Raw genomic sequence first — 124454 nt, forward strand, 5'->3', positions numbered from 1 at the left:
AGCATCAGCACCAGCACCAGTACCAGCACCAGTACCATCACCCTCTCAAACAGCCATTTGTTTCGTTTCTTTCAAGATTTGCAGAAACGATGTTCCCCGAATTCCCCGTTCCCCGGTTGTGTGTGTTCACAAACCACGTGGTTTAACATCGAATAATATCGAATGTGCGGTCTTATACGGTCTAAACAGTTTGTGGTTTATTCATAGATTTAACATAAAACCCAAACCGAGTCCGACAATAAATGCGGAATTAACGACGAGTACGAGTTTTAATGATGATCATCGGTCTTTACTACAAGGTAGTAATTAGTAGTAGTGAGCAGAGTAATGACATTTAGCCTCATTCATAGTTAAGCGATACCTCTGCGCGACCTCGAGGAAGCGCTTCAGATTAGCATCATGATGTTCCTGGTCATACCCGCAAACCGTTAGATTATCCAGATAAACAAAGACATCGGTCAAGTTCTCCTTAGCGATGAGGTCGTCCATAGCCCTCTGAAAACAAGTGACCCCGTTCGTGACCCCGAAAGGTAGCCGGGTGAACTGGTATAACCTCTGACCCGATTCAAACGCTGTATAGATGCGATCCGCCTCGGAGATGGGGATTTGATGATACGCACTACGCAGATCGAGAGAGCTATAGACCGAATACTGTGCCACCTGTCGAACCAGGGAGTCCATTCCCCCGGGAGTGGGTAGGCGTCCAGCTGTGTAAACCGATTAATCGTCTGCGAATAGTCGATTACCATGCGTCTGCGATGCGATTCGCTTCGTACCACCAGAACTTGGGCCCACCATGGCGACCGACTAGGTTCTACGATACCTTCCTTTAGTAGCTGGGCCGTTTCTTCCACAATGAATTGTGCGTCAGCTCGTGAGTAGCGTCACGATTTAACCACGACAGGTGTACAGTCCGTGGTCATATTGGGGAACAGCGACAGTGGCTCAATTTCCATCCCTGCAAGAGCACACACAGCAAGATTATCAGTACCACCAAATTCCATTTCCAAACGTCCATGTCGCTTGATAAAATCATGTCCTAGCAAAACTTCTGCACATAATGCTGGTAAGACCATTAGATGCACATCCGGAAACAATCGACCCTTAATCACAAGCTTCAGTCGACATTCCCCTTTTGTGCTAAGCCATAGCACTTGAGGCCATAAAGATTCGGCATCTTGTCCCAAGGATCGGCCATCCATGTTTCTGCACAAGTCGAAAATCAACATAACTATCCATGGATCCCGTGTCGATCAAAGCATTAGCAAAAATTCCCTCGATCATGAGTGGGATTATAGCCACGAGCCAGGCCAGGTGGACCTGTAGTTATCGATTCGTCAAGGCGAGGCGCTCGTGCCTCACATGTGGATCCAACGCCAGCTAAAGTCTTTCGTGCCGTTGAAGTCGTGTGTAGGCCAGTCGTGCCGCCTCCAGAGGGCGCTCGTGCCACGCGCAGAGTTTCAAAGCCAGCATTAGCCGATCGGGTAGCCGATCCCGGAAGTTGGCAGGGTGTCGGAAGAATGCCTGTCAAGGACGGTCGCGCCGCGTACTGAAGTGATTGCGACACTTGTTTAGTCGGCGCGGCGAGTCTCACCAAGGTCGAGCTCTCAGCTCGGGGCCCACGGAAAGGGGCGATCCCCATCAAAGTCGGGCGAGGCGCGCCGCACGCCGTTCGTACCGCTGGCTCGGAGATAAGCACATTCATCGTCGAGCGGGCTCGTTTGCCCCGCGATGCTCGGCAAACTTTTGCAAAATGTCCCGGCTTTGAGCACAAATGACACTTCGCATCTTTAGCAGGGCAAACAGACCTGGGATGATTCCGATTCCCGCAGAAATAGCACGTAGCGTTACTTCCGGACTTGGGTCCTGCTGCAGCGGCCACCGTCAAGCCCGGATCGGGATCCTCGGGAGTGGCCGGGGTCTCTGATTCTGGCGGAGGTGCCAAGGCTGCATCTACGACCTCGGCGGTAGCTCTCTCTGGTCGAGTCTGTCGAGATGTCCCCGCAGTGATGTATGGGCGTTCATACGCGTCGGATTGTTCCCGTGCTTCGGTATACACGCGAGATAGCCGGAGTGCTTCGGCTAGTGTCAAATCGGCTTCTTCAAGTGGTCTCTGTCTGACGACCGGTGATCTAAGACCTGCGATGAAAGAATCGTGTACAAGGTCATCACAGACTTGTTCATGAGTGCGTACCTCAGGGGTACTCTCCTTCAGGAGGTGTCGGAGGTCTTGAGCAAATTGATCTAAAGTCTCAGTGGGCTGTTGTCGTCGAGTCGCAAGCAAATGTCGTGAATAGACCACGCTTCGTTTTTTTATGTAAATACGCTTCAGCTCAGCCGCAGCTGTATTGAACGTCTCACATTGTTCAATTGCCATGTACACGGTATGGTGCACCTTTGATTGCAGTACTTCAAGTTTTGTTTAGTTGGAGACAGCCTCCTGAGCATTGAACTGGATATTCAAGATTTTCAGCCAATGTGTCAGTTCGGCAGCCGCGTCCGCCGCCTGAGGGTCTGCTCCGAAGATCGGAACTTGGATCATCTTATGAGTCACGTTGTTCTCGTTCGTGTCCCGTTATCGTTCAAGATGAAGAGATGAATTTGCTTTAATTGTTGTAAGAAGTCAAATCCACAACATTGTCCCAATGATAGGTTTAATGCAAATTCAATCTCTGGCAACACCTGTAAAAATACGATCATGCAATATATCAGGATTATATAATCAAAGAGAAGCCCAGCAATCAACAATCAGTGCAAGCAAGCCTGGATCATCTAAATATACGCACCATTCGAGTCTACGCTGTCACACAGATTATATGTCACAGGAATGATCCGGAGCGATGGTCGTCCGAGTTCTTATAGACGCCCCTCAGTGGTTGGAGAGAGCATAACACCTGGGTTCAACTTAGGTACAATTTCATTACAGTGTGCACACAAACAGTTATTACAAGCAATAATGAGATCGCTTAACAGGCGGAAATGAAGCACAAACAATTAAAATAACTACTCGACCGTGAAATAAGCAAAGCATGCGAAATAAGTATGTGCCAAAGTGAACACAGATGGTGGATGTTTCAAACCCATGCATTTTGGGGATTGTTATATAGTTTTTGCTTTTGCCATCTGATGGAGCACTGCAACTCAAGTGAGATTCTGTCATTAGATAAAACTATAAACGTGTATTTGTCCTGGAAACGTTTATTGGGGTGCATTGCACATCAGATGGGGATATTACCTCTTGCTCACCATAGGCCTTTGGTGGCTTTGTGGGTTTTTACGATCTGAATTCTGGTCTTGCTCCTCCTGCTCTCTCATCATGCCACTCAGCTCCTGTCTTTACAGGTTGCACACATTCCACCAGAAACCTTTTCCTTGTTGCAGTCCCCAAGTCAAAACTCAATAATCACCTCCATTCTTTCATCCCCTTCTTTTCTTGCCTATGGAACTGTCTTTCTGTGGGTACGTTGGCTTGAACTCTTCCCTGCAGGGTTTCAAGTCCGCTGCCGAACCGTCATTTTATGGTCTCTACCATTTCCACTGCTGAACACCCACTGAGGTCATGTTCTCACCCTGCTCCTATAGATTCCTCTCCTTGTGCTGTAGTGCATCTTTTTGTTGTCGGCACACTCTTTTCTCCTTTATCCCATTCTATCTGTTTATCCATTCTGTTGTTTTTTCGTTCTTCTGTTCCATGAGCATGTAGTACCTGTATAACTAGAACGGCACCCAGTAGAGTGTGTACCTCTACCAGGCTGAACACTTTATGCTTTATATCCCACTGATAGGCTGGATCTGCAAAATGTAGTCTGCAAAATATCTCAAAAAAGATCTGCGAAATCTAATCTGAGACCATAACCAAAATCGAATCGATTCGTCCTCGTTACCTCACAAACTCATTCACCAAGTTTCATCATAACCTGTCCACTACGTTTTGAGATGTCGTGCAATATATCTTTTTGGCCCAATCTCAACGAAGATTATTTTTAAAAAATTATCATCTGGATCTTCACAAAAATATTGTCAATTTGTCTTTGGCATACATCCAACCTGTCCACAAGGTTTCGTCCAAATCCACCCATAGCATTTTGAGATATTCTGCGAACATACAGACAAACAGAATTGAAAACATAACCTCTGTTCACCTTTGGTGGCAAAGGTAAAGATCGATAAAATTGTAGCGGTTACCGGTAGCATGACACAATTACCTTGCACCAGCCGATGACGCAACCTGCGAGCGGTCACGTGTCCGGACTCGCCCGGGCGTGTTCAGACTTGCCTTTCCCGGGCGAACACTTGTCTTGCATACCACGCCCCGTTGAGAGACGTGGCTTACCTATGCGCATACCACGCCCCGCCTGAGAGGCGTGGCTTTTGTGTGTTGAGTTTCTCTTATAAATTGCCGGCCGTTCGATGGGCGGATTCAGTGCTTTTGAGTTCTTTTGAGTGAGCTTGAAATAAATAGCTCAAGGAAACTTCATTCCTGGCGTCGTCCATTTTGTCCGGTTTTATCGTGCGAGCACAGCTCCCACAATTGGTGACCCCTTTTTAAGAACACGGCGATGGAGTCGTCTGTAGCTTTGAAGCTCCCGGGCTTTTGGGAGTCGCACGCGGCCGTTTGGTTTGCTCAAGCGGATTCTCAATTCGCCCTGCGGAAGATTACGGAGGATACGACGCGCTACCACCATGTGGTCTCCGCGCTCAACGCCTCCACCGCTGCCCGGGTCCTGAGCTTCCTACAGCACCCACCGAACGCCGACAAATATGGCGCACTCAAAGGCCTACTCCTCGGTGCGTTTGGACTCACGGAGACCGAACGCGCGCGACAACTACTCGACCTCCCGGAGCTGGTCGAGGCCCTTCCATCCAAACGCATGGACCACATGCTTGCTCCTCTCGGTGAACACAGCCCGGACTTCCTCTTCCGTGAGCTGTTCCTCCGGCGGCTACCCGGGCAGGTACGGTTAGCTTTGGCTAACTCGCCCATCACGGACCCTCGCGCCCTGGCCAAGGAGGCCGATACATTTTTCTCGGCCGGGCGACATGTCGGAGCGGCCGCCTGGAACCCTGGGCCGACCGAGGCAATGCCCACTCCACGACCGGCGCCACCACCGGCCAAGTCAGCGCCGCTGATGGCAGCGGCCGCCACGATGCCCCGTCGACCGAACCCGACGCGACCGCCGGAGCCTCCACCAGAGCGGACCATGTGCTATTACCCCGCCAGGTTCGGGCAGAAGGCCAGAACGTGCCGCCCACCGTGCACTTTCGGCAGGTCGGGAAACGACCAGGCCGGCGCTCGCTGCTGGCCATGAGCGTCGGCCATTCAGGCAGCCTTCTGTTTATCATGGACACAGAGTCCGGGCGGAGTTTTTTTATGTGACACCGGCGCTCAGCTGAGCGTGATACCTGCCTCGGTGCAGGACAAACAGGCCGCGCTATGCGGCCCCGCTTTGGTCACCGCAAACGGTTCCTCCATCTGCACCTTCGGTTCGTGCAGCGTCGCATTCTGCTTCGGGGGCCAGCGCTTCAGGTGGGACTTCATCACGGCGAACGTGCCCATGACCTTGCTGGGTGCAGATTTTATTTGCGCGCATGGGCTTTTGGTCGACGTCAAACGGCGTCGGCTCATCAACGCGGAGACCTTCAGCTCGCTCACTTGCTCATTGAGCGGCTCCGCTCCAACCAAGCTAGCCTGCACGCTCCCGGCCGTGGACGATTTCACCCGCCTACTCGCCGAGTTTCCCGCCCTCACGCAGCCGACGTTTTCGGCCGTCGCTCTCAAGCACGGCGTCGAACACCACATCCCGACCACAGGTCCACCGGTCTACGCCAGGGCTCGCCGCCTCGACCCGGCCAAACTCGCCGTGGCGAAGGCTGAATTCGACGTGCTGGAGCGATTGGGCATTGTGCGGCGCTCGAATAGCGCGTGGGCCTCGCCCCTGCACATCGTGCCTAAACCGGGTGGCGGATGGCGACCATGCGGCGATTACCGCCGCCTCAACGACGCCACCACCCCCGACCGCTACCCGATACCACACATACAGGACTTTTCCGCCCGTTTGGCGGGGCGGGTGATCTTTTCCAAGGTCGACCTGATTCGGGGCTACCACCAGGTACCCGTCCGGCCGGCCGACGTGCCGAAGACGGCGGTAATTACACCTTTTGGCCTCTTCGAGTTCCTTCGCATGCCGTTCGGCCTTAAGAACGCGGCCCAGGCCTTCCAGCGGCTGATGCACAGCGTGCTGCGCGACCTCACCTTCCTTTTCGTCTACTTGGACGACATTCTCGTCGCCAGCACTTCCCGGGCAGAGCACCTCATCCACCTGCGCATGCTTTTTGAGCGCCTCAGCCAGCACGGCCTCATCATCAACCCGGCGAAATGCCAGTTTGGCGTAACGGCCGTCGACTTCCTGGGGCACCGCATCACGAAGCGCGGGGCCGTCCCGCTGCATACCAAGGTGGAAGCAGTCACAAGTTTGCCGCGCCCCCGCTCCATCATGTCCCTAAAGGAATTTTGGGGGATGGTAAATTTCTACCACCGGTTCGTGCCTCGCGCCGCCCAACTCATGCGCCCCCTTTACGAAGCCCTCCAGGGCAAGCCGGCCAAGCATGACATCGCCTGGACCACAGAGATAGATGCGGCATTCACCGGCGCTAAGCTGGCCCTCGCCAACGCGACCATGCTGGCGCACCCGGCACTTGACGCACCCATCGCCCTCACCACGGACGCTTCCGACTACGCGATGGGCGCCGTGCATGAACAGTGGGTGAACTGGGCTTGGCAACCGCTGGCCTTCTTCAGCCGGCAGCTTCGCCCTAACGGGCGCAAGTATAGCGCTTTCGACCGCGAGCTCCTCGGCCTTTACCTGGCCGTTCGCCACTTCCGCCATCTTTAGGAGGGCCGCCCGTTCACGGCGTTTGTGGACCACAAACCCCTGGTCTTCGCCATGGCCAAGGTTATGGAGCCGTGGTCGGCCGCCAGCAGCGCCACCTCTCCGCCGTGTCCGAATTTACGACGGACATCCGGCACGTCGCGGGCAAGGACAACGCTGTGGCCGATTGCCTCTCCCGGTCCGGCGTGAATGCCGTCCACCTGGGTGTGGACTTCGCCCGCATGGCGGTCGACCAGACCGCCGACCCCACGGTGCAAGCCCTCCGGACAGCGGACACAGGCCTGCGGTTGGCCGACGTCCCCTTCGAGGACACAGGCACAGTTCTCCTGTGCGACGTTTCCCTGGGCCAAACTCGCCCCATCGTGCCCACCGGATGGCAGCGGCACATTTTTGACGCCCTCCATGGCCTTTCCCACCCGGGCCGGAAGGCGTCGCAGAAGCTCGTGGCAGAAAAGTTCGTCTGGCATGGGCTCCGTAAAGACGTCCGCGACTGGGCCAACGCCTGTGTCGCCTGCCAGCACGCGAAGGTCCACCGGCGCACCCAGACCCCGTTGGCACCATTCGACGTGCCCCCGTGGCGCTTCGACCACGTCAATGTGGACCTGGTGGGACCCCTTCCCTCCTCGCGGGGCTTCACCCACCTCCTCACGATGGTGGACAGGACCACCAGGTGGCCGGAGGCTGTCCCGCTGGCATCAACAACATCCGTCGACGTGGCGTAGGCCTTCATTGGCACTTGGATTGCCCGTTTCGGTGCCCCCTCGGACATCTCCTCCGACAGAGGCCCGCAATTCACCTCCGAGCTTTGGGGCGCGGTCGCCCAGGCCTTGGGGGTCAAGCTTCACCGCACCACGGCCTACCACCCCCAAGCCAACGGCTTGTGCAAGCGGTTCCACCACTCGATGAAGGCCGCTCTCAGGGCCAGCTTCCAGGACGACGGTTGGGCCGACAGGCTCCCGTGGGTCCTATTGGGCCTCCAAACGGCCCCTAAAGAGGACCTCCAGGCTTCCACCGCCGAGCTGGTCTACGGCCAGCCACTGCGCGTGCCGGGCGAATTCATCCCTGATGCCACCGACCCCTGGTCCACGGCTCGCCAACGCTCGGTCCTCCAGGAGGCCGCCAGGAGATTTGCCCCCGTGCCCAAGTCCCACCACGGCTGCCCCCAACCCCACATCCCCCCAGCACTTCGCACTGCGGGGTACGTTTTTATCCGGCACGACGCACACTGGGGACCGCTCCGGCCGCCGTACGATGGACCTTTCCGGGTCCTGAAGAGGGACGACAAGTCGTTCATCATCGACATCGGCGGCAAGCCGATCGCATCTCCGTGGACCGCCTCAAGCCGGCCCATTTGGACCTCGACCAACCTCCACGGTTGGCCCTTACTCCACGACGGGGCCGTCCCCCGTCAACCAAGCCCCCCGCCCGACCATCCACCGCTACGCCACCTACCACCCCCACACGAATCGCCAGGGGTCGTTTCCGGTGCATGTTAATTCTGGGGGGCACATGTAGCGGTTACCGGTCGCATGACACAATTACCTTGCCCCGGCCGATGACGCAACCGGCGAGCGGTCACGTGTCCGGACTCGCCCGGGCGTGTTCAGACTTGCCTTTCCCGGGCGAACACTTGTCTTGCATACCACGCCCCATTGAGAGGCGTGGCTTACCTGTTTGCATACCACGCCCCGCCTGAGAGGCGTGGCTTTTGTGTGTTTAGTTTCTCTTATAAATTGCTGCCCGTTCGATGGGCGGGTTCAGTGCTTTTGAGTTATTTTGAGTGAGCTTGAAATAAATAGCTCAAGGAAACTTCATTCCTGGCGTCGTCCATTTTGTCCGGTTTTATCATGCGAGCACAGCTCCCACAAAATCGAATAAGAGCACTATAAAGTGCTTCTTACAATAGTGTTATGTTTTCATCTCTGTTGAAGCCTACACGTGTGTTCAGTCTTGGCAACCAAGATAAATAGAGGTTTCCTTTTTTTTTCTAAAAATGTTTTTGAGGCTTATGGCAGAGTATAAAGATTGAGTTTTTGAGGAATTCTTGCAGAAGTATATGAAACCCCAATACACACGGATAAGTGAAATAGAAGCGTTAAATACGTCAAAATAGATCCAAAGATAAATTCATGTCAATGGATATTAAAATGTTGGTGCACCGACACCTCATAAAGTAAATGTGATGCTGTGGCGGACACGAAAGCTCACTGGCGTGAGAACATCATTCCGCGCGCCAAGTGGGCGGCGGCCACGCCCGAGGGGTAGGCGTGGCCGCGGGATATACACCGGGCGCGCAGCCCGGAACGCTTTAGTGTTACAGTGAGCTCTTGAATAAAGACTCTTACAAATTACCACGTTGTCCGCTTCCTCCTTGCTTACAAGCAGCGCGCGTAACACCGCGCTTTATTGGTGACCTCGACGTTCTGGTCAGCCGTCACTGACCACCCGACCCCGCCACAGCCATGGCAACCAACGCGCTAGCGATGAAGCTTCCCGAGTTCTGGGAAGCTCAGGCGGAGATCTGGTTCCTGCAGGCCGAAGCCCAGTTCAGGCTTCGAGGCATCACGGCAGACGAGACACGCTACTGCCACGTGGTCGCCTCCCTCGGGGCCGGCACGGCCGCCCGCGTCGTGTCGGTCCTGAGGAACCCACCGGCCGACGACAGGTACGAGGCGATCAAGCATCTCCTCCTCGCCACGTTCGGCCTTACAGTGGACGCCCGAGCCGATCGTCTTCTGGACCTCCCCGACCTCGGTGACACGCGACCGTCGGTCTGTATGGACCACATGCTGTCGCTCATGGGCGACGAAACCCCGAATGCTCTATTCCGGGCGTTATTTCGATGCCAGCTGCCGGCACGGGTCCGCCTCGCGTTGGCCGGTTCCGTGTTAACGGAACCCCGAGCCGCTGCCGCCTCCGCCGCAAACCTGGTGTTTTTTCCACGACCAGTTCGGCCACGAAGCTCGGCAGTGTCGCCCGCCGTGCTCATTCAGCAAGTCGGGAAACTCCCGTGCCGGCGCTCGGTAGCGTCCCTGAGCATCGGCCGGTCGAACAGCCTGCTGTTCATCAAGGACACCTTGTCCGGGCGCCGTTACCTGTGCGACACAGGAGCGCAGGTGAGTGTCGTTCCTGTCGGTACGTCTGACAAGCAAACCGCGGGCTGGGGTCCCGCGCTGCTTGCGGCCAATGGTACGTCCATACGCACGTACGGAAAACGCTGTCTCTCTCTGCGGTTCGGAGGGCAGGTTTTCCGGTGGTCCTTCGTCACAGCCGACGTGCCCATGGCATTGCTCGGCGCGGACTTCTTATGTGCTCATGCACTATTGGTGGATGTACAGCACAGAAGGCTTGTCCAGGCTGAGACGTTCAGCTCGCTCGCTTGCGCGCTGCCCCGCTCGTTGAGCAGCTCACAGAGCGGCTTGCTGAGCGGTTCTGTTCCGGCCAGGTTCATCTGTACGCTTCCGGCAGGGGACGAATTCACCCGCCTCCTCGCCGGCAACCCGGCCCTCACGCGGCCCACCTTCTCGGCGGGGACCGTCAAGCACGGGGTGGAACATCACATCCCCACCACCGGGCCACCGGTCTACGCCCGGGCACGCCGCCTCGAGCCGACGAAGCTCGCGGTTGCTAAAGCAGAGTTTGCTACGCTGGAGCGGCTCGGCATCGTGCGGCGCTCCGAGAGCGCTTGGGCATCGCCGCTCCACATCGTGCCCAGGCCCGGCGGGGGATGGCGACCGTGCGGGGACTACCGCCGTCTCAACGACGCCACCACCCCCGACCGCGACCCCGTCCCCCATATTCAGGACTTTTCCGCCTGCTTGGCGAATATGTCCTTCTTCTCGAAGGTGGACCTCATACGCGGTTACCACCAGGTCTCCGTCAGGCCGGAGGACATCCCGAAGACGGCTGTCATCACGCCGTTCGGACTTTTCGAATTTCTTCGGATGCCCTTCGGTTTGAAGAATGCGGCTCAGGCGTTCCAGCGCCTCATGGACAGCGTCTTGCGCGACTTGGATTTCGTCTACGTCTATCTGGATGATATCCTCGTTGCAAGCGCGTCCCGCGAAGAGCACCTCCACCATCTCCGCACGCTCTTCGAACGCCTGGGCCAGCACGGCCTGATAGTGAACCCCGCCAAGTGCCGGTTCGGTGTCACTGAAATCGACTTTTTGGGTCACCGGGTCACCAGGCACGGGGCCGTCCCCCTACCGGCCAAGGTGGAGGCGGTGAAGGGGTTTCCACGCCCCCGCACGATCAGGGGGCTTCAGGAGTTCCTGGGCATGGTAAACTTTTACCATCGGTTCCTGCCCCGCATCGCCCAGCTCCTGCGCCCCCTCCACGAGGCCCTCCGAGGGAAGCCGGGCAAAGGTGACGTTACCTGGACCGAGCAGATGGACGCGGCGTTCGTGGGCGCGAAGCTCGCCTTGGCTAACGCCACCATGCTCGCGCACCCGGCGCCCGATGCACCGATCGCCCTCCCCACCGACGCCTCGGACTATGCGGTGGGCACGGTGCACGAGCAATGGGTGCGTGGCGCTTGGCAACCGCTGGCGTTCTTCAGCCGGCAGCTTCGCCCGCCCGAACGCCGGTACAGTACCTTTGACCCTGAGTTGCTCGGGCTCCACCTGGAGGTCAGGCACTTCCGCCATCTGCTCGAGGGCCGTGCGTTCACGGCCTTCGTCGACCACAAGCCATTGGTGTTCGCGATGGGCAAGGTCGCCGAGCCGTGGTCGGCCCGGCAGCAGCGTCACCTCTCGGCTGTGTCCGAATACACGACGGACATCCGGCACGTCGCGGGGAAGGACAACCCAGTGGCGGATTGCCTTTCCCGGTCCGTTGCCCATGCGGTCCACCTCGGCATCGACTATGCCCGGATGGCGGCGGACCAGGCCGCCGACCCCGACGTCCAGGCCTTGCGGACCGCCGTTATGGGCCTCCGTGTCACCGAGGTGCCGTTCAACGGCGCGGGCACGGCCCTCTGGAGCGACGTCTCCCTCGGGCGGCCTCGCCCCATCGTGCCCGTGGGCTGGCAGCGCCAGATTTTCGACGCCATCCACGGCCTCCCACCCGGGCACGAGGGCCTCCCAGAGGTTGATCGCCGACAAGTTTGTCTGGCGTGGCCTCCGGAAGGCCGTCCGCGCCTGGGCCAGGACGTGCCTCGCGTGCCAGCGCACGTAGGTGCACCGACACACCCAGGCCCCATTGGCCCCGTTTGTGGTGCCGGAACGGCGGTCTGACCACGTTCACGTGGACCTGGTGGGACCTCTGCCCCCCCCCCGCGGGGTTTCACCCACATCCTGACCATGATGGACCGCACCACTCGGTGGCCGGAGGCCGTGCCGTTGGCGTCAACGACGGCGGCGGACGTCGCGCAGGCGTTCATCGCCACCTGGGTCGCCCGGTTCGGCACCCCCTCAGACATCTCGTCCGACCGCGGCCCCCAGTTCACCTCGGAGCTCAGGGGGGCGGTCGCGCGGGGGCTCGGGGTCCAGCTGCACCGCACCACGGCCTACCAACCCAGGCTAACGGCCTGTGTGAGTGGTTCCACCGCTCGTTGAAGGCCGCGCTCCGGGCGACCCTCCGTGACGGCGGCTGGGTCGACAGGCTCCCCTGGATGCTGCTGGGCCTCCGAACGGCGCCCACGGACAACCTGCGCGCATCCGCGGCGGAGTTGGTCTTCGGGCAACCGCTGCGGGTGCCGGGTGAGTTCCTCCCCGACTCCACGGCACCATGGTGCGCGGCGCAGCAGCGCTCGGCGCTGCAGGAGACCGCCCAGAGGTTCGCCCCGGTGCCCACGGCGCACCATGGGCACCCACCTACGCACGTCGCCCCGGAGCTTCGCACCGCGGAGTACGTCTTCGTCCGGCACGACACCCACCGGACACCACTGCGGCCCCCGTACGACAGGCCTTTCCGCGTGCTGGAGACCGGGGTGAAACATTTCACCTTGGACATCGGCGGCACTCCTGACCGGGTCTCCATAGACTGCCTCAAGCCGGCCCACCTCGACGTGGACCACCCACCGCCGATGGCTCGGCCCCCGCGTCGGGGCCGCCCCCCGGCGGGCGGACCCCGGCACCGCCCGGCCCCGCCGGCACGCCGCCCCCCGAGCCTGCACCCATCCCGGGTGCAGCCGGAGGCATCCCAGCGGGCATCCCTGCACCCCGGACGCCGCCAGTCGCCAGAGGGCACTTCGGCCGGGTCATACGTTTGCCCCGCAAACTGGCCCTCCAGGTGCGCGGGAATTCTGGGGGGGGGGGCACGTGTGGCGGACACGAAAGCTCACTGGCGTGAGAACATCATTCCGCGCGCCAAGTGGGCGGCGGCCACGCCCGAGGGGTAGGCGTGGCCGCGGGATATACACCGGGCGCGCAGCTCGGAACGCTTTCGTGTTACAGTGAGCTCTTGAATAAAGACTTTTACAAATTACCACGTTGTCCACTTCCTCCTTGCTTACAAGCAGCGCGGGTAACACCGCGCTTTAATGCCAATTATTAAGTATGTAAAATTTTTAAAATTGCTCTTCTTCTTCCTGTACTCTCCTACCTTTGCCCTCCCCAAACCAACCCAGCGGTGACACGTGTTCCGATAGAAACCCTCACCTGCTCGACACGCGCCGAATGTTTCGCATTTTGTTCGTCCATAGCCCACTGTAACTCGATATATTGCGTTTTTCTTCCGTTCCTCTTGGATGGCCAACCTCACCTCCTCCTCCTCCCATTTCACCCCTGCTGTCCCCCACCCCCAAGACCCTTTTATGTTCCCTGGGAACGTAAAACAATTTCATAATATTATTTTTGCAATGAGTGTGCAGATGACTATAAGTTAACACTGGGTTGTTCCCAGTGAACATAAACTGCCTATACACTGCCCAAACAGAGGGACAGTTTTCCGTGGAACCCTGTGGTAATCCAACATGGCGGATCAAGTATGGTGACGTCACATGCTGATTATCGCGGCAGCGGTGTTCCTGCGTGCGGGGCGGTTGAGGAGGTCAAATGGAAATAACATCTATTAAAACAATTACAATGTATTAGTTCAAGAAAGGATTTTAAAATCGACATTACTGTTATTATGATTAAAATAGAATCAGAAAATCAACTTCCGGTGTCCCAAACTACCCCTAAAGCAACTTCCCGAAAATAAATATAAAACGATTGCTTTATTTTAAAAATTAATAAATAACGATGATGAAGACTTAAAATCTACCAATTAAACTTTACTCCTCATTATTTGAGGATGAGGATGGCTGACGTCACAAATGTATCACGTGGTAACGGTGTACGACGACGAAAACATCATATCAATGCACATTGTCGATGAGCTGGATGTTTTGTTTTCTCGGGAGCTAGCGAATTTTTCGTTGAAATTTTCTCAACACACTCCTCCTCCTTCTCCTATTCCTCCCCTCGTTCGATCTGTCTTTGTTTCCCAAGATGCGTCTTCGTAAGAAGACATCGCAACGAAGGTATCTTATAGTTATACGGGTTTTCACAACATCAAGTGAATTTTATCTCCAAGTCGAGTATTGCGTGCTAATCGATGTACGTCCGGCATCACCTCCTCAGGAAAATGACGCAGTGGCGTTTATTATTTATTAATTACGAGTATAAAGCCCGCCAAAAATGACGGGTTGGAGCAGTTTTTGACGGTGCAGCAGCGGCGTGAGCGTGTTGAAGTCTGGGCTAAGTGACGGTGTCAGGGCCCACTGGCCCAGTCCCACGGCCCAGGGGTGCTTAGTAGGGTGCCTATATCATCTTTTTTTATTCGACGTTCGACAGACGTAAATGAACACTCGTTTTACTCTCCGCACTTTGCACGTCACTTTCAGCGAATGTCGTCTCCCTGTGCTTTGTATTTATTGTGATTTAAAAAAACGCTTCCATACACCGACCTTGAGGCTCGGTTTGCAAGCCACCGTCTACAATTCCAATGTAAGAGACATAATTACCTTCGCAAAAGCGGAAGGTTATGTTTTGATCGCTGTGTATTTATTTGTATGTCTGTGTGTGTGTGTGTGTGTATGTTATTCGCATAACTCAAAAAGTATTCAACCGATTCGCATGAAATTTGGTGGGATGATAGGTTATTATCCGGGAACCATTTGATTAGATTTTGGAATCGATCGGGTCAAAGGTCAAGGTCAAGGTCATGAAAAGGTCAAAATCGTCTTTTTACCATAGCGCGGTCAATTTGTGTCCAATTTGTATGAAACTAATGCCAAAATGCTTTGCTACACAGATCTTGTAGTCTTTTATTTTGGCAACAAAAGTAGCTGCGGCGAAGGTATGCGCTCTACCGAGTGCCCGTTCTAGTTACTCTTCTTTTGGGTCTTCAGAGTCCAAAGGGTCTCTTGGGTCCTCTGGTTAATTTGGGTTTGTTGGGTGCCCAAGCTCTTTTGCATCCTTGGGATCTTCAGGTTAATTTGGGTCTTCAGGATGTTTTAGGTCATTTGGGTCCTTTGGGTCCTCTGCCTCTTTGGGGTCCTTGGGTCTTTTCAGTCATCTCGGTATTTTGGGTCTTTGGGTTCCACTGGGTCCTCAGGGTCTTTAAGAGTCTTTTTGGTGTTTTGGATTGTTTGGTTCTGTGGGGTCATTAAGGGTCTTCAGGGTATTTTGGGTTTTCAGGGACTTTTTGGTCTTCTGGGTCTTTTAGATTTTTTGGGGGTCTTTGGGATATTTTAGGTCTCTGGGGTCTTTTGGGTTTTGGGGTCTTTTTGGTCTTCTGGGTCTTTAAGGGTCTTTGAGATATTTTGGGTCCTTGAGGTATTTAAGGGTCTTCTGGGTCTTTTGGATCTTTGGGGTATTTTTTTAGTTTTCATGGTCTTTTTGGTCTTCTGAGTATTGAAGGGTCGTTTGGGTCTTTGGATCTTCAGGGTCTTTGGATCTTCATGGTCTTTTGGGTATTTTGGTCTTTGGGGTAATTTGGGTGTTAGTGGTCTTTTGGGTGTTTAAGGGTCTTGTGGTATTTTGGGTCTTTTGGGTCTTGTGGATATTTAATGGTCTTTGTTTTTTTGGGGGGGTCTTCATGGTATTTTGGGTGTTCATGGTCTTTTGGGTCTTTAAGGGTCTTGGGGTCTTTTCAGTCTTTTGGGTCTTTGGGTCTTTATTGGTCTTTGGGGAATTTGGGGTCTTCAGTGTCTTTTGGGTTTTTGTGGTCTTTTGGGTATTTAAGAGTCTTCGGGGTCTTTTGGGTGTTTGGGGTCAATTGGGTTTTCAATGACTTTTCTGTCTTTTGGGCCTTTGGGGACTTCTGGGTCTTCATGGTCTTTTGTGTCTAACAGTCTACGGGGTATTTTGGGTGTTTAGGGACTATTTGGTCTTCGGGGTCTTCTGGGTCCTTGAGGTCTTGCGGTCTTTTGGGTCTTTCCAAATTTTTGGGTATTTGGGGTCCATTTGGGGTCCATTTGGGTCTTTTCAGTCTTTTCAGTCTTTTGGGTCTTTCGCGTCTTTTGGTTCTTCAGTGTATTTTGGGTCTTTGGGATATTTTAGGTCTCTGGGGTCTTTTGGGTTTTTGGGTCTTTTTGCTCTTCTGGGTCTTTAAGTGTCTTTGAGGTATTTTGGGTCCTTGAGGTATTTAAGGGTCTTCTGGGTCTTTTGGATCTTTGGGGTATTCTTTTAGTTTTCATTGTCTTTTGGGTCTTCTGGGTATTTAAGGGTCATTGGGGTCTTTGGATCTTCAGGGTCTTTGGATATTCAGGGTCTTTGGATCTTCGGGGTCTTTGGATCTTCATGGTCTTTTGGGTATTTTGGGTCTTTGGGGTATTTTGAGTATTTTGGGTGTTAGTGGTCTTTTGGATCTTTAAGGGTCTTGTGGTATTTTGGGTCTTCTGGATATTTAAGGGTCTTTGTTTTTTTTGGGGGTCTTCAGGGTATTTTTGGTGTTCATGGTCTTTTGGGTATTTAAGGTTTTTTGGGGGTCTTTTGCGTCTTTGTAGTCTTTGTAGTCTTTGTAGTCTTGGTTCTTTAATGGTATTCGGTGTCTTTGGGGTCATTTGGGTCTTTAAGGGTCTTGGGGTCATTTCAGTCTTTTGGGTCTTTGGGGAATTTGGGGTCTTCAGCCTGGTGTTTGCTTAGCGGTTAGGGTGCTGGCTTGGGATCCTAGAATCCTGGGTTCGAATCTCGGTCGATCGCTAAATGAACACCAGGGGGGTTGGCACAGCCTGTCATCCTTCCGAGGTCAGCAAATTGAGTACCAGTTTGTTGGGATGAATGATCCCGGTGTGTACGCTGGTTTAGAATAGGTACACCGTATCCCTGCGCATCGTAAGAGGCGACTAAGGGTTGGCGCCAGGAAGGGCATCCGGCCATAAAACCATTGCCTCAAACACGGAACCATGATTGTCATGGGACCCGCAAGGCTAACCCCCGCTCTAGCGGGGAAAATGGCCTTAAAACGATCATTCATTCATGCATTCAGTGTCTTTTGGGTTTTTGTGGTCTTTTGGGTATTTAAGAGTCTTCGGGGTCTTTTGGGTGTTTGGGGTCAATTGGGTTTTCAATGACTTTTCTGTCTTTTGGGTATTTAAGGTTTTTGGGGGTCTTTTCAGTCTTTTAGGTCTTTCGGGTCTTTTGGGTCTTCAGTGTATTGTGGGTTTTTGGGGTTTGGGATTTTTGGGGTATTTTGGTGGTTTTCTGAGTCATTGGGGCTTTTGGGTCCTTTTTGTCATTTGGGACCTTGGGGTTGTTTGGGTCTTTTGGATCCTCATGGTCTTTTGGATCCTCATGGTCTTTTGGATCCTTGGGGTCCTTTGGGTCTTTGGGGTATTCGGGGTATTCAGGGTATTTTGAGTCTTCAGAGTCCTTGGGGTCTTTGAGGTCTTCGTTAGCTTTTGTGCCTGTTACAGTCTTCAGGATATTTTGGGTCTTTGGGTATTTTGAGTGTTTGGGGTCTTCTGGGTCCTTGGGGTATTTTGGGTCCTCAGAGCGTTTTCGGTCTTTTAACCGGTGGACACACAGTCATGTTCAAAGATTGCCCCTTAACCCCCCTCCCTCCCCCCACTCATATCCCTCCGAAAGCACTACTCAAAGCCTTCAAAACCTAGCCTTATGAAGGGGGACAGACACACAAACACACACACATTGTGTTTTAGATGGTAGATCTCTGTGAGGTGGTTTAGGATGAGACACCCGAATTGCGTACGTACTAAATATGTAGATACTTTCCAAACGCTGCAATCCATCGAATAATCCGATTTTTCAATCCCTCATCAGAACCCTTGTAATTCCAATCGGGGAAAGCGAACTCGGTGCTTTAATGATGAGAGTGTCCGCTACATATGAGGGGATGTCGGTGGATCAAAGCCTGGCCGAGTCATGCCATAGACTTTAAAAATGGTTTGTGCTGCTTCCTCTGTTATCGTTCAGCATTTAAAAGGATGAGAAATACGGGGCCTTCAGGGGCATTGACAATTGTCGTCCGCTCACAACCCCCTCCCACTTCGCACGTTTCCGCCCCTCCCCTACCTCCCACCCCTCGACTCCCCATCCCCCCATACTCCCTCTCCCCTCCCCCCTACCCCCTCCCCCCTACACCTCCTCGCCCCTCCCCCTTCCGCCGTACACGCCCTCTCACATTCCCACACCCCACATCACACATTCCCACACCCCCTCTCGCACATTCCCACACCCCACATCACACATTCCCACACCCCACATCACACATTCCCACACCCGCTCTCGCACATTCCCACACCCCATCTCACACTTTCCCACACCACATCTTGCACTTTCCCACACCACATCTCGCACATTCTTACACCCCCTCTCGCACATTCTTACACCCCCCTCTCGCACATTCCCCCACACCCTCTTACACATTCCCACACCCCCTCTCACACATTTCCCCACCCCCTCTTGCACATTTCCACACCCCCACATGCACATTCCCACACCTCTCACACATTCCCACGACCCCTCGCACACATTCCCACACCCCCTCTCGCACATTCCCACACCCCCTCTCGCACATTCCCACACCCCCTCTCGCACATTCCCACACTCCATCTCTCACATTCCCACACCCCCTCTCGCACATTCCCACACCCCATCTCGCACATTCCCACACCCCATCTCACACATTCCCACACCCCATAACGCACATTCCCAAACTCCCTCTCGCACATTCCCACACCTCCTCTCGCACATTCCCACACCCTCTCCCACACCCCCTCTCACACATTCCCACACCCCCTCTTGCACATTCCCACACCCCCTCTCGCACATTCCCACACCCCCTCTCGCACATTCCCACACCCCCTCTCGCACATTCCCACACCCCCTTTCGCACATTCCCACACCCCCTCTCGCACATTCCCACACCCCCTCTCGCACATTCCCACACCCCCTCTCGCACATTCCCACACCCCCTCTCGCACATTCCCACACCCCTTCACACATTCCCACACCCCCTCTCGCACATTCCCGCAACCCCTCTCGCACATTCCCGCAACCCCTCTCGCACATTTCTGCACCCCCTCTTGCACATTCCCACACCCTATCTGGCACATTCCCGCACCCCTGTTCGCACATTCCCACATCCCCGCTCGCACATTCCCACACCCCCGCTCGCACATTCCCACATCCCCGCTCAAACATTCCCACACCCCTGCTCGTACATTCCCACATCCCCACTCGCACATTCCCACACCCACGCTCGCACATTCCCACACCCCTGCTCGCACATTCCCACACCCCGCTCGCACATTCCCACACCCACTCGCACATTCCCACACCCGCTCGCACATTCCCACACCCGCTCGCACATTCCCACACCCGCTCGCACATTCCCACACCCCCGCTCGCACATTCCCACACCCCCGCTCGCACATTCCCACACCCCCTCTCGCACATTCCCACACCCCCTCTCGCATATTCCCACACCCCCGCTCGCATATTCCCACATCCCCGCTCACACATTCCCGCACCCCCGCTCGCACATTCCCACACCCCCGCTCGCACATTCCCACACCCCCGCTCGCACATTCCCACACCCCCACTTGCACATTCCCACACCCCGCTCGCATATTCCCACACCCCCGCTCGCATATTCCCACCCCCCCCCCCGCTCGCACATTCCCGCACCCCCGCTCGCACATTCCCGCACCCCCGCTCGCACATCCCGCACCCCCGCTCGCACATTCTCGCACCCCCTCTCGCACATTCTCGCACCCCCTCTCGCACATTCTCGCACCCCCTCTCGCACATTCTCGCACCCCATCTCGCACATTCCCGCACCCCATCTGGCACATTCCCGCACCCCATCTGGCACATTCCCGCACCCCATCTGGCACATTCCCGCACCCCATCTGGCACATTCCCGCACCCCATCTGGCACATTCCCGCACCCCATCTGGCACATTCCCGCACCCCATCTGGCACATTCCCGCACCCCATCTGGCACATTCCCGCACCCCATCTGGCACATTCCCGCACCCCATCTGGCACATTCCCGCACCCCATCTGGCACATTGCCGCACCCCATCTGGCACATTCCCGCACCCCCGCTCGCATATTCCCACATCCCCGCTCACACATTCCCACCCCCCCGCCCCCCACCCCCTCTCGCCTGGTCCCACCACCCCATCATTTCAGTGAATTCATCAGTTTATTACCCCATGAGCAAAGTGCAAGGTAAGGTTAAGCAGTTGGTTCACTCTGTGTCTATGATCGGGGAGCAAACTTCATTTCAATTTCACTTGATATTTTGATCACGACAACACAAATCGGAACATGAAACGGCAGATTAGCAGTAGTTACCCTGCGCTCGCGAACTTAGGTACAGTGCATTCAGAAAGTATTCAGACCCCTTCACTTTTTTCACATTTTGTTATGTTGCAGCCTTATGCTGAAATCGTTTAAATTCATTTTTTCCCTCATCAATCTACACTCAATACCCCATAATGACAAAGAGAAAACAGGATTTCAGAAAGTTTTGCTAATTTATTAAAAAGAAAAAACTATAGGAGCGTCTCCTCCTTTAGCATATTTTGATGATAAATCATGACGTCATAGGTCATGTGTTACAGGCGCCATCTTGGAAAAACCAAAAAACGTTGCACCTCTGTATCTCCAAAACCGCTCTATGGAAAAAAAATTGAAACGCAGCTCATTGTAAATAACTCCATATGGGGAATAGGTGTTAACGATGATGTCATTGGTGCCATAATTATGACGTCATAATTCGACATGGACAACGCTTAGTCTGATCAGTTTGAAATATATCGAGCATGATCTATGCAACAATTATTTAGAGATTATACATTTATGATGTTATCGCTCATGTGGTCTGGCAGCCATATTGGATCAAAAAAAAAAGAAACGTTCTAAAACAGAAGAGTTGGCTCACACCAAGTTGACTGCACAGTGTAAGTATTCTATGAATACCACCTCGTTTGACTCTGAAATTGGTTCGGAATCTTGTCCCGAGCGCACAGAGGAGTAAGATAATTGTTTTAGTCTGTCTGCCTGTCTGTCAGGAGGATGAAATTGAAAATCATTCCAAACATGAAACTTCTTGTTTTTGTGACGTCATAAAAAAAACACAAGCACCAGGCACAAATAACGAATTCAACGTGTTAAATAAGGTGGTGTAAAAATATCAATGGCGGTAAACTTCTGAAAATATTTTTTCTAGAGCCTTCAAAACATTTTATTTCAAATGAATTAAACACTAGAACACAAATCGCCTTTTTGACCTCCAGTTTTGAAAAACCTCCAGTTCAGCAGTACTTGGACAAAATATTACCCCATCTCGACCAATCAAATTTGATGAGCTCATGCTCTCAGCTTTGGGTAAATCAAGATTTGGACAAAATCCCGGCTCGTAGGAAACATAGATCGTGCTAGGAAAGGCAAAGAAAGATTTGAAAAGACGCATCGTATGTCCTTTTTGTCAAGACTGTGGGGAGTAAGGTGTTCTATGAACTCTCCAGTTTACTTATTATCACTTGCCGGCGGGAGGAAGGAGTGGTGCGAGAGTGCGCAGGACGTACAGGAGCATCATCAGGGAATGAGGTGTGTCAGCTGATGGATGAACAAACATTGAGAGCACATTCATTTGTCCACCTGCCCATCTCAACCAAAATCATGGGGGGTTTTTTTGTTATTTTTTATGCACATTTTCCCAATATTTTTTAATTTTATGTGATGTTTAGTGCAGGGGAATTGTGGTGTCAGTTGTTGAAATGGAGAATGTATATACATCCGGTTTAGCACATTTGTATTCAGTTGTGGATGAAGAGTTCTGTTCTTTTGCAGGGAACCAAAGATGAACATGTCGTTACCATCCAAGACAAAGAAAATCAGTTGTTGGAACCGTCCGAAGTAAATAATTTTATTTTCCTCCTCTTGACTTTTTAAACTTGTTTTAGGATGTATCTACCGCATCACATGTAGAAGAAACTGACTTTTCAATCTTTTTCAACCTAGGCAAAAGTTTACCACACATGATGAGAAGAACAAGTGTTGTGGTGACACTGCACCTGACGTGTGAGTAAGAGAAAATATCCCTTTGGAATGATATCCGATTTAGCACATTTGCATTCAGTTGTGGATGAAGAGCTCTGTTCTTTTGCAGGGAACCAAAGATGAACAAGTCTTTACCATCCAAGACAAAGAAAATCAGTTGTTGGAAGCGTCTGAAGTAAATAATTTTATTTTCCTCCTCGTGACTTTTAAAACTTGTTTTAGGATGTATCTACCGCATCACATGTAGAAGAAACTGACTTTTCAATCTTTTTCAACCTAGGCAAAAGTTTACCACACATGATAAGAAGAACAAGTGTTGTGGTGACACTGCACCTGACGTGTAAGTCTGAGAAAATATCCCTTTGGAATGACCTGGCATGAAACGTGTTCGCAATAGAAATGGTATTCCTTTAAGGAAATTCAAACTCTCCCTGTCGTATCTCGATCACATTTTGCTCCTTAAATATTTTTATATGCCACTTCTCAATACCAATACTCAATACCATTTCAACCAGACATATCAAAATATTAATCTTCGTTTGCAAATATTTGATCCATAACAAAGGACCCAACGACTTCTTTGTGCAATATTATATCAGAATAATACCAACAATCCTGTCAGCCAACACAAGGAACTTTGAGGAGGCCATTTCTCCCATAATGCCTGCTCTCAATGAACACCACATTAATTAAATTAATCAGTTCATGTACTTATCACTGAGAAGGTGTTGGGTGTTGGGATGGTTTTGGAGTGTATGGAGATGAGGACATTGTGGAGGAGGGGCAGAAACATCACCAGGGGATGAACGAACATCTGTTACGGGTACATCGCCTGGTAACGGGTGGCCTCTCTCGGACTGCTTCCATGACGTAAGACCCTGAAGCCGACGAGTGGCGGACAACTCTTCGACCGGACGGGTTGCTAAGCAACCACGGACGCTATCTAAGATGATTAAAATCTGGCAGAGTCCCTGCGGCTAACTTTGTTTACTTTCCCGGTGACTAATTAGTTATGTCAGTTAGGGAATTTGCTCTCGGCTCGCACCTTTATCTTTTTATTACATACGGCTGAGCGAAACCGTAGGTGGGATGCCGGCTGGACTAGCATAGTGAATCAGTGGGGCACAACCTCCCTTCTATTTATTGTACGCTACGTCTAACCAATGAAAGAAAGAGACAGTCGAGCAGGTTTGGAAACAACAAATCTTGCATTAAACAGGCAAACAGGCATTCACAAGAAAATGCAGTGTCACATCAGAAACAGTCCTATCCCTGTCATTCAATGAAACCCCTAGTACAACAACAGGCATTTTAAGGCCATTTTCCCTGCTAGAGCAGGGATTAACCTTGCAGACCCCATGACAATCTTCTCCATTTTGCCCTATTTTCTAAATCTCCCCTTGTTAACCCCCTTGCCCGCACTTCTTCTTCCACCACCTTTAGCCAAGTCTTTCTCGGTCTTCCCCGTCATCTACTTCTGCATTAATTTCCATGACTCTTCTCACCCAGTCACTTTCATCCTTCCTCAACACATGACCAAACCATTTCAACCTGTTTCTCTTCACAGCATCCATCACAGGCTCTATTCCCATCATCTTTCACAATTCATCATTTGTCCTCTCTCAACGATAGTCCGCACATCCACCGAGCCATTCGCATTTCCACCCTTTCCAGCCTTCGTTACTGCTCTACCTTCATTACCCATGTCTCACTCCCATAAATCATAACACTTCTCACACATGCAGCATACACCTTTCCCTTCAGCTTCAATGACACTCCCCTCCTCGTCAGCATGCCACTCAGTTCCCGAAACTTCTTCCATGCACATCTCACTCGAGCAACCGTTGCCGAGTCTGATCCACCTTCTCCATTCAGCATGTCTCCTTGGTAACAAAATGTTTTCACACCTTCCAGCTCTCGTGTTCAGGCCGTTAGTTCTCCTATGGTTGGCAGCGAGTGTCCCGGAAGCATTGAAGGAAAGAGTGGCAATCATATGTGGGAAAATTGCATACTCAGTCAGGGTCGCCCAGATAGCTCAGATGACAGAGCACTGATACGGTTTTCCAGACGACCTGGCTTCGATTCCCGGTTTGGGAATGTAATTTTCCCACATATATCTATTTAATTATTTAATCGTGTTCATTAAGATAACATTTCAATCTTTTTCAACCTGGGCAACAGTTTACCACACATGATAAGAAGAACAAGTGTTGTGGTGACACTGCACCTGACGTGTAAGTCTGAGAAAATATCCCTTTGGAATGATATCCGATTTAGCACATTTGTATTCAGTTGTCGATGAAGAGTTCTGTTCTTTTGCAGGGAACCAAAGATGAACAAGTCTTTACCATCCAAGACAAAGAAAATCAGTTGTTGGAAGCGTCTGAAGTAAATAATTTTATTTTCCTCCTCGTGACTTTTAAAACTTGTTTTAGGATGTATCTACCGCATCACATGTAGAAGAAACTGACTTTTCAATCTTTTTCAACCTAGGCAAAAGTTTACCACACATGATAAGAAGAACAAGTGTTGTGGTGACACTGCACCTGACGTGTGAGTAAGAGAAAATATCCCTTTGGAATGACCTGGCATGAAACGTGCTCACAATAGAAATGGTATTCCTTTAAGGAAATTCAAACTCTCCCTGTCGTATCTCGATCACATTTTGCTCCTTAAATATTTTCTGTACCATTGTTTGGAGGTTTCAGGGCTGAGTGATTCCCTGAGCTCTTTAACCTGGGTTGACACGTCTCTTGTAAAGAGTTGACAAATTATCGCCGGTACCCTGAACAAATGACAAATTATTGCCAGTCAACAAAACGATTGGTCAACCGATCCGTGAAAACCTTGTGCCACACCTGGTCCCACAGCCAGACTAAAAAGTTAGGGAGAGGTATCTGAAGAAGAAGATGAAGTTTAAGGTTGTAAGAATGTCCATCGAGAAGTGCAAATGACAAGCGTCAGGAGGTACCTGATCTGAGGAGAGGGATGTGATACACGGAATACCACTTCAACCAGACATATCAAAATATTAATCTTCGTTTGCAAATATTTGATCCATAACAAAGGATGCAACGACTTCTTTGTTCAATATTATAGCAGAATAATACGAACAATACTGTCAACCAATACAAGGAACTTTGAGGAGGCCATTTTTCCCATAATGCCTGCTCTCAATGAACACCACATTCATTAAATTAATCATTTCATGTACTTGTCACGGAGAAGGTGTTGGGTGTTGAGGTAGTGTTGGGCTGGTGTTGGTGTGCATGGAGATGAGAATATTGTGGAGGAGGGGCAGAAACATCACCAGTGGATGAACAAACATCTGTTGTGGGTACATCTCCTGGTATGGGGTGGCTTCTCTCGGAATGCTTCCTGACGTAAGACCCTGAAGCCGACGAGTCGTGGACAACTCCGCCATCCAAGGTGATTAAAATCTGGCAGAATCCCTGCGGCTAACTGTCACTTTACTTTCTCGGTGACTAATTAGTTACGTCAGATAGTGACTGCTCTCGGTTCCCACCTTTATCTTTTTGTTACATACGGCTGAGCGAAACTATATGTGGGATTCCGGCTGGACTAGCATAGTGAATCAGTGGGGCACAACCTCCCTTCTATTTATTGTATGCTATGTCTAACCAATGAAGGAAAGACAATCGAGCAGGTTTGGAAACAAGAAATCTTGCATTAAACAGGCACTTATTTTCAAGAGAATGCAGTGTGACATAAGAAACAATCCTCTCCTTAGCATTCAATGAAACCCCTTGTACAACCGGCTTTAAACAAAATACAGGTGGGCGCCACGTTCATCCGGGGGAATTATATAGAAAAGGGGACATAAAGGAAGAAGTTGGTGCGTGTTGGTGACTCGTTCCTCACCCTCATGTAAACAGGCTTGGCCCCGTAGATCTCAATGAGGTGTCGATGCAGGTGGATGCACGGTGTAAGTGAGATGTGTGCTGTCGTGGAGTGTATTGTGTGGTGCTTAGCTCTGAAAAGAAATGTTGGAATTCTTGTGTCGTTCATTTAACGTTTGCTGTTGCTGTTTTTGTTGAGCACATGCACTCCCAGGAAATTGTGCACAGGGATATAAAGGTAACCAACTACCCCAGTGCAGACCGTGATACGTTCTGCGTAACACTGCAATGAAAACCATTTTTTGATGGAGGAAAGGAAGGAATGGGAGTTGGAAGTGGGAATCACTAGAATGCACATTATCAAGTTGATTAAACATTCTTTATTCAAGAAGAAGAAGAATTGTCATACCAGATACCGATACCACGGGGTGGGACTAAACATTTACGGAGAGAGAATTGGGGTCTCCTTCTCACTCTGAATCCACTCCCACAGATATGCTACCCAGACAGAAACCATACTTGGGGTACCCTTAGGCAACATGCAAACTTTGAGTATTTTTTTTAGTTTTTGAAGACTATATATAACGAGAGCAATGTGACTGCGTCACCAATATGCCTCCAAGTAGTTCCACAATGGGTAGATGCCCTCGTTCACTGTCCTAAAAATGAAAAAGTTTGATTTAAATCCCTTCAGCTGTTTTCAAGTATCACATTTTCACCAGCCATGACAGGTTTCACATCGATCAGTGAAGCAGTTTCAGAGAAGGATTTTAAAAAAATATTGGCTTCAAGCTAATATGGCTGCCACGCCACGTTTTTCTATCCAAGATGCTGCCAAACCACGTGACCTACGAAATCGGCATTTTCAAACTATATGCAACAATGGTGATAGGTGATATTTATAAAATTTCGCATCGATAGGGTAAGCGATTTCAGAGATATAATTATTTAATATTTTCCTTCAATTCAATATGGCTGCCACACCATGTGACCAATGATGTTTTCTTGATTATCCTTTAATCGCAATGCCTAGTCAATGACACACGTAAAAGTTTGAGTCAATTGTTTTGGTGGTTCGGGAGATGTTGTTTTTTTTAAAGGTTTTAGGTTAAATCCAATATGGCTGCCAAACCATGTGACCTATGATGTCACAAATTTAATATTTCAATAAAAATGGGTCATAGATATTGCACATGCAATTTCAGATTTAATAATAATAATACACTTATTTTGTATAGCGCTTTTCAAGAAACCCAAAGACGCTTTAACATGGTACATAAAACAAAGACAAAAGAGACAAAAATACATAATTAAAAAACCAAACAGAAAGGAAGGAGAAGAGACGATCAGGGGTTGAATGCAGTGTTGAACAGGTGGGTCTTGAGTGATGATTTGAATGTGGTGAGTGAGGAGGAGTCTCTGATGGTTTGAGGTAGTGAGTTCCAGAGTGTGGGAACAGCGATGGAGAAGGCCCTGTCCCCCCAGGATCTGAGTTTGGTCCGGATGGGGGGGGGGACAGGAGGTTGGCAGCAGCAGAGTGGAGGGTGCGTGTGGGAGTGTGTCTGGGGAGGAGGTCAGTCAGGTAGGATGGGGCCAGGTTATGAAGGGCTTTGTATGTCAGAAGGAGGATTTTGTACTGGATTCTCTGGGAGATGGGGAGCCAGTGGAGCTTGTGAAGGACGGGGGTGATGTGGTCCCGGGCCCGGGAGTGGGTGAGTAGACGGGCAGCGGAGTTCTGAATGTATTGAAGTTTATTGATGATATTTGAGGGTGAACCATAGAGGAGGCTGTTGCAGTAGTCCAGACGGGAAGTGATGAAGGCGTGGATGAGGGTTTCTGCAGCTGTGGAGGAGAGGGATGGACGGAGACGGGCGATGTTTTTCAGATGAAAGAAGGCTGTCTTGGTGATCTGTTTAGTGTGTTTGTCGAAGGAGAGGGTTTGGTCAAAGATGATGCCAAGATTCTGGATGTGAGGGGAGGTGGTACTGGGATACCGTCGATGTTGAGGGTGAATTTGTGGGTGGATTTGGTGAGCGTTTTTGGTCCAATAATGATTATTTCGGATTTATCACAGTTTAGTTTGAGGAAGTTGATTTGAAGCCAGTATTTTATTTCAGTGATGCAGTTTGTCAGGATAGAGTGGGTAAAAAATAAAATATAATCACCTTTAGAGGCCATTTTTCCCCGCAAAGCGGGGGTTGGCCTTTTTGGGCACCGTGGTTGTTGTTGTTTTTTTGGTCCCCTTTTTGAAGCAATGTTTTACGGCCGGATGCCCTTCCTGCCGCCAACCCTTTTTGTCGCCTTTTTACGACAAGCAGGGAATTACCAGTGAACTGGTACTCAATTTGCCGACCTCGGAAGGATGACAGGCTGAGTCAACCCCCCTGGCGTTAATTCAGCGATCGACCGGGATTCAAACCCAGGATCCTAGGATCCTAAGCTGGCACCCTAGCCGCTAGCCCAACACCAGGTCTCAGAGTGGGTGACGGTGGAAATTGACTTGGCAGAAATGAAAAGCTGGATGTCATCGGCAAAGCAGTGGAATTGGAGACCATGACGACAGATTAAGTGACCAAGGGGGAACAGGTACAGGATGAAGAGGAGGGGACCGAGAACTGAACCTTGGGGGACACCTTGGGGGAGGGGAGCGGTGGGGGATTTGCAGTTATTGATGGAGATGAACTGGTGCCTGTCGGAGAGGTATGATTTGATCCAAGAAAGGGCAGTGCCAGTGATGTTAAAGGTGGTTTCAAGTCGGGTAAGGAGGCTGATGCGATTGATGGTGTCAAAGGCAGCGCTGAGGTCGAGAAGGATGAGCATGTTGAGGTTACCGGCGTCGGAGGAGAGAAGAAGATCGTTGGTGATTTTGAGGAGTGCAGTTTCCATACTGTGTTTGAGGCAGAATCCGGATTGGAATGTTTCATACAGGTTATTGGCAGAGAGGTGATGTTTGAGTTGAGTGGCTACAGCGCGTTCCAAAACTTTTGACAGAAAGGGTCGGTTGGAGATGGGTCTGAAGTTATTTGGGGTGTCAGGATTGAGTCCAGGTTTTTTCAGAATGGGGTGACAGCAGCGATTTTGAGGGATGGTGGGATGATGCCAGTAGACAGGGAGGAGTTTATCATTGCAGTGATAAGTGGAGAGAGAGCAGGAAGGCAAGCCTTAACAAAGCTGGAGGGGATGGGGTCCAGAGTGCAGGTGGCAGTTTTCATTCCTGTGAGGAGTTCAGAGAGGTCAGTAGGGGAGACTGGGGAAAACTGAGATAGGGGTTGGCAGGATAAGGGGGGGGGGGCAGATGGTTAGAGGGGGAACAGGTGCGGTGGTGGTTAAGCTGCTGTAGATGTTGTCTATCTTGCTTTGGAAGAATGAAAGGAAAGAAATGCAGTTGTCGACTGTGAATGACTGGGTGGTGGTATCCAGGGGGCTGAGGAGTTTGTTTATTGTGGAGAAGAGTGCGTTTGGGTTTCCGGAGCCAGAGTGGATTATTTGAGATTAGTCGGTGGAGCGGGCGTGGGAAAGGGCATCTTTGTAATGCTGCAGGTGGTCTTTGTAGGCTTCGGAGTGGATTGTGAGACCTGTTTTATTACGGAGTCTTTCCAGTTGGCGGGCACGGGTTTTCATCAGGCGGAGTTCAGGGGTAAACCAGGGAGCAGAATGGGTGAAGGAATCTGTTTTGGTTTTTATAGGCGCAAGCTGGTCAAGGCAGGAGGAGAGAGTGTGGTTGTAGTAGTCAGTGAGGTCAGAGGGGCTGTGCAAATCAACGAAGGGAGAGGTGGACAGTTTTTCGGAGAGGGAAGATGAGAATGAGGTAGGTGAAAGAGAGTTTAGCTTACGAAAGTTGATTATGCGTTTTTGCCTTAGTGCTGGGGTGGGAATGTTGATGGTCATAGTGATGGCTAAGTGATCGGAGAGAGTGAGGTCAGAGCCAGAGAGATGGTGTAGATGTAGTCCAATAGAACAGACAAGGTCCAGAATGTGACCACGGTTATGGGTGGGAAAGTTGACATGTTGAGTGAGGTTAAAGCAATTAAGAATATCAATGAAGTCAGCGGTTATTGCGGAATCAGTGGAGTCCATGTGGATATTGAAATCACCGAGGAGGAGGGTTGAGGGGGAGAAGGAACAGAGCTGGGTCAGAAAGTAAGAGAAGTCAGACAGGAATGATGGGTGTGGTTTGGGAGGGCGGTAGACAACTGCCATGACTGACTGTGTGTGACCAGAAAGTTTAAAAGCCAGGTGTTCAAATGATGGAGCAGATGAGATGGAGACGGGGCTGGTCTTGATGTCCTGTCAGTGTATTACAGCAATTCCACCACCTCGGCCCTCCGAGCGTGGTTTGTTGATGTATGAGTAACCATTGGGTGTAGTGAGGTTGAGTGAGAGGTAGTCCAGAGGTTGTTGCCAGGTTTCAGTCAGACAGAGAAAGTCCAGTTTATTGTCCAGAATGAAGTCGTTTAGGATGTGGCTTTTATTGTTGAGGCACCGGGTATTGAACAGAGTAAGCTTCATATTGCTTTGTATGGTGTGGATGGACTCGGGTGATTTTGCCAGGGCTTGCAGACAGGGGGCGCGTTCGTGTATGTTGTTGTGATGACGTAGTCGACGGGTGAGAGTGCGCTCAGCTGACCAGAGTGAGGGGATGGAGTGACCTGCCTGGGAATATACAAACTTGCGACCGGAGCCTCTATGGATGTATCTGGGTCGTCGTAGGAGTCCGTGGTTTTTGATGACAGAGATGCATGGCGGAGTGGAGTGGTTGTTGAGTTGAAGAAGCCTAGCGGTGGAGTACCTCAGAGCCATGCCAGGTAGGAGTGAAGGGGCACAGAGCCCGGAGAGGTCCTCTCACAGATCACAGATCACAGATAATAGTCTAGTAGGAAGACTAGGTCCCCCTGCACCCCCCGGAGATATACTTCTAATCAGTGTTTCTAGATTGGAAAAAATGTGTAGAAAATGACTAGCTATGGCCCCAAGCTGAAAAAATGTCCCACATACCATTTTTATGCAAATTACTGCTGCCATTATCAAAAAAAGACTAGGTCCCCCTGCACCCCCCGGAGATATACTTCTAATCAGTGTTTCTAGATTGGAAAAAATGTGTAGAAAATGACTAGCTATGGCCCCAAGCTGAAAAAATGTCCCACATACCATTTTTATGCAAATTACTGCTGCCATTATCAAAAAAACGATTTTTGACATATCTCAGCCAATATTGCAGATAATTGAAAAATGAAGGTGTCTAGACCCATGTTTTGAAGGGCATAGATCATGATAGAACTATTCATAACATGATTACATGTGTCTATGGTATACTAGTATGCTAATTAGTGCTTTATTTACAAAATAATCACAGTTTTACGAAATAATAGACTCATATTAAGGTCCGTCTACACAGACGTTAACACAAAGTTTTATTTTTCTAAATATTACAACTGTCAAAATAGTCCTAGCACTCAATGTGACCACTCTTCTCTTGCTTGTTTTAGATAAACATCATTAGCATTAGTGATTCTACACTGAGTCAGTCCATCATTTTCATCGAAATCGTCAGAGTCAAACTCTTCTTCTCCTTCCTCTTCCTCCTCCTCTTCGTGCTCTCCTGTGTTCAGAAGATCCACCAGTGAGGTTGGTAGGATGGGACCACTGGACCACATTGGTTTCAACAGTCCTTCATCAGTCCTTATCCATCCTTGCTCCTCATAAGGTTTTGGCTTTTCGATGATAGGTTGATCGGCTCTTTTGTACAATGCTACGCGGTGGTTCACACGCTGGATGTGCGGCTTCAGGGCAGACTGGCATGGAGGAAGGCGAGCCAGATCAACCTTGGACTTGGATGTGAGGGTCTTGTCCTCTCCCACCATTTTTCGTAGCAGCTTGGCACGGACAATGTCCACTGATGACTCGCGACTCTGGCCGTACATCACACAGGTGAATTTTTCTAACTGCCTCTCCACCTCAGGGTTGGCATCCCAGTTGTCACCCAGTTCACCGAATGCCCTGTGAAACCTGGGATTCTTCTCCAGTTTTTTCAAGGGCCCGACTTTTCCCTTCCCTTTGAAGGCACTGGTGCAGTCTTCTCCGCTGAACACATAGTACCCCAGGAGAGTGGCACAGTAGTCCTCTCCCAGGGATTCTGCCAGCTCAGAGACGTTGACAAGTTGGCGATGCTTCCCTGACCCTGTATCCAGGTACACCGTCAGCTTGATGTTGTGGGCATGGTGGAGCAGGATCAGGAGGATGTCTGTGTCCGGTGTTCTGACTACAGCGTTCTTGTATCCGATGGTAGCAGCATGATGGAGGTACAGAACCACCCTGGTATCAGTCTCTTCCTGGTTGCTGTAGATCGTGGGGAGTTCACGTACCTCGACCTGAAACACAAAAAGGCACCGCATTTCAATCACCAGTCACTGCCAGTTTCAGTATATCTCCGGGGGGTGCAGGGGGACCTAGTCTTTTTTTGATAATGGCAGCAGTAATTTGCATAAAAATGGTATGTGGGACATTTTTTCAGCTTGGGGCCATAGCTAGTCATTTTCTACACATTTTTTCCAATCTAGAAACACTGATTAGAAGTATATCTCCGGGGGGTGCAGGGGGACCTAGTCTTTTTTTGATAATGGCAGCAGTAATTTGCATAAAAATGGTATGTGGGACATTTTTTCAGCTTGGGGCCATAGCTAGTCATTTTCTACACATTTTTTCCAATCTAGAAACACTGATTAGAAGTATATCTCCGGGGGGTGCAGGGGGACCTAGTCTTCCTACTAGACTATAAGGATAAGGAATTCAATTAATTATATTCTTTATAGGATAAGGAATTCAATTAAAACATTTTTGGCTGGGATACCACTTCACCAATGATGACATCATTATCATGCTTTTGTTCTCCATTGGGAGTACTTGACAATGTGCCAGGTTTCAAATTTTTCCATTCAGCGGTTTCTGGGAAATAATTTTTTAATTACTTGCGTTTAATCGAGGATGGCTGCCATACCACGTCACCTATGACGTCACAATTATCATAAAAAACATTCTGCATGGGTGCCACTCCTACCCTCAAAGTTTCGTCTCAATCGGGCACGTGGTTGCTGAGAAAAACAAGGTTTAGCCCGTACGGATGGATGGACGGACAACCCGAAAACATAATGCCTCCGGCCACCTTCAAGGGCAGAGGCATTAAAAAACTATTTTCCCAAAACAAGGCTGAAAGCCACTACATGGAAAGAGCTACAAGGAAAAAGAAGAGGAAAAACTGGCAAAACCTTCATCTAGTCCTGAAACGAGGAAACGTCTTCACAGGACCACTGTGCAGGAGGGGGTATCTAGGCCAGTGGAAAAATTAATTTTCCTACACCCATTGGGTGTATTTCAAAAGACCCCATATCCGTACTGGAAGGCTGGTGGCTACTGAAGGGAGCTCATCGACCCTTTCTCAGGTGTTGTTTTTAGTCCTTGCAGGGTGTCACAGTCACCCTCCCCGCTAGCAAAGCCCTCAGGTACTCAATGACTTGCATCCTTCCAGGCAGACACTTTCCCATTCACAAGCCACTCTTGGGTTCCTATCACTCCTCCAGTTAGTTCTTAGTATAAACTTCTTAAAGTTTAGATGCAGTACATGCATTACACTTTCCTCGTGCATCCAATCTTGAACTTTCAAAGTCAGCGCTCACTAATGTGGAGGATTGCTGGAAGTGAGCACTGTATTTGAAATTTGCATTTTGATTAAATGTTGGGCTGTTTCGACTCCCCATTAAAGCACTTCCTTCTTTGAGATGCAGATAGATCTTCTTTAGTACAATGCACGTGGCTGTGGAAAGCATCATTTGCAGGCAGGTTCAACGTACATCCGAAGTAAGGCACACATTGACGAATCATCCTTTCTGTGAATTACCAGGATGGCAGCATATTGCTGACCCGGGATTCTATCCCAGGCTACACAGCTCAGAGGTGAGTGTAGGAGCTTGCGACACGAAGGGGAAAGAAAAAAGTGTGGTTAAAAATATATATTTAGTGATCTTCACCCCCTCTTTACACGTGACATTTCTTGGCTTCATTGTCAACTGTATTTGAAGATGCTTGGTGGGGTAGCACAGTGTAGTTAGTGGTGGTGTTTGCTGTCTGAATGTAGAAAACACAAATACCTGATGCAGTCTGATTTTTCACCTGCCTGACTGCATTTTTATTCTCACATTTTCTTATTTGTGACATTTATTTAACGACAGCTTTACAAAATCTTTCTTTTCTGCAGGAATGCTGAGCTTAAAGTGATAAATGAATCTGTTGAGGAAGAGTATGCTGAACCCCAAGTAACAAATGTATCTGCTGGGGAAAAGCTGCGAACTGGTGAGTTTTGAGAAATAATCTTTTCACAAAATATATTATCGTCTCATTTACAAGTACAACAAGAGTGACCTGAAAATGTTTGTTGTTGATTTGTTTCTTTTTCAATTTGCTGGTGGTGCCTGCTTGTTCCTCATGACAGTGATACAAACAACTTCCTCTCATCACAGTAATCTTTCCCGTGAATGCTCCAGACTTTTTGTTTTGATCCTCCAGGAACGCCATGGCGGTGTTTTAGCAGCTCCACTCGGTCACAGGTGTAACTTTAGTGCAGAGGCATCCGATGTGTAATATTTGGCCAAGCTGAGCATCACCTCAAGCAATACAAAACAATACTGATTGGTGATATTGATGGAAGAGGAGGAAGACAAGGATTAAAATGGACAGACAAGATGATGGAATAGATGAGGAAGTTAAAGATACAGCTGCTGAATAAACATTTGAATGGTGTTCCGTAAGAGGCAATCTCTGGATTGTAGACGGTACCAGATGATGGTGAGAGAGCAAATTAATTGAAAATGAAAATATAAAACGGCATGATCACTGAGGTGGAGGAAACGCTCAAAGGAAGCAAGTAATAGGTTTGGGTTGGGAAGGGTTAATGCGGTTCAGAAAGATCATGGTCAGGAGGATGGATGACGTGAGATGGTGGTTAAATTGGGTGTCCCGTCTGCCAGCATGAGGTGGTGAGTGTTAAAGATCACATAGTGTCCTTCACAAAGAGGAGGGAGCTATCACTGGCCGGCACCTTGGGCGAATTCCAAATTCCTCCCATCACCAGCTGAGGACACTGCATCAACGGTACATCTGCCTTCTTAGCCAATGATGCTTGGTACTCCACAGTCTTGTTTGTGCTAAATAGAACATGGAAAAAGCCTGCTTTGTCTGATTCGAAAATATAAATCCCATTAACATCCTTCCACAAACATAAATTTGCCTTCTTTGTTGTTGTCCAACACTGTTTCAGATGCATATTTGTGTGTTTTTTCCACCATTATTCCTTTATCCTTTTCCTGGAGAGAATCCACCATTTATAAATTACTAGGGCATGCCCGTACTATATATATATCTAAAATTATATCCCCCCCCTCTATTTACATGAAATGGTTTGGTTCATGAAATGTTTTGGTCCATTCGCAACGCCAAAGCGAACGGCGAACGCTTTACATGAAATGGTTTGGTTCATGAAATGTTTTGGTCCATTCGCAACGCCAAAGCGAACGGCGAACGGCTTGCGAGTACAGTGACAATCCCCCCCCCCCCCTCTATTTACATGAAATGGTTTTAATTAGTTTTAAAACATAGTTTAACGCCAACATATGGCATGCCCGTACGCGTACTATCCGTAATGGCGCACGCTCTCACAGGAGCTCCGGAAGGTCGCATATCGCAGGAAAGCGAAAGAATCGCAAATTAGTTTTAATTAGTTTTACAACATAGTTTAACGCCAACATAGCGCCAACATAGTTTGCCGACGGGAAATAAATGAATACGCTCTCAAATGTGCCATCCGAGGCAGAGTGTGTTCGCCACGTTCGGCACACGTGATAGCTCGCTGCTCTCTGATTGGTTGAATCGTTTTTTGGACATAGCTCGGTAACTACTTCTGCGATTAATTTAAAACCTTGAAAAGGCACATCCTCGGGTCCCCAGCAATATACCTGGCAAGTTTCAAGTATATCGGACCGGTAGTTGTCGAGAAACAGCGGTCACAGACAAACAAACACACACACACACAGACACACACACACACACACACACACACAGAGATTGCTGGAATTATAGATAGATACTGTGTCCAACAGGGCTGTACACAACAACAACAACAACAAACAACAGGCATTTTAAGGCCATTTTCCCTGCAAGAGCGGGGGTTAGCTTTGCGGTCCCCATGACAATCTTCTCCATTTTGCCCTATTTTCTGCATCTCTCCTTGTTAACCCCCTCACCCGCATTTCTTCTTCAACCCTCTTTAGCCAAGTCTTTCTCGGTCTTCCCTGTCCTCCATTTCCTTCTACATTCATTTCCATCACTCTTCTCAACCAGTCACTTTCATCCTTCCTCAACACATGACCAAACCATCTCAACCTGTTTCTCTTCACAGCATCCATCACAGGCTCTATTCCCATCATCCTTCGCAATTCATCATTTGTCTTCCTCTCTCTCAACGATATTCCACACATCCACCGAACCATTCGCATTTCCACCCTTTCCAGCCTTGGTTGCTGCTCTATGTTCATTACCCATGTCTCGCTCCCATAAATCATAACACTTCTCACACATGCAGCATACACCTTTCCCTTCATCTTCAACGACACTCCCCTCCTCGTCAGCACGCCACTCAGTTCCCGAAACTTCTTCCATGCACATCTCACTCTCGCAACCGTTGCCGAGTCTGAGCCACCTTCTCCATTCAGCATGTCTCCGAGGTAGCAAAATGTTTTCACACCTTCCAGCTTCACGCCATCTCCAAGATCCAACTCAACATTTCCTCCATCTGCAGCTCCCTCTGTGCACACCTTACACTTGAATGTAGCTGCCACACTGGTTAATGACCCTCTCAAACCACTACATTTTTGATGAACCCACTCAGCGCACATTGTACATTGAATGGAATTCACTCCGACACCCTTCCTGCACATAGCACACGGCCACTTCCCAGTTCTTTCTACCTCACCACATGCTTTACCACTTGCCATCACCTTCGTTTTTCTGATATTCACCTTCAGACCTTTTGTCTCCATACATTCCTTCCACTTGTTCATCTTCTCCTTCAGTCCATCCATACATTCTGCAATCAACACCAGATCATCTGTATACAGCAACTCCCACGGTAAACCCTCCTTTACGTTCCGAGCCAGCACCTCCATCACAGCTACAAGGCTGTACAACCACCGTTTAGAGGCCATTTTTCCCCGCAAAGCGGGGGTTGGCCTTTTCGGGGACCGTGGTAGTTGTTGTTTTTTGGTCCCCTTTTTGAAGCAATGTTTTACGGCCGGATGCCCTTCCTGATGCCAACCCTTTTTGCCGCCTTCAACGACAAACAGGGAATTACCAGTGAACTGGTACTCAATTAGCCGACCTCGGAAGGATGACAGGCTGAGTCAACCCCCCTGGCATTAATTCGGCGATCGACCGAGATTCGAACCCAGGATCCTAGGATCCTAAGCCGGCACCCTAGCCGCTAGCCCAACACCAGGGCTAGGCCCAACACCAGCTACAAGGCTGTACAGATGTAGTGAATTTACCTCTGAACTGTGCAGTCTGCTTTGCTTCTCAAACTGATCGTGCACTTTCGAATAAAGAGCTAGTCTTGCACGTGAGGCCCTGTGTCGGACTGTTGTACACCGCACCTTTCCTATGCCATCTCCAGGCGCTGCATAACCTCATTTCCGGGCACCGAAGGGGGCTCGGTAATGACGCCCGCTAAAAGGGAGTACTCGGTTTTCACTCTGGTTGTTTGTTTTCTTGCTTTCTTGTTTGTTTGTTTGTTTGTTTGTCTGGGCGATATCTCAGCCATCCTTTAAGCTGGGAAGCTGAAATTTCAGCACAATAGTGAGCAAGTACTTTGTCAAAAACGGTATTTTTTGTTTTTTGATTAATCAATTAATTGATGAGTTATTTAATTATTAGCGATTAATTGGCACTCTTATACATTTACTTTCTCTTCTGACCATTATCTCAGGCACCTTTTGAGTTAGGAAGCTGAATTTGGACATGCCAAGGATCCTGGGTTCGAATCCTTGTTGATCGCTGAAGTAACACCAGGGGGGTTGAAGGCCTGTCACCCTTCCGAGGTCGGCAAATTGAGTACCAGGTCACTGGTAATTCCCTGTGTGTCGCAACAGGCGACTAACAGGGTTGGCGGCAGGAAGGGCATCCGGCCATAAAACATTGCTTCAAAAAGGGGGCCATGGTGCCCGAAGTGATTTGGCTGCAAAGGCTATTTTTGATTTATTGATTAATCAATTAATCGATTAATTATTTGATTAATGACTAATGTTTTTATTTTTTTTGATTTACAGATTCGGATGAAATGGTGGTGCTTTATATGTTCTATTGGCGAATTGATTAATTATTTATTTATTTTTTATTGTTCTTTATTTATTTTTCTTTATTAATTATTTATTTATTTTCTTTCTCATCTGGCCAATATCTCAGGCACCTTTTGAGCTAGGAAGCTAATATTTGGACATGAGAGTGACCAGGTGATGTGGCCATAAAGGATATTTTTGATTTATTGATTAATCATTGAATCAATTAATTATTTATTGATTAATCAATTAATTATTAAAAATTTTATTAATGACTTTCATTAAATTTCTAAAAGATTCATCTTCGGATGAAGCAGTAGTGGTTTTGTTATGTTATTAGCCAATTGATTAAGAAAATATTTTATGATAATTGCACACCGCACCTTTCCTATGCCATCTCCAGGCGCTGCATAACGTCATTGCCGGGCACCGAAGGGGGCTCAGCAGTGACGCACGCTGAAAGGGAGTACTCAGTTTTTACTCTGGTTGTTTTCTTTCTTTGTTGTTTTCTTGTTTTCTTGTTTGTTTGTTTGTCCGGGCGATATCTCTGCCATCCTTTGAGCTCGGAAGCTGAAATTTCGGCACAATCGTGAGCAAGTCCTTTGTCAAAACTGTATTTTTTGTTTTTTGAATAATCAATTAATTGTGGAGTTTTTAAATTATTAGCGATGAATTAAGTACTTATTTAATTAATCAAATTTCCTTTCTCTTCTGACCATTAACTCAGGCACATTTTGAGTTAGGAAGCTGATATTTGGACATGCCAATGACTTGGTGATTTGGCTGCAAAGGCTATTTTTGATTTATTAATTAATCAATTGATCAATTAATCGACTAATTATTTAATTATTCGATTAATGACTTAGAATTTTTTTTTTTAAGTTACAGATTCTGATGAAATGGTGGTGGTTTATGTGTTCTCTGACCGAATTGATTAATAATTTAATTTTTTAATGATTATTATTTATTTATTTTCATTATTAATAATTTATTTATTTTCTTTCTCATTTGGCCAATATCTCAGGCACCTTTTGAGCTGGGAAGCTAATATTTGGACATGACAGTGACCAAGTGATGTGGCTATCAAGGATATTTTTGATTTATTGATTAATCATTTAATCGATGAATTATTTATTGATTTAATCAATTAATTATTTAATTTTTTATTAATGACTTATTTAATTAAATTTCTAAAAGATACATCTTTGGATGAAGCACGAGTGGTTTAGTTTTGCTATTCGCCAATTGATTAAGAAAATATTTTGTGATAATATTTTATTGATTTTAATTATACAATTAATCAATCAATTTATTGTACACCTCTCCCTTGCAATGCAGTCTCTATGAGCTGCACTGCGGTATTGCCGGGCGCCGGAGGCACCCCAGCAATGCCGCACCGTAGGATATTTAATTATTTGGCATGGGGGCAGTGTAGTTTGAATCTATCTGTACTTGTTTTTGGCTTTTTTGGTCCGACGAAGGGTTGATGCCAGAAATGTCAACTTCCCCTCGCTTCCAACTGTGGAAAGCATTGCTCGATCAATGTCCTTCCTGGTGATTCCATCCGTTCCAGTAAATCAAATGGTGCTTCACAGGTGGTGTGTTTGCTCACAAATGTGTGGTCCCTCTGAAGGAACTTGTGCTGGGTATTCTGTCTGGTCACATTAGTTTAGAGACATTAAACATCTCATGGTGTCTTTCATGACGAGTTGGCAAGTCAACGCCGGCACCCTGAGCAAATTACAAATTCCTGCCTTTACCCAATACAATCATGTCAGGCCTCGCCAACCAGTTCCTGAAAGACTTGGGTCAATTCTGCATGTTCTGAGCCCTTGACTTCTTAGGAAGGGATATGGTTTGTGAACATTTGGCTGGCAAAGAATAAGACAAAGACTAATTGATGAAATTGATGTCTCATTTCCACAATGTACACACATCTGAACACGGTGATATTCTCTCCATTGATCTTTTTCTGTCTCAATATCTGTTTTATGTTCATTTTGCCTCTTCTTTCCAGGATCTTCTCTCCGTCATGGTGAAGATGATAAGCGTACTTTCAGTTATAAGAATAGAGTACTTCCAGAGTTCGATGTGGGGCATGTCGTGGTAAGCAAGACATTCAATTACCTTTTTCCAGTAATTGCTCGGTTTGTGTCACGGATGCTTTCCTGAAATGTCCGACGATTATCAAAACGATTTAAATCAAAATAATTTTTATTCCTCCACCGACGAAGTCGCCAGAGACATTATGTTTTCAGGTTGTCCGTCCGGATGTCCTTCCGTCCATATGACCATACGTACGTCTGTGGATCCGTCCGTGATAGGATTTCGTTACTGCGTTAACTTAAGAAGGGTTGAAGGGATGTTAGTCAAACTTGGTGCAGGTATGTATAATGAGTTAAAAATGAACTGATTCGATTTTGGGGTCATGAGGTTAAAGGTCATCGGTCATGTTAGGTAAAAATCCTGTTACCGTGATAACATGTGAACCAGTGATGTGATTCTGACCATAGGTGGTCCAAGTGCGTATCGTTTGATACAAAGATGAACTTATTTGATTTTGGCATCAAGAGGTCAAAGGTCAAAGTCTGTGATAGGTGTCGAACTTGAGAACGACGAAAGCAATCTAATTCAAACTTGGCACAGGTATGTTTAATGATTTGAAGATTTATTGATTCGATTTTTGGGGCAAGAGGTCAAAGGTCAGAGGTCCCGTTAAGTAAAAAAAATCTGTCACTGTTCTAACTTGCGAATCGGTGATGGGATTTTGCCTAAACTTGATATAAGTATTGTCATGCGAATCCCTCAGGGTTAACACCAAGGACCGCGGATGGACCAAAATGGCTTTACTGGATGCGACGATCAAACACGGATTTTACTTCTGTAGCGCGGGAAGAAGAAGGGAAGTGGAAGCTGCGGCAAAAGCGCTTACCTTCAGCGAACCGACGGCAGCTTCGATCCTGCAGGAAAATTAATGAACTCGAACAACGAATTAGAATGTACAAAAATAGAGATTTATTCACGGACCCGATACAATGAAACGTGACGGCAATCAAATAAACTAAATCCTATATTGGGATCCCACACACCAGAATCAACAACAGGACACAGGAATGAATGAAAGGAAAATAAGCATTATGGTGTGTATTTGTGAAATGTGGTGCATCTTAACTGTCCGTCTGTAGTCGTGTCGTATCCACCATGGCTCCAAGCTCCGGTGCGGAGAAACCCTCCGTCCGCCTTGCACGCTTCGCTAGGCCCAAGCCAACGCCCTCGCTCCAAACCCCTCGCCGTTCGCACACGAGGTCCCGCCCGTTCACGGCACCGAGCCTCGCTCCTGCACCATGCATATGGTGAACCAACGACCACCAGGACCTCTCAAGACCAAGAAGAAGCGCAAGAGCTTCAAGCACAGAGAGATATCATGCAAGAGACAGAGCTAGAGCTGGAGTTGCTGAAAAATGTCCTGCAGCGCCCTTTTATAACCTGGGCGGTGACGTCAGCCTTGGCGCGCCACCAACCAGTGCCTTCCACCGAACCTTCTATCGCCTTCCCTCCAATCACACGTTCCCTGTGGCGTGGTCATAGCTCGTGTCACGCGATGTTGCTAGGCCTAGCTGGTGGTGTAGCTGACGGCAGCCACCCGGCGGTGCCCCGATCTGGCTTCTTCCAAAGTCGTTGTAAGGGAAGGGGATTTAATTACTGTGTGCGCTAAAGGGCCTATCTAAGTGTTTACAGGTGTGCGTTGCCATAAGGGACAAAGGTTTGACGACAGAGGGGACGACGAACAAAGGAATCTTTATCCATAATCCCTGCACTATATAGCACGCCCTGCTCCCTCGTAGTGGGGACATCAATACAGCTTATCCCGGCAAACCTGACTAACATAGAACTTATTACAGGTAGATTCCTTATCGCGACAGTCGAATACCTTCCTATACAGATCTACCTGGCTCCAGATATTCCTCTACCCCACCGACATAATAGTATGTATAATGATGCGAAGATGCACTGATTACATTTTTTCATCAAATGTGAGAAATGAGGTGATTTTGTGATTTTGGTAAGGTCATATGTCATGTCAGCTAAAAAGGTGATACTTGAGAACAGCTGAATGGATTTATATGAAACATGGCACAAGTACTGTATGTGTAATGATGTAATAATGTGGGCGTATTGGTCGATGTCACGACGTCGAAGTGTCGTTCTAGTTATCATTAGCATTACTAGGATAAGCTTGTGATGCGTTCTTAATGTTGCCACTTCACATATTGTATTTCACTTTTTACCGATGATATTCCTCTGTTTTTGAGTAACTAGGGCATGCCCGTACTATATATATATCTAAAATTATATCCCCCCCCTCTATTTACATGGAATGGTTTGGTCCATTCGCAAAGCCAAAGGCAAAGCGAACGGCTTGCGAGTACGGTGACAATCCCCCCCCTCTATTTACATCAAATGGTTTGGTCCATTCGCAACGACCACAGAACCCCCCCCCTCTATTTACATCAAATGGTTTGGTCCATTCGCAACGCCAAAGCGAACGGCGAACGGCTAAATCGCCATAGCTCGGTAACTACTTGTCCGATTAATTTCAAACCTTGAAAAGGCACATCCTCGGGTCCCCAGCAATATACCTGGCAAGTTTAAAGTATATCGGACCCGTGGTTGTCGAGAAACAGCGGTCACAGACAAACATACAAACATACAAACAAACATACACACAGAGATTAGTGGAATTATAGATAGACTAGGGCATGCCCGTACTATATATATATCTAAAATTATATCCCCCCCCTCTATTTACATGGAATGGTTTGGTCCATTCGCAAAGCCAAAGGCAAAGCGAACGGCTTGCGAGTACGGTGACAATCCCCCCCTCTATTTACATGAAATGGTTTGGTCCATTCGCAACGCCAAAGCGAACGGCGAACGGCTAAATCGCCATAGCTCGGTAACTACTTGTCCGATTAATTTCAAACCTTGAAAAGGCACATCCTCGGGTCCCCAGCAATATACCTGGCAAGTTTCAAGTATATCGGACCGGTAGTTGTCGAGAAACAGCGGTCACAGACATACATACATACAAACATACAAACATACAAACATACAAACATACAAACATACACACAGAGATTACTGGAATTATAGATAGATGCCAGCTATATTCAAGTACACAAACGTACAGTAGCTCTGTCGACGATTTTGCAATCTTCCAATTTGGTACTTTGCGATGTATAATGGCATTTTTATCAGTCTTGCAAGTTCTGAAAATGTTCGAGAATCAAAGGTGTGGCTTATAAAGCGACGTAAATGTGAGTTGAGGCGACGCAAGTAGGGTATTGCTATAATCGCGTGACGACATAATGGGTGGTCTTACTCTATTTATTTATTTATTTATTATATCAATTATTTCCTTCTTTTTAGTTCCCATGAGATATCTTATAGTCGTTGATGTGAGATGCCTAGCCTGGGTTTGAATCCCAGCCCAGCTATAAACTGTCATTCCTGTGTTTCATAGGCAGGGTGATTCATCAATGTGTGTGCCCTCCCTCGGATGGATTTTAAACTGGTCATCCTTGTGCCGGAATTAGTTGTAGGACATCGAATATCCCATGGTGTTCTTCACAAATAGGAGGCAAACTATCGCTGGCACCATGAACACATTTCAAATTCCTTTCCTAACTTCTTGAGCCGGAGTCGCGACTTCACCAGCATTGTGGCCAAATATCTGCTCTGCCTGGAGCAGGAGTTCCCAACCTTTTTTGTGTTATGGCCCCCTTGGCTCCCAGAGCACATCCCCAGCACCCATCTCCCTTTTTGCGAGGGTCGAGCGGCAGAGCGTGTGTAAGCAGGCTATGGGGGTCTGGGGGCAAGCCCCCCAGAAATGTTTTGATTTATATGTGCTCTGTGGTGCATTCTGAGAGGTGTTTTTTTTCCTTTAATTGGCTATTTTGCTTGTATGAGAATCGGTAAATTATTACACAGAAAATGAGGAATTCCAAGTGGCCAACATGAACATTTAGTTCCATAGTTTTTTTCTGTTCCTTACTGGCTCCCAACTACATCGTTTTTGGAAGAAGCAAACAAAGCAACGTCGCTCGAATGATGCATGTTTGATATGAGATTTTAATATTATCAGTAACAACACTATGGACAGCATATAATAGAACTGTCACACACGAAAACAGTATGAAAAGGTTCCAAGTCAAGAATATGTGAAAACTAAAAACCTCTGTTATGTCTGTATTTAACACAGTGTGTTATGATCACACAAAATGAAACTCAGTTCGACAACAACTCAGGTAATCAAAACTCGTGACGCGGTGCATGCGCCGTAAAAGTGAATTAAAAACTCAGTGGGATGGCTTAAATTGCATTTTAGCTACCAATTGGGGTATCCATGGTTGAGTCACAGTCAGGGCACAGTGGAGGTCATCTTCCACGTGGATCCGATTACGCTGTTTCAATTTGATATTCAACAGCGTGGAAAACCCCACTTCGCAGAGATAGGTAGACGAGAATGGCAGAAGCAACCGGATAGTTATCTGGCTGATATTAGGGAAGCGACCCATTCCCTCCCAAAACTCCGTCAAGCTCTTCTCTTCTAATGTGTCTTTGGCAAATCAATCGTTTCGGAGATTCAGGAATTCATCTTGCATTGCCTCCGGCATGCTCTCCACGCAAAGGTTGACGGAAAAAGGATTCCTCACAATTTTTGCCTCATTCTTGTCTAAATCACAAAAATACTTATGAAATTCCAGCTCCAGTGACTGCAGATGCTCAAGAATATCATTTTTCAGTATGGGATTTTTTTTTTTTTTTTTTTTTTTTTTTTTTTTGTACACAAGATCGAGGCTCGTGAAAGAGCGAACATTAATCACACAGAAAGACAAACCGACACATAAAACATATAACATCGGGAGCGGTAGACAAGATGGGGAGAGAGGGGGAAGGACACAAACACAACATTTGAGAGCAGGGACCGAGAGACATGGAGACATCGAGAGATCTGAGAGAGGGCGAGGGCTTTGGGGGGGGGGGGGGGGGCATGGGAAGGGGGCGGTGGGAGAGGTATAAAACATATGGACACTGCCAGGACTTCCAGGAAAGAAGTTGGAATTTCAAACAAGGTGGATCTGGGGTGAATTAGCGGGGGTAGAAAAGATCAAGGTTTTGGATGGGGGAAGATAAGAGATGGTGGTGAACAGCTGTTTTAAAGACCTGGAGGGAGGAGTGGGATTGAAGGGAGTGAGGGAGTTTGTTCCAGAGGCGGGAGAAAAGAGGAATGAAAGAGTGAAGGTGAGCAGAGAGCCGAGATTTCGGCAGTTTAACCATCAGAGGGTTGCTGGCAGATCTTGTGCGACCTGTAGGAATATTTGGGGGACAGAGCACAGAGAGAGCTGGGGGTGCAAGGCCGGAGAGGAGTCGGTAGAAGACAGAAAGACCACCTACCTGCCTGCGGTGAGTGAGTGAAAGGCCCTCAGAGATAGCTTCATCGCGGGAGATTCCAATAATTCTGAAAGCTTTGGTTTCAACAGCGTGAAGCCGAGCTAGGTGTGAGGCAGGAGCACCGGCCCATAGGGGAGAACAGTATTCCATTGAGCTGCGGATGAAAGCCTTGTATGTGGTGAGGATCTCAGGTGTGCCAATGAAGGACTTCGCACGACGGAGGATGCCCAGTCGGCGACTGGCTTTGGAGGCCAGCTTGGAAATGTGGTTTTCCCAAGAAAGATCATGGCAGATAGTGAGACCCAAAATCTTGAGCGACAGAACTTCTTGGAGAGGATTGTTGAGAAAGTAGATGGGAGGGTTGTCCAGTCGATCTTTTCGGAGAGACATAGTAAGAGTGTGAGATTTGTCAGGATTGAAAGACATGTTCCACTTGTTTGACCAGTCTGTGATTTTGTCCAGGCCTTCAGAGAGTGAGGAGGCAGCAGACTGCCGATCTGAGGGAAGAGGAATGGAGCGGCAGAGAGTGGAGTCATCAGCAAAGAGATAGAGAGGATTTTCGAGAGAGTCAGAGAGATCATTGATGAAGACCAGAAAAAGCACGGGGCCCAGAACACTGCCTTGGGGAACTCCAGCCTGAACAGGAAGAGGAGATGAGAGAAACCCATTCAGGGCCACACGTTGACGACGACTAGAGAGGAAGTCCGCCAGCCATGCATGGAGATTTCCATGGATACCAAAGGAGGAGAGTTTGGTGAGCAGAGCGGGGTGCCAGACCGTGTCGAAGGCACGTGATATGTCGAGGGAGACAGCTCTAATTTCCTGTTTGGCATTGAGGACCTCCATCCATTGTTGAGACAGCAGAAGCAGCATGTCCAGAGTAGAGTGACCTGGTCTGAAACCAAATTGATGATCAGAGATCAAGCCATTGGAGAAGAGGAAAGATTTCATATCCGAAGCAATGATGGATTCCATGACTTTGCTGATAATTGGGAGAAGGCTGATTGGTCTGTAGTTGCTAGGATCTGTTTTTGCACCTTTTTTGTGCAAAGCGGTGATGTTGGCTGATTTCCAAGCAGATGGCAGTTGACCTTGAGCAAAAGAGAGGGTGAAGAGAACAGAGAGAGGGTGAGATAGAGCAGCAGAGCAGGATTTTAGGACCCGTGGGCTGATGCCGTCGGGTCCAGTTGCAGAATCAGAGTCGAGGGTTGACAGAAACTTTTCCACCTTGTCAGGAGGAAAGGACACGGAGTCCAGGAGCAGCAGGGTACGACTGGGTATGGTGGGTACAGAGAGGGATGGGTTTGGGACACAAGATTTAGAGGCAAACACAGAGTTGAGGCATTCAGCTTTTTCACGTGCGGAGTCAGCTGTGTAGCCGTTTGAGGTAAGGGAGGGGATGGAGGGGGAACAAACACCAGAAACGGATTTGACCAGACGCCACCAGGATTTGGAAGAGGGAGACAGATAAGAGAGTTCGGTCTTGAGAACGTGAAGATATTGTTTCCTGGCTCTCCTGAGGGTGGACACACACTTGTTTCGGGCTTTGTGAAAGGAAATGAGATTTCCTTCCGTTGGATTTGCTTTCCAGGAGACGAAGGCCAGTTGTTTCTGGGCAACAGCCTCACCACAAGATTCCGTGTACCATGGACGGGAGGAAGGGTATGACAACTGAAGACGAGATGGGATAAATCTGTGCATGAGAGAGAGCAATTTACTTTGGAAGAATTCCCAGGATGAGTTGATGTCAGAGGTGGTAGAGATGGGAGACCAGTCCAGATGATTGATGGCTGCTTGAAGACCGTGCCAGTTGGCCTGAGTGAAATGCCAGACTCGTCGACGCTGAGCAGGCTCCCTGAGGATGGTCAGAGAGATGTCCACTTTAACAAGGACATGATCAGATGATCCGATCGGAGCAGAAGAAGAGCAGCAGACATTTTCAGGGAAGTTAGTCATAACCAAGTCCAGAAGAGAAGATGTTCCGTTGACTGAGATCCGGGTCGGGAAATTGACAGATTGTGTCAGTCCCAGTGAGTCGCAGAAGTCCTTTGCTGAGGAGCCATGGCTGGTGAGAGAGGTACCCACACCCAGCCAACTGGCATGATGACAGTTGAAATCACCACATATGAGGAAGAGAGAGTTGGGATGAGTAGATAGAAGTTGGTCCATATCGTCAGACAGCGAGATGTAGATGGAGTCATCACTGTTTGGTGGACAGTACAACACACATATGAACAAGAGGTGGGAGCGAAGGGGAAGCCGTAGCCAGAGGTATTCCTGGGGGTGAGGTGGAGAGAGTGCAGTGCAGGGCGAGTGAGGAAGAGAGTTTTTGATAAAGATAGCAACCCCGCCTCCAGGACGAGGCTCAGGTCTATCACACCGGAGGAGGGAGTAGCCCGGGAGAGATACTATGGATTGAGCTCTTTTCCCATGCTGTCTTGCCATTCAGACATTCTTTCGAACATGGCAATGTTTCCTGTGTTCACATTCCTGTGCCAGTTTTGGAGCTTGGCAACAAATCCTCTGAGATGATCGTGGAAAAGAATAATATTAGTCGCTCTTCCTTGGAGCTTGAGGTTCAGCTGGTTCCGCTGCTCGAAAATGTCAGCAAGATAAGCAAGTTGTTCGTTCCACAATTCTTTGTCGTAATGCTGCAGGAGGTCATGTTTTCCTTGAAGATTCAAGAAATGTTTGACTTCCGCACGAAGTTCAAAGACGCGGTTCAGAACATTCCCTTTTGAAAGCCAGCATACAGCAGTATAGTACAGCAACGTTTCATGTTCCGCGTTCATGTCTTTGCACAGCTCCTTGAACATTTGGGTGTTGAGAGTCCCTGCCTTGATGTAGTTAACAATCTTGATTACGACTTCAATAACTTTCTTCAATGAGAGAGGGAGAGTCTTACAAGCCAGGGCGTAGCGATGAATCGTAGTGGGTTCCTTTCGCTTGTGGTGCCAGCATCTTCACTTTTGCTTGGAATCCGGATTTGGAACCAAGCATGGCAGGAGCACCGTCAGTGCAGACACCGCATACATTCTCTCACTGAATTTCTCCCACATCGAAGAACGACTTCATTTTTTCCATGACGTCGTTAGCTTTTGTCATTGTTTCCAGGGCACTACAGAACAAGAATTCTTCCTTGATATCATCTTCCTTGACATAGCGAACGGATGCCAGTAGTTCAGAGCAGGAACTAACATCGGTTGATTCATCATGTTGAAAAGAAAACAAGCCAAAAGGCACCACCTTAATCTCATGGATGATCTGTTGTTTCACATGTCACGGATACGATGCTGCACTGTGTTATTCGATAAAGACACCTGTTCAACTTTGCGAGCCTCTGCCTTGCCGAGAACCCGTTCGACAATGAGGAGGGTACAAGGCTTGATGAGTGTCTCCCCAATTGAGTGGGTTTTTTTCTTCTTTGCAATTTCAAGAGAAACTTCATAAGAAGCCTGGACAGTTGCTACATTTTGTTGTTGAAAAGCTCCTCCCTCATCCAACTTCTGTCGCTTTAAAAATTTTCAAGCAGCTTGAAAAATTCGGGATCCTGCTTTGCATGTTGTGCGTGATTTGTCTCGAGGTGCAACTTCAACTTGGATGGCCTCATGGATTCAGGACTCAAAACCTTGTGACACAGCACACATTGTGGTTTCTCTTGGCCAGACACGGTAATGGATGTGAATCCAAGCTTTATGTATTCGTCAAGATACTTTCTTTTTTTACTCCCAGAAGCCATAACGTCAAATCTGTAATAAGTAAAAATCAAAACAATATCAAATTCAAAACAATAAAAAAAAAAAAAAAATTGTAACAGTTTTGAGAACCTGCACTTAGTAAATTGTTTGTAAAGTTCCATTGTAAATAATTCCCTGTAAATACTGCTGTAAATATCCCCATTTCTTGTAAAGGTCAAAGGTCGCACCCAAGCTAGTCCACATTGCAACAGGCAGGACACCATAGGACCTCTCAATAGATATTTCCTTAATATGTGTTTAGTTAAGGCTGTGTTTCCAATAGTTGAATCGACGTTGCATTAATCAAATAACCTAGGCCCCTTGCAACCCCATTCATCTGGCGGCGCAGCCGCCCTTTCATTGGTGCCAACGTTCTGCCAACTGGATCCACTGGCCCGTGTGAGACGCCATAAGCCATGAGGTAAAGCCCGAAAAAGGAGGCAGAGCGCCAAGATGGAGGTGTGGCCACGTCATCTCACCATCAAGGTCGTGGCCGGTAAGCCCTCGCCGGCTAACCAAGGCTGAGGGGAGTCGACCGGGAGGCGTGCCCTCAGAGACGCGGCTTGATTCGTGCGGCGAGCAATAAAAGCGGTCACGGGGACTGCTTACGGAGATGAGTGAGGGAGCACGCAGATGAGACAGGAGAAGAGCACGTAGAGGAGAGGGAGGAGCACAGACGTGCACGGAGAACCTTTTGTTGGCCCAAACATTCCTTTGTGCGTACGAGAATCGGTGCGCTCGCCGCAGCAATATCACCAGCGCTGCCGGCCGGGTTTTGCCGCTGAACCAGAGCGTGGGCGTTCGAGCGGGACCTCGACGTCGTGCCGTCATCCCCGGACCTTTTCCTGCTCCGCCAGCTCCTTGGACCGTCTCATCCTTCCAGCCATTCCTACCATTGCCATCTCCCACCCGTGTAAGTGTGTCTGTATTGTCCTGGGCGTATGATAAGTAAGACCGTATAGATAAGCTTGCCCTGTGTCCTGCTTTGCCTCTTTTGTATATTCTTGCCCTTTCGTTTTCCTCTTGTAGAAGAGAAATAAACCTGTGTTCCTTCTTTACCTTTGGTTTCTCTCTTCATTCGATCGCTCTCGTCCTTTCTTTCAATTGAATATCTGTGGCACGATTTGGCCAACCGCTATAATCGGGTGTAGTCTGTTAATAACGGCCCGAGTCGCAGCGCGCTTCGCTCGGCGCATCCATTGACGCTGCGGCCCGGGTGGAAATATCTCCTCGCTTACGGCCGGTCCTAGTACGCAGGTATTTGGGGATACCACCATTGACCCATGACCCTGGCTACGACCGACCGGAAGTGACGTCATATTTCCAGGACCGGGAGGATCGGCCAGTGAAAACGACCAGGGGATTGACCCCCAATTGATAACGGGAGTGCCGACCCCGGATCCGCAACAATATATATATTTTAGTATGGTTCAAATTACCCCATGGCCCCCCGAGAAATACACCATGGCCCCCAGGTTGGGAACCACGGGCCAAGAGTATGGTACATGAATATGAATATGAATATGAACATGATGATGATGATTATCGAGTTGATGTGAAATAATCATTTAAACATGGCTTTGTCATTACCCTTGCCAGAAGAGAGGGTATTGCATTTGAGTCTGTTAGTTACTTGGCAATTTTTTTTTTTTGGACAAGGATGTTGATCACGTGTGTGTGTGTGTGTGTGTGTGTGTGTGTGTGTGTGTGTGTGTGTGTGTGTGTGTGTGTGTGTGTGTGTGTGTGTGTGTGTGTGTGTGTGTGTGTGTGTGTGTGTGTGTGTGTGTGTGTCCGTCCGTCCGTCCGTCCGTCCGTCCGTCCGTCCGTCCACTCACTGATACTTGCCTGCATGTAACAATTTGAAACTGATCTTCACAAAATCGTAAAGTTTGTGGTCCGACAAAATGAAGTCAAATGGTTTCTTTTGGTCAAACACTTTTTTTCAAATCTCTAAAATCCTCAATTTTCATCCCATTGACTTGAAATTTGACGAGGATTTGTATATCTGGTCACTGAATTCAATCATCATGCATATTTGAGGTCAACATAGGCCAAAAGGTCACCAACGTTTCTCGGATTACTAAAATCCTCAATTTTCATCAGATTAACTTGAAATTTGAAAAGGATTTGCATATCTGGTCACTGAATTCAAACACCAAGTATTTTTGAGATCAACATCGGCCAGATTTCTAGAATCCTCAATTTTCATCCGCTTAAATTGAAATTTGGAGAGGATTTGTATATCTGGTCAGTTAATTCAACCACCAAGTATGTTTGAGGTCAACATCAGCCAAAAGGTCAACATAGGCCATAGGTCAACAAATAAGCTGCAATTTCTAAAATCCTCAATTTTCATACAATTGACTTGAAATTTGAAGAGGATTTGCATTTGAGGTCACTGAATATAACCACCAATTATCTTTGAGGTCAACATCAACCAAAAGGTCAACATAGGCCAAATTATTTAAAATTGTTAATTTTCATCTGATGACTTGAAATTTGAAGAGGATTTGCACGTCGGTTTACTGAATTCAACCACCAACTATTTTTGAGGTCATCATGGACCAACAACCAATTTTAGGGATTTTGCAAGTATCGTGCCATGCACGACATATTTGTTGTGTGTCTGTTACTTGGCAAAAAAAAAAAAAATTGACGTTGAATGTTGATCATTCCTGTTTGTGTGTGTGTTTGTGTGTTTGTTTGTCTGTCCGGTCACGTATACTTGCCTGCAGATCACAATTTTAAACTGATCGTCACGAAACTTCACCAAATGGTAGAGTTTGTGGTCCGACAAAATCAAATTTATTTTGAGGTCAAAAGGTCAGCTTAGGCCAAAGGTCAAACACTTTTTTTTCAAATTTCTAAAATCCTCAATTTTCATCCGATTGATTTGAAATATGAATAGGATTTTCATATCAGCGAACTGAAACCAACCACCAACTATTTTTGAGGTCAACATGGACCAAAAGGTCAACCGAGGCCAAATTTCTAAAATTGTCAATTTTCATCTGATTAACTTAAAATTTGAAGAAGATTTGCATATCAGGTCACTGAATTCAACCACTAATTATTTTTGAGGTCAAAAGGATGCACTACTGAGTGCCATTCTGCTTTGTTTTGTTTTGCCAAGTGTTGCTGCATGAGTGATTTTTCATTTGTCTGTCTCAGTCTGTCTGTCTGTTTGTCTTCACAGAATAAATATGATTTTCTCTGCAAGCGTTGGTCCGATTGGCAGGAAATTTTCACCATCGACATTTGACAGGAAAATTTCACTCCTTTTGCAGAGTTTTTAAAAGATAATTACGACATCATAGGTCACATGGTACGGGCGCCATCCTGGAAAAACCGAAAAACTTTGCATCTCCATATCTCCAAAAGCACTGCATAATAAAAATTGAGACATGGCTTATTGTAAAGAACTCTTCATGGGGAATAACATATGTTAATGATGATGTCATAGGTGCCTCCATTATGATGTCATAATTCGATAAGTACTAAACTTAATCCGATCAAAATGAAATTTTATGAGCTCAATCAAGGGGTAAATTAGTGGAGAAAACAAAACGACGTCATCGGTCACGTGGTTCGGCCGCCATATTTGTTTTAACACAAAGCCTTAAAAACCACCAAAAACACGTCCTGGCGAGGGTCTGCAATCTCTGATTGCTCTTTCTTAATTCTATTTTATTTCAGAAGCAATGTTGTGAAGCTCTGTTTGTGCCTTTGTTTTCAGTTCGATGAGTGGGAGGTTATCTCCAAAATTGGAGAAGGAAGTACTGGATTCGTTTACAAAGCAAAGAATGTCAACTCTGCAAAAAAGGTACAAGCTGTGTGATGTACCTGCTATGTCTTCATTTCACTTTCTGGGAGATGGAACAGTTTGTGGGAGAGCGAGATAGAACACAGAACTGTACACGGTGGAAAATACAGACAGCAGGCAGTGTAGAGGGACACGACGGGGAGACACATGGAAGAAGGACGAGAGCAAAGGGATCGGGAAATTCTGCATCTGAATGTATCGTATCTTCTCTATTTCTGATGAGATGAACGATGCTTTTTGTTTTGACTTGCAGGCCCCACATCACTCCTGCAAAAAATTACATCATAGATGTGATTGCAATGAACAAATAATGTGTAATCTGTGACAGATGATGGTTGAGTGTCAAATATCACCAAAAATAATGTGGAAAATCACTGGATGCAAAGTTGAGGGGGCTTCTTCATTCCTACCATTGATTTTTCTTTTCTTTTTTCCCCTCAATTCACACTTTGATGCCCATCACTGCTCCTCACCCCCTCCCACTCCCTCATCGCTTGTACCTCAATGTTTTGTCCTTCCAATTCTTAACACTCGACTAGATTCACTTGTGGTGTATTGATGTAATCGTTTACCTATTCCCCTTTTTATCGTCCGTCTATGTGAAATTGTTCCTTTCTGTCATTTATCTCCGACGTTGACTTTAGTATAAACAGATATAATAATTGTACATCACCACACACCAATATCATATATTTTACTCATTTTCCCAAATTGTAACTGAGATGTTGTAATACGATCTCTTGTCGCCTCTTTCAGGTTGCTTTGAAGTTGACAAAATCTGTGGGAGATGGAGACATTGTAAGTTTGTGTTTATATTGAGATATTGGTGTTTTTAACTGTTGAACTAACAACACAGTTTAACTTACCTCTGAACTGTCCTAGTAGAATCTTTGTCCGTTATACATCTTTGTCTCTTGGCTCCTGAGGCCGTGCATCTCTGTGTGAGAGTTACAATCTTGTGGTTTTGGTAATGGGGTGACCTAACCTGATTCCAGCTTATTGAAGGAATTTGTATAATTTTCTCTTTCTGTTTTCTGCTTTTATTTTTATTTTTTACAGATGTTGCATGAAGCACGCATAATGAAGAAGCTTCATCACTACAACATTGGTAAGTATGGATTTCACTCAAACTTATTGAAGTTTGATTGCAATATAATATATTTATATTATAATAATATGAATGCTTAGAATGAAATGCACCTCTTAATATCAATTTCATTGACTTCAAGAATGAATTTGATCATGTTTATATAGCAGGCCTGTGGAAAATACTAAGATCTTATGGAATTACACAGAAGATGATCACTCCAACAAGCAAATTCTATAACCACTTTGCATACATTGTCATCCTGAACACCTCTTTATCACAGTGGTTCCCGGTAGAGTCTGGAGTTCACCAAGGTTGTATTATATCTCCTATCCACTTTCTGATTACAATCGACTGGATCATGAGGAATACCACATCATATAGACCTCGAGGCATCCAGTGGACCCTTTCCACCCAACCTGAAGATCTAGACTTTGCTGACGATTTTGCTGTTTTGTCATCAAGGGACACACATTTGCATGGACAATCTGACAGGCTAGCTATCCAGAAGAAGGACAGATCTTAATGTCCATACCACCAAGACAAAGGTGATGAACAGCAACACCGTACCTCCTGCATCCATTACTGTAAATGGAGAAGCCCGGGAGACTGTAGATGAGTTTACATACCGAGGCAGTCTAATCGGTAAAGACAATGGAGCCAAGAAAGACATCAAGTAAGAATCCGCAAAGCTTGTAATGCAATCGCTCAACTCTATTCTATTTGGAAGTCGAAGGAGTACAGCTTTTTTTTTTCTTTTTTTTTTGTATACAGAGTCGAGGCTCGTGAAAGAGCTAACATTTATCAAAGAAACAAATCAAACAAACAAGCAAACAAAGTATATAAAAAGGGGAGCGGTCGACAAGATGGGGAGAGAAGGGGAGGAAGCACACAAACACAACATTTGAGAGCAGGCACATCAGGAGATGTGTGGGAGGGAGAGGGCCTGGGGGGAGACAGGATAGGTATAAAACGCAAGGACACCAAGGACTTCCAGGAAAGAAGACAAAAGTCACCTCAAAAAAGTGAATTTGGGGTGAAATTAGCGGGGGTAGAAAAGATCAAGGTTTTGGATTGGGGAAGATAAGAGATGGTGGTGAACAGCCATTTTAAAGACCTGGAGGGAGGAGTGGGATTGAAGAGAGTGAGGGAGTTTGTTCCAGAGACGGGAGAAAAGAGGAATGAAGGAGTGAAGGTGAGCAGAGAGTTGATTTTGGCAGTTTAACCATAAGAGGGTTTGCTGGCAGATCTTGTGCGACCTGTAGGAATATTTGGGGGACAGAGCCGAGAGAGAGCAGGGGGAGCAAGGCCGGAGAGGAGTCAGTAGAAGACGAAAAGACCACCAACCTGCCTGCGGTGACTAAGTGAAAGGCCCTCGGAGATAGCGTCATCGCGGGAGATTCCAATGATTCTGAACGCTTTGGTTTCAACAGCGTGAAGACAAGCTAGGTGTGAGGCAGGAGCACCAGCCCAGAGGGGAGAGCAGTATTCCATTGAGCTGCAGATGAAAGCCTTGTATGTGGTGAGGAGCTCAGGTGTGCCAAGGAAGGACTTCGCACGACGGAGGATGCCCAGTCGGCGACTGGCTTTGGAGGCCAGCTTGGAAATGTGGTTTTCCCAGGAAAGATCATGGCAGATAGTGAGACCCAAAAGCTTGAGTGACAGAACTTCTTGGAGAGGATTATTCAGAAAGAAGATGGGAGGGTTGTCCAGTTGGTCTTTTCGGAGAGGCATCGTAAGAGTGTGAGATTTGTCAGGATTGAAAGACATGTTCCACTTGTTTGCCCAGTCTGTGATTTTGTCCAGGTCTGCAGAGAGTGAGGAGGCTGCAGACTGCCGATCTGAGGGATGAGGAATGGAGCGGCAGAGAGTGGAGTTATCAGCAAAGAGATAGAGGATTTCCAAGAGAGTCAGAGAGATCATTGGTGAAGACCAGAAAAAGCACACGGCCCAGAACACTGCCTTGGGGAACTCCAGCCTGAACAGGAAGAGGAGATGAGAGAAACCCATTCAGGGCCACACGTTGACTACGCCGAGAGAGGAAGTCCACCAGCCATGCGTGGAGATTTCCATGGATACCAAAGGAGGAGAGTTTGGTGAGCAGAGCGGGGTGCTAGACCGTATCGAAGGCATGTGATATGTCGAGGGAGACAGCTCTAATTTCCTGTTTGGCATTGAGGACCTCCATCCATTGTTGAGACAGCAGAAGCAGCATGTCCAGAGTAGAGTGACCTGGTCTGAAACCAAATTGATGATCAGAGATCAAGCCATTGGAGAAGAGGAAAGACTTCATATCCGAAGCAATGATGGATTCCATGACTTTGCTGATAATTGGGAGAAGGCTGATTGGTCTGTAGTTGCTAAGATCTGTTTTTGCACCTTTTTTGTGCAAAGCGGTGATGTTGGCTGATTTCCAAGCAGATGGCAGTTGACCTTGAGCAAAAGAGAGGGTGAAGAGAACAGAGAGAGGGAGTGAAAGAGCGGAAGAACAGGATTTTAGGACCCGTGGGCTGATGCCGTCAGGTCCAGTTGCAGAATCGGATTCGAGGGTTGACAGAAACTTTTCCATCTTGTCAGGAGGAAAGGACACAGAGTCCAGGAGCAGCTGGGTACGACTGGGTACGGTGGGTACAGAGAGGGATGGGTTTGGGACACAAGATTTGGAGGCAAACACAGAGTTGAGGCATTCAGCTTTTTCACGTGTGGAGTCAGCTGTGTAGCCGTTTGAGATAAGGGAGGGGATGGAGGGGGAACAAACACCAGAAACAGATTTCACCAGACGCCACCAGGATTTGGAAGAGGGAGACAGATAAGAGAGTTCGGTCTTGAGAACGGAGAGATATTGTTTCCTGGCTCTCCTGAGGGTGGACACACACTTGTTTCAGGCTTTGTGAAAGGAAATGAGATTTTCTTCCGTTGGATTTGCTTTCCAGGAGACGAAGGCAAGTTGTTTCTGATCAACAGCCTCACCACAAGATTCCGTGTACCATGGATGGGAGGAAGGGTATGACAACTGAAGACGAGATGGGATAAATCTGTGCATGAGAGAGAGCAATTTACTTTGGAAGAATTCCCAGGATGAGTTGATGTCAGAGGTGGTAGAGATGGAAGACCAGTCCAGATGATTGATGGCTGCTTGAAGAACTTGCCAGTTGGCCTGAGTGAAATGCCAGACTTGTCGACGCTGAGCAGGCTCCCGGAGAATGGTCAGAGAGATGTCCACTTTAACAAGCACATGATCAGATGAGCCGATTGGAGCAGAAGAAGAGCAGCAGACATTTTCAGGGAAGTTAGTCATAACCAAGTCCAGAAGAGAAGATGTTCCATTGACTGAGATCCGGGTCGGGAAATTGACAGATTGTGTCAGTCCCAGTGAGTCGCAGAAGTCCTTTGCTGAGGAGCCATGCCTGGTGAGAGAGGTACCCACACCCAGCCAACTGGCATGGTGACAATTGAAATCACCACATATGAGGAAGAGAGAGTTGGGATGAGTAGACAGAAGTTGGTCCATATTATCAGACAGCGAGATGTAGATGGAGTCATCACTGTTTGGTGGACGGTACAACACACATATGAACAAGAGGTGGGAGCGAAGGGGAAGCCGTAGCCAGAGGTATTCCTGGGGGTGAGGTGGAGAGAGTGCAGTGCAGGGCGAGTGAGAAAGAGAGTTTTTGATAAAGATAGCAACCCCACCTCCAGGACGAGGCTCAGGTCTATCATACCGGAGGAGGGAGTAACCCGGGAGAGATACTAAGGATTCAGAGACATCATGAAGGAGGAAAGTTTCTGTTAAGCAGATCATGTCTGGTTTGACAGAAGCGACTTGTATGGAGAGATCAGTTGAGTTTGAACGAAGGCCCCGGATGTTTGAGGTCCATACCGATAATGAAGAGGAAGGGGGAGCATCGGATACAGAACAGGGGGGAGGAGGGGTAGGGTAGGATGTGGAAGAGGTGGAAGAGGTAGGGAGAGCTGTTGAAGGTGTGTCAGATTTCAGAATAGCTCGGAGAAAGGGAAGGATGGGGCGGACAAAAGGTTTGATGGTGATTGGGTGAGGCACAATGAGGTGTTATTTGAGGAGGGGGAAGATCGAGGCAGAAGTTTGGGGGAGATGGAGGTGAGAGTTGGAAGGGGGAAGAAGCGGGGAGGACGCTTTGAGGAGGAGGAGTGAGAGGGGGGAAATTGAGAAGAAATGAGGGTGGGGAGATTTGAAGGGGAGGGGCGAGGGGGGAGTTTAGGAGGGGAGGGGCGAGGGGGAGGGGTGAGGGGTGAGGGGGGAGTCTAGGAGGGGAGGGGCGAGGGGAAGTCTTGGAGGGGAGGGGTGTAGGGGGAGTTTAGGAGAGAAGGGGCAAGGGGGGAGATTTGAAAGGGATGGGTGATGGGGAGGATTAGGAGAGGAGTGGCAAGGGGGATGATTTGGAGGGGAGGGGTGATGGGGAAGATTTGGATGGGAGGGGTTATGGGGAAGATTTGGAGGGGAGGGGTGAGATTGGATTTTAGAAAGTGTACAATTAATGGGAAACGAACATTTATTGCAAAATGAGTTTCTTGTGATCTTCGAGTCAAAAATACGTTTAAGGACGCTGGAGGGAGGATGGAGTGCAGGAGAGTTTAGGGAATGTAGAAAAGAGGCACTGAAAGAGATGGAATTTTTTTTTGGGATGGATAGATTTGGTGAGCAAGTCGAAACAAGCAGCCTTTTAAAGAAGAAGAAAAAGGTGTTATAATATACGACGGAATACAGAACTTGAGGGGAAAGTGTAAACATTTTAAGGTTTATAACAGTGAAAACTATCTGGGGAAATGGGGGAGAAACACGTGGTCGAAGAACGAACAAACGAACGAATAAGAACGAATAAACGAATGAGAACAAAGAATAAGAACAGAGAAGGAAATGTTTTTTTGTTTTGTTTTTTTTAGTTGATTTTTAAACAAGGAAGTAGGCTATGGGGTGAAAAGACTGGGAAAACAGAGAATGAAAGTTATTGGAGCACAAACGACGGACCGCTGAGAGGAAAACAAAGCCTCAAGGTTGGACACTGTACAAGGCCTCAAAAGACATGACACGAATTAACACGATTTTCTATACAGGTATGAAAGATTTGCACCGAAAATCTTCCTCGGGACACACGATACGTACAACACCATTAAATAAATACAGTTAGAACGAAAATACAAATGGGAACAATTACTTAACTTCGATTTCGATGGAGAGCGTAGACAGCTGCGAATAAACGAAACCTCGCCGGCAAGACCGGAAGCGGAAGCGACGTGACGCAGCCTGAAGACAAATATAAGACTTTATAACAGCATATGTCAAGTCTGTTCTTCTGTATAGCTCTGAGTACTGGCGGGTAATTAAGTCAGATGTAGGCAAGGTGGAATCTTTCCACAATGGATGCCTTGGAAAATCTGCCGCATCTTCTGGCAAAATAAGATATCCAACAAAGACTTGCATGAAAAAACCGGTTGCCACTGCATTGCCCTTGAAATTCAGTGTCGCCGCCTCCAATGGCTTGGCTCCATGCTTCGAATGTCCCCTGACCAAATCCCCAATGTTGCTTTCGGATGGATAGTGCTAGGAAGGAGGGAACCAGGCAGGCCAAAAACAACTTGGCGTTTGACGATGGTAACTGATCTGGAGGAGTTGGGTCCATCATGGTGTGAGGCACAGAATGTAGCTCAGGATCGAGATAAATGACAAAAGCTTGTAACAGCCTTAAGTCCCATTGGGATGAAGACTATAAGTCAGTAATGATATAATGTAATGTGATATATTTGAGTGTAATATAAGTTTGAGTGGATGGTTAGATGGAGGTGCTGTGTAATTGACATGTCTATGAGGTAAAGTGTTTGTCACTTAATATATTATTATATAAAGTAATGTATGATTTAAGTTATTCGTATGTGGTAATACTTTCAATGAAAGTAATAATTAAATAAGATTGAATAAGGATTCTCCATTGCTGTGTTGATTGACTGTTTGGACACAACTTAGAGGATGTTGGTAATCTGTTGATTTGGACCTGCGGCCAGGGTTGTGGATCTGTTGTTTGGAGAGGTTCTGGCTGAAAGGATCAAAACCTCGATGAAAATCGGTGCCCAGCTGATGATCCGGGCAGTTGGAAAATCAGTCGATAGCTTATAAGTTAAGGTTATAACTTTAACATCATACATTTTCCAAGCACTTACATGCACATAATATATCTGTATGTTTGTAGATTGCATTTTTATGTATATGTTTATGTATATGTATATGTATGTGTTTTTAATCACAGTATATATATATATATATATATATATATATATATATATATATATATATATATATATATATACACATAGTAGAGGAAACGAAAGTGAAAAAGTGGCTTAGAAATTGATTTGAAAATCATTTTATGTTGGAGACAGGCATCCAGTGGGAAGAGTTAGGGCATGGGGTGGTGCATTGGGAAAGGGTGGATGCCAGCTGAGATTTTCCCGAAAAGGGTCATTTTTAACCCTTTTTTTGCTAAATCAGTATTTCCGAAGTGTTGAAAAAGAGAAGAGATATTTGTAACAATATCCCATTTATTTGCCCAGCCATTTTACTCTACATGGGGTTTTTATACATCATTTTGTTGCTGATGATATTGCCTACAAAATGCATCTCAGTATTTTAAAAAATATATATAATTAAGGGGTTACCATGGTTACAGTGGGGGTCAAAGGTCAACCTATGGCAAAAATATATAATTTTCTCACACTTTATAATAGATAGGCAAAATGCCATATAAAACTAAATTTACTGGTTCTAATTGCTTTTATTTATCAATCCTCACATAGAAGAGCAGTTTTTAGTGAGGGAAGATTGATGTAATACCCCTCTGGGCAATTAGTGAAGGGTGAAAATTAACCTTTTCTTCAAAAATACATAGAAATTGTGGAAAAAAACCTCTGTTTTGTATTTACCGGTACATGGAATTGTTAAGTGTGATGTTATAGCATACAGTATGCATTGGAAAATGTCTCCAAACCACCATGGTCAAGATTCCTAGTATTGTTTGAGACTCAATCAAAGAAGAAGTCCTCAAAGCTGCTGAAACAGGAGCATCCCTAGTTGAAACATTTGTCTCCACTCGCCTTATTGAGAAGTCAACAGACTTTCATGCTGCATTATCTAGGAACAAAACACCATCAATAAGCAGGATGTACAAAGTAAGCATTCAACCAAGTGGAGTTGGCAAACAGAAAGAGATCAAAGCTGACAGGAATCTAATCCAAAGACTGTTTGTGGCAGCACAGGGAGGGAGAGATGTGGACCTGAATAACATCCTGAGGCATGAGCTTTCATCAGTCCCACGTGCACTAGCAGACACCAATGGGAAACTCCATTCTACTGACAAGTCCCAGCTTCAAGAAATGCTGACCAAGGACATAGAAGTGTCAAAAAACCTTCCCAAGAATACAGCAAAAACCTGCTTGATCATTGACGGCCCTGCACTGATACAAGCAATTGGCAAGCCTGAGAAATCAGAGACTTTTGGAGATCTGAGCAATGTATTCTGTACCAGTGTCTTAAACCGCTTTGGTCCCATGTACTTCAGGGTTGATGTTATGTTCGATCGGTATCAGGAGGTCTCCATCAAGTCTGGCACAAGGGAAAAAAGAGCCGGCAAAACCCGCCCAATCAGACGTGTCATCAGTTCAAAGGACGTGAAGCTCCCCTCCAACTTCAACTCATTCCTCAGCCTCTCTGCCAACAAGGCTGACTTGGCAGCATTTCTTTCCGGATCTCTCATAGAGATGGCGGAGAAGGAGCTACAGCCAACATATTAATTAGTTGTTGCCGGTGGGTTTGAGGATTTGATGAGGGTATGGATTTCTACCGGCAGGAGCACCAACTCCATGAACGCAAACCATGAAGAGGCGGACACCAGGATCATCCTGCATGCCAGGGATGCGACACTACAGGGCTACCAGAGATGTGTCCTTCAATGCCGAGACACAGATGTCCTGGTTGTGGCACTGGGCCTGCGAGATCACCTATCTCCAGAGGTGTGGTTCAGTTCAGGATTGAAATCCAAACGTCCCTTCATCCCCAACCATCAGATCTCACGACCAGAAGACCAAATTCAGACAATTATTGCATTCCATGCACTAACAGGTTGTGACACAGTCAGCCAGTTCGCCGGTATAGGGAAGAAGACTGCGTTGAAAGTGTTCACTGAAGAGTCAGCATGCCTCCAGAAGATGGGGTCTAAAAACATCAGTGACCAATTGATCCAAGACGCTGAGAAGTTTGTGTGCAAACTGTACCTAAAAACCACCCCTCTTACGGCAATTGATCAAGTTCGCCGAGAAATGTTCCTTCAAGGAAAGCGTTCGCTTGATGCTCTTCCCCCCTCCAAGGATGCACTGGAAATGCATATTCGTCGAGCAAACTACCAATGCCTTGTCTGGAAGGAGTCACTAAGCCCAGTGCAAGATCTGCCTGATCCAACAACCAGTGGATGGAAGAATGATAGTAGTGGAAACCTCGTTCCCAATTTGATGACCCTGAGCCCTCTTCCAAAAGCTTGCAAGGAGCTTGTGAGCTGCTTTTGCACATCTGGTTGTGGAAAAAGATGCGGCTGTTTCCGTGCAGGACAAAAGACCTGCATTAGTGCTTGCACTTGTAGGGGATCATGCACCAATTCACAGGATGATGATGAAGATGTGTAGGTAGTCGGAGCCCCGGTTCAAACTATGTTATCCGTGGGTTGTTGGCAAACAGAATAAAGTCTCAAACAATACTAGGAATCTTGACCATGGTGGTTTGGAGACATTTTCCAATGCATACTGTATGCTATAACATCACACTTAACAATTCCATGTACCGGTAAATACAAAACAGAGGTTATTTTCACAATTTCTATGTATTTTTGAAGAAAAGGTTAATTTTCACCCTTCACTAATTGCCCAGAGGGGTATTACATCAATCTTCCCTCACTAAAAACTGCTCTTCTATGTGAGGATTGATAAATAAAAGCAATTAGAACCAGTAAATTTAGTTTTATATGGCATTTTGCCTATCTATTAGAAAGTGTGAGGAAATTATATATTTTTGCCTTAGGTCGACCTTTGACCCCCACTGTAACCATGGTAACCCCTTAATTATATATATATATATATATATATATATATTTTAAAGGCTGAGATGCATTTTGTAGGCAATATCAGCAACAAAATGATGTATAAAAACCCCATGTAGAGTAAAATGGCTGGGCAAATAAATGGGATATTGTTACAAACATCTCTTCTCTTTTTCAACACTTCGGAAATACTGATTTAGCAAAAAAAGGGTTAAAAATGACCCTTTTCGGGAAAATCTCAGCTGGCATCCACCCTCCCCCGATGCACCACCCCATTCCCTACCTGTTTCCAGTGGATGCCTGCTTTTAACATGAAATGATTTTCAAAATGAATTTTTCAGGCTCATTTCCTCTACTATTTATATATATATATTAGCCTGGTGTTGGGCTCGCGGCTAGGGTGCCAGCTTAGGATCCAAGGATCCTGGGTTCGAATCCTGGTCGATCACTGAATTAACGCCAGGGGGGTTGACTCAGCCTGTCATCCTTCCGAGGTTGGCTAATTGAGTACCATTTCACTGGTAATTCCCTGTGTGTCGTAAAAAGGCGACAAACAGGGTTGGCGGCAGGAAGGGCATCTGGCCGTAAAACATTGCTTCCAAAAGGGGACCAAAAAAACAACCACGGTCCCCGAAAACGGCCAACCCCCGCTTTGCGGGGAAAAATGGCCTCTAAACGGTGGTGTTTTATATATATATATTGTTACAGACGTGGCTTAGATGTTAGTTTACCGAGCGGTTTTGGTATGACCACGTCTGCACAAGTTACCGATTATACTCGACGTTGACGAAGCCGCGCCACGCTGGCTCAATAAGAAAAAGAAGACACCCGGCTGGGTTATAAAATGACGACACCAGGGATACGGTTCTCAAGACCTCCGGAGGAGATTATATTCGTTACGGAAAAGGTTAGATTACAGGGGCTAGAGGTACAACATAGAAAGACAAGCACTTAGACACAATCTTATATTAACCCCGGACAGACGACAGACAAACGGGACAACGGCTGACTCACACGGGGGTTGATGGCAGGAAAGCGGGTATCGATGGCTCCAGGTCCTCCTGGGCTCGGGGCAGGGTACAGTACGGTCCGGTCCGGTCCAAAGATGCGGGGAGGTATCGTCGCGCTGGGGGTGGCGGTGGCTTCTCTCTCCAAGCTGAGGCGCATCTCCTCGTCACATCCGGCGCGGGGCCGCGTATATCCGGCGGGGAGTGACACGCCCTCGGCTCGTTAGCGCCGCCCCAGATGGAATCGGCACGTTGCTTCTCATTGGGTGCGTGGGGGGGTTACTGGCTCCGCCCCTGACGAGGAGCTGACAGCCAGCCCCTTCGGGGTAACGCCGTGGAGCGCATGGTCATGGCGGGTAACCGAGCCGGTGTGAGGACGCACACTCCCCGCCCCTCTGTTGTTGTAGTCGTAGTTGTAGTTGTAATTGTTGTTGTAGTTGTTGTTATTGTTGTTGTTTGGGGAAGAAGATGGGAGGAGGTATGGGAAAGGTCCTAAACTCACTACTGATGCCATATAATCACATTCTGGTGCAACGAAGAGTCATAATTAATGGAAACGAGGCCTTAACTGACATAGATTAAGAATAACTAGGAAGATGTCCGAAAGTTGTCTACGTGTGGTGCGGTGGACCTGGGCACGACATTTAATGGGGGAATAAGGGGAAGGTCGGCTCTACTGATTGTTGTTTACATGCAATGGGACTAGGGAATGGGGGATTGGGGAAAGTTGGGGAGTATTGGAGAAAATAGGGGAATATTTACAAGCGGATATGGAGGCCAAATTCCATATTCGCAACATTGCACCCTTCTCTACCCTCGGGGCGTCCCGACCCGATAAATTTTTACCTACTTTAGTGTGGCACGCAATGTAGTTCCCTCTACTATTAACTCTACCCTGAGTGCGACAGTTTTACAGATATTCACAAATGAGTAAATATGTCCCCCTGCGACGTTGCACCCTTCTCCTCACAGAAACACACCCACAGGATAACCGAATCCGGAAAGAATCCTCAAACTAAACATACAGCCGGTAGGGAGCATTATTTACAAGACTACGCTGCTATTTACACTACGATCCAGGACCTGTTTTTGGAGGAACACATGCAGATGTTATGCATAGAGAGAGCGCGCTTGCCAACATCGATACACCAACCCACGAGTGCTCTGTGGCCGACGGCCTTTAATAACGTGCAGAGCACCCTTCCCGAGCATCAACAGCACCACCCCACCACCAATCGGTGCAGTCACCATTGTTCATTGGAATAAAAATAAATTCGACAACCCCTAACCCTGCAGGTGTCTCTTGCTCTTCTTGTGGTGCACTTGGTGGTGTTAACTATTAGTGGTTCACCTGTATGGCATAGGTGCCACGTTGATCCATAGGTCCATCCCCGGGTGGTGCTTGGCCGCAAACGAACTGCGGTCCATTGTGGGTGGCCACAAACATTGCGGTCCATATGGTGTATCGATCCCGGCAGCAAACAGCGAAAGTGCAGGCCCACAACTGCGCAGCCAGCACCTCTCTCTCCTCTCTCTCTACCCCAAAGCCAGATCCTCGGAGGTGGGAGACAAAAGAAGAAACAAGTGAGTAAGGTGGTAAGGGCGCAAAAGTGCACGCAATGTAAGGTGATGCACACTGGGGGCACATGGGAACCAGGTGAGACAGGTACGTTCCTATCGTACGCCCCCCCCCCCCCCCACCAGGTAACCTACATGGCCCCTCCCTTACCCCTTACTGTATCCACACAACACAACACTACCCATAAACATCTACTTTACAAATCAACAAACATCCCTACTGTCTTCCCCGTTCCTCCCATATACCAAATTCGTCTTCTCTCCCTCCTAACCAATCAAATTTGCCATTTTCAACTCTCATCAAAATTTGCCATCTCCAACTCAACATCAAAATTTGCCATCACCAATTCATCATCAGTCCCTCCTAGGGAGGGAGAGATGGAATCACCCCAATGTCTCATCCACGTCGTGATGCGTCTCACAAATCCAACAGCAATTCTCATTTCTGCAACACAAACAAAGAAAACACAGGTGTGGAGTCATCATCATCACCACAGGTAAGTGGCTGCGTATGGTGCGACAGGTTCATCAATCCTAACTATTTCCTAAATGACTTTAACAACTTTACACTACCCGGGGTCTCTCTCCGGCCAAACCATTGGCCCTCTTACACTATGGGTTCTAAAAACCAATTCCCATTGGCCAAACTGTGGTGCTTTTCAATTTGGGGTCTCACTCCCCCGATTCATCTCCCGGTGCCCTCGCACAATTTCTGGGCTGTGGCGTGTACCTCTCCCAGCGGGTCTACCCACCTGCACACCTCCACCACTGCAGTTGCCTCCGAGCTTACCTGCTCCTTACCCTAACCTAACTACCTGGGGAAGGCCCTCTCGCACTCTCCCCACTCGGTGCCCTCTCTGGCACTGGGCTACCCGGGTCCGTCCTCCGGATCCTCGGGCCCCATCCACAACTCTACCGGCTCCCAGAGCCCACCTGCGGCCTCACCTGGCCGACATCCTCACAGTGGTGGAGTGCCCAACCAACTACACACACTAACAGGCTACACGCCCAGCCATTTCCACAACACTAATGCACCCATCCACAACACCATTCTGCAACCGCACCACAAATGCCAATATCCAACCACAATTTACCTGTACCCTCTACCTAACACTTACACTACCCGCCCCGGGTATCCGTGATGGGGGTCCACTCTTCCCCCATTCACACCTTCGCACCATGCACACCACTCCGTACCACTTACTCCAACTCTCTCCACACACCTGTACTTGCACACCTGTGCTCTCACACTTGGTGCCACCTGCACCCTTCTCTCCCCAAGCGCATTCGCGCTGATCCACAACACTCACTACTCATACACTGCTCCACACACCTGTCCAGATGCACACCTGTGCAATCACACCTGTCCAGTTGCACACCTGTGCAATCACACCTGTTCAGTTGCACACCTGTGCAATCACACCTGTTCAATTCTCACACACACAGCATCATCTCAGCTAACTACGCCCTTCTGAAACTTGCGCTTCCCAGTCGTCCCTTTAAACTATTGCGCTCCCACGTCATTATCATCCACACTAATCTACCTGCGTCCCTACTACAGGTATCAGTCACTAACTAAACTTAACGTCACCTAAGGTCATCTTCTAGGGCCCTATCAATATAACCTAACCCACCCGGGCTAGTTTCCACTGCCATCAACCCCATAAACTATTGCTCCTTTGCCCCCATGGGAAGGGTGGCAGGGATGCCATCCCACCACATCGGGGGTCTCTCACTACCAATTTTGCACATCAAATTTCAACAAATTAAAAATTTGCCAATCACTGCCCATCATCTGCCAATCACTACTGCCAATCCCTTGCCAATCATCAAATTTTGTTTTTCTCTAATTTTGGGTCCAAAACACTAACCTCATCACCCAGTCGACTCACTAATACCTCTCGGTGCGCCAATCCCTGTCCAAAGCCCGGCTTCGTAAAGCCAAGCAATGGATGCTGGTTGTTTTGTGCCAGCGGCTGAATGCGTCCGGCACTCGGTGCAGGGACGGGGGCTTACCCGGGCCGAGATCCCACGCATCACCTCGGCGCGGAGCCATCCAATGTCCCGATCTCGACCTGCCGGCACGTCTCAACAAAACGTGGTCGCCATAACGACCCTTCCTATCGGGCTGCCCGCTCCCCCTAGTGGAGCACGGACGCGGCCGTTCAAAGCGAGGCCCAGCACGCACCGAGGGCCCGATTCGGCTATAAGTCGTTCTCAACTCTACCCCATCTAACGTCGATGCTTCACCTGGACGCTTACACCCCGCAGCCCGTTCCTTGCTCATACATGCAGCTGTTCCCATTCTCCTTGTACCGTTCCTTACACACCCAGGTACACCCATTCCACTCACAGCCTTGGTCACACACCTGACCACCGAACACTTTGGCACACATTCGTTGGTCGCACACCTCACCAATACACCGCTTCGCACCCCCTCCTCGGTCACCTCCTCTGTGACAATCACAGGTGTGCCCTCATTCGCACACCCAACCACGTGCCTCACCACCAATTCCAGCGTGCATTCCCACTCACGCTCTACCATTCCAGGTGTGCATCCTTCCATCCCAGGTGTACATCCTCGCTCACCTGTCACAACTAACTCACGCTCCATGTCACTCTCACTACTTTCACCTCCATTCCTGCCAGCGCACTCACCCTTACTCTTGACAGCGCACTCTTTCCTCATGCACCTGTCCGTCACACACCTTTCTCGCGCACACTCTCCCGTTACACCCTCTGTAACACTCACCACAGGTGGACACTCTTCCTTACTTCTGACAGCGCACTCTTTCCTCATGCACCTGTCCGTCACACACCTTTCTCGCGCATACTCTTGCGCACACTCTCCCGTCACACCCTCTGTAACACTCACCACACCGCGCTTCCACGTGCTTCCTCGCACACGCGCTACGACCGACTCACTCTCGCCAGCACCCTCACTCCTTGGCACGCACTTTTTCCTCACACACCCCAGAGTCGGACTTTCTCGCACACCTCCTCTTTCGCACACCAGACCTGTCGCACACTTCACCAACGGCCTCTCACGAACATCCGGGTCTATCTCGACCCCCAAGCTTATTAAATCACCTGGCGCATCATACGCACGACCATATTGGTCACCACTTACACCGGGTCCTCTTCCTCTTCGCTTCTCCTCCATCACCTGCGAATCCCTCATCCGGTTAACGAGCACATCACGATCCAAACACAGACTTTGGACCAATTCTTTTATCTCCTCTTTTATCTCTTTGTTATCCCCTCTCCGTCGCTTCTTAATTTCGCTCACCCCTTCTTCCACTTCTTCTAATTTGTGCCTCACCTCTTTTATTCCCCGGTACGTCTCCTCAAGCTCGTCCTCCAAGGCTACCTTGACCGTTTCCATGTGCGTCCTCACCTGCCGGTCCTTCGTCTCCATTACCTCTATCACCTCGTCCAACCTCGTTGTCAGTCCCTCACGTACTATCTGACATTCCCTCTTTGTCGCTACCAAGTCATCTTTTAGTTCTTTCTGTGTCGCCTTTAAACCTCCTAATACCGCAGTGTTCCTTTGAACCTGCTCCACTAACTCCGTCTGTCCCACCGTCAGCTGCTCCACCTCCTGCGTCAGGTCCTCTATGCCCCCTTGTAACTTTACAGTCCCCTTTCTCACCTCCTTCTCCATGCGCTCCTTACAGTGCCTCACCTCCTCGCGCACTCCTCCGACCTCCTCACTCACTCCTCTTCTGATCTCTTCTCCCATCACTTGCATCTCCTGCCCAGATGCCACCCTCATCTGCTCCATTTCCTCCCTGTGAGCATCCAGTTTGGCTTCTACCCCCATTCTGACCCCCTCTATCTGCTGCCCCATTTGGTTAACTTCCCTTTCCGCTTGGTCCCTCATGTCCCTCAATTTGCCTTCCATACTGTTTTCTAACCCCTCTAACCCTTTTTGCATCCCTTCCATTTGATTCTCTTGAGCGGCCATTCTGTTTTCTACCCCCGTTAACCCATGTTTTACTTCTTTTATCCCGTTGTCTAACCCCTCAAAATTTTTGTCTACCTTCTCACCAGTACCCCTCGCTTCGTCCCTCATTACCCCCATTTCGTTTCCCATTACCCCCATTTGGTTTCCCATTACCCCTAATTGGCCCTCCAATCGCTCACTCTGAGCATCCATTCGGTTCCCCATTACCCCCATCATTCTGCTTTCCATTTCTTCGCTATTCTGGGCCATAAGGGCCTTCATTTGTATGAAAAACAAGTTCAAATCCACCGGGGGCGCTGCCACGGTCGCTGGCGCCGTGATCAGCGAGGCGCCATTTTGCGCGCCCGCTTCTTCGTGCGTGACGGCGCTATTTTGCGAACCTGCCGCCCTCACTGCTTCGCTCTCCTCCTGTCCCTCATTTTGGTCCTGGATCGACCCTGCTTCACTCTCCCCTACCGGACCCCAGCTGTCTTGACCCGCCATAGCGCGACTTTCAAAATTCGGTTTTTTATTTTATTTTCGTAAAACAAATTCAAATTTCGCCGTTATAATTTCGCGCGGGAAACGCGCTCCGAATCGATTCTACTTGTTACCAATTTGGGCCTAATAAATTTAGTCCCGGGTTCGAATTCCACTCCTCGACACCAATTGTTACAGACGTGGCTTAGATGTTAGTTTACCGAGCGGTTTTGGTATGACCACGTCTGCACAAGTTACCGATTATACTCGACGTTGACGAAGCCGCGCCACGCTGGCTCAATAAGAAAAAGAAGACACCCGGCTGGGTTATAAAATGACGACACCAGGGATACGGTTCTCAAGACCTCCGGAGGAGATTATATTCGTTACGGAAAAGGTTAGATTACAGGGGCTAGAGGTACAACATAGAAAGACAAGCACTTAGACACAATCTTATATTAACCCCGGACAGACGACAGACAAACGGGACAACGGCTGACTCACACGGGGGTTGATGGCAGGAAAGCGGGTATCGATGGCTCCAGGTCCTCCTGGGCTCGGGGCAGGGTACAGTACGGTCCGGTCCGGTCCAAAGATGCGGGGAGGTATCGTCGCGCTGGGGGTGGCGGTGGCTTCTCTCTCCAAGCTGAGGCGCATCTCCTCGTCACATCCGGCGCGGGGCCGCGTATATCCGGCGGGGAGTGACACGCCCTCGGCTCGTTAGCGCCGCCCCAGATGGAATCGGCACGTTGCTTCTCATTGGGTGCGTGGGGGGGTTACTGGCTCCGCCCCTGACGAGGAGCTGACAGCCAGCCCCTTCGGGGTAACGCCGTGGAGCGCATGGTCATGGCGGGTAACCGAGCCGGTGTGAGGACGCACACTCCCCGCCCCTCTGTTGTTGTAGTCGTAGTTGTAGTTGTAATTGTTGTTGTAGTTGTTGTTATTGTTGTTGTTTGGGGAAGAAGATGGGAGGAGGTATGGGAAAGGTCCTAAACTCACTACTGATGCCATATAATCACATTCTGGTGCAACGAAGAGTCATAATTAATGGAAACGAGGCCTTAACTGACATAGATTAAGAATAACTAGGAAGATGTCCGAAAGTTGTCTACGTGTGGTGCGGTGGACCTGGGCACGACATTTAATGGGGGAATAAGGGGAAGGTCGGCTCTACTGATTGTTGTTTACATGCAATGGGACTAGGGAATGGGGGATTGGGGAAAGTTGGGGAGTATTGGAGAAAATAGGGGAATATTTACAAGCGGATATGGAGGCCAAATTCCATATTCGCAACAATATATACTGTAGCAGCTACCGCTGGGTTTTCACAATCGCCTTGCACCTATCAAGGACACGGAGCGATCACCATGCCGGGCTCGTCCATGACGCCCGGGCAGGCCCGCGCTCAACTTGTCGGGACGCCCGGGCATGCCCGGGCAGGCTCGCCCTCAACTTGCCAGGCCGCAGCCAGGACGCTCGGCCACGCCCCCTCTCGCCTTTCCTGGGCAAACGCTCCAGGATAATGTGTGTATATTGTTACGGTCCGCGGATTAGATGTTATTTTACCGAGCGGAGGTATAACCGCGGCCGAACAGTTGTTCCCCACTAAACCCGATTCACCCAACGTTGGCCGTATCGCGCCACAGCTACTCAATCTGGAAAACTCTAAAGCGACCGAATGCAAAGAGGAAGAAGACGTACAGAAGAGTAACGGGATTTATTACTATTTACACACATAAGCAAAAAGAGCAGTCACGATTATTTACAGGGGACATGAGACGCAGGTGACACAGTGAAAATTACTAGCTTATACAGACTTAGTTACTACCCAGGACAGAACAAACAAAGACGACTCACACGGGGAATTGCAGAGTGGATTGGCTGGAAGGAGGTGTGTGGCTGGAGGGGGAGGACGGCACGGAGCTGGCTGGAGCTTGATCCCGCACGGGACGTCGGGCTGGACCTCGACGGCCGCTGATGCCACCGATCCTGTCGTGTGCGCGGGATCACGGTCGGAGCCGACGCGCTGGTGGGGGGTCTGGCGTGACGGGTTCTCTCCTCTCTCTTTCTTTTGTCCAACCACTCTTTCCCCACCGACAACTAAACGCAACCAACGCAACCACTCAACGCAACCACTGACCACCCCTGATGACCAACTCAGCTCTTGTCATGGACCTCTCGTTTCAGACTCATCTCCTTGTCTCAGTAAAAGCGCATCTCTCTTTCTTTTGTCCAACCACTCTTTCTCCACCGACAACGCAACGCAACCACTCAACGCAACCACTGACCACCCCTGATGACCAACTCAGCTCTTGTCATGGACCTCTCTTTTCAGACTCATCTCCTTGTCTCAGTAAAAGCGCATCTCTCTTGGGGGCGTCTCTCATGGGTTATATATAGCCCCACCCTTGAACCTTTGCGAACCTCCCCGATCGCTCTTCCTCCGCCCTCTCAAGCCAAACCCCTCGTGCTCGGTTGGTTGTTCGGGGCTGGCTCACTCCTCCCCTCTATGACGAGGTGGAGACACGCCCTTCTTCTCCGACCCTGCCTCGTGGTCAATGGCGGCAATTGGAGGGGAGGTAATTGGAAATGGCAATTGAGGCCTGGCAATGACGAAAGGGGAAATGGAGGTTTTTGGGAATGGGAATGAAGGGAATCTACTCTTATTTCACTCGGTGCAATGGAGTGTCATTCTAATGGAAGACAAGGCCTTACCCTAAAACACATAATAAGATATAAGGTACTGAACAAGGGTTTTATCGTGTCCTGCAATGTGGTGTTTATGGAATAACTACCGAGACGCCCTTTTTATCTTTACACAACTCCGGAGGCAGGAGGCGCAGAATAAACAATAATAATAATAAAGCACACAATAAAAAAATACAGTCCTCATATCCGCAACACTGCACCCTCCTCCTCTTAGGCACGTCCCGGGCCTACAACTTTTATTTAGTGTGACACGTAGGTGTAGTTCCCTCTACTTTTAACCTGACCCTGAGTGCGACAGTTTTAAAACATAAATAAATGTGTCCCGCTGCTCCATTGCACCCTGCCTAACAGACTCACGCCCACAGTTAACCGAATTGCGGAATGGTCTTCAAACTACACACTGACGGTGGGGAGCATTATTTACAATTGACACTACTTTTATTTACAAAACTAACCCAGGACCTGTGATTGTTCTTTCTGGGGGGGGGAGACAGTCTGCTCTGCATCGACGCACCATGAAAGCACCTATAACGCACCAACACACCCTCAAGCACCAATCGGTGCAGTCACCACAGTTCAACAATGTTCAATAAATAAAATAAAATCAACAACCCCTAACCCTGCAGGTGGTCTCTTGCTCTTCGGCTCCCTCTGCTGGCTATTATTATTTTCTTCCAGATGTTGTCTTTTTCCTTTGCTGGCGGCCTATTTGCAATAATAAAATGCACCTAACGTGTCCGTTTTATTTTTCTTTATTTATGGCCCACAGGGCCGACTACGTGTGGTTCACCTGTGGGGCATCGGTGCCCTGTGGCCAAGGTCCGCCAGCAAGATTTCGGGCCCTCATGGCCGGTTCCAGCAGAGGGGCCACGCCCCAACCCATGGGGTCCATAAGTGGTGCTCGGCCACAGACATGTGGTCCATAATGTGGTGCATCGATGCAGGCAGCTGGTTCTGGGGGTTCCGGGCACACAATGGAGGACTCACGCACGCTCCCCTCGGCGCCCAATGGCGCACAGGTCCTCATGTGGGAGACAAAAGGGGGGACAGACAGATGAGCGAGGGGTAAGGTCACAAGGGTACACATCAATAAGGCAATGCAAGGCGAAATGCATACGGAGAGCAAAATGAGAAAGCTCGTCCCTACCGTACGTCACCCCCCCTGTCACCTACACTACCCTTGCCCTTACCCCATATTTACAAAATCTACACATTTACAAATTCGTCGCTAATGTCTCGTCTCCCCATTTTTCCTCTATACCAAATTCGTTCCCACAATCCCTCTACTTCAAAATTTGCCATCACCCAATTCGTCATCAATCCTCATAAGGAGGAAGAGATGGAACATCAAGCACAATGTCACACCCACGTCATGATGCGTCTCACATTCCAAACATCTGCACAATAAAAAATAATCAAAACATGGCATGGTGTGGAGGTACGTCATCTCAGGTGAGTGCATGTAGATGGTGTGAGGAGACTTCCTAATCCTAACTATCCTCTAAATGACTTTAACACACTTTACACTACCCGGGGTCTTTCCCTGCCAATCCATTGGCCAACTTACACTATGGGTTCTAAAAACCAATTCCCATTGACCAAACTGTGGTGCTTCTCAATTTGGGGTCTCACTCCCCCGATTCATCTCCCGGTGCCCTTGCACAATTTCTGGGCTGTGACGTGTCGCTCTCCCAGCAGGTCGACCCACCTGCACACCTCCACCACTGCAGTTGCCACCCGAGCTTACCTAGCTCCTCACCCTAACCGAACTAACTGGGGAAGGCCCCTCCTGGCTCTGTCACCCCTTGGTGCCCTCTGGCACTGGGCTACCCGGGTCCGTCCTCCGGATCCTCGGGCCCCATCCACAACTACCGGCTCCCAGAGCCCACCTGCGGCCTCACCTGGCCGACATCCTCACAGTGGTGGAGTGCCCAAACCAACTACACACACTAACAGACTACACGCCCAGCCATTTCCACAACACTAATGCACCCATCCAAACATCATTCTTCCACCCGCACCACAGATGCCAATATCCAACCACAATTTACCTATACCCTCTACCTAACACTTACACAACCCGCCCCGGGTATTCGTGATGGGGGTCCACTCTTCCCCCATTCACACCTTCGCACCATCCACTCCACTCCATAGTTTCCACCATACTCACTCCACGACCATCCATTCCAATACTCCATTTATTCCAATACTCCATGTATTCCACACTCCATGTAATCCACACAACCATTCTCCATACACCTGTTGTTGCACACCTGTGCAATCACACCTGGTGCCACCTGCACCCTCCTTCTCTTCCTGGACCATTTGGTCAATACAACTCACATCACTATCACTCACTCATACACTGTTCCATACACCTGTTCAGTTGCACACCTGTGCAATCACACCTGTTCCTTACACACTTTTCACAATACACTTCTATACATCTCCAACACTCGGCATCATCTCATCGAACTACTCCCCTCTGAAACTTGTGCTTCCCAGTCGCCCCTTTAAACTATTGCGCTCCCACGTCATTATCATCCACTCTAATCTACCTGCGTCCCCACTACAGGTATCAGTCACTAACTAAACCTTAACGTTACCTAAGGTCATTTCTCTAGATCCCTACACACGATATATCCTAACCCACCCGGGCTAGTTTTCACTGCCATAAACCCCATAACTAGTGCTCCTTTGCCGCCCCTGCTGTGAGGGATGGTGGATTGGCCATCCCATCACATGGGGCATCTCTTACTATAAATTTTGCTCGTCCAATTTCAACAAATCAAAAATTTGCCAATCATCTGCCAATCACTGTACCATTGCCAATCATCACTCTTGCCAATCCTTTGCCAATCATCAAATTTTGTTTTTTCTAATTTCAGGTCCAGACCACTATCCTCATCATCACAGTCTACTTACTAGTGCCTCTCGGTGCGCCAATTCACTTCCAGAGCTCGGCTTCGTAAAGCCGAGCAATGAATGCGGGTTGTTTTGTGCCAGCGGCTGGATACGTCCCGCATTCGGTGCAGGGATGGGGGCTTACCCGGGCCGAGATCCCATGCACCACCTCGGTACGGAGCCATCCAATGTCCCGATCTCGACCTGCCGGAACGCTTCAACAAAAAGGGGTCGCCATGACGACCCTTCCTATCGGGCTGCCCGTTCCGCCTAGCGGAGCACGGACGTGGCCGTTCCAAGCGCGGCCCAGCGTGGATCCTGTACGGCGGTCCTTTCGAACCCGCCGTGGTTCGGATCCCCGCTGGTCCTCGCGGCACGCGAAACCCGGCACGCACCGAGGGCCCGATTCGGCTATAAGTCGCTCTAACCTCTAACCCGGTTACCGTCGATGCCTCACCTGCATGCTTACACCCAGCAGCCCGTTCCTTGCTCATACATCCAGCTGTTCCCATGCTCCTCGTCATTGCACCTTCTCTTACACACCCAGGTACACTCATTCCGCTCACAGACTTGGTCGCACACCTGACCACCGAACACCTTGGCACACATTCGTCGTTCGCACACCTCACCAACACACCTCTTCGCGCCCCCTCCTCGGTCACCTCCTCTGTGACAATCACAGGTGTGCTCTCACTCGCACACCCAACCATGTGCCTCACTACCAACTCAAGTGTGCATTCCCACACACGCTCTACCATTCCAGGTGTGCATCCTTCCATTCCAGGTGTACATCCTCTCTCACCTGTCACAACCAACTCACGCTCCATGTCACTCTTACTACTCTCACCTCCACTCTGGACAGCGCACTCACCCTTACTCTCGACAGCGCACTCTTTCCTCATGCACCCGTCCGTTACACACCTTCCTCGCGCACACTCTTGCGCACACTCTCCCGTTACACCCTCTGTAACACTCACCACCGGCGTGCATTCTCCCTTACTCTTGACAGCGCACTCTTTCCCCATGCACCTGTCCGTTACACACCTTTCTCGCGCATCCTCTTGCGCACACTCTCTCGTTACTTCCTCCGTAACACTCATCACACCGCGCTTCCATGTGCTCGCTCGCACACGCGCTACGACCGACTCACTCTCGACAGCACACTCACTCCTTGGCGCGCACTTTTTCCTCACACACCCCAGAGTCGGACATTCTCGCACACCTCCTTCGCACACCGTACCTGTCGCACACTTCACCAACGGCCTCTCACGAACACCCGGATCCAAATCAACTCCCAAGCCGACTGAAGCTCCCCTCACATCATGTACATTTCTGAATATATCGCCACTCACCTTGGCACCTCGTCTCTGCACCTCCTTCGCCACCTGCAAACTCTTTATTTGGTTAGTGAGCACACCATTGAGTTGAGCAGCGACCTTGTACATATTCCATCACCTCCTCCTGTATTTCTCTCTTAGTTTCTGTCCGTTCCTTCTTAATTTCACTCACCTCTTCTTACACTTCCTCTAATTTTTGCTTCACCTCTTTTATTTCCCGGTGCGTCTCCTCAAGTTCGTCCTCTAAGGCTATCTTGACCGTCTCTATGTGCGTCCTCACCTGCCGGTCCTTCGTCTCCATTATCTCTGTCACCTCGTCCAACCTCGTTGTCAGTCCCTCACGTACCATCTGACATTGCCTCTGTGTCGCTATTAAGTCATTTTTAATGTCATTTTGTGTCGCTTTTAACCTTCCTAGTACCGCAGTGTTCCTTTGAACCTGCTCCACTAACCCCGTCTGTCCCACCGTCAGCTGTTCCACCTCCTCCGTCAGGTCCTCTATGCCCCCTTGTAACTTTGCCGTCCCATTTCTCACCTCTTTCTCTACACGCTTTTCACCTCGCTTTACCTCCTTGCGTACCCCCGAGACCTCCTCACTTACACCTCGTCGTATCTCCTCTTTTATTCCCTCCATCTCTTTTGTAGATGCCACCCTCATCTGTCCCAATTCATCCCTCTGAGCATCCAATTTACTTTCTAACCCGATTTTCACCTCCTCTATCTGGTTCCCCATCTGTTCGATTTCCCGGGCGGATTGCTCCCCTATTTCCCGCAATTTGTCTTCCATCCTATTTTCTAACCCCATTAACCCATTTTTCACCCCCTCTAACTGATTCTCATGGGCAGCCATTCTATTTTCCACCCCCGTTAACCCATTCTTTACCTCTTTTATCCCGTTGTCTAACCCCTCAAATTTAGCTTCTAGCTGTTCCCCCATTTCTCCCATTTTGCCCCCCATTTTGCCCATTTTGCCCCCCAATTCGTCCCTCATTGCCCCCATTTGCTCACTCTGAGCCCTCGCTTCGTTCCTTATTTGCTCACCCATTTTGGCTTCCAATCGCTCACTCTGAGCCCTCGCTTCGTCCCTCATTACCCCCAACATTTTGTTTTCCATTTTTTCACGATCAGCCCTCGCTTCGTCCCTCATTTTGTCCATATAGGCCCCCATTTGCAGGAAAAAAAGGTTCGAATCCACCAGCGGCGCTGCTACGGTCGCGGGCGCCGTGGCCATGTGCGAGGCGCCATTTTGCGCGCCCGTAACCTCGTGCGCGAGAGCGCCATTTTGTGCGCCTGATACCCCCTCAACCACATTGCCTATGTTCTCCTCCTCCCTTTCCTCCACATACATTTCCCCGAGGTCCTGGGTCGATTCCACCCCGCTTATCTCTCCCACCGGCATCCCGTCGCCTTGACCAGCCATGGCGCGATTTCAAAATTCGGGTTTTGCTTTAAAACACAAAGTTTCAGCAGCTCGTAATTTTGAGCGCGTTAAGCGCGCTTCGGGCCTCGTATCTCACTCCCCGACACCAATTTGTTACGGTCCGCGGATTAGATGTTATTTTACCGAGCGAAGGTATAACCGCGGCCGAACAGTTGTTCCCCACTAAACCCGATTCACCCAACGTTGGCCGTATCGCGCCACAGCTACTCAATCTGGAAAACTCTAAAGCGACCGAATGCAAAGAGGAAGCAGACGTACAGAAGAGTAACGGGATTTATTACTATTTACACACATAAGCAAAAAGAGCAGTCACGATTATTTCCAGGGGACATGAGACGCAGGTGACACAGTGAAAATTACTAGCTTATACAGACTTAGTTACTACCCAGGACAGAACAAACAAAGACGACTCACACAGGGAATTGCAGAGTGGATTGGCTGGAAGGAGGTGTGTGGCTGGAGGGGGAGGACGGCACGGAGCTGGCTGGAGCTTGATCCCGCACGGGACGTCGGGCTGGACCTCGACGGCCGCTGATGCCGCCGATCCTGTCGTGTGCGCGGGATCACGGGTCGGATCACGGGTCGGATCACGGTCGGAGCCGACGCGCTGGTGGGGGGTGTGGCGTGACGGGTTCTCTCCTCTCTCTTTCTTTTGTCCAACCACTCTTTCTCCACCAACAACTCAACGCAACCACTCAACGCAACCACTGACCACCCCTGACGACCAACTCAGCTCTTGTCATGGACCTCTCTTTTCAGACTCATCTCCTTGTCTCAGTAAAAGCGCATCTCTCTTGGGGGCGTCTCTCATGGGTTATATATAGCCCCACCCTTGAACCTTTGCGAACCTCCCCGATCGCTCTTCCTCCGCCCTCTCAAACCAAACCCCTCGTGCTCGGTTGGTTGTTCGGGGCTGGCTCACTCCTCCCCTCTATGACGAGGTGGAGACACGCCCTTCTTCTCCGACCCTGCCTCGTGGTCAATGGCGGCAATTGGAGGGGAGGTAATTGGCAATGGCAATTGAGGCCTGGCAATGACGAAAGGGGAAATGGAGGTTTTTGGGAATGGGAATCAAGGGAATCTACTCTTATTTCACTCGGTGCAATGGAGTGTCATTCTAATGGAAGACAAGGCCTTACCCTAAAACACATAATAAGATATAAGCTACTGAACAAGAGTTTTATCGTGTCCTGCAATGTGGTGTTTATGGAATAACTACCGAGACACCCTTTTTATCTTAACACAACTCCGGAGGCAGGAGGCGCAGAATAAACAATAATAATAATAAAGCACACAATAAAAAAATACAGTCCTCATATCCGCAACAATATATATTGCTGCCCGATAAACGGGCTTTTCAGAGTACCTGAGTGTTTTGTTTGAATAAAGCAACTCGGACGGATTCCAGCTTTTTGTCGCGTCCATTCTTCCGATCGACGTGGGAGCCCGAGCTCCTTCATTGGTGACCTACTGACATGGACACGGCAGTGGCCCTTAAACTGCCTACTTTCTGGGAGGCTCACGCGGCGGTTTGGTTCGCACAGGCGGACTCCCTGTTCGCCTTGCGAGGCATCACGGCCGACGACACCCGCTTCCACCATGTGGTAGCAGCGCTCGGTTCAGCCACCGCGGCCCGCGCCCTGAGCCTCCTCGAGAGCCCGCCAGCCGCTGACAAATACGGCACGATTAAAAAGCTCCTCCTCGACGCGTTCGCCCTCCCATCGGCGGAACGCGCACGGCGCCTGCTCGACCTGCCCGAGCTCGGCGACACGCGCCCTTCCGAGCGAATGGACTACATGCTTTCGCTGCTCGGCGAGCACTCTCCGGCATTCCTGTTCCGGGAGCTGTTCCTCCGTCAGCTGCCTAGCCCGGTACGCCTCGCCCTGTCAAGCACGACGATCACGGATCCCCGTGCCCTTGCCAGGGAAGCCGACAAGATCTCCGCCGCAGGCCAGCGCATCACAGCAGCGACCTGGGGCCCACCGCCGTCCGACGCAACACCCATGGCGCCCGAGCACCCGGCACGGTCGACGACCGAACTGCCGACGCAATTGGCAGCCGCTACACCGAGCCAACCACCTCCAGCACGACGACCGGGGCCTCCACCTGACCAAGCGTGGTGTTACTATCATGCCAGGTTCGGACAGAAGGCCCGGACATGCCGACCCCCGTGCACCTTCGGCAGGCCGGGAAACGGCCGGGCCGGCGTTCATTACCAGCCATGAGCGCCGGCCACACGGGCAACTTACTGTTCATCACGGATAAAGCGTCCGGACAGCGCTTCCTGTGCGACACCGGCACCCAACTGAGCGTCATACCCGCCTCTGACCAGGACAGGCAGTCCGCGGTTTGTGGCCCCTCCTTGGTTGCGGCCAACGGATCGGCCATCCGCACCTTCGGCCCGCGCAACGTCACCCTCTGCTTCGGCGGCCAACGCTTTGCTTGGACGTTTGTAACCGTAAACGTGCCCATGGCTCTGCTAGGCGCCGACTTCCTCTGCGCACACGGACTGTTGGTGGACGTCCAACGGCGTCGTTTAATCAACGCCGAAACCTTCAGCTCTCTGGTATGCACATTGAGCAGCTCCGCGCCGACCGAGCTGGCATGCGCCCTCCCGGCGGCGAACGAGTTTGCTCGCCTGCTCACGGAGTTCCCGGCCCTCACGAGGCCGACGTTTTCGGCCGTCGCAGTACGGCATGGGATCGAGCACCACATACCAACCACGGGCCCGCCGGTCTACGCCAGAGCCCGCCGCCTCGACCCAGCCAAGCTCGCCGTGGCCAAAGCCGAGTTCGACGCTTTAGAACACCTCGGCATCGTGCGGCGCTCCGATAGCGCGTGGGCTTCGCCACTACACATCGTCCCAAAGCCAGGGGGCGGCTGGCGCCCATGTGGCGACTACCGCCACCTTAACGACGCTACCACCCCCGACAGGTATCCGATCCCGCACATCCAAGACTTCTCCGCCCGTCTGGCGGGACGGGTCATTTTTTCGAAAATTGATCTCATACGGGGATATCACCAGGTACCTGTCAGGGCGGCCGACATCCCTAAAACGGCAGTCATCACGCCGTTCGGCTTATTCGAATTCTTACAGATGCCGTTTGGTCTCAAGAACGCGGCTCAGGCGTTCCAGCGCTTGATGGACGGCGTGCTGCGTGACCTGCCGTTCCTTTTCGTTTACCTGGACGACATCCTCGTCGCCAGCACTTCCCGGGCCGAGCACGTCCGAACACTGTTCGGGCGCCTCAGCGAGCACGGCCTCATCGTCAACCCGGCCAAATGCCACTTCGGCACGACGGCCATTGATTTTTTGGGCCACCACATCACCAAGAACAGGGCCGTGCCGCTGCCAACCAAGGTCGAGGCCATCACCACGTTCCCGCGTCCCCGCACCATAAAGGCCCTGCAGGAATTCCTGGGAATGGTGAATTTTTATCACCGCTTCGTGCCCCGCGCTGCTCAACTCATACGGCCCCTCTACGAAGCCCTCCGGGGCAAGCCGGCCAAGCACGACATCGCCTGGTCCGCAGCAATGGACGCGGCCTTCCAAAGCTCAAAGCGGGCCCTCGCCGACGCAACACTGCTCGCTCACCTGGTGCTCAATGCTCCCATCGCCCTCACCACGGATGCCTCCGACTACGCGGTGGGCGCCGTACATGAGCAATGGGTGAACGGGGTTTGGCAGCCACTCGCTTTTTTCAGCCGGCAGCTCCGGCCGAACGAGCTCAAATACAGCACGTTTGACCGTGAGCTCCTCGGTCTACACCTGGCCGTCCGCCATTTCCGCCACCTCCTGGAGGGCCGACCTTTCACGGCGTTCGTCGACCACAAGCCGTTGGTTTACGCAATGGCCAAGGTCACGGAGCCGTGGTCGGCCCGCCAACAGCGCCACCTCTCCGCCGTGTCGGAGTTTACCACGGACATCCGGCACGTCGCCGGCAAAAACAACGCCATGGCCGACTGTCTTTCCCGGGCCAGCGCGAACGCGGTCCACCTGGGCGTGGACTTCGCGCTTATGGCGGCGGACCAAACCACGGACACCACGGTGCAAGCCCTCCGGGCGGCGGACACGGGCCTCCGCCTGGCCAACATCCCCTTCGTGGACACTGTCCTGCTCTGCGACGTCTCCCAAGGCCAGCCTCGCCCCATCGTGCCCGTCACCTGGCAACGCCGCATCTTCGCCTCCCTCCACGGCCTTTCCCACCCGGGCCGGAAAGCTTCCCAGAAGCTGGTGTCGGCGCGATTCGTCTGGCACGGCCTTCGTCGGGACGTCCGCGATTGGACCAGCACCTGCACAGCCTGCCAACGGGCCAAGGTCCACCGACACACCCAGGCCCCGCTGGCACCTTTCACCGTGCCCGAACGACGTTTCGACCACGTCAACGTGGATCTGGTGGCCCCCCCCCCCCCCCCGTCACGGGGGTTCACACACCTGCTCACCATGGTGGACAGGACCACCAGGTGGCCGGAGGCCGTTCCCCTCGTCTCCACCACCACCGCCGACGTGGCGCAGGCTTTCATCGCCACCTGGGTCGCCCGCTTCGGCGCACCGGCGGACATCTCGTCAGACCGCGGACCACAGTTCACCTCCGAGCTGTGGGGCGCGGTCGCCCGCAACCTTGGGGTCAAGCTCCACCGTACTACGGCCTACCACCCCCAAGCAAACGGGTTGTGCGAGCGATTCCACCGCTCCATGAAGGCCGCGCTCATGGCCGGCCTTCAAGACGGCGGTTGGGCCGACCGGCTGCCGTGGGTCCTTTTGGGCCTCCGCACGGCCCCCAAGGAGGACCTCCAGGCATCCACCGCCGAGCTTGTCTACGGCCAAGCGCTACGCGTCCCGGGCGAATTCGTGCCCGACGCTACCAGTCCCTGGTCCGCAGCTCACCAGCGCTCGGACCTCCAGGAGGCCGCCCGACGGTTTGCCCCCGTGCCAACATCCCACCACGGTGACCCCCAGTCCTACGTCCCCCCAGCACTTTGCACAGCGGAGTATGTTTTTGTGCGTCACGACGCACATCGGGGGCCACTCCGGCCGCCGTACGACGGGACCTTCCGGGTCCTGCGACGGGACGACAAGTCGTTCGTCATCGACATCGGCGGCAGGTCGGACCGGATTGCGGTGGACCGCCTCAAGCCGGCGCACGTGGACGTCGACCAACCACCACGGGTGGCCCTTACGCCATGGCGAGGCCGCCCCCCGTCCACGGTGCCCCCCACTCGACCGCCCACCACCACACCAGCCCCCCCCCACCACCCGCCAGGGGTCGCTTCGGCCGGGTCATCAGGACCCCCTCAAATTGACCCTGCCGGTGCAAGTCGATTCTGGGGGGACGTGTGTAGCGGCTACCGCTGGGTTTTCACAATCGCCTTGCACCTATCAAGGACGCGGAGCGATCACCATGCCGGGCTCGTCCAGGACGCCCGGGCAGGCTCGCCCTCAACTTGCCAGGCCCCAGCCAGGACGCTCGGCCACGCCCCCTCTCGCCTTTCCTGGGCAAATGCTCCGGGATAATGTGTGTATATATATTGCTGCCCGATAAACGGGCTTTTCAGAGTACCTGAGTGTTTTGTTTGAATAAAGCAACTCGGACGAATTCCAGCTTTTTGTCCATTCTTCCGATCGACGTGGGAGCCCGAGCTCCTTCAATAACCACCTTTAGAGGCCATTTTCCCCCGCAAAGCGGGGGTTGGCCTTTTTCGGGAACCGTGGTTGTTGTTGTTTTTTGGTCCCCTTTTTGAAGCAATGTTTTACGGCCGGATGTCCTTCCTGACGCCAACCCTTTTTGCCGCCTATAACGACAAACGGGGAATTACCAGTGAACTGGTACTCAATTAGCCGACCTCGGAAGGATGACAGGCTGAGTCAACCCCCCTGGCGTTAATTCAGCGATCGACCGGGATTCGAACCCAGGATCCTAGGATCCTAAGCCGGCACCCTAGCCTAAGAAATACATACACATTATATATATATATACATATATATATATATATATAATTATACATATATATATATATATATATATATATATATAATTATACATATATATATATATATATATATATATATATATATATATATATATATATATATATATATATATTTATATATATATATTTATATATATATATATATATATATATATATATATATATATATATATATATATATATATATATATGTATATATATATATATATATATATATACATACATACATACATACATACATACATACATACATACATACATACATACATATATAATATATATATATTGTTGCGGTTTTAGAACCCACACCTGTGTAAATACTTGTAAATAATTCTCATCATTAAAGGTTAAAGGTAGCATCCATAGGTAGGCCACAGCAACACGTAGGACACCATAGGACTTTCAGTTATTTCATTATTATGTGTTTAGATAAGGCCGTGTTCCCAATAGTCGACTCTGCGTTGTCAATCAAATAAGAAGTAGGCCCATTTCATTTCGTCCATTTTGCGACCTCCCCCCTCTCCAAGCAGCGCCATTACGCGCCTTTGTTAGCAGCGTTCGCTGCCTTGAGCTGAAGCTCGCTCAAACGACGCCATAAGACACGCGATTAGGCCCGAGAAAGGGGGCGGAACGGCAAGAAGAAGGTGTGGCCACGTCATCCAGTCATCAAAGGCGTGGCCTGTAAGCCCGCACCAGCCAACCAGGGCTGAGGGACCATCACCGACAGGCATGGCTTTTTGGCTCGCGGAGTGATCGCGCGGAGAGTTACAAAAAGGCGAGCGAAAAGCCCTTTGACGGACTTGGTCGGCAGCGTGCATTACAACGGGACTGCGCAGAGGACTGTCGTGATTGCGAGAACTGGAACGATTCGCGCATTGTAACGGGACTTCTCGGGAGAACGCGCGGTGCACAAGAGCTTGGTCGGAGGCGTGCTTACAGAACTGATACGGAGATATTACGTACAAATATTACCTACGCAGCATCCCAGCTTTCCCCCATTGCAATAACTGTCCGGTCGTGTCCAATATACGCGGAGCTGCCTGCTGGGTTTCGCCGCTGGACCGGAGCCGACTGGAGCCTGGACCCCATCACCGGACCCTCTACCTGACCATCCACCAGCTACAATCCCCGTGTGAGTGTGTATGTTTGTCTGGGGTCCTAGGTTAAGACTGCCCTGTGTCCTGCTTCTTCCTCTTCCTATCTTGTACATTCTTTCGTTTCCTCTTTCCTTTGTAAATAATTAATAAACCTATCTTTGTTCTGCCTACTTTCTGGTGTGCTCTCTTATCCGATCGCATTCGTCCTTTGTCCATTGAGTACCTGTGGCACGATTAGGAACCGCTACAATCGGGTTTAGTCACTTTGTTAATAGCTCGGATCGCGGATTGCTATCCGCTCGGCATTTTCCATCACATCCGTGGTTCGAGCGGGAGTTATTCCCTCGTTTCCGGCTGGCGTTAGTACTTAGGTAGCAGCGAACCCCTAGGCCTAGCAAACCCTACCTAATGCCGCGCCGGAAGGACGTTATAACTTCCAGGACTTGGGACGGCCAGCTAAAAGGACAAGGGGATTAACCCCCCCTTGATAAGGGGAGAGCCGACGCCCGAGATCCGCAACAATTGGTGTCAGGAGTGGGATTTGGACCTGAACCAAATTTTCTTATCTGTGGAAAAATTTGGTCAAATTTTCGAGCGGCCGAAATTTTATTACAACATCCAAATTAAATCGTGCCATGGATAACCAAGGCGATCGGATGCCGGTGGGGGGAAATGAGGGGGTAGAGGAGGGTTAGAGTCAACCCAGGACCCCAGGGAAGAAGTGGGAGTAATGGAAGAGGGAATTGAAGAAGGTGGCGTAGTGGGGATTGCAGGCGCACAAAATGGCGGCGCCTCGCACATGGCGACGAGAGCCGCGCCCGCTGCGCAAGTGGGAGAGATGAATATCCAGGACCTCATTGCGCAGCTGCAGGCAGCCATGCAAATGGGGTTGGGAAACCAAATTGAGCAATTGGGAAACCAAATTGGAGGGTTCTGAAATGAGATGGGAAACCAAATTGGAGGGTTGAGAAATGAGATGGAAAACCAAATTGGAGGGTTGAGAAATGAGATGGGAAGTCATATTGCGGGGATTAGAGAATAAATTTGAGGGTCAATTGGAGGACGTAAATGGCAAAGCCCGGGAAATAAATGAGGGGTTAGCGAGGGACAAAGCCACGTATGAGATAAAACAGATTGGGAGAGACAGAGACCGCGAGTTGAGCAGGAAGGGTACAACGGTATGCGACAGGGTAGCGCGGCTTGAGGAGCACGGGAAAAGCAAGGAGGAGCAAAGCACAGCCAGGTGGACCAGGATAGAAATCGCGACCCGGGGGTTGGAGAAGCCGATGACCGCCGAATTAAAAGATTTTATATTATTAGCGCCAGCGGTCGTCGAGCTGAATAAAGAAAAGGGAATCGAAGCAATAGTGGAAATTGGGGTTGGAAGAGACGGCGGGCTTAGAAAAGCACTCGTTGAAGGAAAGGATGGAATGCGCGCAAAGTTTGGATTCACATCATGATGTCGTGCTGCATAACCAAGTGGAAAGTTTGCAGGTGGTGCAGGAGCGAAGAAGAGGAAGCGCCAAGGTGAGTAGGGTAGTATATGGCACAAAAAGATTTTGCGGGAGAGTGTTTGGCGCGAAAAGTTTTTTTCACGCGCTTGGGATCCCAGTGTAACCCGGGCGTTTGTGGAAAGTCCGTGGTGCGCTGTGTGAGTGGAAATGGCGTGCGTGTGCGAACGGCGCCGGAGCGCGAGTGTGGAAGTGAGGGTGAGTGCACGACAGAGTGTGAAAGTGGGAGTGAGTGTGACACGGAGTATGAGATGGATGAGGAGCGTGTGCGAGAATGCACACCTGAGTTGGTTGTAGAGAGTGTGCGGGAATGCACATCAGAGCGCATGATTGGGTGTGCAGCGGGGGATTGCCCACCCGTGGGTGGGTGTGCAGCAAAGGAGTGCACACCCATGATTGTTACAGGATGTAACGGGGTGTGCGAGTAGTGTGAGAGCGCCAGGGTGTGCGTGGGGATGTGTGTTAACGAAGTGTGGAACGGAAGGGTATGCACGAACGAGTGCGGTGGTGGAATTGATGGAGTGTATGGGTTGTATGAGAGGCGTTGGAGCGCCGCATTTTGCCAGTGAGAAGAGGAACGTGTGGTGTGAGCATGCGAGTGGAGCATCGACGCTGACCGGGGCAGCGGTTAGGCTGACGTGTAGCCGACGCGAGCTCTCGGGGCGTGGTGTTCTTTGTGTGCTGCGGGGGCCGGCGGGGATCGTTGCCGCGTCGCTCCTGCACGGAGCGCCGTGCACGATTCGTGCCGGGTCCCGCCCTGTATTGTCGGTGCCGCGTCGTAGCGGCGAATGGCGCGATTCCGGGGGAGAAGGGCCAGGTCAGACCTTCGCCCCCTGGTGGGGGCGGTGTTCCGACCGGGTGAGGTTGGGTCATCGGGCCGGAGACCGCAGGGCTCCGTGCCGAGACGGACCATGGAATCTCGGACCGAGTATGCCTCCTCCCCAGAGTCTAAAATTCCGGACGGACCCAACCAACAGGAGCCAGACCATCCTCACGGATAGCCGGCTTTTCGAAGCCAAGCTGTGGAAATGCATTCCCGCACGAGAGGCTCAAGATAGTGAACGAATAGTGGTAGTAATGGCGATAGTGATGTAGAAGGAAGGTAGCTCTACCATCCCTCACATCCATTATTTTTTTTTGGGCAAAGGAGCTATCGGTTTATGGGGTATGGCGGTGAAATCCTAGCCAGGGAGGGTTAGGATAATTGATAGAATCTAGAAAATGACCATAGGTGTCTCGAGATTTAAGTAGTGACATTGTTCCTGTAGTGGGGACGTAGAGTAGAGTAGTTGGATGATAACGACGAGGGATGTGCATAGTTTAATGGGATGATGGGGAAGCTCCAGTATTAGAAGGGAAATAGTTAGCTAAATGATGCTGTGTGTATGAGCTTTAAGTTGAGGATGAAATGAGGTATTGAGAGGCAATGTGTGTGTGTGTGTGTGTGTGTGTGTGTGTGTGTGTGTGTGTGTGTGTGTGTGTGTGTGTGTGTGTGTGTGTGTGTGTGTGTGTGTGTGTGTGTGTGTGTGTGTGTGTGTGTGTGTAGAAAGTGTATTGTGGATGTGTGTAATTGTGTATTGAGTGCATTGGCTTGCATGGTGTGCAGGTGGAGAGCATGTTGGTATGGAAACAGGTGTGTGGAATAAATGGTGTGGAGTGTGGAGTGCATGGTGCGAAGGAATGGATGGGGGAAGGATGGATCCCTTCACGAATACCCGGGGAGAGTAGGTTAAAAGTAGGCAGAGGGAGTAGGTAAATTTGGTGGATATTGACATCTGTGGTGCGGAAAGTAGCAGAGTACTGCTTGGATGGGTGCATTAGTATGTGGAATGGCTGGGCGTGTGGCCTGTTCGTGAGTATGGTTGGTTGAGCACTCTGCCACTGGTAGTCTGTCGGCCAAGTGAGGCTGCAGGTAGGCTCTGGGAGCCGGGTTCGAGTTCAGTAGAGTTCAGCGGGGCCCGTAAGATAAATAAGCGCGAAACCCATTCAGGGCCACACGTTGATCAATTACCAGTAGGCCAGTTCTCATTTTGCGACGTCTAAAAGATAACGGGCTGAGTAAACCAACCTGGTGGTATTTCAGGGGTGCAATATGGGCTCAAATTCAACACCAGAAGATCTTCAGCCAGAAACATTAACAGTGAAGCCAACACCAGGCTTCATGAAGCCAAACAAGCGAAGAGAAGATGAGAAGCTGCTGCCGGAAACCGGATCCTCTTATCAGCTCTTTGCGTTTCACGTTCATTTGCTTTTGTGTAATCAAGAATGAGATTCCAACACACTGTAAATCAAATATACTGAGCCAACCGCATCTGAGTTGTGTGTTCGCCAAATGTCATGTTCTCGGAAGAATTCTGATCAGTTGTTTGCCTCAACTTAAGTCTACTCGATACGAATTGCGATTTGTACACACACTACCCAGATAAATGTTTACATACAAGATCATGAATGGTGATGGTGAAGGGATTATGTTGAGGCTCACCTGTTGACTACTTGACATCACAAAAAATGTGCATGTTGATCATGTTGTTCAAAGGTATTTGACTTTGGGTAAGATTCTTAATCCATATTAACTTATGCTCCACTATCTTGTTTCCCTTCAGTCCAGATTATCTACCACTGGGGAATCCGTATGGATAATCGTTGCGCCTCCGTTTTGGAGTATGTGGGAGGAGGTGAGGTTCCTGACGTCATTTTGCTGAAAATCCACTGTCCATCAAGTCCACTTTCACCTGAGTAGCTAAATAAGTTAATAATTAGTAAACATGAATTTTGATATCCTGATTGTTGGACCATCTCTTTCAGTTCTGACAAATCTCAGTTTCACTCTGTCACTCCGGCACGATTGTAAAAAAACAACCAACTGATCTTTTTTCCTGGTCAAACACAGGAAGTGGTTCGGTTTCTTGACTTTATAGGCTTCACCATCAGCCATGACGTGGATCACACATCAAAGCTGTCTTCCAAACTGAGCTGCAGATTCCATCATTCCAAATAATTCCTTAAACTCATAGTCTACATGCTGTCTGTTGTCCAATGAAGACCTTTTGAGAGCTTTGTATTCCACAGGATCCAGGAGACCTGTTCGTGATTGGGCTACCTCTCATTGAGGTAATGAGATGGCAGCATCATAAACTGATTTGGTTTCTGTGAAATAAGAAGCTCTCAAAATTATTGTCATATCACGTGATGAGGCTGAAACACATTGCCAATTCTCAACATGGCAGATGGGGTGGCTCATCTCATTTATGCGGCCTGTCAAAAGGCAGAGTGTCTTGGAAGAGACTGATAAGTCTCCCTTTCCTTCACTACACCCCTTCCTGGTTAAACTCAAAGTGCACACTTTCCACACACCTCCACTTTTTATTCCTCTTTTCTCACATTTCTGCAACTGTCCTCCGGAAACTATTCATTCACATTCTCCCCTCGAAGTCTTAATGCATGTGGTGCACCACCATCTCATGTCACCCTACATCCTTTCCTCGATATTTTTTTTCCCTTGAACCCTCTTTTCATTCTGCCCTTCACTTCCATTGTCCTGTGTTTACTCCTCCCCCCCCTCTATCTCTCTCTCCCTATCATCCTGCACTTTTCTTGTTCTTTCTTTCCCCTAATTGTGTCCAACTATGGCCCTCAGTCACCTTGCTCTTTCTTCCCTGACCTTTTATTTTGCATACAAATTTTTATCTTTCTCATTTTGTGTTTATTTTAACAATGAAACATTCAAATCTTCAAAAACAAAACAACTTTTCCTCTATTGGTTTCTTAAAAATGAAGAATCTCATTGCGTTTCCCTTGTATGTTGCTGTCTGATGTGTGCAGGTTCACTCACTTCCCAAATTCTTCTTCTGAGGAAACTTACAGAAAGAGAGTTGTGGTGTCCCATGAAGCAGGTGAGCTGAAGTTGGTTTCAGCCTCGGTGTGATGTTTATGATGTGGTTTGAAATAGGACAGAAAGAATTGCACTCAAAATTGTAAAATCTTAACAACCACAATCTGTGTCCATGTTTGAATATTTAATCTCCTCCTCTCCCCAGATGGCTGATGCTGTTGAGTTCATGCACTACCAGAACATTGTGCACAGGGATATAAAGGTAACTAACTACACCAGTGCAGACCGTGATACGTTCCTCATAACACTGCAATGAAAACCATTTTTTGGTGGAGCAAAGGAAGGAATGGGAGTGGGGAGTGGAAGGTGGAGGAAAGAGCAAAATTCATATTGTTGGGTGATGACCTACAATGGAGGAAAAGAGGGGGGATCTGTCACAAATGGACCCTTTTGTGTTTATTATATAATGAGTTAAACTTGAAATATAAATAGAAAGTAAGATATTAAAATTAAATACCCAATCCAGCTCGGTTGTTGTGTGTGAAAAATACAACCCCCACTGTTGGAATTTGTGTTTAATTTTGATATTTCTATTAACGGCGACATTGTGAAGATGTTGTTCATTTCCTCTTTGAAGGTTGCCCATTTCTCTGAAACTGATTGCTCTCCTGGTAGTTTTTCCAAATTTAAGGAAACTCTCCTCAAACTCTCAAAATTTACCTTCCTGACGTCTGGTAACCTCATCCTACAATCTCAATCTTGGATCAGAATCCAATCAGAACCCACTTACACCATGAGGTTATGGTCACTTGTCCATAAATACTGTTCTTCCTCAACCTTCTCCACCATATTCAAATTATTACCTCATAAGAAGTCTAACACTCCGTTCTTCATTGGATTATCGACAAACTGCATTAAAAGGCAATCCTGGACAAGATCACGAAATTTCTCCTCTGCTCTTTCCCTGTTTCTGAAACCAGTCTATCCCTGGCAAATTAATATCACCCATGATCAGTGCTCTTCCCTCACCACAATCCTTTCTGAATTCTAAATGAACCTTTTAATCTTACTTTTCCATCACTCCAAGAGCCTACTTATACGTGCCTAACAACTCTTCCATCCCTAATCTCCATCCACACAGAACACTCTTCATTCATTCCCTGCTCCAGATCGCTCTTTTCTCTTGATACAATGTTGTCCTTTGCCAAGATTGCGACACTTCCTCTGATTTTTCTCTTTCCTTTCACACCTCTACATCGAGTGGCCTTCGATTCCTCTCATTTAGTTAAACCAAGTCTCACTTCCTGCAACTCTATTGTTTATACTCCTTGCTATCTGCTCTCGCTTCAACCTCCTCCATTTTATGTAAACTAATGACTGACATTGGTAGAGGATGTTTTTTAAAGTTTTCTCTTTCTGGAATTTTCTTCCTGCCTGCCCATCACATTTAAATTTGCATATTTCCTTCAACATCATTTATCACCAAATATATATTTTATATTTTAACATATTTATTTATGTTTATTCTCCAGACACAAAACGTGCTTTTCACCAATAAGTGGATCGTGAAGGTCATCGACTTTAAAGCTGCCAGAAGTTTTTTGACACGTGGTGAGAAAATGTTTACCTGCTGTGGCACACGTGGCTATATGGCACCAGAGATCACAGCACATGGCTACGAAGGTCCCCCAGTCGATGTGTGGGCACTTGGCGTCCTGTTCACAAAATTATTTGTTGGACTTCATTTTGATGGACGTAATATTATTGAAGTGAGTATTTTTGAAAATGGTGTCATGATCATGAATGTGGTGTGTAGGAGGTGCCAATTCGAATGGGGTGTTGTGTGAAGGGAGTCTTGAGTATTTCACATACAGTGCCTTGAGAAGGTATTTTTGTTGTGTTTCAGCCTGTGCCCAGGGTCATTGCCCCAATTTTTTAAAAGCAGTATTATATTCTACACATAATCTCTCTATAAACATAGCGCAATGTATACACTTTAGAAATATATATCTTGGTCATTAAGGGCCCCTTCTGAATGGGGGCCTGGCACCGAGGCGCCACAGGAGCCATTGTAAACCTGGCCCTGGAGCTCTAAACGTTCCCCGATATGTGGAATGTAGATCTTCTGGTTATATATGTGACAACTGGAATATACAGACTTGGCATTTAATATGGAATATTTTTTTTGTGGGGGTGAACTTACTTTTCAAGATGACTTAGAACCAAAAAGTTCATTGGAATTATGTTGAAATAATTCTAGATTTTGTTAATGTGACCTTTAAAAGAAACAAAAACCACATTTGACATTTCGAAGCAAATAAATTGATCCTTGAAAGTGATGTAAACTGATATCGAACTCAATTCACGGACAGTACTGTGTTAAACTTCTGTACGTTTTCCAGAAGTATCTCTTTATTTTGCACATTAGCCAAAGTTTTTTTCAAGAAAAACAAAAGCTAAATTATGACTGGGATTACGGACAGTAAAATTACAGTTCAGTACTTCGTGTAACCCCCACGAGCATTCAGGAGAGCACGTACACGTCGAGGCATGCTGTTCACGAGATTTGCCAAGGTTTGGACAGGAATCGCTTGCCATGCAGTGACAATAGCCTGCTGCAATTCACGCACAGATGTAGGCTTCTGGTCCAAGTTGTCGATTTGATGCGTTAATTCTGCCCACAAGTTCTCTATCGGATTCATATCCGGGGACATGGCAGGCCACTCCATATGCTCTACACTACGGTCAGCAAGAAAGTGTTGGATCATGCGAGCACGATGAGGCCGTGCATAGTCATCTTGGAAGACAAAGTTTCCTCGAAAGGCTGCACGAGCAAATGGAAGCAATGTTTCTTCCAGAATGACCCTGTACTTGAACTGGTTCAGGTTTCCATTCAGAACAACCAGGTCAGTTTTGCCCCCTGCATGAAAAGCAGCCCAAAGGGTCACCCCACCACCTCCAGCTTGGACTCTTGGCACTATACAATCTTCGTTGTGGGCTTCATGCACTTGTCTGCGCACTTGGACGCGGCCATCTTGACGATCGACCAGAAATCTAGACTCGTCACTGAAGGTCACGTGATTCCAGTGTCCTGGCTGCCATTGACGGTGCTCTCTGGCCCACTGCAATCGGCGCTGGCTGTGTTGTCTGGTCAGGCATGGCTTTCTCAGGGGACGCCTGGCACGATCGCCTGCTTGAACCAGTCGTTGGTTGACTAGCCTTCTGGATACAGGCACATTTGTCAGTTGCTGCCACTCAGCCCTAAGCCGATTAGCTGACTTGGTACGGCCATTGCAGACTAACCGGTGTAGCTGGTGATCATCTCTCCTTGTGGTTCTGCGTGGACGTCCTGGCCTCGGTATTGGAGTAGGGACTCCCCTCTGAGCATTTCGTTTCAGGATCTTTGACACCTGACCTTGAGTGATGCCATACTGCCGAGCAATAGCACGCTGTTTCATGCCAGAATTTCGTAAAGCCACCACTCCATGACAAACAGCATTGTCAAGTTGACGGACCATCACCAGAGGAAGCGGCAATAACTTTTGTAGACGTGCAGCAGTTGTTTTCCACTAATACAGAACGCAACAACCCTTATATACCCGATTGTGAAGCCAATCGTCAAATGTACCTGTCCTTACATTTTGTCATGCCACCTGTGATATAATCCTGTTATTGACTTCTTGCTGTGAAAGACAATCAGTGACATGGTTCTTTCAACAAAGACATCACCGAAGGGTAAAAGAAACTCATCTGATTGATATACTGAGTTCAGAAAGTAAACCCAAGTCAAGAAAAAAAAAAAATTCCATATTAAATGCCAAGTCTGTATTTGAAATTCAGCATTGATTGTTTTTGAGACTTTTTTTTCTATATCTGTGTATTAACCGCACTCCCCACTTTTAACTTTTTTGCAGATAAATAAGCGTGATTAATACACTGGGAAATACCGTATTATGTGTCGATCAGTGACCAAAGAAATATCGGTCATCCATTTTAAATTCAGCCTGTAACACAACAAGATATTAGAAAAAAAGTCGAGGGGTGTAAATACTTTCTGAAGGCACTGTATCAGGAATAAGCAGCCTTGTCCTCGCTTTGCTCGCCCTCGGCCGAATAAACCCACATATACTGTACTTAATATCCAATTATTCAGCTGAGATTGTTTCTATTTCAGCAAAACTTTTGTGTTGTACACCATAACTTATTTGATGAATGAAAATGTATTTTATGAGTTTTGAGTCAAACCTTTGTTATTTGCATCGGTGAGTGCTTGTTTGGAATATGCTTTTTATGCAAATGTAAGTATTCGATTGCAACGATTGTTTAGGATTCGGTCACAAATACATTTGTTTTGCTTCTTTGCAGACGTCACATGACAAGACTGACTTCATTGTGGGAAACAGTTCACCAACCTTTGCAAGGGAAACATTGGTTTCCCTTCTGACTGCGATGCTTCGGAAGGATCCAATGGAGAGGTTCACTATGACGGTGAGGGATTGATACAGTTTTCAACTGCGGTATTTTACTTGCATGAACAAGAATGTTCACACATGCTGGGGATTGCTGACATCCTGTTATTGTGGATCAAAATGCAATTGCTCACCAGTGCAGGTGATTCCTGATCATGTTTATATTTGATTCCAACACATTCATTGTTTTGCAGGAAGTTGTGAACCACACTTGGTTCAAGGAAAATCACCAGGACCAGGTGGAATCTTTATGGTAACTGGCACTCATTTTTTTTCTCTTTTTACACGTTCCATTCTTGTAGTTTCTCTGCAAAATGGAGTCTCATGGAAGAGCATCATGATGGAGAACGTGAACTTATAATATGGAAGCAGGGCAAGTCTTGAACAAAATAAACACTAACTTCTGGTTCCAGGTCCGAGTGCGTTAGACTTCAATCGTGCCATATGTCTTTCCAGTTTATCAAAGCTAAGGGTTCAGACGAGATCCGTTGTCTCAAAAGTGTAATTCTAAAGATCGTCTAAAGTGTAATTCTAAAGAGTTCTGGAGGGTTCCAAAGCTTAATTGTAAAGGTTTCTAAAGCGTATATTTGATTACAATGGCGACACCACTGGTAGACTTTCAGTCTTGTTTTCTTCTTCTCAGGAAACACTCGCATCTCCAAATACCACACTTGCACCCACTCACGTAACCATAGCCTAACGCTGGTAATTTGCAGCGTGCAGCGGTTCATGTAAACCGGAGGCCTGTGAGGCCTCAGAAACAACACGCAGAGAAATAAACCCATAAGAATTACCCTTTAGAACCCTGTATAATTATCCTTTAGAACTCTCTCGGATTCAAACCCAGGCTAGACAGCTCAGAGGTGAGTGTAGGTGCTTGCAACATGAAGGGGAAAGAAAAAAGTGTGGTTAAAAAAAACAACTCTGGTGATCTTCACATCGTCTTTACCACTTGACACTTCTTGGCTTCATTGTCAACTGTATTTGAAGATGCGCGTTAGGGTAGCACAGGGTAGTGGTGTTGTTTGCTGTCTAAATGTAGCAAACACAAATACCCGATGCAGTCTGTTTTTCATCTCCGTGACTGCTATTTTTATTCTCACATTGTTTCTTATTTGCGACATTTATTTAACGACAGCTTTATGAAATCTTTATTTTCTGCAGGAATGCTGAGCCTAAAGTGACAAATGAATCTGTTGAGGAAGAGTCGCCAACTGGTGAGTTTTGAGAATTAATCTTTTCATGAAATAATTATCGTCTCTTTACAAGTACAACAAGAAAGAGCAATCAGAGATTGCAGACCCTCAATATGATGTGTTTTTAAGGCTTTTGTGTTCAAACAAATATGGCGGTGGAACCACGTGACCGTTGACACCATCTTTTATTTTCTTCACAAATTTATCCCTCTGATGCTCAAGAAATTTCATCTTGATCGGATGAAGTTTTGTACATGTCGAATTATGATGTCATAATGAAGGCACGCACCTATGACATCATAAACAGATTTTATTCCCCATGGAGAGTTCCTTACAATGAGTGATGTCACATTTTTTTCTATTCAGCACTTTTGGAGATATAGAGGTGCAAAGTTTTTCATTTTTTCCAAGATGACGCCCGTACCACGTGACCTTTGACGTCATAATTATCATTAGAAAATTCTACATGAGGAGGTGCTCCTCTGGTGAATTTTTTTTTGTAATCGGATCAACGGTTGCAGAGAAAAGCATCCTCATTTTGTGCGGCCAAACAGACAGACAGACAGACAGACAGACAAACAAATGAAAAATCACTCATGGAGCGACACCTAGCAAAAGAGAACAAAGTAGAATGGCACTCGGTAGAGCATCCTTTTGACCTCACAAATAATTGGTGGTTGAATTATGTGACCTGACATGCAAATCTTCTTCAAGTTAAATTAATCGATGAAAATTGTAAATTTTAGAAGTTTGGCCTATGTTGACCTTTTGGCCGACGTTGATCTCCAAAATAGTTGGTGGTTGAATTCAGTTAGCTGATATGAAAATCCTATTCAAATTTTAAGTCAATCAGATGAAAATTGAGGATTTTGAACTTTTGACTTCAAAAATATATAGGATTTTGTCTGACCACAAACTCTACCGTTTGTTGAAGTTTTGTGAAGATGTTTAAAATTGTGACCTGCAGGCAAGTATAAGTGAGCGGACAGTCACACAAACACACACCAACAAACAAACACACACACACAATCCGGAGTGATGAACATAATTTTTTTTTTTAAATAATTTTTTTGCCAAGTAATAAACGGACCCAAATGCAATACCCTCTCCTCTGGCGAGGGTAATAACGAAAAATATAAACAAAAATCTAAGAGCTTTGAGCAATGTCGACTGGTTGCTGTAGAATAGCGCCCCCTATAAAACTGGATTTGCAAGGTCAAACCTCTTACACATGTAATGTTATTTTGAAAGAAATTAGTTGTTAATTAATGTACCCCAGTGATGTAAACAAATCTGGTAAGTACAGACATATCTTCTTGATGTCTGATCTTAGCTCTCTTTAAAAACTGATCTTAGCTGTCTTTAAAAACCATCAACATATTATTTATCTATATTCTAACCTCCACAGGCTTCAGCCCTGAGTGGAACGAGTCTCTGAGCTGGCTCTTATTACCCTGCACTCAGGAAGCGAAAGGCAGGGTTAAGCATTCGGGTACGTACGTACGTACGTACGTGCGTGTCTGCATTTCAGTAAAGTAAAGTGTGTGCCGTGTCAGCATTTTAAAAATTCATTTTCTCGGCAACCGTTGGTCCGATTGACATGAAATTTTCACCATAGGAGGGCCTCCTGTAGAATATTTTAGTGAATATTATGACGTCACAGGTCATGTGGTATGGGCGCCATCTTGGTAAAACCAAAAAACTTTGCACCTCTATATCTCAAAGACCGCTGCACAGAAATAATTGACAGGTCTCATTGCAAAGAACTCTCCATGCGGAATAACATATGTGAATGATGACGTCAAAGGTGCCGCCGTTATGACGTCATAATTTGGCAAGTAAAAAAAAACTTTATCTGATCAGGATGAAATTTCTTGAGCATCTTCTCGGTATAAATTGATGCCGAAATAAAATTATAATGACGTTTTAGGTTACGTGGTTCGGCCGCCATATTGTTTTGGGCCGTCACTAAAATCCAATTTTCTCCATAACGACTGAACAAATCGAGGCCAAACTTTACAGGCAGAATCGCATACCCATGACGATCAAAAAAGTCACTGAGCATGACGTCATGCGTCACATGGTTTCAGGGTTATGACGTTTTTAAGCGTAAACTTTTAAAACCTAGCTCCTCCCTCATTTTTGATCCTATGGAGGGGAAACATCACAGATGTGTTCAGCATATCAGTCTACTAAAATTACCTTTTGGAATTTGCAATAGGTGACGTGGTTTGGCAGATATAAATAATTAAACGAAAATATAAAAAAATGTATAACTCTTGAACCGCTTCATTGATCGACATAAAACTTTATATTATAGTAGAGGTAATGAAGTGTAACAAGTGTGCAAAATTTCAAGATGATTGGATGTACGGTCTGGAAGCTAGAAGTTATTATTGCATGAAGAAGAAGTCTCTTCTGGAGTGGGCATGGAATTAATTATCACACTGCTCATGACGAGCATGCAAAGTATGGAGCGACCTCACGGGGTCATGTTGACCTCAAATAAAATTCTGATTTCAGATTTGTCTATCGCTAAGGTATATTAACACACGACCAAAACAGATATGGCGAAATTCCGACGATTTTTGACGAAAATATAACGTTTGCGTCTGCATTTCAGTAAAGTAAAGTGTGTGCCATGTCAGTATTTAAAAAATTTAAACGTGGCTCATTGTAAATAACTCCATATGGGGAATAAGTGTTGTTAATGATGATGTCATTGGTGCCATGATTATGATGTCATAATTCAACAGGGACAACGCTTAGTCTGATCAGTTTGAAATTTATTGAGCATGATCTATGCAGCAATTATTTAGAGAATATACATTTATGATGTCATCGCTCACGTGGTCTGGCAGCCATATCGGATTTTAAAAAAAAGATTCAAAAATAGAAAAGTTGGCTCACACCAAGTTGACTGCGCAGGGATAGGGTAGGGTTTTCTCTGAATACCATCTAGTTCGTTTTGTAGTGGAGGATCATGACAGCTTCATGCAATGACTTTGTTGCTCAGTACACACTACCTTTCTCCAGCCTGTGCAGAGGTAAGCAATGTGAGAATGTGAACATTTACTGCCCATATAAAATATTTATTTAAAGGGCTTGGGCAACTGCTGGTACACTGTGCTACATTACTAACTTGGGAATTCTTCTAGAACAAACATTTTTCATCCAGATTCGTTTTCTCAGACACCAATAAACAAGAAGCCAGTATCTGACGTGCTGTGCATAAGAAGCAAATGAAAGGCAAAGCTTTCCTTTTAAATGGTAGATGGCAGATGCCATTTGGTGATGTTCTGCGAAAGGAAGCTTGGTGATTGTAGTTTCACTATATGTACCTGAAATGCTTTCCTTTTTGGTGGGAAAAATCAACATTTAATAGAATTGTCCATGATTTTCTTTCAACAAAAGTTAATCAAAATAGGCAACAATAATAATAACTAGAAGGCATCTCAAAATGCAAAGCTTCTCTGCATCCGCTTTGTAACCGAACTAAACTTGATGAAAACAATAGTTAAAACAAGCCCGTTGTCATGGAAACCGTTGACATGTCAAAGCAGCAAAATCGATTGTTACACACACACACACACACACACACACACACACACACACACACACACACACACACACACACACACACACACACACACACACACACGTGATTGCAAAACCCTATCTTCTATCTTCTGCTGTGCGGGGTACAGGCTCACAATAAAATTTTTTTGCAAAAGGACATGCATAACTATTAATTGTGCATTGTAATCTAAGATTTTAATTTACATGGCAATAACCCAAAGCATCTACAAATTTGTATACAAATAAGTGCACAATCACTCGTCGATACCTAAGCTACCAACCAGTCCTGCCAATGTCCATGAACTCCTCCATCCTCAAAACTTAAAGGTGCCTAACTAATTCCAGTTTAACCTGATCTGCTGTTTCTGCTGCCGCTCACTTTCCAAGGAGATCATTCCGAGCATTGACTGCTTTCTGAGAATAATACCCCTTCCTTATTACTGCCTTAGGCCATGGATCCTGGTCTGATCACCTCTATTCTGCTGAAAAACGCTTCTGCACCTATTTTGTCGATAACCTTCATCATCTTAAACATCTCAATAAGATCCTGTCGTAATCACCTCCTTTCTAATGGAAAATGGCCTGTCTCCTGAAGCCACTCTTGCTAGATTAATCTAGCTAAACCGGGAATTCTGAATCCTCCACATGCTGTATATAGCAGCGACTCAGTCCTTCTTCAGATGTGGTGACCAAAGCTATACACATGATTCAAGGTGAGGCCTCTCAAATTTCGAAACAGTGCGAACACTGTCTATTGAATTGTAATTTATCTCTGTAAACCCAAACTAAAACCCAATGAGCTTTACACCAGGTGGGTTGACTCAGACTGTCATCTTTCTGAGGTTAGCAAAATGAGTATCAGCTTATTAGTACAGTTGGCACTGCATTGACATACTAAATATGCAATTACTTTGATGGGATTTTCAAGACATCAGGAGGTCTTGGTCTTCAAAAGTTCTGCGAACTTACACACCGCCTCCTCCACCCCGCTCATATCAACGACCACCCCCAGATCCTCCTCCTGTGTCACAGATTCCAAGACTGCCCCTCGCATTATGCAGTTCCTATTTTCATTATTTATTCGTCAATTCTGCATGTTCTGAGCCCCGCCTCCTCCACCCCGCCCATATCAACGACCACCCCCAGATCCTCCTCCGGTGTCACAGATTCCAAGACTGCCCCTCGCATTATGCAGTTCCTATTTTCATTATTTATTCGTCAATTCTGCATGTTCTGAGCCCTTGACCTCTTATGAAGGGATATGGTATGTGAACTTCTGCCTGGCAAAGATGAAGACAAAGACTAATTGATGAAATTGATGTCTCATTTCCACAATGCACACACATCTGAACACGGTGATATTCTGTCCATTGTTATTCTGCAGCATTACAAAGATGCCCTTTCCCGCGCCCGCTCCACCTACTACTCTCAAATAATCCACTCTTGCTCCGGAAACCCAAAAGCACTCTTCTCCACAATAAACAAACTCCTCAGCCCCCTGGATACCACCACCCAGTCATTCACAGTCGACAACTGCATTTCTTTCCTTTCATTCTTCCAAAGCAAGATAGACAACATCTACAGCAGCTTAACCACTACTGCACCTGTTCCCCCTCAAACCATCTGCCCCCCCCCCTTGTCCTGCCAACCCCTATCTCAGTTTTCCCCAGTCTCCCCTACTGACCTCTCTGAACTCCTCACAGGAATGAAAACTGCCACCTGCACTCTGGACCCCATCCCCTTCAGCTTTGTTAAGGCTTGCCTTCCTGCTCTCTCTCCACTTATCACTGCAACGATAAACTCCTCCCTGTCTACTGGCATCGTCCCACCATCCCTCAAAATCGCTGCTGTCACCCTCATTCTGAAAAAACCTGGACTCAACCCTGACACCCCAAATAACTTCAGACCCATCTCCAACCTACCTTTTCTGTCAAAGGTTTTGGAACGTGCTGTAGCCACTCAACTCAAACATCACCTCTCTGCCAATAACCTGTATGAAACATTCCAATCCGGGTTCCGCCTCAACCACAGTACGGAAACTGCACTCCTCAAAATCACCAACGATCTTCTTCTCTCCTCCGACGCCGGTAACCTCAACATTCTCATCCTTCTCGACCTCAGCGCTGCCTTTGACACCATCAATCACATCATCCTCCTTACCCGACTTGAAACCACCTTTAACATCACTGGCACTGCCCTTTCTTGGATCAAATCATACCTCCCCGACAGGCACCAGTTCATCTCCATCAATAACTGCAAATCCCCCACCGCTCCCCTCCCCCAAGGTGTCCCCCAAGGTTCAGTTCTCGGTCCCCTCCTCTTCATCCTGTACCTGTTCCCCCTTGGTCACTTAATCCGTCGCCATGGTCTCCAATTCCACTGCTTTGCCGATGACATCCAGCTTTTCATTTCCGCCAAGTCCATTTCCACTGTCACCCACTCTATCCTGACAAACTGCATCACTGAAATAAAATACTGGCTTCAAATCAACTTCCTCAAACTAAACTGTGAAAAATCCGAAATAATCATTATTGGACCAAAAACGCTCACCAAATCCACCCACAACTTCACCCTCAATATCGACGGTATCCCAGTACCCACCTCCCCTCACATCCGGAATCTTGGCATCATCTTTGATCAAACCCTCTCCTTCGATAAACACACTAAACAGATCACCAAGACAGCCTTCTTTCATCTGAAAAACATTGCCCGTCTCCGTCCATCCCTCTCCTCCACAGCTGCAGAAACCCTCATCCACGCCTTCATCACTTCCCGTCTGGACTACTGCAACAGCCTCTTCTATGGTTCACCCTCAAATATCATCAATAAACTTCAATACATTCAGAACTCCGCTGCCCGTGTACTCACCCACTCCCGGGCGTGGGACCACATCACCCCCGTCCTTCGCAAGCTCCACTGGCTCCCCATCTCTCAGAGAATCCAGTCCAAAATCCTCCTTCTGACCTACAAACCCCTTCATAACCTTGGCCCCATCCTACCTGGCTGACCTCCTCCCCAGACACACTCCCACCTGCACCCTCCGCTCTGCTGCTGCCAACTTCCTGTTCCCCCCCCCATCCGGACCAAACTCAGATCCTGGGGGGACAGGGCCTTCTCCATCGCTGCTCCCACACTCTGGAACTCACTACCTCAAACCATCAGAGACTCCTCCTCACTCACCACATTCAAATCATCACTCAAGACCCACCTGTTCAACACCGCATTCAACCCCTGATCGTCTCTTCTCCTTCTCCTTCCTTTCTGTTTGGTTATTTAATTATGTATTTTTGTCTCTTTTGTCTTTGTTTTATGTACCATGTTAAAGCGTCTTTGGGTTTCTTGAAAAGCGCTATACAAAATAAATGTATTATTATTATTATTATTCTTGTTCTTTTCTCTCACAATATCTGGTTTTTGTTCATTTTGCCTCTTCTTTCCAGGATCTTCTCTCAGTCATGGTGAAGATGATGAGCGTACTTCCAGTGATGAACATAGAGTACTTCCAGAGTTCGATGTGGGGCATGTCATGGTAAGCAAGACATTCAATTACCTTTTTCCAGTAATTGCTCGGTTTGAGTCACAGATGCTTTCCTGAAATGTGTGACGATTATCAAAACGAGGTAAATCAAAACAATTTTTATGCCTCCACCGACGAAGTCGCCAGAGACATGTTTTCAGGTTGTCCGTCCGGATGTCCTTCCGTCCGTGTGATCATACGTACGTCTGTGGATCCGTCCGTGATAGGATTTCGTTACTGCGTTAACTTGAGAAGAGCTGAAGGGATCTTAGTCAAACTTGGTGCAGGTATGTATAATGAGTTAAAAATGAACTGATTCGATTTTGGGGTCACAAAGTCAAAGGTCAGAGGTGATGTTAGCTAAAGATCTGTTAACGCGATAACATGTGAACCAGTGATGTGATTCTGACCGTAGTTGGTGGAAGTGCGTATTATGATGCAAAGATGAACTTATTTGATTTTGGCGTCAAGAGGTTCAGGTTGAAGTCTGCGATAGGTCCATAACTTGAGAACGACTGAAGCGATCTAATTCAAACTTGATACAGGTACAGTGCATTCAAAAAGCATTCAGACCCCTTCACTTTTTTCACATTTTGTTATGTTTCAGCCTTATGCTGAAATCGTTTAAATTCATTTTTTCCCTCATCAATCTACACTCAATACCCCATAATGACAAAGAGAAAACAGGATTTTAGAAAGTTTTGCAAATTTATGAAAAAGAAAATGCTGAAATATCACATTGACATAAGTAATTCAGGGCAATTTCTTTCATAATTTCATAATTTCATAATTTATGTTATGACAAAACAATATTAATACCAATAATATCCCACCTCCCTAAGAGGTTTTTCCTCCTTGAGCAAACGTCCAGTCAACGTTTATAAATAGCTTATCATGGCGTTTTCGTGGGAGCTCCGGCCTCCACCGGAAGTAAAAAAATATTATAAACCACAAACACGTTTGATTAGCTTTTTAAACAGTCGCTAATGCTGTTGACACACTAAATTAAGAAATTTGGAGGAATCCCGACATCCGTGAGGTAAGTTTTACTTGCAGAACTGAGCGAAGGACTGTGGTACTCTCTCTCCCCCACAAGGGTCATGTTATGTTGGGGAAATAACATGACCCTTCCTGGCGCTAACGTGGCGGGCGTTTTTCGGAGGTAACTTTTGAAACTCGCTCCTGCTGTTTACCACGAAACTGAAAGGGAGGAAGCCCGGGTTGTGCTCCTTTACCAAGCAGCTAGCTAGCGCTTGTCAAGCCAGCTGTTCCTTAACGGTTTTGAATGGAGTTTTTGCTTGAACCACTTGGTGATCTCTCCACAAGAAACTTGGGAAATGAACACACGCCCAATGTTTTTGAGACCAGACCATAGATTGTCTGTAATCTATATACCACAAAGAGGAATGACCCTTCCTGCCACTCCCATAGCGAGCGGATGTACTCGTCATTTAAACATGGCTTTATTATTACCCTTGCCAGGGTAGAGGGTATTGCATTTGAGTCCGTTTGACACTTGGCCAAAAATTTTTTTCTAAAGTACAGGGTGAGTCAAAATTAGCACCCAATTTCTGTGTATATATATATATATGTATATATATATATATATATATATATATGTATGTATATATATATATATATATATATATATATATATATATATATATATATATATATATATATATATATATATATATATATATATATATGTATGTATGTATGTATGTATGTATATATATGTATGTATGTATGTATGTATGTATGTATATATATATATATATATATATATATATATATACAGTGAAACCTTGACTTACGAGTTTAATTCGTTCTGTGACCGAGCTCGTAACTCAATTTGCTCGTTTCTCAAATTAAATTTCCCCATTAAAATGCATTGAAATGCTATTAATCCGTTCCAGCCCCCAAAAAACCACACCAATTTTTTTTGTTACGTGTTTTTAAATAAGAAAAATGTACTTTATAAATAACAAATAATGTATAAACAAGCACGACCTCGTATATACTGTACGTAATAAGCGGCGTTACGCGCGCTGCTTGTAAACAAGGAGGAAGCGGACAACGCGGTAATTTGTAAGAGTCTTTATTCAAGAGCTCACTGTAACACTGGCGCGCTCCGGGCTGCGCGCCCGGTGTATATCCGGAGGCCACGCCTACCCCTCGGCGTGGCCCCCGCCCACTTGGTGCGCGGAATGATGTCACCACGCCAGTGAGCTTCCGTGTCCGCCACAATGTAAAGAAATAAACTGGTTTTATTAAGTGTATTTACCTTGAAGATCAGACAAAGATGCTGGCGGAGGTGGAGGAGATAACTTTTGCCTTTTTCGCCACACTTTCCTCGCTTTCACTTGCAGGGCGTTTCAATAAAAACCTGTCCAACGAGGTTTGTTTCTTCCTCCCTTTCAAAATGTTTCGATCGTACTGCTACGATCGTACTGCCTCGCCAAGTCGACAGCACGCACACCTCGCTCATGTTTTTCGACGATTGCGTGTTTTATATCCAAGCACATCATCCTCTTCTTCTTCTTCTCAGTACTGCCCTTGGCACTCAATTTCTTAGGACCCATGGTTAAAACTAAGAAATTTTCCAAAATAACCAAAGTGCGAAAACAAAGCAGCAGCTATATACGGCAGAGATGCTTGCACGGCAAGATAACCACGTGACCGGAACCCACCTGGTGGCGGGTGGCGTAAGCTCCAAAATAACCAACATGCGAAAACAAAGCAGCAGCGATATACGGCAGAAATGCTTGCACGGCAAGATAACCACGTGACCGGAACCCACCTGGTGGCGGGTGGCGTAAGCTCCAAAATAACCAACATGCGAAAACAAAGCAGCAGCGATATACGGCAGAAATGCTTGCACGGCAAGATAACCACGTGACCGGAACCCACCTGGTGGCGGGTGGCGTCAGCTCCAAAATAACCAAAATGCGAAAACAAAACAGCAGCGATATACGGCAGAGATGCTTGCACGGCAAGATAACCACGTGACCGGAACCCACCTGGTGGCGGGTGGCGTCAGCTCCAAAATAACCAAAATGCGAAAACAAAACGGCAGCGATATACGGCAGAGATGCTTGCACGGCAAGATAACCACGTGACCGGAACCCACTTGGTGGCGGGTGGCGTAAGCTCGTAACTCAGATCTCGGCTCGCATCTCAAAGCAATAAACCGCCCGAGCGACGGCTCGTATCTCGGAAAACTCGTAAGTTGGTGCACTCGTAAGTCAAGGTTTCACTGTATATATATACACAAAGAATTAAGTTAAGCACCCCTACACAACGAATTAAGGTAAGCACCCCCTAATATATATTCTTTGTGTATATGTATACATTGGCATATATTCTAAGGTATGTGAGATCAAATAATGATTGGTATGACATTAGCAATTATCCATTGATGAAATGCAGATGAGTGCACTCGTAGGGTTGAGTTGGGTTGAGTAGTGATCCGATCACGTGGGTCCTACACACGTTATTGACGCAAAGATCGCTAGAGGTCTTCTCAGAACAATGACTGTACGTTAGAAAACATAAACGTCATCCACACTGTCCGTGATGGACCTATAGCTCCATACTTAAATTGAGGTGAAAATATGCCTAAAATTCCCAAAAAATTTCACCTTAAATTATTCAGAATAAAATAATGAAAACGGCATGATTGTTATGTTTTTATGTGACCATAATATCACTTCTCCAGAAAATATAGCAATATCATGGGTATATTACACTGTTTTGACGACAACAAACTTGTAATGTGCGAGGTTGTAAAAAAACGGGGGGGGGGGGGGGGGGGTGCTTAACTTAATTCTTTGTGTATATATATATATATATATATATATATATATATATATATATATATATATATATATATATATATATATATATATATATATATATATATATATATATATATATATATATATACATATATAGATATATAGATATATAGATATATAGATATATAGATATATAGATATATAGATATATATATATATATATATACATATATATATATATATTATATATATTGTTGCGGATCCGGGGTCGGCGCTCCCCTTACAAAGGGGGGGTTTATCCCCTTGTCTTTTAAGCTGGCCGTTCCCCCAGTCCTGGAAGTTATAACGCTCCTCCGCGGTCGAGATTGGCCAGGGTGATTGGTCAACGGAAGTCACAAATACCTGCGTGCCAATCCCTCCGCGAAGCAGGGAAATAACTCCCGCTCGAACCACGGACAAGATGGAAATTGCCAAGCGGTTTGGGCAATCTGAGGTTCGAGCCGTTAGCAAAAGGACTAACCCGATTCTTAGCGGTTCTAATCGTGCCACGTATATCAATGGGGAAAAGATGAAAGCGATCGGATGGAGAAGAAACCAAAGGGTAAAGGAAGAACAAATATTATTTATTATACACACAATTAAAGAAGAGGAAACGAAAGGAATAGAATATACAAGAAGAAGAGCAAAAGGACACAGGGCAATCTTAAACTACACAGTCTTACTTACAAACCCAGGACAGAACAAACACACTTACACGGGGGTTGGTGATGGCAGGGAGAGAAGGGTCCAGGTCGAGAGTTCGGGATATTTACAGGGGATTATTTACAATGGATTATTATTTCAAAGTAGAGGGTTCTAAAAACCACAACACTGCACCCTTCTTTCCTCTAGGCACGGCCCGTGCCGACAAAACTTTAATTTAATGTGACACTTAGTTGTGGTAACCCTCTACTTTTAACCTCACCCTGAGTGCGACATTTTTAACAATTAAGTATGTCCCGCCTGCTACGTTGCATCCTACCTAACAGATTCATTCCCACAGACTAACCGCATTGCAGAATTATTTCGAAACTACACATTTAGCCGGTGGGGAGCATTATTTACAAAGCACACTATTTGGTATTTACAAACGCGAATCCAGGACCTGTCTTTTGGGAAACAAAAGCAGAGCTTTTGAAAGAGGAAAGGCATGCACTGCACTGCACCGACATACCATACCATAAGCACCAATTAACAAAACACATCAATAAGCACCATCCAGTGCACAGTCATCACAGTTGGTAAATAAATGACGACGTCTTCTTCTTCTCTTCTCTGCTGGGCCGATGCTCCATGATGTTCTCACTCTTCCTGCTTGTTGCCTATTTGTCACTAAAAGGGCACAAAACCACGTCCACTTTTTAAATTATGGCCAGCAGTGGCCAACTTGGGTGGTCCACCTGCTTGGCATAGGTGCCACCTTTACCGTGGTCCGCAAGCAAGATGCTGGCAGCAATGGCCCGTCCCAGCAGAGGTGCCAGGCCCCAAAACGTGGGGTCCATATGTGTGGTGCTCGGCCACAGAAATGTGGTCCATAAGTGGTGTACCGGTCCAGGCAGTGCAGGCAGCGGAGGTGCGGCACACAACTGCGACCACCTGCGCACTCCTCCCGGGCCCCAAAAGAAAACAAGCCATGAGTGGGGAAGGAAGGACAAAGCAAAGCAGCGGGGGCAGGGCGCAAGGGTACACATCATCACAAGGTAATGCAAGGTGAGGTGCGCAGGAGAGCAAGCGAGAAAGCCCGTCCCTACCGTACGTCACCCCCCCTGTCACCTACTCTACCCTTGCCCTTACCCCGTATTTACAAAATTTACAAATCCGTCGCTAACGTCCTGTCTTCCCCATATCTCCCCTAAAGCCAAATTCGCCATCACTCCCCCCTAAGGAGGAAGAGATGGAATCACAAGCACAATGTCACCCCCACGTCATGATGCGTCGGACATCCAAACATTTGCAAAATAATATGGTGTGGAGTCTATCACCTTGGTGAGTGGATGCAGATGGAGCGAAGAGATTTCCAATCCTATCGACCTTCTAAATGGCATTAACACTTTACTCTACCCGGGGTCTTTCCCTGCAAAACCATTGGCCATCATTAAACTATGTGGTTCTAAAAACTAATTCCCACTGACAATCTGTGGTGCTCACCAACTTGGGGTCTCACTCCCCCGATTCTACCCTCTGTGCCCTCGCACAATTTCAGGGCTCGGTCGTGTGGCTCCCCTAGCAGGTCTGACTTACCTGCGCACCTCCGCCACTGCAGTTTCCTCCCGAGCTTGCCTGCTCCTCACCCTAGCCTATCTACCTGGGGAAGGCCCTCTGGCTCTCTCCCCATCTATGCCCCCTCTGGCATCGGGCTACCCGGGTCCGTCCCCTGGATCCTCGGGCCCCATTGAACACTACTGGCTCCCAGAGCCTACCTGCGGCCTCACCTGGCTGACAGACTAACAGTGGCGGAGTGCCCATTCAACCACACTCGCTAACAGGCCACACGCCCATCCATTCCATTTCGCCCACGCACCAATCAAAGCAGTACTCTGCTACTTTCACACCACAGATGCCAATATCCACCACAATTTACCTATACCCTCTACCTACTCTTAAACTACCCTCCCCGGGTGTCCGTGAAGGGGGCCCATCTTTCCCCCATCCACTCCTTCGCACCATGCACTCCACATATTCCACACTCTCACTCCACAACATCCATTCCATACTCCATTTACTCCAGACCATTCATTCCAGACAACCATTCTCACCTGCACACTCTTGTGCTCCACTTGCACACCTGGTGGCTCTTGCACACCTGGTGGCACTTGCACCCTCCTTTCCTCCAGGACCATTCCCTCAATACAATGCCATTCACCCAATGCACAATCACACCCATCCACAATACTCTGCTCAATACACACACACACACACACACACACACACACACACACACACACACACACACACACACACACATCTCTCTCGAGCAATTCCTCATTTCATCACCAGCACGACCGTGCACTTTCATACCAATTCCTCATGTCATGACTCTCACTACAAACACACTGCATCATCTAATCTACCTGGTTTCCCCTCTAATTTGGTGCTTCCCGTCTTCCCTTACACTATGCACACCCCACGTCGTTATCAACCATCTAATCTACCTGCGTCCCCGCTACAGGTATCATGTCGCTACTTAAATCTACAGTTACCTATGGTCATTTTTCTAGATCCCTATACATTTATCCAAGCCCTCCCTGGCTAGGTTTTCACCGCCAACCCCCATAAACTACTGCTCATGTGCCCGGGTGATACGATGTGAGGGATGGTAGATCTACCATCCCTCTACACCATATACCATTTGCCAATCATCACTGCTACCACTTAATCGTCCACTATGCCACGAGCCTCGGTGCGGGAATGCCTTTTTACAGCTCGGTTTCAAAAAACCGAGCGATGCATGCGATGGTCAGTCTACTGTAGGTTGGGTCCGTCCAGCATCGATTCTGGGGAGGAGGCATGCTCGGACCGAGATTCCACGGTCCATCCTGGCGCGGACCCTTGCGGTCTCCGGCCTGATGACCCAAACTCACCTGCTCGGAACACCGTCCCCGCCAGGGGGCGAAGGTCCAACCTGGCCCTTCTCCCCCGGAATCACGCCGCTCGCCTGAACGATGCGGCACCGACCATACAGGGCGCAGCCCGGCCCGAATCGTGCGCGGCGCTCCAGGCGGGAGCAACGCGACCACGATCCCGGCCGGCCCCTGCAGCACACAAAGAGCATCATGCTCCGAGCGCTCGCGTCGGCTATACATCAGCCTAAACGCTGTCTCGGTCAACGTCGATGCCTCCGTCGCATGCTCACACCATTCGTTCCTTTCTGCACTCATACATCACGGCGCTCCAACGCCTCTCATTCAACTCGTACATTCCACTCACGCACATTCTTGCGCACACCTTCCATCCGCACACTCAGTCATCACACACACCTCCGTTACGTACTCCGTAACACTCACCACGGGTGTGCACTCTTTTGCACACCGAATCACTCGCTCCGGTGTGCTCTCCCGCACACGCGCTACCCCCAACTCAGGTGTGCCTCCTCGCACACCCGCCACAACCAACTCACTCTCTGTACCACACTCACTCCCACTATCACACTCTGTATCGCTCTCACTCTCTGTGTCGCATTCATCACATATACCCTCCGACGTGCGTTCGCTCTCACACTCGGTATCACACCCTCGCTCCGGCGCTATTCGCACACGTGCGCCATTCTTACTCATACATCTCACCACGGACCTTTTACGAGCGCCCGGGTGCCATCGCGATCCCAAGCGCGCGAAAAATCTTGTTGCGCCAAACACTTTTCCGATAAACCTTTTCGCACCATATACATTTCTGTTATATACACTCCTGCTCCCCTGGGCGCTTCCTCTTCTTCGCTCCACCACCACCTGCAAACTTTCATTTGGGTTAATAAGTACGGCATCAAGGTGTGAGCTTAGACTTTGTGCATATTCCGTTTCTTCCTTCTGCTGTTGCTCTACCTCTGCCGTCTCTCCAATTTCCATTTCCACTATTTTTAATTATTTTTCTTTTTTCTCGACGACCGCTAGCGCTAATAAAATTTTCCTTTCTACTTCAGCGGTCGCCGGCTTCCCCATACCCCAGGTCGCAATTTCTATACCCGTCCACGTGGCTGTGCTCTTCTCAACCTCTTTCTCCATGCGATCCTCGCACTGCTTCACCTCATCGCGTACAGATGCGACCTCCTGGCTTGCCCCGCGGTTAACCTCCCTCTCAACTTCCCTCGTCTCATACCGGGCTTGCCCCCTCGCTAGCGCCTCATTTACCTTCCGGGCTTGGCCATTGATGTGTTCCAATTGGTCCCCTACTTTGTTTTCTAATTCTCCCAATTTACTGTCTCGTCCCTCAAATTTGGCTTTGAGCCCCTCCATTTTGCTGTCTAATTGCTCCCCCATTCTATTTTCCATTCCGTCACTATTGGCCCTCATTTTCCCCATTTCCTTACTCAATCCCCCAATTTGGTGTCCCATTTGCTCAATTTGGTTTCCCAACCCCATTTGCATGGCTGCCTGCAGCTGCGCAATGAGGTCCTGGATATTCATCCCTCCCACTTGTGTAGCGGGCGCGGCCCTCGTTGCCATGTGCGAGGCGCCGCCATTTTGTGCGCCTGCAACCTCCTCTACCGCATCCTCATTGCTCTCCTCTTCCCTCTCTCCCAATTCCTCCCTGGGGTCCTGGGTTGCCTCTAAACCCCTCTTCTACCCCCTCCTTTACCCCCACCGGCATCCAACCGCCTTGATCATCCATGGCACGATTTTAATTTGGGATGTTTAATAAAAATTTTGGCCGCTCGTAATTTTCGACCAAATTTTTTCAATATAAAAAAATTGGCTCGGGCCCAAATCCCACTCCTGGACACCAATTGTTGCGGCCAATGTGCAAAATTGGTGTCCAAAATTTGGTCTAAAAAATTTAGTCCAAGGTTCCAAATCCCAACTCCTGACTACCAATTGTTGTGGATCCGGGGTCGGCGCTCCCCTTACCAAGGGGGGGTTAATCCCCTTGTCTTTTAAGCAGGCCGTTCCCCCAGTCCTGGAAGTTATAATGCTCCTCCGCTGTCGAGATTGGCCAGGGTGATTGGTCAACGGAAGTCCCAAATACCTGCGTGCCAATCACTCCGCGAAGCAGGGGAATAACTCCCGCTCGAACCACGGACGAGATGGAAATTGCCGAGCGGTTTGGGCAATCCGAGGTTCGAGCCGTTAGCAAAAGGACTAACCCGATTCTGAGCGGTTCTAATCGTGCCACGTATATCAATGGGGAAAAGACGAAAGCGATCGGATGGAGAAGAAACCAAAGGGTAAAGGAAGAACAAATATGATTTATTATACACACAATTAAAGAAGAGGAAACGAAAGGAATATAATATACAAGAAGAAGAGCAAAAGGACACAGTGGGCAATCTTAAACTACACAGTCTTACTTACAAACCCAGGACAACAAACACACTTACACGGGGGTTGGTGATGGCAGGGAGAGAAGGGTCCAGGTCGAGAGTTCGGGTGATGGGATGCCGTCCAGGCTCCGGCCCCGAACCACGCTCCGGCTCCGCGGCGAAAACCCGGCAGGCAGCTCTGCGTATCGTTGGACGCGAGCAGACCTTACATATAGCGGGGAGGGGGGGGGGGGGGGAGACGGACTGGGATGCTTCAGCGTACTTAATAAATGGATGGCCGTGCTAAACGCACCCTCTCCAAGCCTGCTTCTACGGCACGCGCCTCCAACAAGTTCGTGAAACAACAACAAAGGACTCCTCGCTTCTCGGATCTCGCACGCATCTGACGCTCTCTCGGATCTCTTGTTCACGCATCTCCCCAAGTAGTCCCACGCGAGTGCTTATATTGGGCCGCTCGCGTATCATGCCGCGTGCTTTTAGGACACACCCACCGGTGAGCTCGCCTCGGCCCTGGTTGGTCGCGAGGGCTCACCGGCTCCGCCGCTTGATGGTGCGTTGACGGGGCCACGCCTTATTCCCAGCGCTTTGAGGACACCTCCCCCTTCTTCTCCGAGATGAGCACATGTGCAATGGCGTCTCACGGGCTAGAAAACCAGCCGCATTGATTGTGAGGGAGCTTTGGGGCCTATTCTTATTTCATTAATGCAACGTAGATTCAAACTATTGGGAACACAGCCTTAACTACACACATATTAAGGACATAACTGGAGAGGTCCTAAGGTGTCCTACGTGCTTGTTGTGGCCTATCTAGGGTGCGATCTTTTACCATTAGAAGATGGGGATATTTACAGGGGATTATTTACAATGGATTATTATTTACAAAGTGGAGGGTTCTAAAAACCGCAACAATCTATATTGGTTTTGGAGGGGTTGGAGAGGAGTGTGAGGGGTTGGAGGAGTGTGAGGGGTTGGAGAGGAGTGTGAGGGGTTGGAGAGGAGTGTGAGGGGTTGGAGAGGAGTGTGAGGGGTTGGAGAGGAGTGTGAGGGGTTGGAGAGGAGTGTGAGGGATTGGAGAGGAGTGTGAGGGATTGGAGAGGAGTGTGAGGGATTGGAGAGGAGTGTGAGGGATTGGAGAGGAGTGTGAGGGATTGGAGAGGAGTGTGAGGGATTGGAGAGGAGTGTGAGGGATTGGAGAGGAGTGTGAGGGATTGGAGAGGAGTGTGAGGGATTGGAGAGGAGTGTGAGGGATTGGAGAGGAGTGTGAGGGATTGGAGAGGAGTGTGAGGGATTGGAGAGGAGTGTGAGGGTTTGGAGAGGAGTGTGAATGGTTGGAGAGGAGTGTGAGGGGTTGGACAGGAGTGTGAGGGGTTGGACAGGAGTGTGAGGGGTTGGAGAGGAGTGTGACGGGTTGGCGAGGAGTGTGAGGGGTTGGCAAGGAGTGTGAGGGGTTGGCGAGGAGTGAGGGGTTGGCGAGGAGTGAGGGGTTGGCGAGGAGTGTGAGGGGTTGGCGAGGAGTGTGAGGGGTTGGCGAGGAGTGTGAGGAGTTGGCGAGGAGTGTGAGGGGTTGGCGAGGAGTGTGAGGGGTTGGCGAGGAGTGTGAGGGGTTGGCGAGGAGTGTGAGGGGTTGGCGAGGAGTGTGAGGGGTTGGCGAGGAGTGTGAGGGGTTGGCGAGGAGTGTGAGGGGTTGGCGAGGAGTGTGAGGAGGTATTGGAGAGGAGTGCGAGGAGGTATTGGAGAGGAGTGCGAGGAGGTATTGGAGAGGAGTGCGAGGAGGTATTGGAGAGGAGTGCGAGGAGGTATTGGAGAGGAGTGCGAGGAGGTATTGGAGAGGAGTGCGAGGAGGTATTGGAGAGGAGTGCGAGGAGGTATTGGAGAGGGGTGCGAGGAGGTATTGGAGAGGAGTGCGAGGAGGTATTTTGAGAGGAGTGCGAGGAGGTATTTTGAGAGGAGTGCGAGGGGGTATTTTGAGAGGAGTGTGAGGAGGCATTGGAGAGGAGTGTGAGGAGGCATTGGAGAGGAGTGTGAGGAGGAGTGGCATTGGAGAGGCGTGAGGGTGGAGAGGAGGATTCCCACGGGTGACCCCACTAGTATATATATCTATATATATAAAACACAGTGTTACACAGTGATATATATCTATATATATCACTTCCGTTTCCGGTCTTGCTGGCGAGGGTTCGTTTATTCTCAGCTCTCCATGCTATCCATCGAAATCGAAGTTAAGTAATTGTTCCCATTTGTATTTTCGTTATAACTATTTATTTTATGGTGTATATATTGTCTCCCGACGAAGATTTTCGGTGCAAATCTTTCATACCTGTATTGAAAATCGTGTTAATTCGGGTCGTGTTTTGAGGCCTTGTAGTTGTACAGTGAACACTGTACAACCTTGAGGCTTTGTTTTTCTCTCAGCGGTCCGTGTTTTTGTGATCCAATAACTTTCGTTCTCTGTTTTCCCAATCTTTTCACCCCATAGCCTTCTTCCTTGTGTAAATCACAACTCAAAAAAATCCAAAAAAAAAACATTTCCTTCTCTGTTCTCATTCGTTTATTCATTCTTATTCGTTCGTTCGTTCGTTCTTCGACCACGTGTTTCTCCCCCATTTCCCCAGATAGATTGTCAAATTTCAACTCGTTATTTTATCGTCCATGCGTTATTGTTTTGATTATAGTTACTTTTGGTTTGAATTTCCTGTAACTTGTAATTATTTAATCGTGTTCTGCTCCTCGTGTGCGGCCTTGTAGTTGTACCCCCGTCGGTGTTTGTTATCTTAATCGTGTTTTGCTTTGCTGTTAGTTTTTTTCCCTTCTACCCCGAACATAATACTCTGTCTAACGTTCTAAATCCCCACCTCCCCCCCCCCCACCCCCAAAAACCAAACAAACAAAAAAAAAACCAAAAACATTTATTTTCCTTTCTCCACGTGTACTGTTGACTCATCCTGTATTTTCTGTCCAGGTGTGCTGTTCGCCCCGCCCCCATTAACTCCTTGCCATCCACCGTTTGCCCTTCACGTGACTCGTGGTGGTCCCTCTCGGCTCTCCCCCCGTTGGTATTTTTGTGCACATAAGATTGTTCACGGTTCTGTTTAAATATTATTTAAATATGTATAACCTTTCCCCTTCAGTGTTTTACTCAGTGGTATTTTACAACACGCTGTTTTTCTTCCTATTAAAAAGGCTTTTCTCAATTTCCTCTCCAACTCATTCCACCTCAAAAAAAAGAAATTCAATATCTTATACGTCTCCCTCACTACATGGTCTAAATTCACATTCATTCCATCCCTCCTCCATCATTCTGAACCGGATTGCTAACTTGAAAATCACAACAAACCCAATTTGTTTTCAATGTTCGTCTTTCATTAATCATCCACTTTCGAAACTCCCCTCTTGCCCCTCCCATCCAAATCCCTCCCCCTACCCCTCAACTCCTGAACTCCCCCCTTGCCCTTCCACTCCTGAACTCCCCCCTTGCCCTTCCCCTCCTAAACTCCCCCCTCACTCCTCCCCTTCAAAACTCCCCCCCAACCCCTCCCATTCAAATCTCCCCCCATACCATTCCTCTCCAATTCTCCCTCCTCTCCCCTCCTCCTCAAAGCTGCCTCCTCCCCACTTCGTCTCCCTTCTATCTCATACCTCCACCCCCCCCAACCTTCTTCTTTCCTCTGCCCCCCCTCAAACAACTCCTCACTGTGCCTCATCCCTTCACCTTCAAACCTTTCATCCTCCTCATCCTTCCCTTTCTTGGAACTCTTCTGCAATCGCTGACACACTAACAACTGCTCTCCCTACCTCCCCCTCTCATCCTTCATCTTACCCTACTCCTCCCCTCCCCTGTCCTGTACCCGATGCTCCCCCTCTCTCTTCATTAACGGTATGGACCTCAAACATCCGGGGCCTTCGCTCAAACCTGACTGATCTCTCCATACAGGTTGCTTCTGACAATCCAGACTTGATCTGCTTAACAGAGACTTTCCTCCTTCAAGATGTCTCTGATTCCTTAATATCTCTTCCTGGTTACTCCCTCCTCCGGTATGATAGACCTGAGCCTCGGCCTGGTGGTGGGGTGGCTATCTTTATCAAAAACTCTCTTTCTCACTCTCCTTGCACTGCCCTCTCTCCTCCTCACCCCCAGGAGTACCTCTGGCTATGGCTTCCTCTCCGCACCCACCTTTTGTTCATATGTGTTCTGTACCGTCCCCCAAACAGTGATGACTCCATCTACATTTCACTGTCTGACAACATGGACCAACTTCTATCCACTCATCCCAACTCTCTCTTCCTCATATGTGGTGACTTCAATTGTCATCATGCCACCTGGTTGTGTGTGGGTTCCTTTCTCACCAGCCATGGCACCTCAGCAAAGGACTTCTGTGACTCACTGGGATTGACACAATCTGTCAATTTCCCGACCCGGATCTCAGCCAATGGAGTATCTTCTCTTCTAGACTTGGTTATGACTAACTTCCCTGCTAATGTCTGCTGCTCTTCTTCTGCTCCAATCGGTTCTTCTGATCATGTGCTTGTCAAAGTGGACATCTCTCTGGCCATTCTCAGAGAGCCTCCTCAGCGTCGACGAGTCTGGCATTTCACTCAGGCCGACTGGGACGGTCTTCAAGCAGCCATCAATCGTCTGGATTGGTCTCCCATCTCCACTGCCTCTGACATCAATTCTTCCTGGGAATTCTTCCAAAGCAAACTGATCTCTCTCATGCATAGATTTATCCCATCTCGCCTTCAGTTGTCTTACCCTTCCTCCCGTCCATGGTACACTGAATCTTGTGGTGAGGCAGTTGCCCTGAAACAACTTGCCTTTGCCTCTTGGAAGGCTAATCCAACTGAAGGAAATCTCAGTTCCTTCCACCAAGCTCGGAACAAGTGTGTGTCTACCCTCAGGAGTGCCAGGAAGCACTATCTCTCCTCACTCAAGAATGAACTCTCAAACCTGTCTCCTTCCTCCAAATCCTGGTGGCGTCTGGTCAAATCCGTTTCTGGTGTTTGTTCCCCCTCCATCCCCTCCCTTACCTCAAATGGCCACACAGTTGACATCGCACGTGACAAAGCCGAATGCCTCAACTCTGTGTTTGCCTCAAAATCCTTAGTCCCAAACCCATCTCTCTCTGTTCCCACCTTTCCCAGTCGAACCAAACTGCTCCTGGACTCTGTGACCTTCTCTCCTGACAAGGTGGAGGAGTTTTTGTCAAACCTCGACTCTGATTCTGCAACTGGACCAGATGGCATCAGCCCACGGGTCCTAAAATCCTGCTCTGCCGCTCTATCTCACCCTCTCTCTGTTCTTTTCACCCTATCTTTTGCTCAAGGTCATCTGCCAGCATCCTGGAAATCAGCAAACATTACCGCTTTACACAAAAAAGGTGCAAAAACAGATCCTTGCATCTACAGACCAATCAGCCTGCTCCCAATTATCAGCAAAGTCATGGAATCCATCATTGCTTCGGATATGAAATCTTTCCTCTTCTCCAATGGCTTGATCTCTGATCATCAATTTGGTTTCAGACCAGGTCACTCTACTCTGGACATGCTGCTTCTGCTGTCTCAACAATGGATGGAGGTCCTCAATGCCAAACAGGAAATCAGAGCTGTCTCCCTTGACATATCACGTGCCTTCGATACGGTCTGGCACCCAGCTCTGCTCACCAAACTCTCCTCCTATGGTATCCATGGAAATCTCCATGCATGGCTTGCGGACTTCCTCTCTGGTCGTAGTCAACGTGTGGCCCTGAATGGATTTCTCTCATCTCCCCTTCCCGTTCAGGCTGGAGTTCCCCAAGGCAGTGTGCTGGGCCCTGTGCTTTTTCTGGTCTTTATCAATGATCTCTCCGACTCTCTGGAAAATCCTCTGTATCTCTTTGCTGATGACTCCACTCTCTGCTGCCCCATTCCTCTTCCCTCAGATCGGCAGTCTGCAGCCTTCTCACTCTCTGAAGACCTGGACAAAATCACAGACTGGTCAAACATGTGGAACATGTCTTTCAATCCTGACAAATCTCACACTCTTACTATGTCTCTCCGAAAAGATCGACTGGACAACCCTCCCATCTACTTTCTCAACAATCCTCTCCAAGAAGTTCTGTCGCTCAAGCTTTTGGGTCTCACCATCTGCCATGATCTTTCTTGGGAAAACCACATTTCCAAGCTGGCCTCCAAAGCCAGTCGCCGACTGGGCATCCTCCGTCGTGCGAAGTCCTTCCTAGGCACACCTGAGCTCTTCACCACATACAAGGCTTTCATCCGCAGCTCAATGGAATACTGTTCTCCCCTATGGGCTGGTGCTCCTGCCTCACACCTGGCTCGGCTTCACGCTGTTGAATCCAAAGCTTTCAGAATCATTGGAATCTCCCGCGATGAAGCTATCTCTGAGGGCCTTTCACTCACTCACCGCAGGCAGGTAGGTGGTCTTTCTGTCTTCTACCGACTCCTCTCCGGCCTTGCTCCCCCAGCTCTCTCTGTGCTCTGTCCCCCAAATATTCCTACAGGTCGCACAAGATCTGCCAGCCACCCTCTGATGGTTAAACTGCCGAAATCTCGGCTCTCTGCTCACCTTCACTCTTTCATTCCTCTTTTCTCCCGCCTCTGGAACAAACTCCCACACTCACTTCAATCACACTCCTCCCTCCAGGTCTTCAAAACAGCTGTTCACCACCATCTCTTATCTTCCCCCATCCAAAACCTTGATCTTTTCTACCCCCACTAATTCACCCCAGATCCACCTTCTTTGAAATTCCAACTTCTTTCCTGGAAGTCTTGGCAGTGTCCATACGTTTTATACCTCTCCCACCCCCTCCCCCTTCCCATGCCTTCCCCCCAAAGCCCTCTCCCTCCCACAGTTCTCTCGATGTCTCCATGGCTCTCGGTCCCTGCTCTCAAATGTTGTGTTTGTGTCCTTCCCCCTCTCTCCCCATCTTGTCTACCGCTCCCGATGTTATTTGTTTTGTGTGTCTGTTTGTCTTTCTGTGTGATTAATGTTCGCTCTTTCACGAGCCTCGATCTTGTATACAAAAAAAAAAAAAAAAAAAAAAAAAAAACTGTGTGTGTGTGTGTGTGTGTGTGTGTGTGTGTGTGTGTGTCTGTGTGTGTGTGTGTGTCTGTGTGTGTGTGTGTGTGTGTGTGTGTGTGTGTGTGTGTGTGTGTGTGTGTGTGTGTGTGTGTGTGTGTGTGTGTGTGTGTGTGTGTGTGTGTAATGTTACCGATAGACTCCTAAACGGAGAGGCTCACATACTTGATATTTGGCACAGACATGGCCATTAAGCCTGGGAAGGACATGGCCTACCTAAAAATATTTGACGAGATCCATATTTTTTATTCATATTTACCTCAGCGCATTTCAGCGAAGAACATTATACACGGAATCTCAGCATGTGCCAGAGCAGCTCGCTGATTCGCTCAGAGCAATCACGTGATGTTCCACCCCCGCCGCCAGACCATTGAACGGAAAATATATCGAATCAATGACCATTGCCATTCACACCACATCGGTGGAGATGCAGCTACCGGGCGCCATCTTGGTTGGCACTCTATGCTGGGCGATGGTGATTTCCGTCACACGTTTGCACGTAATTCAGAGCGAAAAGTGATTGCGTTTTTTCACCTTTTGTGTGATCGTGTTTTGTGTCGATTTTGTGCGATATGAATTAAACGTCTTTGAAACAGCTATGAAACGTCTTTCCACAACCCTTCCGTAACCGATTGGAGCAGTTTATTGCCGCTCAAAATGGCATTTTAACAGTTGTCTGGCTTTTAAAATCTGGGACAACGTTCAAAACAAACGAGATCCGCGAAGCGAGTTGGTCGAGTCGTGCTAACCAAGATGGCGACACGGCGGCTACACTTTTCACGGAGTATGAGCGTTCTATATATTTTCAATTCAGTGCGCCAGACTCGCTCATGTACTTGATTTGTGGCATAGACATGGCCATTGGGCCTTCACGGTGTAATTTGTGCGAGGCTTTTGTCCGAGTGAGCTTGAGTCGAGAGGGCGAATGTACGGGTTGAGAATGTACGGGTCTCCCTTCCCCCGCCCAGCAACGCCGTTACGAGAGGGCGTCACAGGATCGGTGAGTCTCCAAATGCCGCTTCGTGCTGTTGTCGCGAAGATGCTGGACGATGTCGCGATTGTTGTGCTGCTCTCCTACCATGAGAACTGCAACGTCATTGTTGACTGGCCATCCCCTTCCTCCCCTCCCCCTCCCCCCTCTCCCTCCCCTTCTCCCTCCCCTTCTCCCTCCCCTTCCTCCTCCCCTCTCCCTCCCCCCCTCTCCCTCCCCCTCTCCTCCCCTTCCCCCTCCCCCTCTCCCTCCCCCCTCCCTCTCCCTTACCCCTCCCCCATCTCCCTCCCCTCCTCCTCCCCATCTCCCTCCCCTCCTCCTCCCCTCCCCTCCCCTCCCTCCCTCCCCTCCCCTCCCCCCTCTCCCTCCCCCTCCCCTCTCCCTCCCCTCCCCCCTCTCCCTCCCCCTCCCCTCTCCCATCTCCCTCCCCCTCCCCTCCCCCCTCTCCCTCCCCTCCCCCCTCTCCTCCCCCTCCCCTCCCCCCTCTCCCTCCCCCTCCCCTCCCCCCTCTCCTCCCCCTCCCCTCCCCCCTCCCCTCCCCCTCCCCTCCCCTCCCCACTCTCCGTCCCCCTCCCCTCCCCCTCTCACTCCCCCTCCCCTCCCCCTCTCACTCTCCCTCCCCCTCCCCTCCCCCTCTGTCCTCCCCTCCCCCCTCCATCCTCCCCTTCCCCTCCCCCCTCTCCCTTCCCCTCCCCTCCCCCCTCTCCCTTCCCCCTCCCCCCTCTCCCCTCCCCTCCCCCCTCTCCCTACCCCTCCCCTCCCCCCCTCTCCCTCCCCTCCCCCCTCTCCCTCCCCTCCCCCCTCTCCCTCCCCTCCCCCTCTGTCCTCCCCTCCCCCCTCCATCCTCCCCTTCCCCCCTTCCCCCCTTCCCCTCCCCCCTACCCCCCTTCCCCCTCCACCCTACCCTCCCCCTCTCCCTCCCCTTCCCCCACCTCCCCTCCCCCTCCCCTCCCTCCCCCCTCCACTCCCCCTCCTTTCCCCTCCCCTCTTCCTCTCCCTCCCCCATCGTCCTCCCCTCCCCCCTCCATCCTCCCCTTCCCCCCCTTCCCCTCCCCCCTCTCCCTCCCTTCCCGTTCCCCCCTCCCTTCCCCCTCCACCCTACCCTCCTTTCCCCCTCCACCCGACCCTCTCCCCCTCCACCCTACCCTCTCCCCCTCTCCCTCCCATTCCCCAGCTCCCCCTCCCCCTCCCCCTCCCCTCCCCCCCACTCCCCCTCCCCCTTTCCCCTCCCCCCCTTTCCCCTCCCCCCTTTCCCCTCCTCCCTCTTCCTCCCATCCCCCCTCCTCCTCCCCTTCCTCCACCTCCCCCCTACCCCCACCTCCCCCTCCCCCTCCCCTTCCCCTCCCTCCCCTTCCCCTTCCCCCTCCCCCCTCTCCCTCGCAATGCTGGGTACTTCTGCTAATATATATATATATATATATATCTATATTATAATAGCCGTAGATGATTCTGTCTGTCTGTCTGTCTATCTGTTGGGTGTCTGTCCGGGGTGTGGCTTACTCGGTTTGCAGAGTAGCTCCACCCATAGCTCCACCCATTCTGGGAGTGGCTATAAACAAATATCCACCATTTTATTAACTCGCATAGCTTTGAGTCCTGTTTTGTAGGCCCGTGGTGTCTTGCTCTCCCCCAGTTTTATTTCAAATCAAATTCGATAAATCATTTCATTTTTCACAGTCGCTAACATAGTTTTAGACTCGGTTGAAAAAAAACGGGAAGAAAATCCGATGAAAGTTGCCGTTTATAGAACGAAATGAATTCTCAAAGGCCTGTAACTTCAAGGCCATTGAGTCTCTCTCACGCCTTTATCTCCAATCTAACTCACCATATGATTTCATTTTTATCGATGGTTTTACTTTTAGACTCGGTGTCAGCAATAATTGAGAACAATCCACACACGCGGGAAAATGCAGAGATATATTTTTAGATATATTTGTAGGCCCGTGGTGTCTTGCTCTCCCCCAGTTTTATTTCAAATCAAATTCGATAAATCATTTCATTTTTCACAGTCGCTAACATAGTTTTAGACTCGGTTGAAAAAAAACGGGAAGAAAATCCGATGAAAGTTGCCGTTTATAGAACGAAATGAATTCTCAAAGGCCTGTAACTTCAAGGCCATCGAGTCTCTCTCACGCCTTTATCTCCAATCTAACTCACCATATGATTTCATTTTTA

At 48.3% G+C, this 124454-nt stretch overlaps 1 protein-coding gene and 1 long non-coding RNA gene across 3 annotated transcripts; both read left to right on the forward strand.

Annotated features, from left to right (window-relative positions):
• The first annotated feature begins 14219 nt into the window (after positions 1 to 14219).
• LOC137433507 (uncharacterized) lies at positions 14220 to 90547 on the forward strand. The gene is made up of 13 exons (XM_078771636.1): positions 14220 to 14358; positions 22148 to 22213; positions 22319 to 22378; positions 22467 to 22532; positions 22638 to 22697; positions 24680 to 24745; positions 24851 to 24910; positions 34466 to 34560; positions 40609 to 40697; positions 53520 to 53606; positions 54363 to 54404; positions 54666 to 54714; positions 90411 to 90547. Exons 1-13 carry the CDS (start codon positions 14327 to 14329, stop codon positions 90545 to 90547), a joined length of 909 nt encoding a protein of 302 aa, XP_078627762.1. The 5' UTR covers positions 14220 to 14326.
• A 2771-nt stretch (positions 90548 to 93318) lies between these two features.
• On the forward strand, positions 93319 to 104402 carry LOC137418382 (uncharacterized). Of its 2 annotated transcripts, none has more exons than XR_013622030.1 (5): positions 93319 to 93408; positions 96005 to 96127; positions 96303 to 96361; positions 97273 to 97325; positions 104324 to 104402. It is a non-coding gene; the product is annotated as an uncharacterized LOC137418382 (long non-coding RNA). The 2 variants fall into 2 exon arrangements; XR_013622031.1 differs by lacking the exon at positions 104324 to 104402 and adding an exon at positions 98713 to 98753.
• The last annotated feature ends 20052 nt before the right edge of the window (positions 104403 to 124454 follow it).

The sequence above is a fragment of the Myxine glutinosa genome, chromosome 1, assembly GCF_964187855.1.
Source record: "Myxine glutinosa chromosome 1, kmMyxGlut1.1, whole genome shotgun sequence".
Taxonomy (NCBI): Eukaryota; Metazoa; Chordata; class Myxini; order Myxiniformes; family Myxinidae; genus Myxine; species Myxine glutinosa.

What these genes read in the sequence shown, in the direction of transcription:
- LOC137433507 (XM_078771636.1), top strand. Translation starts at nt 14,327, where the DNA reads ATGCGTCTTCGTAAGAAGACATCGCAACGAAG. An exon ending in AGTTGTTGGAACCGTCCGAA is followed by an intron (nt 22,214 to 22,318) that starts GTAAATAATTTT and finishes TTTTCAACCTAG; the next exon opens with GCAAAAGTTTACCACACATG. An exon ending in AGTTGTTGGAAGCGTCTGAA is followed by an intron (nt 24,746 to 24,850) that starts GTAAATAATTTT and finishes TTTTCAACCTAG; the next exon opens with GCAAAAGTTTACCACACATG.